Genomic DNA, 134,485 nt, shown 5'->3' on the forward strand with positions numbered 1-134,485 from the left:
ATCTTGTCTTATTATAGAATAATAACTATTATAATAAGTACTAAAATAACTCTTTTTAGTATTTTACACTTATAAGTTAAATATATATTTAAACTTAAGGATTTAATTAGTTCTTTTAGGGAGCTACGCGTATTAAAGAATAAGGGCTATAAAAACAGTCTTTTCTACTACTACTAGGAGCACGCTAGTAGGCTCACTTAGCTCTCTGAAGTAGCTCTTATTCGCTATTATAATATAATAATATTTCTAAGAGGGATATTAGCTCTCGTAATAGCTAATAGCGAATAAGACACTAGTCCGAGTTAGGAGTATTCTTAACAACTAGTACAACGCTTAATAGTCGGATTATATAGCTAAGTCCTGTGACCTAGTTAGACGTTTAGGGTTAATATAAGAGTATTAGGTAATAATAAGTACTTATCTGCTTTTAGCTAGCCTCGTAATTCTAACTAATAGTAAAGCTAGGCGATTCCAGCTTTTAAATAACACTAAGCTAAGCGTAATCTTATAACTTCGTATAAGTTATCTATTATTATATAACCGAGTAAGTAGCGCTGGTAAAGTAGCGATAATAAGGGTCGAAAAACAAAAGCTCGCTTAAAGTAATAAGTATAAGTCGTTAGGATATTATTATACTGTTACTAGTAGTATGATTTAAGCTTGATATAATATAATAGTATAGTTTAGCGTTAGCTAGCATATGAGCGAAATAACTACAGATTAAGTAATAACCTCTCTATTAGCGCGAATATTAAGCTAAGGAGCTCTTGATTCCGTGGAGAGCGCTCGAGCCTATATAGATAAATTCCCCGGGCTATTCCCGATTAGGACTAATTACATTTGATATAAAACTTGATATAAACTCCTGTAGTAGCGTAGAGCTATTTCCCTTTATATATAACTAAGTAGGTAACTATCGGTAAACCCTTTCAGAGTTAACTGAGCTCTACTGAGTCTTACCGAGCTTTGCCGAGCTCTAGACTCTTCCTAATCAGGTATAGTAAAGAAGTGGTTACCACTACCTTTACAAAGCTTAAGTAAGTTAATATTACTAAAGGAGATTATAAGAAAGCTTATATAAAGTAATAAGCTTATAGAGCTTACCTTATAATAATCTATTAGCTAGAAGCTATATTTAACTTATTAGTAGTAGTATAATATTAAAATCTAATACTTAATAATATTAAAGCTTTAAATCTATATCTTAAGTAGTAAATAAAGAACTTAAAGAAAAGTTTATAATATATTCTTATAAACTTAAGTTCTATAAAGATTTACGTTTTTATTAATAGATCTTTTATAAATAATAAAGACCTTAGCTCTTAGATTAGTTTTATACTAGTAATTAGAACTAAATTAGAGAAGTTTTAAAAGTTTTCTTTTTCTAGTAACTTAATATATATAAATTCTATAAAGTATAAAAGAGTTACTTAAGTAGTACTTGCTTTAGAATTATATATTATAATAGTAAGAATTAATATATTAATATCTCTAGTAACTATAATTAATATAATAACTAATAAGCTAGGTCTCCTAAGGCTTCCTACTATAGTTTATACTAATTCTTTATCTCTTTATAAATATATTATTAAACTTAGTACTATAAAGAAGAAGTATTTAATAATTAATATTGTAATAATTCGTTAATTATATAAGTATAAAGAACTAACAGAGATATAATAGATTAATAAAGTAAGTAACTCTACTAATACTATAATAAAAGCTAGTTTAAATAAGGCTCTCTAAGAGTTTATTAATATTAACTAGTTAATAGTAAAAGTAAAAGGATAAGTAAAGAGATTAGCTAGAGTTAATTCAGATTTATAGTAGAGGTATTCTAATATATTTATTTGTTTTTCTTATATTAATTTCCTTATAACTCTCTTTTATTACTTATTTATTTCTTTATAATTAAGTAAGATATTATAATAAGAATAACTTTTATTTTTAAGATAATTACTCTTTAATTTAAAGTACTAATAAGTAGCTTTATAGTAATACTCTAATAATAACTAATTACTAGTTTTATTATAGAGAGCTACTTCTATATAAAAAGTATAAAGAAGATACTATTACGAAGAACTAATTATAAAACTAATCTAAAATAAGATTAAGAACTCTTTACTTTTATATATTATTCTCTCTAGGACTACTATTAATAGTTTCTCTTTTTCTTTAAGGAAAAGAAAGTAAAGAGGTTAGGTTAAGTACTAAAGTAGTATTATTACTTTTCTTTACTTTAAAGAGCTAATTAATTATAGTAAAGCTAGAAAGGTAAGTACTTAAGTTACTTCTATTACTAGAATTACTATTAGAATTAGAACTACTAATATTATTAGTTAAACTTTTCTCTAAACTACTTTTAGAAGTATTATAAGTACTTATTCTTATATAGCGCTTTAATAAACTTAGATTATCTAGTAAAGCTTTCTATTTCTTTAATATAGTTCTTAACTTCTATAGTACTATAAGTATCTCTTATAATATAAGTTATTAAACTATATCTAATAAAAGAAAGTAAGAGAGTTAGTTAAGAAAAGAGAAATACCTATAGTATTTTATTCCGTGATTCTAGCTATCTTATTATATATAATATAGATCTCTATTAATATAATCCCTATAGCTAATACTATAGCTTTTAATATATTAGTATTAGTAATAGAGATAATATTCTAGAGAGTAATATTAGCTTTAAAGAGAAGGTCTTTATCTCTACTAATAAGAGTATTAATAAAAGTATAATATTTAATAGCTACGTATACTAGGATCTACTTTTATTAGTTATAGAGAGTTATTATTAGAGGAGTTATAAAAAGGATTTAAGTAAAAGATACTTATAAGTTCGTATTTATCTTTATTCTTAATATAATACTAGTATTTTAAGCTTATAGAACTCTAGAATTCATATAGTTTTAGATTACTTTTCTTCTAATAATCGATATATCTATAGTATTATATATAAAATATAGCTAGAAAAGTACTAAGAGAGTAAGGAATTAGTACTAATTAGTATTAGTAAAGAGCTCTACTATTATACTAGCTCTTAGAATAAGATATATTTACTTTTAAATTACTTAATTTATTTAATATCTTTTAAAGAAATCTCTTAGTTAATAAGAATCTCTAAGGTAAATACTATTAATTCTAAACTTATAGTTATTATTATTATTATTATTATTTAATAAAGAAAAGAAAAGGTTTTAAAAGGAGAGGCTATCTTTATATAAATAGATATATATAATTCAGGCTTAATTTAGATATAATATAATATTATTTACTATTATTACTTAGTTATTATATTAGTAAAAAGATCTAGCTCTAGGCAGCCGCCGGCTAGCTGCTATAGGCGCTATTTTCACGATTTCTAGCCTAAGTTATATATCGATTAATTTAATAGCTAGCGACCCCTAAAGTAGTATATAGTAATTTTTACTAGCACCGTAGGCGCCTTAAGCGACTAGGGCGCTATAAGTGCTTATAAGCCTAATTAAGACTAGCGTATAAAATAAAAGTAGGTCCGATTTTTTTATATTATATAAAGTATATTAGTAAGCTTACTAAAAGCTTTAATAATACTAAGAATACTAAGAATACTAAGGATACTAAGGATACTAATAAGAGTATATCTTATAAGGGGTATTATTAGGCTTATATCGCCCGATTAGGTAAGGCGGCGACTCACTCCTATATAGAATTTACCCGAATCGAATTATAAGCTTATTAGTAATTTTTTAGCGTAGATATTCATAGCGTTAAAGGCTTAATAAGACTAGTTTTAAGGACATATGTAAAAAGTATAGGTCTTTTTAAATTCTCAGTTAAATTCTACGCTAGTCTAACTATTTTTAGTTAGTTTAAAATCTAAAAATAAACTTAACTTTTAATTTTTAATTCTAATTAAAAATATTATATCTTTCTTAATTAGGTCTAGCTTATATATAAAAGTAAGTCTTATAAAGGGCGCCTAGGGTATATAAGGTAGCCTTTTATTATTTAAGGCTAACGTATAATAGCCTCTTATATTTTAAGGCGCTTTAAGCGTAAAAAGCAACTATTCAGCGAAAACAGCGAAAATAGTAGGTAGTACGTGCACCCGGCGTCAGAATTTTTTACTAATATACTATTATTTTCTACTTTTATATTATTAACTACTACTAGATAGAATATTAACTCTCTAACTCCTTAGAACCTTATATTAAATTAATAATAATATTATTTAATTCTTCATAAGTTTAAATATTCTCTATATTCTAAGATATAGTTTAGTTATAGATTACGATTTATTTATATCCTTATATAATAGAAGAGGTACTTTCAGATAGTAACTAGAGATATTTTAGCTACTAATATATATAAGTTAGATATTTATTACTTTATTATATCTTTAGTTCCTCTTATTATATTTATATTCTCTCTTTTATTTCCTTTATAGTTATTAAAAACCTTTTATTTTTAAAGGAAGTTTTACTAGTATTAGTTTATAGACTTTTATTATAAAAATATAAAGGGAATCAAGGGGTATAAGTAATCCTAGTTAAAGAGTAGACCTCTTTCGTATATAAACTAGGGGTTATTTAGGAAGTAGTATATATTCTAACTCTTCGATACTTTTTATAATATACACTTTTAAATACTTTTAAATTAAGCCTTGGATTTTAATATATATCGATATATACTTATTATTTATTTACTAGTACGATACTAACACTTAGTTATACTCTTTAATAGATTTAATATACTAAAGACTATAGAATTCCCTGTTAAATATACTGATATAGCTGAAAACTAGCGATTGATACTCTAATACGCTAATACCTTATTAATTAGATTACTTCTTCACTTTCTTATTATCGAGTCGTATATAAGTATATTCCGACTATTATATCTCCTAAGTTTTAAGGCTACAGGTAAAAGGCTCTACGTACAGCTTTTAAGCTTGTTAGTTATAGCTGAAGGATAGCTATAAAAAGGGGGTTTTTAGATGATCCTGATGTTTGTAGGGAATGTCTTAAGTTCGTAGAAGAAGCTAAACACTAGTCTCTTAAACGAGTCCTTTAATAGATATTCTCGGATGAAGTATAAGCTTTTAAAGGAGCGTATATATAATCCTATATTACTTATAAAGAGAACGGTTCCGATTAATACTAAGCTAAGTATTTATAGTATAAATATAGTAAAAGACTTACTTAGATATTTTATAGTATAATTACACTTAGAGAAAAGAGACTAGCTACTTTTTAGAAGAAAGAATAAAGTTTAATAAATTCTAATAAGTATAATATAATTATACTAAATAATATATAGATATTTATTAAAATAAGAGAGAATTAAAGTAATTATATTAGCAAAAAATTCTAGCGCCGGGTGCACGTGCCACCTGCTATTTTCGCTATTTTCGCTAAATAGTCGCTATTTACGCTTAAGGCGCCTTAAAATATAAGAGGCTATCGTATATTAGCCTTAAATAATAAAAGGCTGCCTTATACGCCCTAGGCGCCTTTTATAAGACCTACTTTTATATATAAGCTAGACTTAATTAGGAAAGATATAATATTTTTAATTAGAATTAAAAATTAAAAGTTAAGTTTATTTTTAGATTTTAAACTAACTAAAAATAGTTAAACTAGCGTAGATTTTAACTGAGAATTTAAAAAGACCTGCACTTTCTACGCACGTCCTTAAAACTAGTCTTACTAAGCCTTTAACGCTATAAATATCTACGCTAAAAAATCGCTAATAAGCTTATAATTCGATTCAGGTAAATTCTATGTAGAGGTAAGTCGCCGCCTTGCCTAATCAGGCGATATAAGCCTAATAATACTCCCTTATAAGGTATATCCTTCTTAGTATCCTTAGTATTCTTACTAGTATTCTTAAGGCTTTTAATAAGCTTACTAATATACCTTATATAATATAAAAAAATCGGACCTACTTTTATTTTATACGCTAGTCTTAATTAGGCTTATAAGCACCTATAGCGCCCTAGTCGCTTAAGGCGCCTACGGTGCTAGTAAAAATTACTATATATCACTTTAGAGGTCGCTAGCTATTAAATTAATCGATATATAACTTAGGCTAGAAATCGCGAAAATAGCGCCTACAGTAGCCAGCCGGCGGCTACTTAGAGCTAGATCTTTTTACTGATATACTTTATTTAAATATAAGATAATACTTTCTACTACTAATTAAAAGCTATATATATAAACTTTAAAAGATATTATATATAATATATTAAGTTCCTATATTATTTACTAGACTTTAATTTAATAAAGTATATATAGAATTAAATAAAAAATTAGATTTAAGCTTAATATTATAAAGCTTATTATAATATAGTAAAAATAACTTTACTATAACTTTATTAAATTATATAAGAGGTATAAGAAGCTATTCTAAAGGATTTTATAAGAAGACTTTATAATTCTTTATAAAAAAGATATTAAGCTATAATTAATATATAAGGAAGCCTTATAAAATACTAGGAAATTAATAATATTTATATTTTCCTATATTTAGAAGTAGTAAGCTAGAAATAGAAGCGGTAAGCTAACGATCCTAGAGGGTTCGAGCCCGTAATTTAACATTCAAACCGGGGGGGGGGGGGGGGGGGGGGGGGGGGGTAGCACTGTGGGAACGCTGGACATGGAATGGAGACTGGGTCGACCAGGGCAAGGATTACAGTACAGTACTAAGTACTACTGCACTGCACTGGAAACTCGAGATGAACGACCCGCTGGCAATAGACGATTGTGAAGCACGACATCACTGGCAACTCAGCTGAAGATCCACCAGATCGCTGGGAAGACGTGCCTAGGACCGAGTGCCAGTGGCGAAAACACTTCGATTGGCAAGCAATTTTCTCCCTCTCACCCCCTTACATCGATTCCTAAGGATGCTTGCCCTCGCTGCAGGAGGCAAATGGCCGTACACCCCAGGTCCGAGAACCCCTTCTGTCCCATACGGGTCCCGTACGGTGTATCGCGGCAGCAGAATGGCAGGCGATGCGCTGGCCGCCGCAACGGTCGCATGGAATAATCGATACCATCCATCGAATCCTGGGATACGGAGTATATTCAATTCGCTGCCCACTGGGGTTGTGCCTGAGTACGCCAAGACGTTGTGCCGGTTATTGCATTGTTGCCAGCACATCTTGCCTTAGCGAAGCCACCGTTCTTCAGGCTGGACTCCCCTCTCCTCAAGACGTGATACTTCCTGCATCGTTTATTTATATTCTGGATTTACATGTTTCACGTGAAATTGTGCTCACAAGAGGTCAGCAGGCGATCAGATCAGAATCAGACCAGAAACTCTGGTCTTATCCAAACTACCTACATGTCTACGTAAGTAATTAAGGTAGCTACTAGGTAGGTATTGTACTTCAGTTGACCCACGTGACGTTATTTGTATCACATGTCTGTCATGCACCGTTCTCATTCCTATTTTCCTTCGTTTCTTCATCCTCGCAAGATTGCTCGACGTCTGTGGTCGGGGTTACAGCTTTGATACGCAGCAGAGATATTTATATAACCTCAACGATTTTCACGACTTGCTTGGCACAGAAATCTTCAATGAGTTTATATGGCTCTGCAGTAGCGCATTGATTTGATGTACATGCTTCACTTTGAGTCTCCGGGCCTTGGTTCATACTCAGAAAACTATTGTGTCACTTTGATTCCTTCTGTTTGACAATGCCCAGCATCGTCGCTCTCATGTTTGTCCCTTGGACTAAGAAAGACTTGTTGGATAGTGGGACCGGATTTAGGAATCTGAAGTCCGTCCGGGAGGAAGGTCTCTCCGAGCAAGTGCTCGAGTACCTTCTCCAGAGAGATCGGAGTTCAAATTTTTCAATATATCTGATTGCTTGCTTTAGAATATCCGGCACCCTCACTTCCGTTCATCCTATCGCGAGGTCTCTTTAGCTGTGACTGGTAATCTCATTTCGTCTTCTTTACCCACCTTTATCTAGTACCGGAATTCGTACTCGGAAGTCATGACTGAGAGTAGCTACGGACGAGCTTGCGGCCGGGTTTCAAGTCTAAATCCAATGGCGTCACTCGCCTTGGTAGTGAGAGTTGTGAAAGGTCGGCACTCTGTCAGGCTGAACTATACAGTCTTCCGGAAGCATTGCTTGGCCAGAGCTTACTTGCACGTCTAGATGTCATCGGCTCAAGAAACAATGTTCCCCAACAGACTCTATTCGAAAGCGGAACTCACAGCGCAGTTCAGCAGCGAGAAATGCTAAGCTTGAAGAGGAACTCGACGGTATCGTCTCTCTACTTCAATCAGTAGCTGGAACGAGTGTCTTGTCTGCACATATTCCTGTGCTTGGAAGGTATGTCCCAGCATTGGAACATCTGGGTACTGACGGCTCACCCTCATCATCTGGCCAGGCGACCAATCCCATGTGTACCCCAGTCTCTTTCAGCGCAGATGCATCGGAACCACAGCATACTAATGCCGTGGGAAGCTTTGCCCCAACGATAAATAAGACTGGACTGAATAATTCCCCCGCGGAGACCCTTTCCTGGTACCAGTTCCGTCTGGATGAGGCTGAAAATCGACTTGCAGTATTTCGGTTCGATCTGCTACCAAACTTTGCTTCTTTATATTTGCCTCTCACGGTTTCTGCTACTGAGCTTCGCCGGACGCGCCCTTTTCTGCTGCAAAGCATCTTGGTCGTCACCTCAGCATCAGTGCAACAGAAGAACCTTCTATCGACAGAGTTTGTAAAGACACTCACGCACGAAGTGTATATCTTGAACCAAGGTCACTTTGATCACCTTCTCGGACTGCTGATTTTCTTGGCTTGGTCAGTCTGCACCGGTACTTCCCCTTTTCTTTAATTCCTGTTAATGGATTATTTAGGGGCAACGATAATTGTAACAAAAACCATCTTGTGCACTTAGCGGTATCACTTGCGCAAGATCTTCGTCTGAATAGGCCGCTGATTGATGAAGGAGGGCACAAATTTGCTAGGTGTAAGTAGCACCGGGACGCTAGTTTTTTACATGTTCTCGTTCATATCGTCCTGTAAATTTATCTTCACCTTCCATGCCAGGATCTAGAAGCTGGTCTTAGTCCATTTTTTTCAAGTGGTTGCGTGTGGTGTTGGAGGTTTGACAGAAACTCACTCGTTAGAGCATCGACGTGCAGCCTTGGGCTGTTTCTTCATATCCTCATTGTCAGCAGACCTTCCCATGATATGGCTTTGACAGTAGCTAAAATTCACAGGGTATCATCTTCCTTAGGCAGAATTGATCCTATGCAATGGACTCCACAGGTAGGTATCTATCCTGGCTTGTGACACCTATGACAACAATGAACGGTCATCGTACTCTGGGACCAGGGTATGCTGACTCCTACCTAGATAGATGAGCACCTTCGTACCATCGAGGAAAGTAAAGAGTGCTTAAATGACAAGGGTTTTGCAATTCAGATCCGTCTCCAGCTTCTGTTGTACAGGTCTTATCAGATGCGAGACTTTGATTGTGAAGGTTCACAGCCTTCAAAGATGCCCCTAGGATTTCAAATAAAGTCTCTCAGATCGCAACTGCAGGATATCAAAGCCTCCATGAGTCCACAATTTCAGCAAGAATGTAAGTAAAGTGGGTACATATTAACCGTCTGGGCTAACAGTGTAAAGTCTCGCTTATGGCAAGCTTCCACTACACAGAAATGACGATACATGAACGAGCATATCCAGCAGATGAAGCACTTTCTTGCAGCATGACCGGTCCCCAGCATCTGCAGTGTTTGTGCGCTTGCCTTGAAACGGCAAAGTCATTTATCGACTTTACTTTCATGTTCCCTGTTTCAAGATGGCTTGGAATGCCATTGCACTTTCGTATCCAATTCATGCGATGTCTCGTCGCACTTTACAGACTTTCTATTCATGACGATCTGGCATGGGACAAAGACGCTGTACGAAATACAATTGATCTGATGGCCGTGTTTGATCACGTCATAACGAGTATGGAGCATAGAAGTGCTGAAATCCGAAACCCCGACGACGACATAATCATCCACCTTTGTAAAGTGATGAAAGGATTTCGTGCTTATTGTGCTACAAAATTGGCTCCAGATGAAGGCCCCTCGCAAGCAGCAAATGGCAAAGCCGTAAGCGACGAAAATTTCATTCTGGAATATATGGATTTGGCAGACGATGCCTGGTTGCAAGATGTGCTTGGGTGGTCTGCATACTGATTGTCGGTATTTGTGCGTAAAGCTGCATGCAATAAAAGCTGAATGGAAATCTCTCGGATTACAAAGGCATCAAAAGAATCTCGTGAGCCTCTGACAAGGAAGTTCGCGCGCATCTACAGCCCAGGAACGGAGGAGTGTTTGGTTGTGTAAGCCCTGGGTCGACCTCAAATCAAAAACTGATAGGAAAGCTCTGGGTTGTGGTAGGATGAGGACCATACCCCAGATGGAAACTTGTTCGTTCTCATACCGAGCGGATTTCGGATCCTCAACACCGACTCAGGCGGCTGGGTCCAACACGTTCATTTCCTAACATCGAACGAAGCACTCGGGCTTTGCATGTCATCTCTCCTATCTCCTGGACGTATGCGGCGCATACATGAGGCCGACTTTGGGTGGACCAATATCGGCTTCAGTGATAAAGCTGGGTCCTCCCCCTACAGATATCACTTTCCACTGGGGCTCAAAATCATTACTTTTACTCTTGGGCAGCATACATTATGACTTCCCTATCTCGCGGCTCGGAATCAACGCTCACAGCCAACATCGAGAAGTTGCCAGCAAATATTTGTGCTCCTGTTGCTAATTCAAGACCCGGTTCACGAAATTCGCATATGTCTAATAAAATGAACCAGGAGAACACCATGAAAAAATCTGGAGACGAAACATATGTACACGTGTTCTTGACTGGGCCCAAGTTATATATGGCGTTGTCGGGGGCTGCTCTAGCCTGTTTCTTGGTGCTGCTTGATGTTTCTATTATCGCTACTGTATGTGTATACTGCCCGACTTGAAAGCCTCCAAGCAGGATCCTATACTGTGTCATACTGACTCAAGTGAAGGTCATCCCTCAGATCACAACAGACTTCCAGTCACTGCCTGATATTAGGTGGTATGGAAGCGCATATCAACTTACGAGGTATGGGCGATCCGCTTGCGGCATATCAAGATTGGTGGAATTAACATCTCCCCAGCTCTGCATTTCAGCCATTCAGCGGGCAGATCTACGCACACTTCAGCACCAAGGTAGTTAATTACACCACAGTAAATACTCTTAAGTTTTCGCTAACTTTTGCCCACCTTCAGTGGTCTTTTCTGACGTTCTTCTTCCTTTTCGAGCTCGGTTCCTTACTGTGCGGCGCTGCTCAAGGTTCAGTCATGCTGATTGTAGGCAGGGCAGTTGCTGGCATAGGCTCCTCAGGTCTGATAAATGAGGGGTTGACCATTGTCTCTGCGTGCTTGCCTGTTCAAAAACAGCCTGCTGCGACCGGTATCCTGATTTCCTTCTGCCAACTCGGTATTGCGCTCGGTCCAATCCTAGGCGGCGCTTTTACAGAACATGTATCTTGGCGATGGTGTGAGTTACTCCACATAGATGAGCTGCCTCATGATGCAATTGACTTAAAAATCCTGCAGGCTTCTACATCAATCTTCCCGTTGGTGCTGTGGTCGGGGGCTTTATTGGGTTGATTGGAATTCCAGAGGCCACTCGAAAGCTTCCTGTCCGCGAAGTTCTTCGCAATGCCGTGTCATCTCTGGACCTAATTGGTCTTGGGATATTTGTTCCCGCAGCAGTCATGTTTTTCCTTGCCCTATCATGGGGTGGTAACGGTATGTAATCAGGGACCCCATTCTTTCTGTTCTGAATTTTCGCCTCTTCCCCAACATCTCAGATGTAGCAGTCACTGATATATATATTGCCCTAGACTATACCTGGAGTAGTGCCATTATCATAGGCTTGTTCTGTGGCTCTTTTGTCGCCATCATTATTTTCCCTATCTGGGAATATCGCAAAGGCGATGCCGCAATGGTCCCATTCTCCATTCTCCGCATGCGTATCATGTGGTCCTCATCTGCTACAATGTTTTTCTTCCAGGGCGTCCTTTTATGCGGAAATTTCTACCTTCCGATTTATTTCCAGACGGTCAGAGGGAAAAGTCCGATCACAAGTGGAGTTAATATGTTACCTATTGTCATGTTCCAGGTCTTCATGGCTGTAGTGTCTGGAGTTTCGGGTAGGATTCTTCCTTCGCAAAGGGCATTGTTGTGGCAACTAACTCCAGTACAGTACAGAAATTCGGCTACTACCTGCCCTTCGTCGTTGGCGGCACATCGATAACAGCAAACGGTTACGGGCTTTACTCCATGCTTGAGCCATCTTCTACAATGGGGCAGTGGGTCGGATTCGAGGTCATTTTCGGAATAGGATCTGGCTGTGCAGGCGCAATGGCCTTCATCGCCTTACAAAGCGCCATCCCCGCTGCCCAGATCTCTGTCGCCATGGGCACCCTCCTATTCATCCAGAATCTTGGCGGCGCAATCTGGCTCACGATCCCACAGATTATCTTTTCATCCTCATTGCGCTCTACTATCCCACGTTACGCGCCTGATGTCGATGCCCAGACTGTCATTGCAGCGGGCGCGAATGCAGTTAGGGCGGTGGTGAATGCGAATGATTTGCCGGGTGTGCTGAAGTCATATAATGTCAGTATCAATAGAGTAATGTATATGGGAGCTGGGATTTCGTCTGCGGCGTTTTTGCGTGGTTGGTGGATGGGTTGGAGCGATGTCAGGCCCAAGAAGACGGAAACGGAAGGGGACCAGCGCCACAAAATCGAAAAGAATGACGTTGTTCCTGTTTAGGAAAGCCATTGACTTAAGCTTATTTGCATGGCTTTCCATGGTCCAAGCGTGTGCTTGATGGGTACCTAACCGGTTTAGTAAAGAGGGACAATGAAAATACACTAATCGTCAATCTATCCTGTTCTGAACTTGGCATTTTCTCTACTGTAAACAGATAATAGTCCTCCGAAGCAAAATCCAGTACTGTTTTCGCACTGGCTGCTGCTACTTCCGAAATTCTTTATTCTGTTGTCCAACCTTCAATTAATCTACCCTTCGGTTCGAAAAATGATACATACAATTTTTCTGGCTTCATTGATCGTGCACCACTGATTTTCTGCCTCGATATCAGTCTGTTTTTTTTTTAAAAATTTGCGTATCCCAGAGACGTGGATTGATATAAGAATTAGCAATTGCGGGTGAAATTCTTGGTTGTTTACTCGTAAGCGAGCCCTGGAAATTTGCCCCACATTTGAGTTCAAACAAGGACAGCGGTAAAGGGTTGTTCTTCTCTTTAAAGACGAAGGTATGGTGTACATTTGAATCAGACGGGTACTGGTCCTTTTTAGAAGCTCAAATCACCTCAGGCTGCGCTTTCATCTTCAAGCTCACACATGTCCGCATACCCTTCCAGAGCCAATCCAATGACTTTTACGAGGGGAAACACATGATGACTGCCATTAAATACCTCGGCCCAAATCCGTACCACCGCTACGCTCAGCTTCCTGACGCCCATGCTTCCCTCCATACTACGTCCGTCTTCCGACTCTACTGCAAAGTGAGTTTCGCAAACGATACTGCGCACCATCTCAAGTAGGTTCCGCTCATCGATTGTGAGATCCTCCATGGATTCAGATATCATGTATAGCCATCTGCCTTTTACAGGTGAGCGGATATCACATAAAGTGAGAGTGATACTAACTGAGTAAAAAAGCGCACTCCAGATTGCCCAAACTATGCTGCATACTCCACAGCAGCGTATGAGTATGCGCCACAAATTTGATACCTATCTTCACTGGAATACTCAAAGCATGTGCAGCCTGTAGAATTGCTCTACTCATCAACGGGCTTCTTGTAAGCGGCGGACACGCCTTCAATGTCCTAGCAATAACTTGCGGATCTCGAGTCTCCAGTCCTCGACACGGTCCAAGATCACAGTGCAGTCTTATATAGGCGAGTCTCAACAACGCTGTAGAGCTGAATGCTACAGGCCCGTAGGGATTCATGGGGTCTAAACTGCTTTCTGGGGCTTTTTCCCAGCCGATTTGCCAGATGCGGAGGACCTGACCGAGTTTGGAGATCTCGGCTGCCTGCAAACTACCGTTGATGGCGGCGGGGATGGAAATCGTGCTAGCTTGGCGGATGATGTAGATTTGTTGGATGATGGCGTGGATGAGGACGTAGTTTCCCAGTGATGAAATAGGAGGGAGGTCTTCTTCATCGGTAGAGAAAAGCTTGGATAGGGCGTGGTGAAAGGAAAGCGCTACTTGTGAAGAACTTCTCTTTGCGGACTCCCAGTCCTCGGCAGATGCAGCTCGCCATTCTTCCGCTGAATGAGGGAGATTAAGTTTAAGTTCCGAGGTGCGTAGAATTGGCGGGTTATCGTAGGCGATGGAATGAAGATTGAAGAAGCAGTATGCGATGCACTTCGTCCGGCGATCACTTTCAAAAAGAACCCAGTCTTCCCAACGCAGTTGGCTTTCAGAGCATTCAACAGTCTGAAGCCCGTGCTCTCGAATCAACAGAGCCAATTGGTTTTGGATACTTGTAGCTTCCCGAAGCAAGGGAGGCGGGCCCCACATGCCCATGGCCATCATTATGAGAAGTGTTTGAATGGTCCCTAGTCGTGCTTGGGATGATGGAGACCTTGAACCTGTCAGCTCATTTGAAGCATCATGTTGTGATGATGTAAATCATGCCTTACCAGATGTCATCTTTAGAGCTCCTGCCTGCTGCGACATATGAGTGATTGGGTCTCGGTGTTGGGATGTCGTCCGGTGATGTATTAGAGACTGGCGATTTACTCAGAGAAGCACTTCTCGGCGTCGGCGATGACAAGATATCAGCAACTTGATGGCTTTGTCTTTTCTTGATTTGTTCAGTAGCAACTGATTTGGCAGCATACCATAGCTTGTTGCCCCTGGCATTTTCGAAGCGATACTGAGCACCAACTGCAGCTATGGCAAGAACTAACTCGGGGACGAATTTCGACACGGAGAAACTGGGAATATGAAGAAACGGGAGATGCTGGTTGAATCCAGTGATGTATCCCTCGAAGTAACGAGATAGAGTGTGTCGTGTTGGTAGGATAAAGTCCTTCGGTAAAATTCCCACAAAGTCCTTCAATTTGTCTTGAATCGTTCTGTAGTCTTGGCCGGAGACCTTCCATGGTGGCCCGGCACGGAGGAAGTCTGCCTGAGGCCGAGGCTTGCTTCCCATTAGAGTCCGATCTTCTGAGCGTTGTAATGGTGGAGGTGAGTCAAAATGGCCGGTGGCATCATTGGTGTTCTCAGAAATGGAATTGAGGTCCATGTTTTGGTGCTGCTCCACATCATGAACATTATTTGGCCTGGACCACAGGGATACAGGGAGCTCGGAATCGTAAACAGTGGCCGGTAAGTAGAAATTCGAGATGTCGAAATTATCAAAGAACAAGTTGTAATCCCCGGGTATGTCGACGGCATCAGGTATGATGAAGTCATGCCTGTCAACGTAGACAGGTGGAAGACTGGCAATATTCTCATCTTCGGGATCGAACTGCCCTGAGAAGAATGCAGGTTGTGACATCGAAGATACAGGGGTATTGTTTGAGAGACTTGGGGGAGCAAAGGTAGATGGGAAACTGGAGTTGTGAGAAGTCCATTCGGATGATAGTCTATTTGTGTCAACAGACGCATGCGTGGTCACAGGACTTGGTATGGTAGCAGCCAAAGAGGGTCGCGATCGTCCATCATCGCGATCAACTCCTTCATCGTGCACTAGCTTTTCATGCCTCAGTAATATGTCACTTAAGTCCAGTCAGTTGATGGCGAATGTTACTATTTTTGTCGACTTACCGCCGTGCGAATGCTTTCCCACAGGAACATGAGAATGGCTTTTCTTTCGTATGTGTCCGTTCATGGCGCTGTATATGCTCTAGGCGGTGAAAAATGTCAGGACAGAAACGGCATCGGAATGTTTTTGGCTTTTTCTTGCTACGCCCTGATGTAGCTGCCGGAAGGGGTTGAGATGTCGCGGCGTCATCCATCTCAGATCCTCGAGGGCAAAGCAGATCTGAGATAGAGATCCTGTCTAAGTTAGAATACTCTATCTCAGACAAAGTTTGTTGCTATACCTACATACCGAGATTCCTCTCCCGTGAACCTGGCGGCATTTGGGACGCAATTGTAGATGCATCTTCGGACCAGTTGTGCGGGGTAGTTCGGCAGCAAGCCCGCCAAGTCTTGCGCCACATGTGGCTGTAAGGTCACTGAGAAACCCATCGTATCAATCGGTCCAAAGTACAAAGATGTGGTGGAAATTGACTTGGTACTGAGGATTGGGCATATTTTATTCACATGTCTCAAACTGCTTTCACTTTGCCCCCAATCTTGAGTTCATTGAATATCAAGTGATGCTGGCGGCTTCATATGTTTGGCAGCGTTCGCTTAAGATCACTTCGTGAGATCTTCTCGTGACGAGCATCTCCATCATCTGAGTAGACATGTATTTCATCTAATATTCATAGAATCCTTCGCCTGATTTCACCCCAAGCTTCCCTTCTCGAATCATCCGAGCCAATAGATCTCGTGGCTCCTGCGGCAGCGATTCTCTATTTTCGGCATAGTGCTCCTCAATGTCTTTTACAACATCCAGTCCTACAGTATCCATTTGCTCAAATGGTCCCTTCGGTGTCTTGAGAACGGATTTATATATAGCATCGATCTCTGCTGGAGTTGCAACTCCTTCAGCTGCTACGAACAAAGCTTCCCGTTTGATCGCTGCCCAGATTCTACCCCTCCTGTCAGCTTGATGGACGAGTTTTTGAACTATGTATTTTAAGTCATTACCGATTGTAGATATAGCCATTAGAAGTTTTCTTGACATGAAAAGGATCGAATCCGTGAGTCTTGCATTCATCCATGAGCCGAGTGATGATTTCTGACTTAGTGATAGTTGAGCCCATGATTTCGATCGCTGGGGTCTCTGGTGGCCAGTCTGCGCTCAGAACATTAGCAAACGCTCCTCGCGTTTGGCGCTCAGAATATCTGAAAATTTTACACTAACATGAATGCAAGCTGACACATCGCGAAGCATGCTGCAGATCTAAACCTTCAATAATCTCCTGAACTGTGAAGCTACTTGAGTTCGAAGCAACGATTGTCTCTGCATCTGCTATGTTGTCCAGCTGCTGAATGACAGAGCGTTTCAATTCCAGAGATTCGGGCACATTCTGTGTATTATCAATATTAAATCAAAACTTACTGTCAGAAGATGATCACTTACTTCAACAGCTAGCCAAGCACCGCTCAACGCTTCACCCAATTCATTCCCCCGAAATGTCAAGACTATTCCACCTCCGTGTCCATCCGCCTTGCCTATTGTATTTTTGAAGTGGTCAATATCCTTTAGTGCTCCCTCCAAGGCAGCAGGCGCTTGATCAACTAGGTTGACTGGTCTTCCTCGACTTGACCACATGTAAGCGAGACGCCTTCCTTGAGTTCCTGCTCCCAGGATTGTAACTGCATTCCTCATTGTCAATATCAAGTATGAGAATTGGATTGGATATTTATCTTCGCACGTAACACACGATCCGAGGGAAACAAATTGGCTTTTCAAGGAGTCCTGATATTGTTCTGCATACCGTGATGCGGGTCATTGTCTCCCGTCCTGCTGCCGTCGTCTAGCCACTAGTTGTTTACAATGACGGAAGTGGAAGTGATCTTGGTGAATGAAAAAGGCTGCCAAAGTCTGGGCAGAAGAGAGTCAGCCATTCAAGTTGCTGCCCGCACGCTGTGTTTGTCCCTCACTGCCCACGCTGCCCACACCAGCCGCTGCCCGCACGCCACATCCTCGCTTGCTTCTGGCGACTCCTCAACACAGTTTCCTGCGCCACACAATACGATAGTTCAAGCCCAATGAGACCATCGGTAGCTGTCACCGCGAACGCGGGGTCTCCTCCATCCAGAATACCAGGGTTGCGGATGCCAGGATCTCATAAGTGTGTTCAATCCTGCAGGATGGTGAGGATGGATGAACCCCATCTTTGCGGGGAACGCAGGCCCAAACAATACCTATATTAATGGTTGTCTTCCTTCTTACAAAGGTCTCTGGTTCTGCTCCATCTGCATATCATTGATGTACATTCGGTGATACAATATGGCGAAATCATTCAGAGATCCTCGCCAACAGGCTTCGTCAACAATCGACGAGAAGAAATTGGACTTCGCAAATGACGAATTCCCTCACAAGAATGAAGTACCCGTAAGTCAACCTCTACACTGCCTGATGCCAGCCCCTCACGCATTTAAAAGGCCTCAAAAAATGTCCATGACCCGAACTGGTCTGGCAACGGCATTGACACCTCCAATGTCAACCGAGAGAAAACCCTCCGCAAAATGGATATCCGCCTGATCCCAATGCTAGCTGTCTTGTACTTGCTCTCCTTCTTAGATCGTGGCAACATCGGGAATGCAAAGATCCAAGGCATGCAAGAGGACTTGAAACTCACCGGTCAACAATACAATCTGTGCGCGACCGTGTTCTTCTTCACCTACTGCGCCTTCGAAATTCCATCCAACTTACTTCTCAAACGGTTCAGGCCGTCTATCTGGCTACCCAGTATCATGGTTGCATGGGGTTCAGTCATGACCCTTATGGGGTTGGTGCACAACTATCATGGGTTGCTCATTGCGAGGTTGTTCCTAGGTGTCGCTGAGGCTGGTTTGTATCCAGGTGTTGCATACTACTTGACTATGTGGTAAGTTGCGACATGCACCCTCAGTAATTTATCCTACTAATCCTGGCAGGTACTGCACCGAAGAACTTGCATTCCGCCAAGGTCTGTTTTTCAGTGCCGCCAGCGTAGCAGGCGCTTTCTCCGGCTTGCTTGCCTATGCCATTGCCAAAATGGACGGTGTTGGTGGTAGAGCAGGCTGGCAGTGGATTTTCATTCTCGAAGGTCTCTTGACTGTTGTAGTAGCCATTTCCGCGTTCTTCTTACTCTACGACTTTCCAGATACCGCCGGATTCCTGAGTGTGGAAGAGAAAGCTTGGGTCGTACATCGTTTGAAATACCAGGGGAGCAAGAAGAGCGGGCGAGCCGTGGCTGAGACGGATCATTTTGAGTGGAAATATGTTACTAAAGGTATGCGCGACAAAGTTTCTAGTGTTAAATACTGGCTAATAATGAGCAGCCCTGACCGACTGGCAACTCTATCTCAGTCTTCTTATGTACTGGGGAATTGTGTGCCCTCTCTATGGCATCTCCCTCTTCCTGCCAACAATTATCAAACAGCTCGGCTACACCTCTACCACAGCTCAACTTCTTACGATACCAATTTACTGTACCGCTGCAGTACTTGCAATCATTGTTTGTTGGTGTTCCGACAAAGCCGCCAAACGTGGTGCCTCTCGCTGGCCCTACGTCTTCTTCCCTATGCTTGCTATTCTTGTCGGATTCGTCATGGCTATTTCCGGTTCTGCTCATGGCGGCGTTCCTGGCGTCGTCTACGCTGGTGTCTTTATTGCAACCTGTGGCATTTATCCAGCTTTTCCAGGCAATATTACATGGATCAGCAATAATCTGGCTGGTAGCTACAAGAGAGCAGCGGGTATGGCATTCCAGATCGGAGTCGGCAATCTCGGAGGAGCAATGGCGAGCAACTTCTATAGGAGCATGGACGGACCGAAGTATCTGCTTGGACATGGCTTAGAAATTGGCTTTGTGACCTTAGGGTTGTTTGCCTGTGTTGTGCTGAGGTTGAACTATGGACGTATCAATGCGAAGAGAGAGCACAGTGGCGAGGCAGAACGGCTGACAGATGATGAATTGGCTGATCTGGGGGATAAGAGCCCAACATTCCGTTATACCCTATAGATTGCCAGTCTGCAGGGCATACCATATCAACAAGGTTCGGTTTAAATACAATATACTGATTCGAAAATACAAGTTTCACTTCTACCAGTTGCCTTGTGTCAAGAACGATTTAAAGGTCAGATGACTGCGTCGATACTGCGTTTCGCAACCCTTTTGTGATGGCGTGGAAACAAGCCTCACTGTCTGCAGCTCTTGATCGATGGAGCAATTTTTCTAATCCTATTCCCCTATCAACCGCTTCTTCGAATGGTGTGAATGAATTACATATGAGACGTGCTTCCTCAGCTAATCTGGAATGGACAAATCACTACAAGTCGCTTGCGCCATGGTGGGTAGAATCCTGCTCGTCTCCAGGAGGCGGGAATCGATATACGTAAAGGACACCCATACACTCCACTGTCCCCAGTCTATGTTCAAGACTCAGAAAATATTCGTAATAGACTTCGAGAATACTGAAACAGAGGTTCGCATGCAGACCCGGGGGAGGATAGCACTCTTTCCGGCTGCCAAAGAGATCATTCATCTGGCCAACGATATCGGAATAGGCTTCGAACTTAAGGAGCTCGGTGATGAATTTAAAGATGAGTTGATATTGTTGATAGAAGAAGTAAGTGTAGTAGCTTTCCGTAATCAGGATCTCGCCTCAGGAACAGCGAGCATTGGGAGGATACTACGGCGAAGTTAAAGTCGCTGTGAATGCACACTTGCTCGTTATTAAATCTACCACCTAATTTTGTTGAGTACTTCTTCTGCGCTTTGGTATAACTGGTAAGTGGCTCAACATGGGTTTTGTGATGCGACTAATATTTGTAGGATCACTATCCACAATGCAGTTTGGGATTATGGAGGTGCAGAGGAAGGGCACGGCACAAGAGTCTCTTCGTTGGCAGCGGCACCGGTCTTTGATCCCATCGCTCCCACGAGAAGAGAAACTCTTGGGCTGCACGACATCTTTATGGGGTACCAAGATCAACTTGTTTTCATCTGCTCCGAGCTCGTTTTCTAATTTCGCTCAATCACTCAGGTCTTTGCATCAACACATCAGCAGCGTTCATGAAGTATTGACAAGGGTATATTTGCTCATAAGTAGTATTACCCAGTATGACATCTATTAACTTCTAACTAGAGAATGCGCTAGTAACGTCGTTAATTCTCCTCGGCGTTATTCGTCGCTAACCTCTACTCGGTCTTATTCTGAGGCCCGAGAGAATCTAAGCGGGCAGTGATTTTGCAATAAGCGAGGGTAGCTGGAGCTACTGTACAGCATGTTACGGTACTGTACTGTAAACACAACAATCCCTCCCTAACCCCATACCAACCTCGCATTGCACGTTCTAACCAAGAACTCAACAGTTCAGATCAGTAATACTACCTAGCATTGAATTGGAGATCAAATGAGTGTCGTACAAATCTCCATTTGAATGATGTATGCTGCAGCTGCGGCGGGGGCTTTGGTGTCGAGCTCAGCTCTTTGTGCCACAAATCTGCTGCTACCTCACAATCCCGCGACCAAGTGATTTGGTCCCGAATGGTTATTTCATTCCTATCAAGCAAAGAATTCGCTCTTATATTTCGTCATCGATTTAGTTCTCGAATCTATTTCATAATTTGGTCTCATATCCCCTAGGCACGTTCATTTCATCGTGCTTTTCGCAGTCAGTCTTGAGCAGGTACCTTGCACTACCAGTATTGCAATGTCAAGCGCGCGCACCCCATGCAGCATATTTCTCGGCGGAAACTTCATACTAGTCTAGAAGCTCGAATTCAATATCTGCATAGTTTCCTAGATCCAACAGCTGTCAGTGCCTTTCCAGACTCATGCCATAACAGCACTAATCATACTTGAAGGAGGACATCGAAGCTCCCGTTTTGGGAGCCAAATATGTCAAAGCTCTTCTTATTCTAGCGGTCGTCAATGTCGTTTACAGAAAACACTTGCAATGTGATATCACCGCTCGAGCATTCCAGAACAGAAGCACAAGCTTTGAAGTCCCAATGGACGCAACATTGAACGGAGACAGCCATGGTTCTGCAGAAGGAATGTTCTTGAAGGGCTACTTAACCAAGCTTTGCTCTGATCCTACCCACATGGAATTCTGGGAGTACTTAGATAATGTTGGGTCAGTTAAAAGCTGTGCCAAGTAGCTGCAAAATACTCATATATGTGATACACGCTGGCCTGGGATAAGCCCATCCGCTGCATATCGCGTATATGCTCATGGGTATTTGTCTCGCCTTTATCTAAGACGTCGTGATAGAAGCTATTTTATCTCACTTAAAGCTCTCGCTTGACAAGGCACAGCCCTCGTCAAAGCACTTGGGACTATCATAAGGATTCAGATCGATCTTGTCGCAAAGTAACATCTTTGTGATGAGTCCGAATTCCACTGAGAAGCTGATATTTTTCTGCAGAAGGAGGTATATCTACATGAGAAGAAGATTCTTGTCGATCCAGACCGGAAATTGGGAGAAGAAACGGCCGGATCGAAGACCTTTACCACATCTGGGGTCTGTCCATCTAGTGGGGTGGTCAGCGGGGCAGATAGGTTGGATTTTGCAGCTGCCAGTCATGCCCAGAAAGCGTGAAAGGAGAAGATTGTCGGAGGAGTGTTTCGGAGCAGTTCTTGTTTTACTGTCTGCTTGACGCAAAGTGATTTAAAAGGGCTATGCTGTTGATTGAAGTAATGGTCATGGATTTGAGGCGTCTCGACTTTTTTTACTACTATTCTGTCGGGGAGGCTCACGAGCTTCACTTAATGTACAACGTAGATTGAGATTATTTTTCGTGCCAGAAAATGTATTTGTTCATCGAATATCGACGTTGACGCGGATTGATTGGCTGCGGAAGAAATTGCACCCAGCCCCTTGCCCGCTGATCGTTGTACAGTATCTTCCATGCTGAAATTGCAACTTACCGTGCAACTCTTCTGTTCCTGAAGTCCTAAAAATCAGCTAGTCTATAGTTCTAGAGTGGGGGAACAACCAGCATAGTAGCTGCTTCGGAAGTCCGACACGATTGTAAAGTTTGCCACATCATTGCTTCACTGTCGACCGAAAAAGGAACTAGGTCTGGAATTGTGGTTAGCTCCCGGCTTGAAGAAGCGTACCCATAAGGATTTGTGCTCATTTGCTAGTCACGGATGTGGCACTTTTAGAGCTTATGAAAGTTGAGATTCAATTCGCTGAGCAGATGCTAAACAAAATGCATCTTGCATCAAATTCCATGGTAACAGCAGGCCCTACTCTAATCCGATCCATTCCGGATCCTCGTCTCCAGGTACTACCATGTCTGTATCATCGCCATTGATAATCAACAACGATGCATCGGCACTCTTTATTAGCGGCTGGCTCAATCCATACTCAATTGTATAACAATTCTCCTCAAACACACGAAGGGTATCTTGCTGGATCCTGGTCACGCTCCGTTCTATGACTCTCAACTCTGCATCCAACATGCCCTTATGATCTTGAATCCATTGGCCATGAGAATCGACAATGGCTTCCATCCATAACAAACAGAATTGCACATGTGGAGACTCCTCGGTCTCCTTAGCCACCAACCGGAGGAGACGTTGGAGGTAGATGACAGGCAATTCTTTCGTGACGAGACTAATATCTGTGTATGGAATTCCTTCGAATACCTGTCGAAGGAGAGACCCTTCATTAAGACGGAATGCCATGACGAGGGATTTTAAGTAGTCTTTCTCGTTTTCGAGAACGTTAAGGGTAGAGGCTGGAGTAACCTCGAGGTCAAGGTCGATTGGATCGAATAAAGGCGTTGTATCCAGACTGAAGATCAACAGACCTTCGGTGGAAGCCGCACAAAACGACCTTCCGGTCGGCGAGAAAGCGACATCCGTTACTCTTACTTCTGGCATCCGCTTCCTTACTGATGGATCTCCACCACGTGTTGATCCTGGTAGACTCTTATCAATTCGATCCTCGAGATCGGATGCTTCGCCTTGTTCATCTATTAGGCCGAGCGGTCCAGCTTCAGTCATGAGCTTGCTGTTGAGGAATTCCTGTGTCCCTGAAAGAGACAGGTTGACGCTGACTGTGTACTTCTTCAGGAGTACAAGCGAATCCACAGAGTACAAGCAGATATATTTGCTGTTGCCACCAGCCAAGACGCACTCCCCATCGGCACTGTATTTGATGCTGCTGAAACTCTTTGTCCCGGCAGCATTTGCTGCTGTCCGGCGGTCGGTTATTTTGCGACCTCCTGATACATCCCTCCTCCCATCAACCCCTGATTGTTGCTGCGCTTCGGAGACAGACCAAAAGGTGAGTTGGCCATCCAATGTTGAGACCGCCAGCTGTAACGAGTCGGGACGGAACGCGACGTCGAGGACATCTGCTTGAAGTTGTAGGGGCTCGCTGGTCTGTGTGCGGTCGAAAATTGACCAGATTCTGACTGTGTGATCCCAGCTTCCACTGACCACTACACTTCCATTAGGTGCAAAGGTTAAGGATGAGACTGGCCCTTCGTGACCAGATAGGCGATCCAAAAGCTGTCCAGTTTGGACTGACCAAATATGAATGTCAAAAGAATCCAACGAACCAGCACAAACCACTTCTCCGCTGGGGTCAACAGCAAGACATGAGAACGATAATCGGGTTGGTGCTGTGAATGTACGGAAATTCCGGTATCTGATCAAATCCCATGCTCGGACGGAACCATCCAAACTTGCTGTGAATAACACATTTCCTCTTTTCGCAAACTCGCATGCAGTTACACCGCTGATGTGTTCGGTGAAAGTAGCAATCGAGAAGCCCGAGTTGACATCCCAAACTTTAATCTTGCCATCATCCGCCGTTGTGACTATTTTCTGTTCGTCCGGCGAGTAGACCAGTGCATTCATCGAATCGAAATGCCCCTGCTGTTTCAATATCTGATTCTCAGATTCCCATTCCCACACTAGTAATTGGCCCAATTTTGACGCTCCAAACGCCAACCAATCTCCAGACTTGTTGATTGTAACAAAATCGATGTCGTTCTGTGAAATACTGAGACTGTGAATCATGTTAAATTCAGGCATTTCGTAGAGTCCAAATATCCCGTTTGAAAATCCCGCAACTAGCAGATTCCGGTCGGGATGAAATACTGCACAGGTCACCTTTGCCTTGTGTTGCATAAAAAATTGCTTGTTTGTGATGCGCCACCGAGCATGAGAGTCGTTGTCATCATCGTCCTCGTCATGCCCCTCCTCATTGCGTCCTGGTAGGTATTTTCGCTCGAAAACTGCTCCATCCTTACTTATTGTGTATATAGTTTCTTGGTCCTTGGAAAAGTATGCCCCCAGAACCCCTTCACGATGTCCACCCAACACCGTCTTGGCCGACACATCTTCCGATTCCAAACTCCACACGCGAGAAGTCAAATCCTTCGAGGCGCTGAGGAAGAAACGGGAGTCTCCAGACCATTCGAGATTTTGCACCGAATCTGAATGCCCGGCGTACCTCCTATGCAGGACGAATGGTGCAAAATCCAGCTCTCCATCTGCGTTCTGGTCTGGGGTTGATGGTGTGTGCCATACTTCAATATGCCGGTCTAGTCCTACTGCAAAATGACGTCCGGAAGGTGAGAAAGCGAGAGACGATACCGGGGACTTGAAGGTGAAGTGAAAAAGGACAATTCGGCGTTGGACATGTGTGAGGATTGCTCGGCCATCCTGGTCGACTGAGAGTAACAGGTTACCCCTCGGTGCCAGGCCCAATCGAGCTATGTTCTTTCGATGTGCAAACGGTAGAGTATGTGATTTATTGCTGCACAGTTGTAAGTAGAGGCACTATAAGTTGGCGCGACATGTCGTACTTGACCAGGTCGAAGACTGTCACTCGGTTTCCTACTGGAGAGTAAAGAAGAGTGCCATCAGGACTGAAAAGCAGGTTTCCCTGGCTATAAACAGTCCCTAATAGGTTGGAGAACTAAGAACTATGTTAGCAGGGGCTCTCAATGATCTGCACATGAGTTCGTGCCTTAAACTCCGTCTTCATTGTCACCTCTGCATTGGCATTTTCATTCTCTAGACCAAAAGTTGTATTCAACCCCAGAACTTTTATCGCAATCAGTGGATTCTTTTCTGCATCCCGGGCCGAATGTTAATCCGCTGAACGCCAAGCTCGTTAGCGTAACTGGGGTCTCAATTTCAGGGGAAGGGGCCCAAATTGGATCTCCAGAAAAGACAACCTCGCATCACCCTCCTCTGACACGATACTCACGGCGAACCTATAACTCAATTAGTTCCCTTAAAGCAACGACACAATCGCAGACAATGGCACCACCTACAACGGAGAGCGCATCGCCTATTGGCATTGCGAAGTTGGTCCCCGGTCCTCGGTCGCCTGTGAGCGTAGCTAACATTCTCCAGTCTTCCCAACCAACGCCACAAGATTGTCGCAAAACGAGGGGCAGCTTTTACCATCATGGTAGCAGGAGAGTCAGGATTAGGAAAAACTACCTTCATCAATACCTTAGCAAGTTCTCCTGGCTCAAATACGTTGTGTGCTATCTAATATCGCTCAAGTTCTCCACGACGATCAAGAATTACGCGGACCACAAGCGCAGACATGCAAAGCAAGTCGACAAGACCGTTGAGATTGAGATTACAAAGGCTGAACTCGAGGAGAAGTTCTTCAAGGGTAGGCACATTGATTGCATGCATTCTCTTTTGCCAGTTACTAACAATGCGCAGTCCGTTTGACCGTTATTGATACCCCTGGATTTGGAGACTATGTCAACAATCGCGACTCTTGGATGCCAATTATCGAGTTCCTGGACGATCAGCATGAGTCCTATATGTTGCAAGAACAACAACCCCGCCGTGTTGACAAGATCGATCTCCGTGTCCATGCATGCCTGTATTTTATCAGACCAACGGGACACACCTTGAAGCCTTTGGATATTGAGGTTATGAAGAGATTGAGCTCCAGAGTCAACTTGATCCCAGTTGTCGCAAAGGCAGATACCCTCAGCCCAGCTGATTTGGCCCGTTACAAGCAAAGGGTGAGTTTCAGAGGTTTGATGGGAAATATAGGAACTAATTAGGCATAGATCCGCGCAGTCATCGAGGCCCAGGGAATCAAGATCTACACCCCACCAGTCGAAGAGGATGATGAGGCCGCTGCTCAACACGCCCGCAGCTTGATGGCTGCCATGCCATTTGCTGTTATCGGATCCGAGAAGGATGTCAAGACCAGCGACGGCCGCATTGTCAAGGGTCGCCAATACTCCTGGGGTGTCGCCGAAGTCGAGAACGAGGACCACTGCGACTTCAAGAAGCTGCGCTCAATTCTCATCAGAACTCATATGCTAGATTTGATTCACACCACGGAAGAAGCACACTATGAAGCCTACCGCGCGCAACAGATGGAGACTCGCAAGTTCGGCGAGGCCAGACCAAGAAAGCTCGACAATCCCAAATTCAAGGAAGAGGAGGAGAGTCTGCGCAAGCGCTTCACCGAGCAGGTCAAGATCGAGGAGCACAGATTCAGACAGTGGGAGCAGAAACTCATCAGTGAGCGTGATCGCCTCAACAAGGATTTGGAGAGCACGCACGCTGCTATCAAATCTTTGGAAGGCGAGCTCGAGCAGATGCAAGGCAGTGCTGTTCGCTCTCACGGCCGTCGCTAAGCTTATCCTGCTCTGAAATCATCATTCCTCGAATTGGAAACTGGCTAGCTAATACCCACGGCGTCTGTTTCTTTCTGTGAGGAGGGGCATAGAACCTTGCAATTTCTTCTATCTTGTCTATTCGGGCACAGCAAATGGCGGCTCGGGGTGCAAAGGATGGAAGGGTGACTGTTAGTTGGTGTTGTAAGCAGGTTCATTCACAACACGCGCAAGGGGGCAAATCTTCTGGTCTTCTTCTTTTGAACTCCATTTTCTTCTTGCGGCTATCTTCTTGTGTGTTGGGAAGCTAGGCTGCTTAATTCTGGCCTTTACCTGGCTTCAGTATCGTGCCTGGTGGTGTAGCTGGCTGGCTCCCTTATTTCTTACTAGCTTTAGCCACGATGTAATTCAATGCTTCTCTACGCCTGATCGATTGTGTACTCTTTGAGTGTGATGGCATGTATATAGAGGTGTGCATGCCTCATGCTGCCCTGCCTCAAATCGCCTAATATCTTCTCACTAACTTGCAAGGGGGGTCAGCATCTTGTTGTGAAATAATCCAAAGGCGCTCTCCAGTTCACAATCCTCCACCTCGTAATACTGCTTTTGCAGTCCGGGCAAGTCCATTATCACTTCCGTCTCGGACTACACTTTCTTTTCTACTCCAAAACTTCAAGCTAGTTCACCGCCCCACCCTGGGCCAAGGCACAACTACACGGCATCCATACTTGCTCTCATGGTCAACTGCTCATTCTTATTCCCCAACTTACTAATCTGGAGGAACGCATCGACTCCATACCCTTCTAGGCTGTGCAATTCTAGATTACCGGCCCAGTACTCGGCGTATACTCTGCTAAGGGGGAGACCCATACCAAGTCTCAGATTTGGGGGTCGGCTGGACAGACTGCTGAGAGAGCTGTCGTGTCCGGATATACTGGGTGGTGGGGAGAACGTAGAGGTTGAGGTTGATGGCGAGGGTGAGGGTGAGGGCGACGGTGAGGACACTGGTGTGTGAATATGGGTATCAGAGGGAATTGATTGGTTTGAAGGCATGTCCGCGGATGATACGCGCAACTCCTGTAGTGTAGCAGCCATCTTGGGGACCTGCGTCAGATTTTCCAGTCGCTGGGAGGATCTCGGTCCTTTACTGAAACTCCATAGATACGGGAGGATATCTCGTGGTATTCCGCCTCCCTGGTCACTGACTCGAATAATCACATGCTGGGGTGCTTCGCATACTGTAACTTCGATGGGAGGAGGCGATGTGGTATCCCATCCTCTTGGGCGTGTCTTCTGCCGCTCAACCATGGCTTGCATGCTATTCCGCAGCAACTCCCCAATGATATATTCCAGGTGTGAGAGAATATATGGAAATGTTGCGTCCAGGTGCCCAGACAGTTTTATGGCAGGGAGAACGGTATATGGCCCATAGGTTGCGGCGCAGAGCGTTTCGACGGCTGTGAAGCATTTTGTGACAACTTCGCGGGCGTTGCATTTCAGGAAGACTTCGCCAACAAATTCGGTTTGTGTCGTGGGTGGTGGTTGGGCGTCGGGAAAGTGCCAGGGGGAGTGGAAGGTTTCAGTGAGAGCAAGGTGCTGTTCTGCTATCACACGACGGGAGATACGCTTCTAGACGTTAGGGGTTTTTTTTTTCGGAGAGTATCTTGTTGTATCTAGGGGGAAGGAGTAGGAGGGGACTGACAGATCTGAGAATCGTATTCATGAACTTATCCATATCTTCTGGCTTCATTAATTCCCTACACTCCAACACACCCATTGCAAGCTTTGGTATAACCGTTAGATGCTCCTGCAACGTCTGGCTGATCTTCTTGCAGAATTTCTCGTTGTCGTCCAAGCTCTTGATCTCGCGTACTCGTCGTAGACTCTCGAAGGCTTTATAGTACAGCTCGTAGACCTGGCTGATATGCGGGTTCGTTACAACGACGTACGGAAGCGTCTGCATATCCCGTATTCGATGGGCCAACCTGGGCATTTAGTCTTTGTAAATTGATGGTTGGCACGGGGGAAGATACCGTGTAGGTAGCTCAGTTCGTACATAGTTGGCAGAGCTTATCAGTCGTGCTTCTGTGAGGGAACGGCCAAAGACCATGAGCTGTCTGAGACTTATTGGTCTGGCTTCTTTCCCGACCCATCTGGAACCTCCATCAGTAAAACTCTCCCATAGCTATAGTGTTGATTCTTACTCGTCTAGTGTAGAAGCCGGTCTCCACGGTGGCGCATTGTATCTCCTTGTCTGATATGTAAGTACAGGGTGTTGGTTGTCCTGTTGCTGGGCAGCGAAAGCGGTACACCAAGCTCTGTTTCTTGTCAACCGGTAGGTTTTTGGGCCATTGTGCAACCATGATCGCAGCATTCTGGCGGTTCCATGTGAAGTTGATGAAGAAGGCGAGGGGAAAGGGATAGAGACGGGATTGAAGGGTCTGAAAATAAATATGCGTATGGGCTGGGATTGGACAGGTGGATGTGGATGCGGATGTGCAGAGTCAATGAGGGGTGCAGCTGGTTTTGTGTCACTCTGTGCAGCGATACTACTGAGGGTCGATATCGCAGAGTCAAGCTAGTCGCGCCGGAATCGGTGATCCTTGTCATTGGAGAGAAAAGGGAATGGGATGATCGAGGCATAAATTTGTCCATTGTGGATTGTTTCTTCTTGCTTGAATATCACTCGAGAATTGTACTCGGGCCAGTGTGTATCTGTAATAATACCGAAGGTAGATTCGTCCTCGAGCTGGCGTCGTGCTCTATCAATGTTGAGTTTGGATGCTGACCTGGGCAGGGACCTAGGTAAGGTAAATACACCTACCCAGCTGCCACTAAGGTACCTACCTACCTACCTACCTGAGGTACCTACTTTGGTAAGCTTTCACGTGCCGCTGTTTGAGTGCGACCCACTGGACATGTTGAAGTTTACCTGACTTTCCGATCATACAGTAGTAAACCCAACTTCACAAAATCTCAACCACGTCTCCTTCGGCAAGTCCGCTCACCACACTTCAGCAATCTTGTTGTCATGAGTTCCGAACCTGTAGCAACACCTCCCGCAGCCACTCAGCCGCTTTCTGGCGCCGAGGAGAAGAAAATCGAAGCTGGAGAAGCTCAATCGACTGTTACGCAAGCCCCAGCCGCTGTTGAGCCCGTAGCTCCCGCTCCACCGCGTGGTGTTGACCAGAAGAACGCTGAGCCAGTCCCCGCTGAAGAGAAAAAATTCGAAGCTAGCCCGGAAGAGAAAGCTGCAACTGTCCAAGAGAAGAAGTCTGTAACTACTCCACTTGAGCAGCTCCTGGCCGATCTCCCTGCCATTACCAGAGAAGCCGGGCATGGCGAAATTTGGGGCGTGACACTCACCGATGCAACTCATGTCCCAACCACCATTGTCCTTGAGAAGTTCCTGAGGGCCAATGCTAAAGACATGGTCAAGGCCAAGGCGCAGCTCATTGAAGCTCTAAAATGGAGGAAGAAGATGGATCCCCTGAAGCTTTTGACTGATGTTGAATTCGACAAGTCCAAGTTTGGTGATTTGGGCTATGTCACAGTCTATCCGAAGACGGATGCCCATGCAAAGGAGGTTGTTACATGGAACATCTATGGTGCGGTGAAGGATAACAAAGCTACTTTTGGCGATGTCGATGAGTACGTCTTCATTTGAGATCTTACTATGTTCTGATTACTGACTATCCAGGTTCATCAAATGGCGTGCAGCGCTCATGGAGCTCTCAGTCCGAGAACTTGACCTTGCATCTGCCACCGAACCAATACCCGCTGACGGAACTGATCCCTATCGTATGGTGCAAGTCCACGACTACTTGAACACCTCTTTCCTTCGTATGGACCCAGCTATCAAGGCCGCATCCAAGGAGACGATCCAGACGTTTAGCATGGCGTATCCAGAGCTTTTGAAGGAGAAGTTCTTCGTCAACGTGCCGCTTCTTATGGGCTGGGTATTTGCCGCTATGAAACTATTCTTGAGCCCTGAGACTGTGAAGAAGTTCCATCCGTTGGCGTATGGGTCGAGTCTTGCAGGCGAGTTGAAGGGCTGGGGCAGTGAGTTACCAGAGGCTTATGGTGGGAAAGGGAAGGCTGTGAAGGAGGGTCTTACTGTTAAGTATGCTGTCGACAAGCCGGCTGCCGAGAAGGTTACCCCCGTTGCTGAAGTCACGAAGGAGGAGACCAAGGAGTGAGATTGGAACATGGAAGGGATGGATGAAAAGTGATTCGGGGGGTAAAATCTGCTTGGCGTTCATATATCCCTGACTTTACGCTACGGCTTGTCCTCGAGGGACTTCTTTTCTAGCTTTCTGCTTCTGCGACTATACCACTCTACTATATTGTATGCTACATAGATCTGCTGTTGATTGTTTTGCCGCTTTGCCAGCAGTCTTCGCCGGGGTCTGTGCAGGTTGATGTACGGCACTGCACTTCAGTCATAGCTGCCGTTGACATTTTTCTTCTAGGCAAAGAAGGCCGGGTGATATACATTTGCCCAGTCCAAGTACAAGAAGGGGCTTTTGGAAGGGTACTGTGGAATTTTACAATCTCTTTTTGTTCTCCTCCCAAATCCAAAGAGCTGTGGCTAGTTATTCGATAGACAGTGTGGCTAATACTGTAAGCTGCTCTCACGGCGGCAGGCTGCCGTCAGCCTTGCCACGGGTAAGACTTGGCACGAGATGGCAGAATCAAAATATATGTACTAGGTACCTACAGTAGGTACCTACCCACATGAGTACCTACCTATTCACGTTTGATACAGCCCGCCGCCCACATTCTTTCCTTCCATGCATGATTCACGGCCTTTTGCCCAGGTTTCCCAACGGTGCCCACTTACACCTTCGTGCCCACTGCCGTGCGTGTATATATGGGAAGAGAGAATGTAAAGACCTGGATGTTACATAGATGAGGTACTCCGTACTGTACGTGCTTTCTTGTAAGAGCTAAATTACTTTTGTTGACGCACAAACAAAACCTCGTCATCAGGATCCCTGCCTGCCTCCAGAGCCTCGCCTCCTACCTAGGTACCGAGCTACTTACCTAAAGGTACCTACCTACCTACTTAACTACCTACCTACCTACCTAAGGTACCTTACTGGACCGTCCCAGCGTCCCTTGCCCTGGTGCCCATCCCCAACCCAACCCCGTCACATCTTCCTTCTGTCTCTCCACGTCACGTCATCCGCTCCGCTCCGCTCCGCTCCCACAGCATGCAGCGCACCTGCACCTGCACCCGCACCCGCCCCCAAGCGAATCACCGCAAGCACAAGCACAAGTGCAGTTCATGCAGTGCAGTGCAGCAGCCTCGAGTAGCCACTGGGCGCAACCCAAACACCTGAAGTACTGGAACTGCCTAGCCTGCTCTATTCTTATTCTGCTCTCAGCACAGCACAGCACAGCACAGCACAGCACAGCACAGCACAGCACAGCACAGCACAGCACAGCACAGCACAGCACAGCACAGCACAGCACAGCACAGCACAGCACAGCACAGCACAGCACAGCACAGCACAGCACAGGACAGCACAGCACAGCACAGGACAGCACGGCCCAGCCCAGCCCAGCGAGCCCATACAAGCAGTCAGAATTGCGCTACCTCTACCTTGCCGATCCGACCAACACCACTGGCTAACTACCCTACCTACCTAGGTACCTACAGGACATAGGTACTGTGCAGTACCTACTCCGTACGAACCTTCAGTCTTCTTCGCGTCCTTCCGCCTACTTTCCATCATCGTACCTACCTACCTAGCTTACCTGGATACCGACCACACCTTACCAACCTACCTTTCCCCTTCCCTCTCCTCTCTCCCCTCCTCCTCGTTTTGCCTCTACCTTACCTGAACCACGCCTTCCTTCCTTCCTTCCTTCCTTCCTTCTTTCTTTCATTCATCCATCCGGTTCACTTTCTGGGAAGGTGGCTTTGTTCTGCACTGCACTGCACTGCACTGTGTCTCCGTTTCGCACCTGTTGCAAACATGAATCCGGTGAGCGCATCCCCCTCATACCTACCCCTCCGCCTTACCTTGCCGACCTCCTCCGCAACAACTGGCACCCTCCGTCCACAACCAGTGCGCCAAAATGGAGTCCCCTTCTATCAGTGAGGACGGCGAATACCTTACATACACTGCTAATCCCACTGGTTCCGAAATACAGAGCTACACCAACGACGTTGACACTCCTAGTGATATGCTGGTCGATTCAGACGAATATATGAATGATGTGGACTCAAAGGATGATGTGGCCATCATCGATCCAGATGCGACTGGGCCTCGCGCCGACGACCGTATGTTTTCCCAGATCTTCCAGCTCAGGCAGGCGCAGGGCTAATATTGTGACGCGCAGTTGAGGCTATGACAGAATTTGTACTCACACCACTTCCGGAACAGCCTCCGACTCTCGAGATCAAGACGAATACATGGGAGATAGAGGACTGGAAGGAGTTACCCCGGAGAACAAAAGGTCCCATATTCTATGCTGGCGGACACCCATGGTAAGCTCTTTCTGCCAGATGCGCTCGAGGCTGGAAGAATAATTCCTGATATTTGCAGGCGAGTTCTCATGTTCCCAAATGGCAATAATGTAGACTTCGCGTCCTTCTACCTCGAACATGGCTACGAAGAATCAGAGCTCCCCGAAGATTTCGCCTGTTGCGTACAATTTGCCCTTGTACTTTGGAATCCGGAAGCACCCTGGGTTTTTGCCACTCACACAGCCCACCACCGATTCACAAAGGAGGAGGGCGACTGGGGCTTCACACGTTTCGTAGAGCTGCGGAAACTTTGGGCACAACCATACGATGAATCTGGCCATTATCTGGCACCAGGCCAAAAAGCTAGTATGACAGCATATGTCAAAGTGGTCAAAGACGAAACAGGAGTACTATGGCACAACTTCAATAATTACGACTCGAAGAAGGAAACCGGCTTTGTTGGACTGAAGAATCAAGGAGCAACATGTTATCTCAACTCACTTTTACAATCTCTATATTTCACTAATGCATTCCGCAAAGTAGGCTTCAAATCACCTCCCTCCTTGAAATTTCTATGCTGACAATCAGGCTGTATACCAAATACCTACACAGGATGAAGAAACCCTACAAAATAGCGCGTATACCCTACAGCGACTCTTCTACCAACTTCAAAGCTCTAACAACGCTGTTGGGACGAATGAGCTTACTAAATCTTTCGGCTGGGAGACAAGGCATATCTTCGAGCAACAGGATGTACAAGAACTCTCGAGAAAACTCATGGAGCGGATGGAGGAGAAAATGAAGGGCACCGAAGCAGAAAATGTTCTACCAAGATTATTTTGTGGAAAGGTCCGGACATACATATCTTGTATAAACGTCAAGTATGAATCCCGCCGCGTTGAGGATTACTGGGACATTCAGCTCAACGTACACGGTAACAAGGATATTGAGGCCAGTTTCAGGGACTATGTGCAAGTCGAGGTCATGAATGGCGAGAATCAGTACTTCGCGGGAGACGAGTTCAAGCTGCAGGATGCCAACAAAGGTGTTATATTTGAGACCTTCCCGGAAGTGCTCCATTTACAGCTGAAGCGCTTCCAGTATGATATCGAAAGGGATGCCATGATGAAGATCAACGACCGTTATGAATTTCCTGAAACCTTCGATGCCGCCCCGTTCTTGGCCGATGACGCTGACAGGTCAGAGTCTTGGGTGTATCAACTGCATGGAGTCCTTGTACACAGTGGTGATTTGAATGCTGGTCATTACTACGCATTCATCAAGCCTACCAAGGATGGATGGTTCTACAGGTACGACGACGATAGAGTGACAAAAGCCACTATGCGAGAGGTCCTAGAAGACAATTTCGGTGGGGCGTATCTCGACCCCAGGGGCCAGACGGTGAAGGTGAAAGCAAAACCTGCTATGCGCCATAACAGCGCATACATGTTGGTGTATATTCGCCAGAGCCGTGTAGACAATGTCCTTCTCCCGGTCACAGAAGAGGACATTCCTTCACATCTTCGTAAGGTTTCTAGGATCTCCCTTTCTTAGGTTATACTGATAATATTGTAGAGAAAAAGCTCGACGAAGAAGCCGCGCTTCGAGAAGCACGTAAAAAGGAGAGAGAAGAACAGCATCTGTACCTAGGTGTCAGAGTTATCACAAACGACACATTCCGAGAGCATGGTGGCACGGATCTTACATTTTTCGACCGCAGTCCCAGTGACGACCCAGCAGCTGCAAAGTATTTCAGATATCTTCGAAAATCAAGTATTGCCGATCTAGCTAGAACGGTTGGTGAAGATACCGAGGTTGACCCCCGACGGATCCGTTTATGGGGAATGGTAAACCGCCAGAATAAGACTGTCCGACCAGATATCCCACTCACGGATCCGCATATGACTATTGAGGAAGCGCATTCGAGGATGACAGGCAGCAAAGGAACAGACTTACGACTTTGGGCTGAAGTTGCTGAGAATTTGGACGCTGATGGAGAAGCAGTCTGGCCCGCTGCTCCTGGGCCAAGTGGGTCCCCGAAGACCGATCTGATTGTCCTCTTCCTGAAACATTTCGATGTTGAGAAGCAAACTCTGAATGGAGCTGGGCACATCTACATCAGCCGGGAAAAGAAGGTTGAAGACTTGGTACCCGCCATTCTGAAAAAGATGGGATGGCCAGAAAAGCTCGCCACCGGAGAGAGGGTTCAGTTGAAGTTGTACGAGGTACGTCAAGGCTTCTACTACGAGGTAGCAGCACCAGTTTCTGACTAATTTCCAGGAAATAAAACCATCTATGATTGAGCCAATGAAGGCCAAGCAGTCTCTAAAAGCTGCTGAGCTGCAGGATGGCGATATCATCTGCTTCCAATTAGCGGGATCAGATGGCAAGTCAGAAAGCGATTCGTCAGTCACAACCCTCACGCAGCGATTGATGCTTACTGACCTCGACAGGGGTCAATCCATCAAATCCGACAAGAGCACGCCTACAAGGTCGTTGGATAAGAACTCAATTTCCAAGTCCGATCGGACCTCTCTAAGTAGGATGTCTTCTGATCGGATCGAGACCGCCCCAGCATTCTATGACTTTTTGGTTCACAGGCGTGAGGTCAAGTTCTGGCCAATGGACACGACTTCAGGAGTCGAACCCTTCACACTTGTTCTTAATTCGAAGCATTCTTACGACCAGATTGCCGTTAAAGTTGGAGATTATCTCGAAGTTGACCCGACCCATCTCAGATTCACAACGATCAATGCAACCAGTGGGAAACCGAAGGCAGTTGTAAAGCGTGGCCAGAGTCAGAATCTCCAGACCATTCTTAATCCTCCATACAGCACTTTCAGCAACAACAACCAGCGGAATGACTCTTTATATTTCGAAGTTCTCGACATGAGTCTCTCAGAACTTGACACAAAGAAGCTGATCAAGGTCATGTGGGTGAGCGAGGGAGTCACCAAAGTCGTAAGTTGTTTTACATTTCTTCACAGCAAGAAGTGCTAACATAATTGCAGGACGTTTACGATATTCTTGTTGCCAAGAGCGGATGTGTTGAGGATGTGATCAATGCTCTGGTTAAAAAGGCGCAAATCGACGACGAAGTAACCGGTGGCCGTGTCAAACTCTACGAAGTACACAGCCATAAAATACACAAGGAACTCGCCCGAGATTTTCTTGTCAATAGCATTTCAGATTACGTCAGTATTATGGCGCAGCGTTTCCCAGAAGATGACATCGCCGACGATTCTTCCGAATTTATACCAGCCTTCCATTTCCAAGGCGAGCCTAGCAAGTCCCACGGCAACCCATTCAAATTTCGACTAATACCTGTGAGTTTTGACATTCGCTCCACGCCAATAGGTCACTAATACCAGTTTAGAGAGAACCATTCTCGGAGACCAAGAAGCGATTGGAGAAGCGGACTGGAATGAAGGGCAAGAACTTTGAGAAGATAAAGTTTGCTGTGGTCAAGCGGAGTTCGTACTCTAAGCCACAGTATATCACAGATGGCAAGTACATTGTATCTTCGATCCATGGTAGTTCTACTGACAGTCTCTAGATCAAATTTTAGACGAACTCATTACCTCGGAGGATGATTTGCTCGGCTTAGACCACGTGGATCGGTCACGCTCCCTCAGAAACGGCGCACAGGATTTATTCTTGAAGTAGATTTTTTTGATCTGGTTTACTGTCAACTGGCATTGCACATTAGGCGGGACATGCTCAAGAGCAGAGGGACGACACGACGTATGGATATTTGTATGCTACGAAACGAAGAATGGGTTTCATTCACCTCGATCTCCGGCGCTTTGGTGGTAAAATGAGCGATGAGCAAGCAAGAGTGGCGGTTTCTCATACAGACAGACAGATATATGGGATGGGCTAGCGGATTAGTCGGGGTAGATGGTTTGCTTGCCTCTTGCTTCGGTGTCATACGTATCCTCCGGCGGCTGTTTTGTGGTATCATCTTTCACATTCAGGTTCATATTCTCGCTCAAGCATGGCTTCTACTCGTTACTCCTCTTTCTTCGTCATCCTTTTGTTCGTTGTAGCGAGCGGCGGAGTGGGCGGTGCTTTGAGTACGTGCGCTGGGTTGCTGATACGGTTGGGTAGGAGGTTAGAAGGTCGGAAATGGGTGTGCTGGGCGGCAATACCTTGGGAGGAGGTGCGTGGGCAATACGATGTGGGTGATGAGGACGAGCAGCGATGAAATGAGAATTAGAAAATACATTCAAGTAGTATACCCTTGAGACTGAAGAGATCATGGAGTGCATGACAGGGGCGTGAATGAACTTTTCTCTGAGTGCTGTGGTGTGTAAGGCATATTACGTCCGGCGCAGGACTGTGTGGGTCGGTAAATAAGTGGGACAACAAGAAAGTGCAAAAGAATGGGTGGTTGCACTGGGTGGGCCGTTATGTCCTGGAATGGTAATCTGCATATTTGGTTGGATGATTCTGGCTTTGAAACCATTGAATGGAAGGAAGAGGCCTAGGGGACAGTCAATGTCCTTCTTTAATCTTCCATGTGCCTTTCATTTTGGTCATCTGTGAATGGGTGATTGAGGAAGAGTAATGAAATGCGGAATAATTGCTCGATCTATGAGAGCCGGCAATAGGCTTGCTTCTTCACTCTTTCTTGGGCATGCCAGGCTCGTCGCTCGGGAGCTACCTATGCATGGTGAACTAAGGCTAAAACCGCTACACCTGGATTCATCAAAAACTACCTAGGTAGGCTCTAGTAGTGCGTACGCAGAATGACAACTTATGTTTAAGTTTCTAAATGCAGTCCCTTCAACATTTTTGCATTTTAGCATTTTCGCATTTTCTTCTAGAACACAGCATCGTTTCTAAGGTTGCGAAGATGCTACGACGCCAATGACAGTTTGTACCCCTCAGAAGTGAAGTTATCGAGCCCTATTTCTGTTTCTTGTAGCACACTTTGGAAACTTTCTTTCCTTACTAGGATACCAAACTGGGTTCCAGTGTCCTCAGGAGCATAGTCATAGCCATGTTGACCTTGCCACCTAGACCAAGGTCACTTCATATCTATATAGTTTCAGACAATATATAGGCGAAAAGTCTTATTTAACGAGCTTCTCGCCAGTCATAGCGAAAGAACGTTGCAGGACGGTCTTCAAGCACGTGAAGCCAGACATCGAGGACGACTTGAAGATAAAAATCCTCCTTGTTCTCCAAACGCTGCCCAAACGAGACTCTACTCGGCAACTTAGACATTCTGTAGAACGATAGACAGGCGTCTCCTCTCAATGCCCTAGCTAGATAGAACCAGCATATATACGTATTTTCGAAACGACACTTGTATCGAAATGTCACGAGCAAATATTTGTTCGCATGTACCTGGTGCTTTCAACTGATATTTTCGATATTGATACAAACTCTGTAATTTGATGTGCAGTGGTGTGATCACAACCCATCTATGACGGCTTGACTTTAAAGACCTTTTGCACCCAATTGATGATCGAGGAAATAAACACCCTTTAGAATATCGCTCATTAGTCTCAAAACCTATCGTACTTAGATTCGGAAGAGTCATTCTCAGCCAATTGCGGTTCAATATCTTCAACCTTCGACCTATCCTGGTTGCTTGGGGAAGCGGGTCTACGGTTTTGTCTGTCTAGCAAGACGAAGACCCTCGGCTAGAGTTGTTATTTCTGCTGCCATATTAGAACACTATATTTTCAAGTAAGCTGAACTTTTTCAAGCCTGTCCATTTGTTGCACGCTTCACCATCAGAAAGCAGGATTTTACCAACTCTGAGGCAAAGGAGCAACAAATCATTTCTCCACCGCTTTATTAATAACTTCCTTGTCTCGTTTGAGTCTGGAACATGTTGGCTGCCAAAATATCATGCTCTATGGAACTCAGGACTTGGTATAGGGAAAGACTATTCAGGTTAACTTTACAATCGTTATGGTATTGTGGAGCACAAGATGAACTGTACATGCAATCATCATCCGCAGCAATACGCATGCTTGACGATTCATCCAAGACTGCACGGCAGAAGATACTTAGAGCAGAAGTCATTTTTGGTGATTGCGGCCAATCCCAAGGTTGTTCATTCCAACATCCACATTCAATTAGGCTCAGCATCATTCCCAGAGTGTGTTTGTTTTGATAGCTTCGGTAAAGATTTAACCCCTGTCCTACCCCTGCAATCATGGACAAGGTTCCTGGCGCGTTCGCTTCGACTTCCCCTTTGAGGAATCGCGACCTCCAGAGTCCGGACAGATAGTCCAGATATCTTCAGGAGGCTCCATCGACAGCGACATTTCACCAGCACGACACACCATGAAGGCCTCCATAATTGCGTCCGGCCTCCTGGCCTGCCTATCCCCATTTGTTTCTGCGACTGCCCTCACATACAAACTCGGTGCGAACGAGAAGGCGTGCTTCTTTTCCAACATTGAAAACAAGGGATCGAAGATTGCATTTTACTTCGCTGTATGCCATACCCACTCTGCAGGTTCTTTTCGCATTGGCCTAATTGATCGAATGTATAGGTTCAAGCAGGGGGATCCTTCGATGTCGATTATGAGGTTCGAGGGCCGTTCCACAATGTAATCATGGATGGGCAGAAGGAGAGGCAAGGTGATTTCGTCTTCACGGCGACTGAGACTGGAGAATACAGCTTCTGCTTCAACAACCAGATGAGCACATTCGCGGAGAAATTCGTTGACTTCGAAATCGCTGTACGTTTTCCCCAGGCCCGGTCTGGGCATACTTGCTGACTCGGTGATAAATCAGGTCGAGAACGAACAACGCGCCTCATTACCTGCGAAGCAGGGCACATCGCCCGAACAGACATCCGCGCTCGAGGAGTCCATTTTCAAGCTTTCAGGTCAACTCTCAACGATCACAAGGAACCAGAAGTACTTCCGTACCAGAGAAAATCGCAACTTCAGCACAGTCAGAAGTACTGAGAGAAGAATATTTAACTTCAGCGTTATTGAAAGTCTGATGATGGTTTGCATGGCTGGCTTGCAGGTGTTCATTGTCCGCTTCTTCTTCCAGGTATGTTGGCCCGCAGGCTGGGCTCTAGTATCGAAGGCATCATACTAATGATTTTGGCAGGGAGCGAGAAAGGGGTATGTGTAAACTACTGGGGCTTGGAAAAGGCATGCATACTGGAGCGACTGGGTAAACGGCGCGGGAAAGTCTGGGTTTGTAATTTTATATTGAGTGCCTAAGGTGATAGGGGTGGCCATGCTGTCGTGGCATACAAATTGATATTGCTTTCTGTCCTACCAATTATGAGATTCTTACATGAGCCACCGAATCTAGTTATCCGCTTCTTGTCAACCGGCATCTCCCAAAAAACCTCGTGAGACCACTGTCTCTTTGCCCCCTCTGGCCTAGTACCTTGATTGTGAATATGTATTTCTGGAATATGGCGCTAGTCGCAGACGTCTAGCGGCTTGGCGCCTTGCAGTTACCCGTGATTTTCGAACCTCGACGAGGCTTCTCCGAAATATCCAAACAATCCCTTCTACAACACCTCAACCTTCATCATGACTTCGATGGCCACTTCCCTCTTGCGGGCATTGCCTACACCGAAATATACTGGCGAGGAGGAGGACATTCCACAGCACGCGCAACAACGAGGTACTCGAATTGTCGGACCTGGCACCCTCGATGACACTCAAATCGTGCTGAAGGTCAGTAATTGTGGAATAAGGCAGGCGAAGGACTATTCTAACAATGGCTGGCAGAGATCTGGCCCTCCACCGTATGGAAAGCGGGCAGGATGGAGACCCCGGGGGCAAGAAGACTTTGGGGATGGAGGAGCCTTCCCAGAAATCCCAGTTGCGCAATACCCTCTGGATATGGGCAGGAAATCTGGGTCTACCAGCAATGCGCTGGCTCTACAAGTTGATGCGGAGGGAAAGGTCAAATACGATGCTATTGCGCGCCAAGGGCACAATGACAAGCGGATAGTTCATGCGTCATTCAAGGATTTGATCCCACTTCGACAGCGTGCTGATGCTGGGGATATCAACCTGGACCGGCCAAGTGAAGAAGAAGTTGCTGAATCGACACAGAGAACGAAGGATGCGCTTGCGAAGCTGGTCTCGGGAGCTGTGGCGGCGCAGAAGCCAAAGAATGTCAATGTTGGATCAAGAAAGGATCCAACTTTCGTACGGTATACGCCAGCGAATCAGATGGGAGATAACACACGAAAGAACGATCGTATCATGAAGATTGTGGAGAGACAGCAGGATCCCATGGAGCCACCAAAGTTCAAGCACAAAAAGATTCCAAGGGGTCCACCTAGTCCCCCTCCACCGGTTATGCATTCACCACCTCGAAAGCTTACAGCAGAAGATCAGGAGGCCTGGAAAATTCCACCCCCAGTTTCAAATTGGAAGAATCCAAAGGGTTATACGGTTCCGCTGGACAAGAGGTTAGCTGCGGATGGGAGAGGGCTCCAAGATGTGACAATCAACGACAAGTTCGCTCAATTCGCGGAGGCGCTTTTTACTGCCGACAGACATGCCAGAGAGGAGGTCAAACAGAGAGCGCTTATGCAACAACGTTTAGCTGAGAAGGAGAAAGCCCAGAAAGAGGAGCATCTGAGAATGTTAGCACAAAAAGCGCGAGACGAGCGAGCGGGAGTTGGTGCAGCGAGACGAAACTCCAGAACTTCGAGATCGCGATCTGGAAGTTATAGCGACTCAGGATCCTCCCTTTCTGGAAGTGATGACGAGGAGGTTAGGGAGCGGGAGAAAGCACGTGCTGAAAAGCGGAGAGAAGAAGAGCGAAAATTGAGACAATCCAGGATGGGTGCTGAGAGGAGGGTGCAAATGATGGCTCGAGAGCAGAATCGAGATATTTCAGAAAAGGTTGCCTTGGGCTTAGCGAAACCTACACAGTCTTCGGAAGGAATGTTCGATTCTCGGTTGTTCAATAGAACAAGTGGATTCGATACTGGGTTCAATGAGGATCAGGCATACGACAAGCCATTGTTCGCCGCTCAAGATGCAATAAGCAGTATCTACCGACCCCGCCAGAATATGGAGGATGACGATGACGATGCTGCAGAGGCAGAGATGGGCAAGATCCAACGAAGCAATCGGTTCGGCGAGGCTCTTGGCAAGGGGACCTTCAAGGGGTCTGCGGATATTGAGGTGAGCCCTTACTGCAGCGATCGCTTTAAAAACTAGTGCTAATTATGTGACGCAGGCGAGAGAAGGGCCGGTGCAGTTCGAAAAGGACACAGGAGACGTTTTCAACGTTGATGACTTCTTAAGCAAGGTTGGAGAGACCTCTGGGAAGCGACAGTATGGACTGCAGGAAGAAGAGGACCGGGCAGCCAAGCGAGCGAGAGTCGAGGAAGACGATGGTTAGGAGCTTTGTATGCTGACTGACGTATGTAACATAGGAGGCTAGCGTTCAGTTCATACAACGTATAATCAGAGTGGAACTCTGTTGAGAGTTTGTCCACAATAGGAAATCCAGGTGTAAAGTGGTTGCCTGGTCACGTAGGAATGCCTCATGATTGACGCGTAACTCATTTGTTGCAAAAGGAGACCAAGCTCCATGGTCAAGGGAAGCGTCTGGTTTCTGCCCAGATGTTGATTATATTCTAGCCTTACCAAATTGGCTGATAGTCTTGAAGCTGCGGCTTGCGGTTGATGGATTTGACATCCGAGGACGGCTTGGGCTCCGCGACCACAAAATGTACGAATAATAGCGCCCCCAGCGTCTCATCTTGGCAGCCACAGGCTCCCTTGAGTCTACAGTATATATACGTAGGCTTTAAACCTGCCTTTGATCTCCAGACGTAGACAGCGCTGTTGCGAAATCTCGCAGCTTTAATGAGAAACATCATGAATACAAACAGGGGCAACTCGACACTCCTGCCAAGAGCGTCCAACTCCACTGCATTCGATAACCACTTCGGCCCATTCTTACACATACCTGATAGAGAGAACTTCGACTTTACGCTCCTATTCGAAGAGACTATTCTATCAATTGTTCCTTCGGCCTTACTACTACTTCTGGTTCCACCGAGAATTGTCAGTCTGTGGAAGTCCCCCCGCAAAGTCACAGGCACCCATCTCCAGACAACCAAAATCGTTAGTGACCCCCGTGTTGGCCATGGTGCGAGAACAAACAAATCACAAGTAGATATTACTCGCGGTATTCACTATCCTGCAAGTCGTCAATGTCATCGAGGTCTCTCAATCTTCGCATCGGACCCATGCATCACTTGCAGCTGCTCTCCTTTCGCTCTTCGTGTCACTCGGCTTGTGTATCCTTTCCAACATTGAACATACCAAGAACATTCGGCCTGGTTCCATTATCAACGCATATCTCCTCCTAACACTACCTCTCGATGCTGCACAAGTCCGCACCAGATGGCTCCGTGGAGACAACCTGGCCAGGAATGGCATTGCATCTGTGATCCTAGCGGTCAAGCTTTCGCTTCTAGTCTCCGAGAGCATCGAGAAGAGAGGGCTTCTTTTCCCTCTGCTTGCTACCCCTTCCCCAGAAGCTACCAGTGGCCTGTACTCGCGGGGTTTCTTCTGGTGGCTAAATCCTCTATTTCGGCTCGGATTCTGCAAAGTTGTAAATGACAGTGATTTGTTTTCTGCTGACCAGGATCTTCTTTCGAAGTCTCTTGGGTCAGCATTCAGTCAGTCGAAATTGGGCAAACAGTAAATATTCCTCTGCTAAAGACACACAAATTCTAGATTCTGATCTGAGCACAGGGAGCAGATACCCACGAAAGCACACTTTGGTCTGGATCATGTTTCGCACCATGTTGAAACCACTGGCAGCTTCAGTCATACCTCGCATTTCACTTACCTTCTTTAGATTCATGCAGCGCCTCCTCATCCGCAGTATCATCGAACTTGTAGGAGAGCCTGATTCGGAGTCAGCAGACAACCGTGGATGGGGTCTCACAGCTGCCGTCGGTCTGGTGTATCTTGGGCTGGCTTTGACTAGTGGCGCGTACCAGCACAAGGCAAATCGTATGGCTACGATGGTCCGCGGCTCTCTCGTTCATGCTATATATGCACAGACACTAGACCTTTCAATCACCAGTCTTGACGAATCTGCGGCTGTGACGTTGATGAGTTCGGACGTGGAAAGAATATGCGAATCGCTCGTCTCCATACACTATATGTGGTCCAGTCCTATTGAGATTGCATTGGCAGTCTGTCTGCTTTCACGAGAAATTGGTATTTCTCTTCTGGGACCTCTGGTCGTTACCGGTCTGGCAATCTCTGGTCCACTTCTGATTTTTGGCCGCATGGGCAACGCTCGGAAGACCTGGATTGAGAAAATTCAAACCAGGGTTGATAGCACGGCCAAAATGCTAAGCTCCATGAAGGGTATAAAAATGCTTGGTCTCGGCTCTAAAATGTCCAGCATCATGACGCAGCTGAGACTTGATGAAGTGTCCAAGTCACTCAAAATGAGGAAACTGATGGTAGTCATGAATGCCTTTGGTAATATGTCTGATATTCTGGCCCCTAGAGCTGTTTTTGCGATATATGTCATTGTGGCTACCGTCAATGGGCAAACACTTGACGTGATCTCGGTTTTCACAGCTTTGTCTCTCATCGCATTGCTGGTTGCGCCGATTCGAGCTCTCGTGTTCTCTGCTCCACCATTGATTGCAACTGTCAGTTGTTTTGATCGGATCGAAAGGTTTCTGTCGTCGACAACCAGGAAGGATCATCGATCGATGCTCCCAGACTCGCAAGCTCGCACCAGCAGCACAGTGACGCATGGACCGACCACTGGAAACCTCACTATCAACGCTGGCATTGGGCTGGATGTGATCGAGTTGGATAGTATCACGCCGGTGAAAGCTGCGACTTCGTCACCGTCATCGGCCGCGATCAGTGCTAAAAACTTGACGCTTGCTTGGTCTGATACTGCCGGAGGTAATCCTGTCATCAACGACGTGACTTTTAACATTCAGCCCGGACAATTGACTATGATCGTCGGTCCAGTCGGCGCTGGGAAATCCAGCCTTTTACATGGTCTGCTTGGGGAAATACCATCTTCAAAAGGAAATGTCTATATTAAGCAAGCACATGCTTCTTTTGTTGGCCAGAATCCATGGTTACAAAATGATCCCGTTCGAAACAACATTATTGGGGTCAATGGATTCGACGCAGCATGGTACTCGAAGGTTTTGAGTGCCTGTGCGTTCGATTCAGATATGAATATGTTCTCTGAGGGCGATGGTACCATTGTTGGCTCAGCGGGTGCTGCTCTTTGTAAGATATCCAACCTCTCAGAAAGTAACGTTCATTCAATGTTTACTGACTCAACTCATAGCCGGAGGTCAGAGACTACGTGTGGTAAGGTTCATTTAAAGCTCCTCAGGAATCTTGCTTACCACGTACCTAGGCATTATGTCGAGCTGTTTATGCTCGAAGGCAGATCCTAATATTGGACGATGTATTCTCCGGCTTGGATGCTGCAAGTGAAGATCGCATTTTCTCCCGCCTGCTTGGTACAACAGGACTCCTTCGACAGCTCGATACAACAGTCATTCTAGTTACTCATGCAGCTCATCGTCTATCATATGCCAACCACATAGTCTCACTCAGCAGCGACGGATCCATTTCCGAACAAGGAACATTTCTCCAGTTAATGGGCAATGGTGGATATGTGGCCAGTCTTACGGCTCGTCATGTCACAGAATCCGAGAAAGAAGACGCAAAGGTAACTGCTCCTTCTAAACCAGTAGCCGATGACACGGCACGACAAAATGCCGCAGCTGATCTCAATCGTCCTGTGGGTAACTGGGCTGTTTATAAGTATTACTTCCTCAGTGCTGGGATGAGAAACATTTGGATCCTCGCTGTAATGACTGTTTGCAATGCTACTTTTGATCGATTTCCAGGCAAGTAGATCTCTGTCTGGTACAAGCATCTCGAGCTAATAAAAAAATATGTGTGGATCAAATTCTGGACAAGTGCTGTCGGTGCACATGGTAATTCAGTGAATGGTCTCTATCTGGGCATACTTCTGGGCGTGGAGCTTCTCGCCATGTCAACAATCATTGCTTTGGTGGGTGTTTATCTTTCCTTGCCAAAACAAGCTTTTGGCGGATCCATGGCTAATTGACTACGTCCATCAGGCTATGCTTCTTTTCATCGTTATGATCCCCAACTCAGCAGTATTCTTACACGAGCAGCTTCTCGAAACCATTAAGAATGCACCTCTGTCATTTTTCACCGCCACTGATGTTGGTCATATTGTCAACAGGTACAGTTTCTTCCTTAATAAGGCCTCCAGTTGTGTAAAAGAATTCTATGTCTAGATTCAGTCAGGACTTGTCAGTCATAGACTCCGAGCTCCCGCTGGCAGCCTTAATCCTAACAAACAATCTCGTCACCGCTACTTTACAAGCGATACTCATTTCCATTTCCACGTCATACTTTGCCGCTGCTCTACCTTTTGTCATGAGTGTTGTCTATTTCATACAGAAGTTCTACTTGCGCACGTCTCGGCAATTGCGTTTGATGGATTTGGAGGCAAAAGCGCCTCTCTACAGCAACTTCCTGGAAACGCTTAGCGGGCTAGTTACTATCAGAGCTTTTGGATGGGGAAGAGATATGGAGGGACGGCATATGCTTTTATTAGATGCCTCTCAAAGACCTTTCTATCTACTCTACTGTATTCAGAGATGGTTATCGCTTGTCGTCGACCTAATGGTGGCTGTACTTGCCGTTCTTCTGGTTGCATTAATCGTCAAATCTCGACACAGTATAGACACTGGATTGGTTGGAGTTGCCTTGATCAATATTATGTCTTTCAGTATGATCCTTACTGTTGTTGTTCAACATTGGACCATGATTGAAACATCAGTCGGAGCGGTTTCTCGGATTCAAGTATGCCCGGCTTTTCGTTATGCTCATTGTCTTGCATCGCATCCACTCCTTCAGTCCTAGCCTGGTTGCTTTACGCTGTCCAGAAACAAAAAGTAGATCTGAAATTGTATTCTAGTCATTTGTCAAAAGCACGAGCTCGGAGAACCTCCCTGGAGAAAACCAGCATGTCTGTCCAGACTGGCCGTCAAAGGGCAGGATCCAAATCTCTAATGTTTCCGCCACTTATTCTGAAGATCTCAAACCAGCGCTTCAACAAGTCAGCATCTCCATCACTGCAGGCCAGAAACTTGGCGTCTGCGGCCCGTCTGGTTCTGGCAAGTCCTCTTTTGTCGCATTGCTCTTCCACATGTTAAACATTCAGAACGGCACAATCACAATCGACGAGGTGGAAATCTCACAAATTCCACGACATACACTCCGAGAACATTTATCCGTCATGCCATAAGAGCCGATCTTCCTCAAAGGGACCATCAGACAGAATCTTGATCCCCTGGATATGGCAAGCGATCTGGACGTTGAAAATATATTACAGAAAGTTGGGCTGTGGACTGTCATCATGGAAGCTGTTAGCCTGAATGTCATTATGCAGCCAGAATACCTACTGCCCCATGGCGAGCGCCAGCTCTTTTGCCTGGCTAGAGCTATGCTGCGATCTTCTAAAGTTCTCGTCATTGATGAAGCGACAGCGAGCGTTGATTTGCGGACTGATCAACTCATCCAGAACCTTATATGTGAGCATTTCAAGGACTGTACTATAATCGCCGTAGCCCATAGGCTACAGAATATCAGGCATTATGACAAGATTGTGGTATTTGAGAATGGGAAGATTGTGGAGTATGGGGAGCCGGGTGTGTTACTGACTGATGAAGGCGGCAGGTTCAAGGCATTGTGGGATTCTTGAAGTGGCTTCCTTTGAGAGTATAGGAAACTCATACAGCCATTAAAACTTTGCTTTTGTAAAAGACAGACTCTGGATATCGTAGAGACGAAACCAATTACGCTCGTTTCAGGAAAGGGCCCTACATCACGGTCAATTGCTACAGATTACGGCTTAGTATCATTTGAATCTACATCATCCGTCGAACGCACTCCCATTTTGAAACTTCTTGACACAGGATACATTTGAGAATGCGTAATCTGATTTCCGGTATGTGGAGCGTCCCCTAGTTCTCACTTTTCAGTAGATTGTTGCTTGCTTCTAGTCAAAGCGACAACGATCGATGTGCTTCGGTCCACGTCAAAGGCACTCAAAGGTCGTTATATTCTCAGCTTAATACCTCATTAGGCTTTAGATCTCGAGTTTGAAGCCCTCTCTAGAATGAAACGATTCTTCGTATCTAATGTTATATATGAGATACACTGTACAGGAAGGCAGGGACTTATGCAAAACATGAGAATACTCCCTTTATTCTTGGGTCTGACAATGGAGTCTCTAAGACAGATCTTCGCTAGGGGGTTCTGACTAGTAGAATAGACAGGATTTCCTGTTCGGCAAATGGATTTTGAAGTCCGAATCTGCGGTAATTGGACTCGTGCGCTTTTCAGAGTACTCGGCAGGCCCTATAAGATATACTCTACCTGAATATTCAGGTCTTAACGTCTGTGATCTCTTGCATAACGATACTTTAAGATTGTAAATATAGTGCTTTAAAGCTTGTTTACCCTGTTTATATTCTTTTGATCGTGATCTAAAGACTGCACAGAGCTTTTACCCTGTTACTTAGCGGACCTATTGTCAGACCTAAGAATAAAGGGAGTAGTATAGCGAACGTTGAGTACTGTTATAAGTTTCAGAAGAAACTTTTACAAATAGAAAGTAATTATCCCGCAGACCTTCTCAGTCCATCTCAGTTCCCCTATCATCTAGGATATCACACTACTCTACCAATTCCTTAGATACCAATGGCATGACTCCATACCATCTGCTCTACCCTGGCGCTATATGCACTGACTCCTAATAAAGCCTTCATTTGGGAGTCACTAATCTCCAATACCTTGCCAGCGACCCACCATCTCAAACCTTCACTGCAAGGCGGGGTCGTCAAGCTACCCTTATACGTCCAGAAGTTCTTCAGGCTTCCAACCTCTTTCAAAGCGAGTGACATGTCGAGTTGGTCAACTTGTGTGCGATTGCTAGAGCCGTGATGCGGTACCTGAGAGACAAATTGTGCGAAGAAGGGAGATGATTTGGAGGAGGGATTGATTCTGAGTCCAATTACGCCTCTTGGTATACCAGAAGCATCACCGTGGACAAGATGAATCTCAGCACGAGTTCGGACATTGTTTATGAGATGTTCGGACGGGATGTGTGTATGCTAGAGCAGTCAGTAAGGAGTTCAATTGTGCAGAATAGAATCAAGCAGTACCCAAGAGAGCAGATAGACGGTCTCCTCGTCGAATTTGAAAGATGGGTTGGCAGAAAAGTCAACCCCATTGCTTTTGTTCAATGAGAAGCTTGGACCAAATCCCCAGTTAAATAATGTCCCAGAGGCAGGAGCCGAGTAAGCGAATGATGGGATATGGGTTTTCGAGAAAGAGCCCGAGGGCAGGTTGATGGGGGATTGAGTGGTGCCGGTAAGGCAGATAGTATCATCTGGATACGTTAGGGGACAGTAATTTACACATTTCGAGGAAGGATTACTGTCACTGGCAACTCCCCAAGTATTCGAGGCTGCGTATGTCCAGCCACTGGGACCATCTGCACGTTTCGCGAGACCATCTGTAGCACGAGTATTATAATCGTGTTGGGGGCATGCGAGAACTGAAGTCACAGCCGCAAGTACAGCAAGGGTACGGAGCATGATCGTAAAGGATTGCCAAAACGGTAAAGAATGTGTAGGGTGTGATTAAGGCAGTGAAGAGATGTATCAGGCTGCGTCAACATCATGCAGCGTTTGTGAGATATTCAAAGCTACTTATGTGCACAGTACCGTCTCATGGCCCCTCGGAGACATGGAAGGTGGAGCAGTTTCAAGTCTTGGAAGTTGGAACTCGTCTGCGTGAACAACAGAATCTGTTTATTTCACTTGCTCGGGTAGTATCGAGGGGGGGCCTGAGCAGGTTCACCTGTCTTGGGACTCTTGGCGAAATAACGCGACAGATGTTGCCTAGGGTATCTCCTAGATGGTACGCTGACAGCGAGAATAGTGTTGAGTCAAAATGCTAAGTTACATTTCGCTCTCTTATGCTGGTCATTATTTTATGGAGAAAATCCACTTCCTGGCTCGGCATATCCGAACATCAACAAATCCCGTGAAGCGAGATGACTCGGCAGCATAAATAGACGGAAGTCATCAAGTCGGACACCGATGCCAAGTTGGAGAAACATCGTTATCAACAAGCTCAATTCGTCTAAAGTTCAATTCTGACCAGTAAGGTTCAGCAGAATCTCACCCCTAACTCTAACTTTAACTTTGTTGCTCAAAAGCGAAGTCTTGGATCGTTGTCAAGGTTAATACATGGTAAATACCGGACCAAGATGTCCGTTCGCGCTGGCCAAGCCCTCCAAGCATCCGTGTCAGCTGTTAAATTATTGATGGATTCTGACAGTGCCGGACTCCGTCCAGTTAAGCCTTGTCTTCAGACGAAACTTTATTTCAACCTGAGTAAGGGTTTTGGAGGGTTCATCACCCGCCAAGATGAGTCCTTGCAAAGCACTGCAAGAAAATTGCAAATTGATCCCTGTACTCGTAAGAGCCCGCCTCTTTGTACTCCCTTGCTTGAGAGCTGTGCCTGCAAACAATCTTCACCAGTACCATGAGGAGAAGATTAATGAACTCGTTCAGCTGCAGTCACACGCCTAAGTTGGTGAGAGAATCTGTTCTACCGAACTAAAAGGAGTCATGTGAGAGCCTCCCAGGTATGACGGATGTGTGACTTGGGCGAAGACCTTGGGTGCACACATGCGGAAGGAGAGACCAATTTAAATCTCAGTGAATGAGAAATGTCGATTATTTACAATGAAATGGGCCAGCGTTGCCAAGAGATAATTCTCATCACGCGTGCTGGAGTACGTAATTTACGTTAATTACTCATAAGGAGGTACAATTTCCAAGTATGGGGCCTCAAACTCTTGTTTACACTCGCCAAGTCTATCAGACGGAATGAGGGGCTGATTACCGGAACATGAAGGATGGGGAGTCATAGACGGACGACCAACTTGCTAATTATCTAGAAGCGTTGAGAAGGAAGACTGGTGGAAGTAAGCAACGGCGGCTGCTAATAATCCCCATGATGGTGCATTGCAAGCTTGCGAGTGATGAAGGGCTTCAAAACATGGTTCTTGTTTGGCGAAGATACAGCTTTGTGGTATTAGAGATGGGCGTTTCCAAAGGACGCGTGGACACTAAGCTAATCTCCAGAGTAAAACTTGGCCAAATACTCAAGTACCTATCTTTTAAACGTCTGTCTCTCTACTAGTCGCATGTCTCTCCGTTGATGAGCATCTGACAGGCGAAGTTGAGCTGCTTGGAAGCTGCGGAAATGCAGATCAATCGAAGGAATGAATCGAAGGTAACATGAAAGCACACAGTTTTCTACTTTGAGACAAAGATCTATGAATATTACATGACTTCTTAGTTTAACAACTAAAGAGCTTCTGCCTTTCAAAAGCTCTGAGTACATCCATCTCTCAGTTCATCTAACAATTGAGGCGGCAAAGTGCGCAATCTCCTCCTCTGCCTCTGGATGCCCAATACATTCAACTGGTAAATCCTGTATATGTCCCAGTTTATTATCACTATGCTTATAAACCTCAAAGCAATATTAAGTCTCTATTTTAAGATTTGTTACACTCTATTCCTATGAAATATAATTGAGATGGTAACTTTGTAAGATTGTAGTTAAGTCACATGTTAATTACTTAGTAACAACTTTGTATACTTATAACACAACCTTGGATAAATAAACATGTATTCTTTCCAAGAAGTGTGAGGATACCTGACTATATAATAGGTACTCAGAAATCTTTCCGAATCAATTTCGACTTTGTGTCCCCAAGTAGCAAAATCATGAGGTAGTCCTCCAGGACCACTTCTAAAGAAACTATATTGCAGGATCCTATGGACCAACAAAAATGTTAATTTGTTGAACCGTTCCAAAATGACGTCGTTCAACGGCCCATTCCTCTATCGAGTTCATCAGTCCAAGTATCCCCGTTCAGATGTCTAGCAATTCCCAGATCTCTCCAAAGGTTACTTCCTGGGAGCATTGAAGCTTTCAAGGAGTTGGCTTCATATTAGAAATGGCCGCAAATTGTTTCGATTGATGATGCTTCTCTCACATACTACATGCGGATACCATGGGCAACTGAAACGAAGACAGCTAATTGATGCAAATAGACATGAGGGGGGGTGGGGGGGCGTTCTCGGAACTCATTTCAGGTATACCGCTGTATTCAATTGCGACCCATATTAATAACACGCCAGAATCGACTCGATTGTATATGGGTCGTTTCACCAGAGTCGACTTGTGAAGGGATTACCCAAGCATGACCAACTTAGCCGACTTCTCATACACTTATCGTTGCTGGTATCAAAACCCCCATGAATGATCTAAAAGTCAAGAGTGAATACGAAAAGTGATGTTTTTAATTTTTACTACCTATCCATCTTAACCATCGCGTATCATTCCGCCCTTCCCCTCTATTGACCCTTGATTGCCACTGATCACCGCTCTTCAATGGCTTTCCTACCAACATAAGGAAGGGACAAAGACGTAATCCACTTCCACCAGCATTCATGTGCTCATCGCCGATGTTGAAAGGGCGAATCGATCAGAAAGGTTTTGATTGAGAGCGAATTCCAAGAAATGAAACTCAACGCTGTGCTATGGACGCATCCTTCTGCTCTACTGTGGAAAGAATCGATTAAGGAGTAGGAACTATTTGGAATAATGTAGTACGGAGAGTTCGTCCATCAGCCACATCGTGGAAATGCATGCAAGACTGAAAGAGAGATGGCAAGCTCAGACTAAGCGGTGCACGCAATGCCGACCAATGGCCCCGAATGCAGGCGGAGACATTCCTCCAAACTGGAGGCCATGGACGAACAGCCGTCATTCGCCTCATACTATTGAGAAGCACGAGAAGAGCGAGAACCTCGAGAACGTCGAGCACCAGAGGATGTAGAAATCGAAGCCACAGTGTTATTAAAACATGCCGCAGCAGCGTTCAGGTTCTCATTGCTGATACCCGGCATGACACTACCTCGAACGAAAACAGCTTCTTCAACCTTCCGTAAGCGCTCTGCAATAATCTTGTTCCGCTCACGGTCCAACTGACCAACTGCCCACCCTTGCACCTTGGCAGGAACGCTCAAATTGTCGGGTAGGTATTTGATATCCCAGTCTGTAAAGCCGAGATCGTAGAATGGGAGGACGTGGTACAGTTGCCGCATAGTGAAGGGCATGCGTTGGGTGGCGGGAACACGGAGGATGATACTGAGGTTGTGAAGGCTCTTAAAGGTGTGGATATAGTCGACCAGCGTCTTCAGCAAGATGAAGTTGGAGGAGTTCTGGGCTGGGCCAGCGGGTGGTGTAATGGTGAATTGAGCGACAGGTCCTGCGCCAAGCATTGGAGCCAGATTGGCGGGATTCTTGGATGGAGGAAAGGCAAGTGTCACGGTCAAGCGCTTAGCATAGAAGGAAACCTCAGGACCGAGCGTTTTGAGAACATCGAGCGAAGAGACTATAGTGACTGATGAGTCTACGAGTATGCATAGAGAGAATCCTCAACGGCTTACCTTCACTTTTAGATGCAACGCTTGCAAATGGCTTCCCAGGAACATCCGAGGCCTCGTTTGCAACATTTAGGACCTTAAACTCCATGCTTTCGTTTGAATCCTCCACATCTGTAATCGTAGACCTGTTCCTGTTCTTGCTCTTCCCCTTCTTTCCCTTCAACTCCTCAATTTTAGCACCAGGCTCGGTGGTAGCTAACCCAGTTCGCTCCTCTGGAGCTTTCATCTGAACAAGAATATCAATGGAATTCGTTGTGAGGAAGCCTTCCTTCTCGTCCGCCGTCATTGCCCTGAACTCCTCGACGAAATTGTACTTTGATGAGTCAAAGTCATCGTGGAATGATTGGTATGGGATGCCGTTGGGGAGCTGGCGCTCGGTTATGCGAACGTGGTTGCGAGTTATGCCATCAGCTGTAACGAGAATATCCTTCTTGCCTCGGTCCTTGCGAGCAAGAAATTCCCCCAGTGGCCGTCGGCCGAGAGTTTGAACATGGCGTGCAGGCTGAGCGGCGAGCATAACTGGATTGCGTGGCCCACGCGGCACAGAATCGTACGAATGAACAGGCGATGGACCTGGGCTTGGAGTATGTGTTCTACTCAAACCGCCAATATGCCCTGGAGGTGTTGGGTAACGACCATTGTTACCAGCCAATTGGGCGTGGCAATGGCTCTGCTGGGCATGTCCACCTTGACTTCTAGAATGACCACTATATCCGCCATTGTTGCCTGGAAAATATCCTCCGTGACATCTTGCAGCATGGCCACCATATCCATGACTTGGGGAGCCGCGAATATCCTGCAACAGATTCTGAATTTTCTCATAGCCAGGAGTTGGCGGAGTTGGGAGGCCTGCGGGTTCTGCGTGGTAAATGGGCTTGGTAATTGGCTTTGGAGAGGGTGTGACAGGCACGAACGATAGAGATGCAGCAGACAGTCTGGAGATCGCTGAAGCAGCTTCAGTAGGAGACGTGGCAGGAAGAACAGTTGGTTCGCCGTTGGGGGTGATCAAGGTTTCGTTTTTGAAAGTCTTGAATGGAAGTCCGGGAAGCTGAACACCCCCTGAGGTTTCGGTGATGCGGAGATTGTTGATGTCCTTCCTCAGCTCTTTTTCTGGACTGGGCTCACCAAAGCCTGGATCGGAGAGGAATGATCCTGAACCGGCGCTGTGACGGGTAGCTGGAGTCTTTGGCGACAGATTGTTTGAAGATGTGTTCGAAGCATCTCGCTGAAGACCCGCATGAGAGCTCTGGGACCCTCTCTTGTGTTTCTTGCCCATGTTGATATTTCCTCTTGTTGTTTAGATGGTATTTTGAGGAAGGACAATACCAAACCTGTTGCTATCCAAAGTAATGGTTCAGATTGTGCGACTGTAAGGGGGTGTTGAAAAGTCTGAGGAGGTCTGTACGTGTTCTACTTGAAGTTGTGATTTCAAGAGGGCAAGTTAAGCAAGGTGATTAAGAGGTGGGTAAGTCAACAGGCATTGCGTCAGATCCTTGTAGGTATTAGACAGAATGAACCGAGAAAGTTGACTGGCGGTATTGATATCCAAAAAAGAGATGTAATTGGCGGAGGGCAGTCGAGTTTGTGAGAGTTGATGATGGGAGATGAGTCCTGGAGGAGAGTCAAGTCAGCAGGTTTTGATGGATCTTTTGTTGGGATTTTTCGCTCAAATGTGAATGGACTGTTACCTCGTAGGCTTTAGCTATTTCCAATATCCCGACCGTCAGGCACCAAATTCAATTTCTTCCTTTTCACTTTTGCCAATCCCCCAGGTGAAAGGGAAAATCATTTAGAGAAGCCCGTGTAGGCGTTCAATAGGCTGATAGATGCACTCAGATAGAATACAGTGGCTTCAAGTCACAGATATCGTGGTAGTGGCGGTCCTCGAGGCGTAACTGCTGTGCGTGGTGTATGTATCATGTGAAAATAGTCGGCTGCGAGATATATTCGCAAGTGTCGTTTCCTGACCAGACCTGCGCTAGCATACCAACCTACTCAACAGCGGAAATGGAGAGCTAGAAATTGAATCCCCAGTGATTAGGACTTGATAAGTCGACCATTACAAGCAGTCCAAACCCTCTCAAATGTTGTGAAAAGGCAGAGTATATAGAAGACACGAGTAATGCCAGCTCGAGCGGTAGGTATGCTTGTCAGCAACCTGAAATGGACTTGTAGGACTACGATCTTTGTTGCAATGCTTCTTTGAGTGGAAAAGTAAGCCAATAATATACTAGTCACCCAAAAAGCGTCTAAGCAAGCTTCTGCAAGCAGAGACGTGTCTGCAATTTCCATACAGGAGATGTGTGCTTTCGTTGACTAACGAGCTCCAATACTACGACGATGGTCACTCATTTAAGGGGTAATGACTGATCATTGTGAAGGCGAATTTCTAAGGAGTGATAAAGACACCGACAGCTTCAAGGAGCACTTGTCAAATCAGAAGGCCAGTAACTTCACGACAACAAGGAGAGCGGTGAATTAAGCTGAACGTGAACCCTCAGTCAGACTAGCCTTTGACATAGATGAGCAAATTAAAGCAAAATATGAATCAGGACATAAAGAAAAGACTGATATATAACGTCAATGATTGCAACTTGAGGCACAAAAAGTGCTGCAAATGATCTTTGCATATACCTGGTATTCAGCTCCGCCGATCACACCTAGGTCAGTCCCGAAATCCAACGCCCCTATCCATCCGAAATCTTTTCCATAGCCAAATTTCTACCCCCAAAGTGCGTCTTTCGCCCAACGATTTCCTGCGATGGGCGGTGGCGAGAGGAGGACAGAAGACCAAGTTTCGACACCGTCAACGAATAGTCTAAACTTCAGGATGCTTTGATCGCTGCTCGTGTTCTCAATTGTGACGGATCCGAGCTTAGAGTTACCGTCGGGAATGTATCTGCATGCTGTCAATATGCTGCTTGGCTCAGCTACATTGGCGACAAGGGGCTTACTTCATCATCACGTCCTCACTGTCAGTTTCCTTATACGTCCGTACTGGCAAGTAGAATTGACTCAACGGGCTTGTCGAGAATTCGTGAACCGTAGAACTAATCGGCCACTTTCCATCAGACGGGGGCGGGAACGCTGTTGCTGCGAATTCGTGCCTGTCGCCTGAAAGAACCACGACTCCGACACCACCCCGAAGTCCTACATCCCACATTGCTTCCAGAATAGTCTGTCGCTCACTGAGGTATCCAGCCCATGTATCGAGGCTGTTGACTTTCCAGTTCTTGGTGAATGGAATGCTGGATGCGATGATTTTCCATTTCACACCCTTGGGCTCAGCTTTCCTGAGGAAAGTGAGGAGATCATCTAATTGTTCGGCGCCCAGCATCGATTTCTTGGTGCTATTGACAGAAAGCCCACTAGATGAGTCACGATACTTTCGTGTGTCCGTCATGAAAAATGAAGCTGGCCCTTGAGAAAATTCGAAATATGTTGCCGCTTTCCTGGGAAGTCCGTAACCACCCGCTGCACGAGCTCGAGGTGGGTTAACAGCTGTTTGATAGTGATGCCATGGATCGGCAGCTGCATTGTAAACGCCTGTTGTGTTTCTATCCCAGTCATTGGCGATTTCGTGGTCGTCCAGAACATGGATCCAACTCAGATTTTGACCCACAGCTGGCCAATCAGGAGAGCCATAGACTTGTCGGTACTCTCTCCTGTAGTCTTCTACAGATGTACCAAATCGCTTCGGCACATCGATATATATGAAGTCTCCGAGAAATAACATGAACTGAGCACCTCCAGGGATGGACGTGATGACCCTTTCCATATGTTTGAAGCCCGGGATTGCTAGTGCATGGTCAAATGGGCTATAAGGAAATCGAGGCTTGATACAGCTGGACGTCAAAAATGTGAAATCTCCATGCTCGGATAATTTCCCCGGGCTTGGCGGAACAGTGAAGAATCCAGTGTGATTATTCGATGTAGTCCATTGGTAAGTCTTGTGAGGTTGGCTGGGAAGCGGAAACGAAACAACTCCCGTGTAGTCTGTTTCGTTGCTCAAGGTTTGGATGATTCCTGCTGTCTGCCATACGGGATCTTCATATGGCGTGGATTGCCTAGCAAGTCGGTACGAGACGAAGATCGGAAGCTGTGAAGCGTTTGGTTCTCGGATCAACAGATTGGCCTCGGTAGGAGAAACATAACCCATTCGTGCAAAAGATAGGTCGGTCTCCGGATGGTAGACCTTTGCTCGATACAGCAAATCTGTCACAGCCAGCACTAATGCAGCATTAATTAAAAATGTAGCCAGCGAAAGAAGTGTAGAGACCGGATCTGGGAGCCCAGTCAACAGCGTCCGCCATGGACTAGGCTGTTTTGTCTCCAACACAATCGTTTCGTCTATCTCAATTTCCTCTTCGATTTCCGTAGGCTTGTCTCTTGTTGGCAGATTCGAGGAGTGAGCAGCGGTCGAAGCAAGTGTGGGTGGTTGTTCCTCGAATTCTGTCTCTGTAACTGTGACTTTGATATCGTCTTCTAGTACATTGTATTTTGGCTGGGTCAAGAAACTCGAAATGAAGGAGGGTATGTATATCGCTAATGCGGTATAAATGATGGGTGGAAGGTGCTGCAGAGTTGTCAGGCTCCGACTTAATCCAATTCTTGATCTGGGAGATGGAGTACACGTACATGGCCTGGTATCCAACGTAAAAAGACATAGGCGCCAATTCGTAGAGCCACAGAGCTCATGAAAGTGACTTTGTCCTGCAGAGTCATGGTTGATTCTTCCCCGCCGACGCGTGAAGGGAAGGGAATGTTTAGATTATGGCGGCAGCAGAGGCTGGAGAGCAGAAAGTAGAAGCTGGTATACAGCAGAGTCCACGTCCATCACCAAGACATCCATACCTTAAGGGAGGGCATAATCACATGTCGTCATACTTGCTGGGGTTACCTAAGGTAAGCATGTGGGTACGTACCTACCTTAGGCGCCCGACCTTGCTGCATTGGACTGTAGTGACTGAACTGTAACGGAAGGTCATTGGCTGATCTGATCTGGATTGATCCGATCCGGACCTCGAGTGGCTCCATGGTTGTGGCTAGAAGACCAGTACGCGCCACATCTAATTCATATTAGGCAAGGTAGACCACAAGCAAGTTCGGGCTTGCCCCAATTCAGCCACGCCCCTGCCATCCCTGTTTGTCCTTCACGAGACGGCCTAAGAAACAAGACAACCTGGAAGCTGCCACAGAGACTGTATCGAGAATATCAGCCCTTCTGGGGATTGCTCATTTACTTGAGGGAACTTAGTTGAAGGACGAAGAAGAAACTTCGAGCCCAATAACCATCTATCTATGTGACCCACGGTCGGTATGATGTTGGAAGGATAGCCCGTTTCCAGACTAGAACATTAGATATGCCCCAATATCCCTCGTGAATGCACGAAGAACATCCAGTGGCTCCACAGTTGTGACAAGGTTGTCCGGAGAATATCCTCGACCAAAATATGCTGGCATTGATATCATCTATTTATAACAAAACAGTACTTTTGGAACGTAGTCTTCGTCACCGCTCACTTCAACTCCTTCTCCAACACAGCAGGAGCCGTGACAGTCTGATCTTTCAGCTTTTCTAAACCTTCTCCACCCTGTGGAATGATTAGTTTTGGTAACAGGGGCAAAATACAAAGAGTACATACGTAGCTGATCAATGGCGAGATCTCAATTCCATCATCGCTGCGTTCGCTGACGACAGTGGCACCAGCAGCCTGTGCCCATCTCTTGCCTTGGTCCATAATGTCCTTCTTACTGGTGTCTGGATCGTCTTCACCAGTGCCTCTAGCGTTCTTCAGAGGCGAGAACTCATCCTCACGCTTAACTTCCATACAAGCGAATTGCTTGAGCTCAAGCATCGGGAAGCAATCGAATACGAACTGCTCCAACTTGATCCCGTTGGGCTTCTCCGGCTTGATAGTAGTCCCCTTGTTGGTGTCAACATATGGGATCTTCTTGCGAGCAACGTGGTGAGGTAGCTTGTGTACCCAAGCAGGAATAGTATCGAGAAAGCGATATGAGTAGTAATGGTTAACAATGTTGGCGGCTCTGAACTTGAGAACATCAGGTTGCTTTGCATCTTTGGCTTCAGCAGTCTCCTTATCTATCTCAGAGTACTCGACGACATCTGGTTTGCCATTCTTCAGGAGAATGAGACCAACGGACTCTGTTGCGTTGCGTTTTCGGACGACCTTCGTGGCGATATCGACATCCTTCGAGGCGGCAAATCCAATAAATACTGGATCCGCGACCTTTACCAGGCAGTTATCCACACAGTAAGCATGAATGTGCTGAATACCTCGCTTTTCCATATCAGTCTTGACATCAGATTTGACCAATGCCTCGTAGATACCTCCATTGCCATCCGGAGCAACCGTCACCCTTCCCTTACTCTCCAACAGAATCTTGCCATCATTCGAGATACAAGGTAAGACTCCCTGCTCGAAAAACATGACATTCTTCTCGTCCAACCCAAAATAGTTGTGCTCCCGGAAGTATTTCTCGGTAGGTCCCCTCGTAGGTCCACTGGTCATCACATACCACGGCACCACCACCTCTCCCTCCCCGCTTTTCTTACGTGCCAATCGCTGGACTTTCCGAATTCGCTCTGCCTGGATCTGAAAAAGGGATTTTTCGGACGGCAGACCGATGTTGAAGCAGCCCTTGGGATCTGAACTTCCCAATCGTGTTCCTTGTCCTCCTGCCATGAGCACCACAGCAACTTTGTTTTGTGCAATCAAATCCAGTCCTGATTGGTACCACCTTTCGATGTCTTCGGCCTTGGAATCGAGGATACTGGCTGTTGCAGAGTCTGGGAGGGGTTCGAGCCCCGATTCTTGGTTGGCATCTTTTGTCTGTGCAGGAGGGTTAAGGGCTCTGTCTGTGATGGTGTTTATTCTCGCTGGGTCGAAGGAGGATAGTTGTTCGAATAGTGCAGCCTTCTCCGGTACATTCAGCTCATCGTAGAAAGCAAATACCTGTTCCTGCTTTGCCTTTGTGTATCTGTCCTTCAGGTCTTGAAGATCCGCAGGGCTGGGTTCTCTGGCGGCCTCCTCCTTGTCATCTCCAGCGATCTTATGCAGAACGTTCTTAACGGCTTCCATGATGACTTATTGGATTGGATTGGATTTGCAAGGTTGGTTTGAGAAACTTTGAAGTAGAATTGGGTGCGAGCAAATGGGTCTGGCAGCGAGTATGTGTTCAATACGAGGTTGGTTGGTTGTACGAGTAGTGTTGTAGTGGCTGAATGGCTGTGGCTGGAGTAAATTTACGTGTTGGCGCCACAATTACAGTAATCATCGTCAGTCTGAGCTTGCCCCCGTCTGGTGCAGGCAGGTTCCAGCTCCCAGATTACCTTAAGGTAAATCTAGACGCCCCGCCCCAACTCAGATGAGAGTTCAAGGTACTGTTCCATCTTGGACCTGAGGATGTCGGCCTCTCTAATCCCGCGCGGATGTGGAACTGGAGCGTGGGATATCTCTTGATTGATTCTAAACTAAGCACGAGCCCGCCATGTCTAGGTAGGCATTGCCAATAAATCTCCCTGCATCATACTGCTTCGGCAAACAGCCATCTGCGACAAGAAACCTTGTGGAAGTTTGGGAACATCTTCACAAATGTACTGCTCACTTCTCATCCTGATAATTGGAGTACCTAATACTGGTAGAATTGGTGACATAGCAGGTCCAGAACACAAGCAGGTGCCGTACGTCTGATATCTGATTAATCTGATAAATGTAGCCGAACAGCTTTGACTGAATGTCAGTGGCATCGCTTAATACTGTATAGGTACTGTACGTCCTCACTCGTACTCCTTTCCCCCCCCCCCCCCCCCCCCCCCCCCCCGGCTTGAATGTTAAATGTGAACTTTTGCGGGTCGGAGGCCTAGATTTCAAGTACTGAATGGTCAGAGGCCCTGAATACAGCCAGAAGCACGAGCCAGAATTAGGCCTGTTATAATAGCAAGGGTGCCTTTAGAAGGTTCGAGAGACACCTGAGCCTTACTTAAGGCTGATTCTCTACTGAATTATTGGATAGACACCCCTAGTAGCTACCCACACGAGGTCCAGTTTTCTACACATTTAATATTCAAGCCGGGGGGGGGGGGGGGGGGGGAGAGTACTGGACTGTACCCCGCATTGTGAAAGGGGGGTGAAGTGGGGTATGTTTGGCGCTGCTTACATATCCCCTCGACTTCACTTGGCCTGGACCAAAGCTGACGGCTGGACAGCGAGCTCTGGCCACCGCTTTTTATAAGCACTGCGACATGGAGCGATCCTGTCGGGTCAGACAGAGATGTGGATTACTTGATACATTCTGGTAGCCGCAGCTTATTGGCACACGGTATGGAAAATCGACCATGCCTGCACATCGTGGACGTGATAATTTACGTCATCTCCAAAGGCAACGCGATGAGAGACTGCAATTCGGGGTCTGGTGGGGTTGCCATCAATGTAGCTTCGACTGACAGCTTACGATATTTAAAGCCTATAGATGCTCGCCAGAAGTTTTCGAGTACCACCGTCGACAAGATCATTGGCTAAATACCTCATTACAAAAACATCACAAGCAACAAGCTCCAGCTTCCAGGAGTGGCGAGGACTATTAATGTCTAAATACAACATGGCTTCACCAAGCAAGATCCACCTGACACCTGAGAATACTGGTTATTTCAAGTTCAAGACTCAAGACTCTGAGACCGCCGCCAAAATTTCTGAGCTTCTCCAGGAGAATCACGAGGTGACTGCTCCTGTACAATACGTGAAGAAACAACTAAAGCTAGGCTAGCAACACCATATCTTCTTCAACCATGAAGGATTTCACAATCATATTGTCCATCATCTACTCAGTCTTTACGGTGTCGGGGCCTCAGCCCAAGTCATTGAGAAGCACTACAAAAACAATGCGTCCTACCAACGCCCCCCCGTGCCGCTGGAGCAGCGCGTGGTGCAGGACATGAGCAATCCCGACCATTTTCAGAAATACCTTGGAGATGAGAAGTACTATCATGACTTTCTTGTTTTCTTTCAAAATGAGATGGAAAGCAGAGGCTTCGAAAAAGTACTTGACGATTATTTGTTTGCTGGGAATGAAAAGGCTGATGATTTGCTGGGAAGGATGTACGGGGGTATGTCTTGACATCTTATGCACGTCCTTGGATCGTAATTAAAGTGTGCAGGTTTCTTCCATCCCATAATCCACCTAGGATTTGGTCTCGAGTTCCAGCAACCAGCAATCATTGCGGAAGCCTTGGCCCAAGCAGCAGTCCACGACAACTGGACAGGCAAATACCTCCTTCGTACTGAAGCAGCAGCTAAATCTAACCCCAATCTCTCACTTGACACCAAACTTGTAGACCTACTCGATGAAATATATGCCGACAACAAGCTGGCTAACTCGGCTCACATCGATGATGCCAATAAAGTCCGCGATGGAGTTCTCGTTCGTGCCCCAGAGGAAATGATTCGGATTGCGAGCAAGTGGGTAGTTACACCCGAGACGCTGGGCAAAAAGACAGCTGAGATGACGAACGCTGCCATCTTCTTTACGGTTGCTGCTCAGAGACCCCCAAAGCAGGTAGGCATCAGCATTAAGATCCCTCCTGTAGCCTCATTGATAGACGTAACAGCTGATATGGTAACTCGTACAGGTCAAATTCGACTTCTTCTACATGCACTGCACCAACACTTCAATATTCTACCCCACTTTCAACTCGATTACTTTCCTGAGTGCTGCGAACAAGGTCAGATTGCTGCAATGGAAAGCCTATGTCGAGTAAGTCCACCCCACTCTCCTGCAAATATGTCCTCCCCCCCCCCCCCCCCCCCCCCAACCAAAAAAAACGAATGGTGGGAAATGATGAAACACGACTAAGTCATACCACCAGTCTTGCACTCTACACATCGCGAGGCACAGCAGCTCTCCATCTTTCCGAAATCTCTCTTTACACGCCCAAAAAGCTCGAGGCCGGGGACGCAGAATGGGAGGGCATTTTCCAGCGTCTGACCGAGTTTGCTGACGATGGCCATGCCGTTAAATTTGGTAGAGCCGTTGCGAATGCCGAGAGGTTGTGTCAGCCATATGAGAAGGCTGGAGAGGGAGTTGGAGTCCTCCATAGTTTCATGTGGCAGAAGATCGGTAACATGATTGTTGACAGCGTTGAGGATACGGGAGCTACTTGGGCAAGGAATGTTGGGTGGGCTGAGGCTTGGAAAGACTACGAGGATCGTCCGAGGATGTCGCAGCTGTGAATTGGATTTGTCAGATGACAAGTCGCCCCATACTGTAGTGTCATTTTTCTTCATTTCGTTCTCGCGCGAGTGTTTGGGTACATAGTTGGTCGTTGACATAATCTGGAATATCAATTATGTTATAAAATCACCTCAGGCCATCCCAAAAGGCTACACTCTGTCCCAAACCGATTACAGTCAACGAATTGTCAGCAATACCTTCTCCCTCCTCTGAAATCGCCGCTTGCGCAAACGCCACGCGATCTCCCTCATCGTCCATCAATATAGCCGCAGCGCTCTGAAAAGGAGCACCAAATGTACACCCACCGAGCTCCAGATTGAACAAGCAGATATCCTGCGTACTTTGAGGATCGATGAGGCCCCTCGCATAATTTCTTAACGGAACACTGATATCCACAGTCTGACCACAGACACCAGCGAAGGTATACTTTATATGAAAGTCTTGGGGAATGGATTCACAGCTCCCGTTGAACGCAACGATACCGGCGCCATTGTAATTAAGAAGTTGCCCGCCGGTGGCGTTAAAGAAAAGTTCTTCAAGCCCACTGCCGTAAGCGAATGGAAGGTAATCAGCATGAGCGCCCGAGTCGACAAGGCACTTATAATCGTTATCCGGGACGAACGTCTGGCCACCGATGGTGATGTTTGGCTTGGCGACGTAGACGCCAACGTCGTACTCTGCAACCACGTTCTCAACTTCCACCAGTGGACCGGTGTATTTTGAAGTATCAACTGCGCCAAACAAAATGCCTCCGGTAAGGTCACCGAGGGCTCCCAGGTGCTTGTCAAACCACATGAAAACAGTTTTTGATGCGATTTGTCCACTTTCAAAAAGGTTCTGACGGAATGAAGGGCCGTTTGTTTTGGTTGCATTATAATATGACAAACCCAGGATCCCTTCATCGTATGGCGGGGGGACACAAGATCCGTTGTCGCCAAGCTTGAAGAGCCCAAAATTCTCAAGTGCGAACTGAACATTTGGAATGGGTCCGTTGCCTCCTACTGCCATGATCGTGTCGTTAGCATACTGACTTCCGCTGACGATTTTGGCGTTTCCAGCATAGGCATACCCAGAAGTATGGTTGCTGAGTATGGAATTGGGCGATACAGCTGGGTCGTAGCTAACTGGGACCTTGGCGTTGCAGGGTCCTGTAACTCCTAGATATGGCGATCCCCAGTTCACAGTGGCATCCGGTGACCAGACCTGTGCAATTGTTGTTAGTAAATGCGCTGTGGAAACAATTTTTGGTAGCTGCATACCCAGAAATTTGCGCTGCCAGAATCCATTACTACTCTGACGGGCTTGGCTGCTGGTGCAGTGCCAAATGTGATGTCGGCTGTCACACGGGAGTCGGGGCCATATTCAAACTCAACGGGCATGTAATGATAGGAAGTGCTTTTGACCGCAAGAGCTCCAGTGACGCCGAGAGCGACTGTTGTGGAAAGAGAAGAACGCATAGTTTTGAAGTGACTGGGTGTAAAGGTTGCAATAGGCCCTGGAAACGATCAGCTCAAGTGACTGGTTGATCACAATTAAGTCTATGGAAGGACAGGTTGTTTATATATTCTATGCTCCCATCATTCTTAATCAACAGCAAAAGGTCCAATTCCCAGTGGCGTTCATGCTGATGCTTGTGGGTCTTCCTAATTAGCAACAAACTTTCATGATCTCATCGGCCAGCTCTGAGCTCCTCGGAGTCCTCGTATAGCCAAGCGAGATGACAAGAATATGCAGATCAGCTCAATACGAAGGCCTAGCAGACAAACAAAGCTTATTTTCAGTCCAGTACGCCATGCAGACAAGCTAGGAGATAGTTGGAATAGGGGAATGAATTTTGAAGGGGCCGAGGGTTACCAATCCCAAAACAACTGTTATGTCCCTGCTGGAATATCCCCAGGAAGCCAGGTCAGGGTGCAGCTTGAAGGGATACTGGAACAGTGGAAAGCTAGCTTTTGTGGATGAGCAGTTTATCGTCTGATGTGTGTGAGAATTTCGTCCTTGCTGTTTCGTTCCTGGCGGATGCTAGAAAGAGAGGAGGGAGAATTCTCTTCGATCGGGATTTAGGAGGCTTGTTTGGGCGGCGCCATGGATAAGCGACACTGACTTTGCAGCTCGCCTTTTCGACTCTACTGTAAGTCCGAGGCACAAGGAGGGCCGAATCGTGACCCACACTACCTCTTCGTGCTTTAGCAAATAAGGTTGAGCACACGATGTTCTTATATCCTTATCTTGTGACTACAGCTTTGCTATTTTCTCTCGCATTTGGACGACGTTGAGCAACAAATGGCAAGCAAGATATATAGGTACGTACGGATCGTGTCGAGTCTGTAATGCACGTTGATTACCGTAGTAGACATACCTAATCGGGCTCTATCCCCTCAACTTACCCCCTCAACTGCCGTAAGGTATCAAACACACCTGTAGCGAGACTATAATAAAGCGAAGAACGCTGAAATTCGTTGCCGTTTAGGCAGCCTTAGCGCCTCGCTTCAGCGCCGTGCCCTGGAAAAGTGTGTTTTCGGCAGTTAAGGGGTTATCATAAAGGAGCGACTCAGGACTCAGGAGCCGTAGGCTCTTCGCGCCTTATCAATTAGCTTCTGTTCGATTCAGTGTCACCAGTGAACCTTGCGATGCTCTCCAGTGATCCCTATGTGCCTTGAAGTCGCCTCAGCGTGCTACGGAGCTAGTGATCATAACAGAATCATTGAGTCTGAATTGGAAGTACCCAATAGGCGGACAAACCGACGACCAGCTGATCACGACACCATCCATCTACGCCTACTACTTAAGACTGCTGCGGGAAATGCACTGAGCGACAAATTGACTGATACAAGTCTTCCTGGATATGAGGTAAATTTACATGGCAAGAACATCAGCCAGGAACAGTGGAGAGTACTCACAGCACCCGATCCAAATAATGAGGATCTGTTGATGGCTGGGCTCATTCCCTGGAGTCAGCGACATTATTAACTCAGGCCATGCTAGTTCAATTTCATTCAGAAGTAGTGTTTCGGCTGTGATGAGCAAGCTCGCACGGAGGCTACAATCGTCCGCAGTCTCGGATAGCCTTCCAGATTAACTCGGTCAGCACACTTGGATTGGTCCATCCGGCCACTTGCTTTATACAAACACAAGCACGAATCTGCAGTCTATGGTGAAGGGCGCCACAGACCCCAAGCGGCCTGCAGCTTCTATTTGCAAGCGTGGTGTGTATCCCAAACAACTCTAAGCATATCACAACATCCCAAATATGTTACCCATTAGCAAGTTCAAGGCAGTTCATTGAGCTAAGGCGTATAACTAGGAATTCAAAGCTTGAAAGTGTAAGGATCAATACTAATTTTGGATTTATCCACGGAAATGTCACGTCTACCTGTGTCACCAAATTGCACAATATTGATTACCTCCCTCGACAACCACGACATCTAGTAGTAGTAGTAGCAGCAGTTTGGTGTCGCTGACTCTCTGGGGGTGTATTGAAGCCATAGTAACATCACCGATTTCGTTCTCAAATGCGGCAAATCGGGCTCATTTCGTGCGAATCTAATTACTTTCAAAGTTGAGTCTGTCAGTGGCGGCAAAATGAATGATCTCATAGCCGAAATTGGAGCTACACTGTATGTGATTAAATAACATGCGATTTACTGGCGCCCTGCCAGTCGTTCAATATTCTAACATGGTCGTTCGCCATCCTTGGGACCACAGGGGCAAAAAGTTTCCTCCAATCAAACCTGCAGCGAGCCATATCTTAAAGGTGGTTCTGAGCATATGCTCGATAGACCAGATGGAGATAATTTTGCAGGCTATTCAATCTCTTACATGTACATTGTTAACCGAGCAAAGAGTTCCAGAATATAACCCAAGCTACGTTTTTGGTCTGTTCTGCCAGCATATTGGTGTGCTGGTCATTGTCGCATCCAAAGACAGCAGGCTCGCAGCGATTTCATTCCAAATTCCGAACCAGTCAGCTGTACGTCACTGCCGTCTGACCAACTTTTGTCTTTCCAGAGCAAGATTCTTCAATCTCATCTGGCGACGTCTGGAATCTTCGGTAATCCTTCATACCAACTCAACGCCACCGCTCCATACATGGTATCTCTCAGCACGCAATAGGGCGGCTGGCTTTATGATGTATCTTGCCGCGTAGGCCTGGTATTGCAGATCGTGGCTCTCGAGACGATCCGGAACGAAATGGCGTTTCTGAGAGAAAACATTCCAGCACTCGTGCGAAAATTCCTGTATTCCCCTCCATGGTTACACTTCTCCACCATAATTGGCTATAGAGTTCTGAATCAGTCCTGGGATGGATCAATCTTGTGCTGTACTCGGAATTTTGAGGAACCGCAATAGAATGGTAGCATATCGCAGAGTTTCTGTGTATATATGGATGCTGAAATTTGTTCCTTTATGTGCATTTGTGCTGCACATATATGGATATCGCAGATGTCGAGTCTCCATAGCTTAGATTCTGAACTGAAGAAGAAAGCAATATATGGTCGATCGACCATATAAATAGACATGATTCAATGGATCCAAGGGCGTAGAACTGGAAGGTGAAATCTGGTTATTCTGTCAGTGAGTCAGAATCATGGTAAAGATTGTTTAGTTGAGATTGTGAAATTACAAGAAACTTCTTCTCGGTCGGTGAGATCATGATTCAACGACGCCTCTCTATCAGACATCATCCCTATAGTATCCAGATAACCGAGAGCGGAGCCGGTATACGACTTGCTAGTACATCCCCATAACGCCTTGCAATGCCGGCCGGCAAACCAAAATGCACATATATAAGTATCACAAAACCTTATCAAAGGTCCATCCTCATCCTAATCTATTGAGCAGCACTCGTACCTTCTCTGCCAGAAGCAAAATTCGGCTCTTCCCTATCACCTAATCAACCTCACTCGGCCTCCTCATATACGCATCAATAGCCGCTGAAAACGCCGCGAAGCCCGCACAACCCAACGCAGCAGCTTGTGGACCAGCAGGGGCAGCCAAAACGCCTCCTGTAATACACCCCGCGAGTACTCCATTCGCAAGATCGTTCTTCGCGCGAAAGCCCTCAATACAACACTCTGTTCCCGCAAATATAGCACCAACCTTGCCAAAGTTCTTCGCGGAGGAGAAAGAGCGCGCTCCCATATCGCGAAGCCCAGCTTTGAGTTGTTCTCGGAGTGGAAGGGAGGCGACCGTTGCGCCGGCAGAGCCAGGTGTATGGAGGGGAGTATCGTATTGCATCTAAACGTTGTCAGTGCGAAGGGCTTCATGCCGGGAGGTGATGAGATGAACACTTACAGAGGCCATGAAAAGACCAAAGGCTCCGCCGAGGGCGAACCCCATTACGCCCGAGACGGCAGTTTTACCAGGGCAAGACTCCATCAGAGCTTGCATCTGTGAAGATATGTGTTAGTTTGTGCTTCAGTCTGTGATCATACATGTGTAAGGAGACCCAGCCGAGTCTTTTTATCCTTGCCTTAGCCCCAAAGTCTTTCATACCAAACCCCGACAGCTTCCTACGCGAATTAATCGCGTACTTAAGCTGGATAAAAACCCACGCCTTTGCTAGTAGAGCCCTCCCTTGGTTTCGAGTCCCGAACTTCGAATTCCAGCACATCAGCAGCTCCAACTACGCAGTTACAAGTCGGAACGCCATCCCAGCCTCTTGCTCACATCTCTTCCCATTCAACCCATCAGATGTAGCCGAGCCCCATTTCTCCTTTCCCAAAGCCCATAATCTTCAGAATAACGCGAGTTGGGAAAATCTGTCTCACAAACCTACACTTTTGACCACAGCCTTGGCCTGCTCATCTTGCGTATCGCTCTGATATCCTCCGCCCACGCCTCCAGGTGTCCACATTGGTCCGTTCATGATCGCGCCGAATTACCTCGAAGCCGACCGTAGAGAGCCGGGAGTGGAAAGCTGAGAGTAAGAAGGGTGTGTCTTTGGTTCGACTTCGCTCCGTGGTAGCTGCTGAAGTACAATACAGCAATGAATACGAGATAGAGAATGAGTGAGGTTTAAGGTTAGGTAGGCTCGAGCCGGCGAGATTTTTAGTGGCGAGGCTGTGGCGAGGTGGCCCGTGCATGTGGCTGACGAGGCTGCATTTCCCGATTATCCAGAGCCAGCTCAAGGGAATTGTGACGAAAAGCAATACACGTTGAGACCCTGACATTGATTTTGATCTGATCTTCTCGAAATAGATATGATCAGCCTCGATTGATTATACACTATCAGAAGTCCCGCTGCTTGGCCAACAATTGGACACTCATAAGATTGGTAAGTAGCGTCCGTACAAGTCGTGGAGCACAGCCCATGGACTCAGATGAGTCCTTATCCTCGAGTTAACCATAGGATTCTACGTACAATTCTCTCGGTCCTGCCGATGGAGCATGTGCTCTTTGCTATAAACCTCCGAATCCGAAGCGGGGCTCCCCCTACACCTCTCACGATCCAGCTCAAACGAGACCACAGCTTCTTAAACATTCCCCCTGCTGCTACTACTACTACTACTACTACTACGTAATAACTTCCAAATCCACTTCTCCCCAAGCAAAGGTCGCCCATCTAGGGTCTCCATCTATCCAGAAGGTCGGTCCAGTCCAGTCCAGAACGCCTGCTGCCAAATCATCGAAATATTAGTCTCTTCAAGTGCATACAAGAATGTCGCCGGACATGATAAAACCACTGCGAGAATGGATTGCGTTGAAAATTTTGGGTTGGCTTTGCTGTATTGTCGGTTATCTCATGAAACCCTAAAAACAGCGAAGTTGCCGAACTCCCAGTATGCGTTCTTGAAAGCAGTATTGTTGTTTGAGACATGGTCGACGCAAGTGCCAGGACCTAAAATACCCAGAACATCAGCCATCTAGGTATCTTCAAACCAGAAGCCAGTAGGTGACATTAAGCCGAGAAGCTAGTCTGGATCAAGCAACGTATTCTCGACATAGGAGCAACTCACAATTCTTGCCATAGACCTTCTGCGCACCCGCCCAATCACCACAGAGATCGATATTCGCTACGATACTTTGATTTCGGAAGTGGTTCTCAATGTCACACTCAGTATTCGGGAAATCGGCTGTGGCAGGTCCCCAAGAATTTGGGTCAGGAGAACTCCACACATTACTGGGTACCACATCTCTTGCAAACTGCCACATGCGAATTCCAGCCTGTCTGAGCTCCAAAGCAAGGACACCGCCTCCATTGCTGTTGAATGTATCGCCGAAAGTGGTGTCAGTCCCGGCATTTACGCCACAGCCAGCATTGGCGTCCGTGGTATTGACGCAGGACGAACTGATGACCTTGCCAGTCTCTTTCCGCTTGACTCCTTTCATTGTGCAGCCTTTGGAAGTATGAAGAGTCATTTGGTTGAAAGAGTTGTCGACGACATTTACAGCTTCCATGATGTCGATCTCGCCATTTTCAGGCCAGTTTGAAGGGTCAGTAAGCCAGAGAGCTGGCCAGGTACCGCAGCCTATTGGGGAATGCTTGACGTCAAAAACGAATAGGGTGTTGAGTCCGTATTGCTTTTTGGACGTAACGCGGACGGAGAAACGGCCTGTCGATGCGTTGGGAATGGACGAGTTGGAAACGGATGTATCAACCCGAAGTATAGCGGACGTGGCAGTCGTGTAGGTGAGGTTCAGGCTTGAGGCTTGCTCGGCTGGCACATAGTGGACATGGCCGTTGGTTGGGTCGTAGCCTGTGAAATAATCGAAGTTGTCTGAGAAGAAGGATTCTCCTGAGACTATTTCTGTATTTCAGCACTTATACGACTAGTACCAAAGGTATAAGAAATTGCACAGGGTAAAAACTCACAAGTTTCTGACAGGGAATATAATTGTGTCGAATATGTCGGATATCTGCTGTTCCTCGAAACTACCACAGCAGTCGCAACAACGATAATGAGAGTTATGATCACTACTGCTGTAAAGATAGCCCAGGCCTTCTTTCCCCAGCTCGTCACTTTCCACCACGGTTGATTTAGCGTATCGGCACGGTCATTGGACATAATCTGCTCATTGGCGAAAGTCTTCCTCCTCCCATTCATTTCCCCAATGGTAGCGAACGACATGCCTTTACTATGAAAAAACTCCTCGGCTGCCCTTTCCCTCTCTCGGAGTTCCAAGTCTTGCTTCTCTGGGTCGTGGATCTCAGTTGTATGTGTTTCTTTGTTGGGCGAAAAGATCCGGCTGCTTACTTTGCGGATGTGGCGGACCGCTTTGGGCGGTTTCCAGTACTCGAGCGGACGAAACGACTGTGAGGCAGGTTGTGGTTGTGTCGGAAGTTGGAGTCGCAAAAGCGCTGCAGTAGAAGGAGAATTGGGTCCGGCCATTTTCGAAAGAGAGCCGGCTCTCGTATCTATATCAATCACTCTTGCACCCCTCCCGTCCTCTCCTTCCTAATCCTTGCCTTGGATATCCAGATAGGACAATAGCCAGAATGTAGACACAACCAATACAGAGATTGAATGAACGAACGAAAGGACCCAATTAAAAAGAAAGAAGAGCAGAGTAGACTGCGCCACAAGGCACACCAATCAGAGCGACGTGTAAAGGAGAAAATAATATCTTAACAAGGCAATGCAACGTATAGTTCTCCACCTTCCTGTCCTGCCTCAATCAATCGGATCGGGGTTGTTTATCCGCCTGCCTGCCGGAGAAAAGATTGGATACGAGCTGAAAGCTGGCTTAGGGAAGAAACACGTCTGTTTTTGACTGTTCAAAGAGCAAGATGTCTGCCTTTTCAGGTTTGGGCCAAATAAACGTGCGTGAAACACGCGGCCGACCAGTCTGGTCTGGATTGTGGACACTGTCAGGGGAGCGATCCAAGCAAGCATGTCATGCATTTCCATCTGATGTGCGATGCTCAGCAGTAGTGACCAGTCGCCATCAGTAGTGCTCCCGCACCAGTTCCCGTCTCCCTTGATATCTTTCTCGCGCATCATGGGTATAGATCATGCTCCTTCCCGGCTGTTGTTGCACAATGGAATGGAGAGGAATGGATGCTGTGTTATGTCGTGTGGACCATCGTTTGATCGCCGGCTGTCTGATCAGGCTGTTGGATGTTGGATCAGGAGCACGAGCAGGATCTGAGAGTCCACGCTTTCCAAGGTTGGGTGCGCCTGAAGATCAGGGGTTCATGGATAGGTAATTAGGTAGAACAGAGCGTGCTTTTGCACGACTTCTGTGAGTTCTGTCCATCTCATCTCTTGCAGCCGAATTGCACTTGGTCAATCAATTCAGCCACCCTTCCATGCGTATGCTTATGCTTATGCTTATACTCACATCGCATGGCGTCCTGGTCATTGCCTTCTGAAACCCCATCAAAACAACCACGTCACACCAAACTAGAAATTCGGCTTTTTGAATCATTCACATTACCAAGTTCGCCTTTAGTTTATATACTTGGGGTGGGTGTGCACTATCCCCTCAACTGCCGTATCAAACACACCTGTAGCGAGACCCTGTAATTAAGCGAAGAACGCTGAAATTCGTTGTCGTCCAGGCAGCCTTAGCGCCTCGCTTCAGCGCCGTGCCCTGGAAAAGTGTGTTTTCGGCAGTTGAGGGGATAGGCAGGCAGCGAGCGTTACGGTAACCTTACGGAAATTGGTCCTTTATTTATGGTGATGTACCTCCGTAGTTTGCTTAGATTAGGTAAGGTAGATCCCGCTGCCAGAATTATACCAAAAGAGACTAGACGAGCAGTGCGTCACTGTTCACCGTTGCCGTGCCGTACCTTCGAGCCCCGCCCGCCATCTACTTAGGTATCTACATCCAGCCACCGTCGAGCTCATAACTGCCAGGTTCACTGCTCTCGTACCGTACCAAGATGTTGGCTATACTCGTAGGTTAGAAAGTGAAGGAGGCGCAGACAGCCTTCCATATGTGTATTCATCGTAATCATCAAGTTGGATAATATCGAATGGCAGTGCGCACAGGTGTTGGGGTAGCTGTGATGCAATGTTGGGGGTGGTATCGGCTTCATTCATTGCATACCTACCTAATACCTTGATGATTTCGAATTGTCGCGAAAGCTGGAACGTCTCGGTTCTCCTCTCAATCCATGCTGCCTTCATATAGCTCAAATTCTACCTTCTTCCCTTCAACTCTTCCAGTGAATCATCCACGCTGCCATCAAGATATGCGCAACAGGCTCCGCGGCTCTTAATCCAAGCATCGCTGCATCATCTACCTAGCTGGGTCATCACACACGCTAGTCCATCCAGTCCACCATAGTCTCTTGAAGCTCAGCGTGAGCAGCCTGAGAATCTAACTCTTTCAGAGTGGCTTTGATTGATCACAGCTTTTCGCCGTGAGCTGTGGAATGAATATCGACTGGTTCATGATGATCTGGGCGGGAGTCGCAAGGTTTAAACAAATCTCTTGACCTCTTCGAACCCCAATGCGGCAGAAAGATACTATTGTCATCGCTAGCAACGCTTTTACCTTCTTCTCGAAGTGTTTGGCCCAAATGTAGCAGGTAAGCTGGGTTTAAGATGCCTCGGCATTGTCTGCGAGCTAGCTACTCAATCCAGCACTCACTGCACTCACCTGTCCGGTACCACGGATGTTGTCTCAGATATATAACGTTAAAAGTATGCCTCGTAGCAGAAACAACTTAGCAGTACTATGTCGAAATTAGTGCCTTGTCTTTGATCTGTGGTGCAACCTCGTCGCTGAAGACGGCCGGGTGACTCGAGAGTACCGTAATAGACTTTGATTCCTTGCTTCTTCCTGCCTTGCTATATGTTCGAAACACCTTGAACTGGCAATTTCAGACTCAATGACTTCATGAAGATGCGAAGCATAGTGTAGAATGTAAAAATCTTGAGGAGGCTGATCTGAATACCATCTGCATTGCCCCAATCCTGCAAATTGCCTCTGCAAGGCTCAGCTGGGACCCTGCGAAGTGTGTAAGTGATTTGCCTACTATACTCATAGTACTACGTCTGTGTTGAGATTTTCTATAGCCGTGTTACTGATTGGAAATACGACCTGCTCAAGACACCAAGTAGCCTTGAGACATAAAATAGAGTCAATAAGCCACAGCAGTTAAGTTGGTCGGATTATCGGCAGTGCTACTAGTTCAAAGCAAGAAAAACAAAAATCTGGAAATCTCTCTAACAATGTCAAATCAAAAGTGCATAATTTCAAGCTCTAAGTTCATGGAGCCTATGCCTAGGTTTCAACTCTGTAGAAATCACAAGGCAAGGCCGCTCGATATCAAGCTCCTGCGAATGCCTCCGTCTGGGTCAGGCGTCCCGTTACCTTTATATCCACCTCTGCTGTCCTCGGTGGTATCCGATAATGTCCAAGTCAACATTTAGCGTTCTTAGCATCATAGCCATAGTAAACTCCTACAGCGGGTAAGTATAAAGCGGCCGCATTGGTAACAGTGAGACCTACATCCTCCTGTCCTGGGAGCTCCCCGGTATCCCCAAGACTCTTCTCACGCTGTGATCTCTCGATCTCCGTCTCTGGATCAATACTATACTCAGCATAAACATCTCTGGTCTCCAACTCCTTGTTCTTCTCATCATTTGAGTCATTGTTGTAGTTCTGTTCCTCTTGATCCCAAGAGTTTCGATTCTCCTCTTGCTGCTTCTGCATTTCTTTCCAAGCTCTGGGTCCGCCCATCCTTAAAAGGTATCAGTCATGGTCGGTCCATAAGCGATGGGTAGCCTACCTATTGACTCTATCCCTGACCTTGCTAAACAGCTCCTCAGCAGCTAACCGGCTGGCCCCTTTCCATTTCTCGATCAGTTCAAGCAGCTCTCCGTCAAGTTCACCATCATGATCCCGCTTTTGACTGTCTGTTTCAATCTTCCTAGCTTGCTCAGCACTATCCAGCGCTTCTTTGACCTCCCTCAATTGCTTCTCTAACTCGCTCTGAGCTTTGAGCATCGGCGCAATGTCTGGGTCAGCATTGAGAGCAGCAGCTGCTACAGGCGATGAGAAGGTCTTCTTGATGCGGGGTGCACGAGAGGAGGACAAAGGTGCTGGCAGGCTGGGGGGCTTCGGCGCATTTGAGAGTAGAGTATTGGCTATTCGGGATGAGAGAGGCGCACCGGTTTGTGCGGGGGTCGATGTGGTGTGTTGTGCCTGAACGTTTGTCACGGGCGACTTGAAGGGTGTCTTGAAGGGAGAGCGGAAAGGCTTGGAGAGAGTCTGGGATGCAACGTCGATTCTGCGGCGTTTGGCGGCTGGAGTGGACATCTTTATGATTGTTAGTACTTTTAGATGTAAGTCATGGATCAATGGGTAATAGCACTGTGATGACGTTGTTGTCGTTGTCGTTGTTGTTGTTGTTGTTATTTACGATCACTGAATTGGAAGAAGTCTTGTGACATTGAGAGTGCGGAGAACGAATGTCAGCCAACTTTATGCCAAGACCAAGGCCGGTTCGGCACCTACAGTACTCGTACCTACCTTAGCGTTGGTTAGCTCGGATAGGTACGTCTACCTACCTAGTCTTTGGGCAGAAGTTTCAGTCACCACTCCATGCCTCAATAATATGCCGTACTGCTAACTTCGATGTTTGGGCAAAGGTATAGAGTATCGTCCCATAAAACGTTCGTCTTACTAACTTAGACATCTCAACAATCTCGTCATTCCCTGCCATCAAGTCCAGGCAAATCACTTGAAGGACAATGCCGCAAAAGCACCTGACAGCAACGCAAATCTCAGGTGTGGGTAATAGAGGCCCACTAGGTTATCATATTGTTTAATCATTGACGCTACTCATGTTACACGCTCAGCTATGCATCCATTTATTCTTCTCAATGACCCACACCCCCAGCAACCCACTGACCAAAGTCCGGATCTCCAGGCTGAGGGAATAGGCCATTATCCTGTCGTTGTTGCCGCTGCTGTTGTCCTTCAGGCGCGACGCCATTTTGAGCAGCCCCAGCTTCCTGGCCTCTTCGATGTGCCTGTTGACGTTGCTGGCGGTAATAGATCAGGAACACCAAAGCAGCAGCTAGGACGATGATAAGAATGCTCTCTACAATCCCATCATCGATAATGTCCTCATACATACCATCCGCATCTCCACCTGGCATGGGGTCGTTTTCGGGTAGATAGTTGTCATCGTAATCAGCGTCACCATAATACATGTGGTCATCTCGGAGAAAGTTGGAGATCCATTCACTCATCGACCACTGTTTCTTTGGTGCTACAGTTTGTTAGCTCTGGCCTCAAGGTTTTATATTTTGAATCCTTACCTGGCTCATCTTGGATGGAGTTGATTGAGCCCTGTGTGAGAGTGTTCCATGCACTTCTGAGTCGCAGCTTCAGCAAGCTCAGAGTCACAGGGAGATATGCCTCCTCGTTTGTGTCCAAGGCAAGATCATAATATCTCTTCGCCAAATGGAAATCCTGGGTAAGACCAACACCATTTTCATGCATCCAAGCCAGATTATAAAGCGCCTGTGCGCTTTGCTGGTACTCACACGCTGCCGTGTAACAAGAAGCTGCCTTCTCCAAATCGACTTGTGTTCCAATACCCTCCAAGTAGTAATCGCCCATCTTAACCAAGGAGTCTATATTGGACTGCTTGGCAGACCTTGTCCAGTACATCAGAGCCAAAGCACCATTTCGGAATAGGGGAGGTCGAGGGATCGAGTTCAGGGATAACCATGATGGAAAGGCCCATTTCGACTTTTGCTGATCGAGGAGATAGGCAACATTCGCTTGTCCCTTCTCGTAGCCTTGCTCGGCTGCAAACATGTAGTCGATCAACGCTAGCTCATGATCGCCATTCTCATACGCGTCGTTTGCTTCAGCAAATGATGAGAGAAGAGGTTCAGCCTTCTCCGCAACGCTCTTATAGTACATGGCCGCAAGGCCACAGCTTCTTTCCTTTCCGATACCTTGCTCAATGAGTTCCGCCAAGTAATAGTATGACTCGATATGGCCATACCGAGCGGCCAGTTCAAAATATTTAGTGGCCACTTGTACATCAGCTGCGGTACCTTGATCCAAGAATAAAGCGCCCAAGGCAACCTGGGCAGGAGAGTAATCTTGGTCTGCCGCAGTCTTGAGATACTCCTGTGCCTTAACTGAGTTCTTGGGCACACCAAGTCCCTCCAAGTACATTAATCCCATTCCATATTGAGACCCAGCGTCACCACTCTTGATACCTCTTTGGAACCAGATCTGAGCCTTCTCGAAACTTTGCTCAACACCTTCTCCCCTCATAAACATTCGACCAAGGTAGCCGGCCGCTTTGGTCGCAATTTTTTCCAATCCTTGCTTCTCGCTCTCGATGATTTGGCCGTTTCTCGTCCAGTAGAGCTTGGCAACTTTCATGAAATACCACTTTGCGCTCTTCATATTCCTGGAAAGCCCCTTTTGGCCATCATAGTGGATTCGTCCCAAACTAAAAGTGGCCTTGAAGTCTCCTTTTCGTGACATCAAATCTAGGTACTCGAGTACATCGTCTAGTGCAGCATGTGCATCCGAATTAACGCCTGCCTTGTTCCTGTTGTTCCCTGAGCTAGAAAAGCTTGCCCCCTCACCATAGACACCTCCATCTTCATCTGCAAGTCGATAAGAATCGGGAACCCATGCCATCCCTCCAGGCGGACCAGATCGGAACCATTCAATAGCTTTGTCAGCGACCTTCTTGTAGTGCTTGACGGCAGTATTGCAGCTCTGGGCAACCCCAATTCCAACATGGTATCGAAACGCGACTGTCATCGCGGACTTGACACTCCCTCCTTCAGCTGCAAAGGTATGGTAAAGCAGGGACTTTGCTTGGTCTTGCTCAACAACTCCTCCGAATCCAGTGGCGTACATGAATCCTATCATATGCTGTGCTGAGCTATTCCCATCCAACGAGGCTAATTGCTGATACCGTCTGAAGGCCTGTGAATAATCTGGCGGAACAGAGAAGTTTCCATAGAAGTGTATCTCAGCGAGAAGGAATATAGCGTCTGGATTGTTAACCTGCGCCGCCTCTTCCAATAACCGCACAGCATCTGCCACAGGTCCAGGAAGTTCTCTATGCCCTTCAACCGATCCTTCTGAAGCTGGCCCCAGAGTCGAGAACTGTGGCATCAGTGACAAGAGGTAGTTCCAAAAGACGCCCAGTAGTCCCGGTGCCTTCCGTGACGGCCGAGGATGCAATCGTTCATATCCACGTAGGAAGAAAAGAGCTTTGTCGACCTGCTCGGCACCTTCATCAAATCAGCTTACAGCTCCAGCAATGGTTTTTGCCCCTACCATCAATCTTCCTCCTGCCATCAGCTTGTTCGTGGAATGGGTGCTGTGGCGATGGTGGCTGCGCGGCCACTGAGGGCTGTGAGCTTCCATCTGCGGTCACCGTCGTATCCGCATCCTCATGTACTTGCGCGAGGACTATGGGGTATATGAAAGGCAGGAGAACTAAGTCGCGGTGTAGAGATTAGCTTCTGAGTATGGTGAGGATCTAGGTATCACAACATACAGACCAAGGACCACAGCCTTCTGGTCCATTTCTTCATTTTGTTGAACTCTGCGCAATAGTAATTACTTCACGTAAGAAGTAGTAGCAGTAGAGTGGTCATGGTCCATCTATTTCGTGCCGGGCATATCGAAGAGAAACGGGCGTAGTTGCGGGGTGTTTGCGAGCTGGTCAGTTCAGTTGTTGATCTCCAAGTGTCATCTTCTCAAGCTCCAGATGGGCTCGGCACAGGCACGAGACCATGCAGGGCTGACAAATTTGTTCACAGCCTCGCCAACGACAAGTTTTCTCCCAAGAAGTCTAGGAATGGAATTGTACATTCTAAAGCAGGCTGGTTATCGATAAAAGTTACGATACGTTTGAAAAGTTGGAATTTATTAGCTTTCTTCTTTCTTTTCTTATTCTTCTGGCACTTAATCACCCTTCCATGCCTGTATCGCACCATCCTCCCCACACGTCAGAACGGTTTGATGCTAGAAGAGCATTAGATTAGCGACAAATGGTGCAGCGACGCATACTTACGGAGTCCAAGAAGCAAAATGATCGGACGATCTCAGAACCATGAGCTCCTAGCAGCGTGACTTTATCCTCCGGAGAGAATGACCAAGGTGGTAAATTCCTCAACTGGATGAGATCGAAAGTTTCTCGACTGTAGGTTTTACCATCAGTACAGCACGGTAAAATATCACTCCATCGAATTTCAGCATACCTGTGAGTGCCAACACCAATGACAGCACCACCATCGGCCCTCCTAAGCACATTCGCAACATACTCTCCTCCCAGCAACTCTCTCACATCACCATGATGAACAGGCAGCGGCTCTTCGACGCCTTCCTCGGGGTTTGTGACAAGTCTGTACATAGAGAACTTCTCATCATGAGACACAGCAAAGATATCAACCTCATTGAGAAAGTTTGCGTGACTAATCGAGGCCCCATGGTTAATGGTCTGATGCAGTGCATCTTCTTCATCTGTAATTGTAGTATTGAAAATGTTGACCAAGCCGTCCGTGGAGCCCGATAGGAGTATTTGAGGCTCTGTTGGGTGGAATTGAAGCTGCGGCAAGGTTAGTAGGTGCGGTCATTCGTCAAGAAGAGAGAAGCAGACTTCTGTAACATCATCACTGTGACTCTCGATGTATTGCACTGCAGGCGCGCTCAGAATTCTCGTATCCCTAGACCTCTCAGCGTTGGAGGACCCGAACGAACTCTTTGACTTACCAAACCACAACAGACGCTTGATGATTTGTCAACTCCGTACCTGCCGCTAGACCGTATGGCGAAGAGCAGGCCAGGGACAATATGGGAGCATTTCCTTCTATCAGATACCATCAGCAGCCTTCAGCCACGTTCGAAGAAGTCCATGTTTTTCTCACCACTTCTAACTTCCCCAATCTTCGCACCGCTTCTCAGATCCCATAGCGCAACTCTTCCATCTCTCCCTGACGTACAAACAATCAGTGCATCTCCTTCCTCTCCCACAGTTACCGCCTTCAAACAAGTAACATCTGCATTGACATCCTTGATCTCGTTCACAGCCCCGGCATGAAGCGCCAGCGGATCCAGAAGCCGCAGACAGTCGTCCGACGATATTGCTGCAAGGCCAGCAGCTACAGGTACAATATCATAGACATACGTTCCTGCTGCTGAATTGATATGGAAGGAAGACGAGGTGTTGAGATTGTACATTTTACAGAGGGCAGTGTGCTGTGGCTCGGATGCGGTTGAGGAGACTTTTTAGATGTGTTGAAATTTTTAGGCTATGCTACACAAGGAAGATTCTGAGCGCTGCTCTCTTTTGGTCGGAAAGCAGAAAAATGAGGAATTGTAGCGATGTAGACTTTTCACTCCCGCCATTCCTTCATTTCAGCATGTTCAAGCACGCAAGGTTGACACTGATTCAAATTGCATACTTGCCTGTCACGTGAACTCGGGTATCCTTCGATTGAGGTGGCTCTGGGTTTTCACTTTGCCACGCTGCGTAAGAGGGTCGGTACAGAAAATGTTCTATTTATAGTAAAGAATATAGCTTCTCTGCCGATATTTGGAGCAGTAGCTACACGTATACAGACATCCACGAAAATAAAGACCAGAATGAGCCCAATTCATCGAGCACTACTTGTCTTTCCCGATGCTCAAAATAACGCGAACGTAACTGTACCTAGACCCTCATGTAGCACAGTTCTAAGGATTTCACCAGCCCTGGCTGCGATAAACGGGATGAGTCTATCTGCCAGTCAGAAGCACAAGAAAAGGATGCAGAACGAAGCGTCGGAGGTGAGATGGATGACACTGCTTCCGAACCGTCAATCCTAGTACCAGAGTTAAAAATCGACTCCTGAGTCAGCAACTCATGGAAAGCGTGGTGTAGTACATGGTTGCTAATTTGAAAGTCGTATCTGAATGTAGCTATCTGGTAAGCACTGCTGTATTGGACTCTGAGGAGCTACATTTCGAGTCACGTCCTGATATAGATGTGCAGTAATGGTCCTAGCCATTGGACGAGGAAGTAGGATGTATTCGATCCCTACATGCTCTGGGCAAGCAGGTGTGATCATTGTGGTTATGGCAAGTAAGGCTGGAGAAGTCTTCTGGCGTTGTGGTAGTCCATCAGCGTTGGTAGTGATGCGCCAGTTCATCACTCACGGGAGGACAAAAGACAAGCAATGGCAGTTTGGTTCATAGAGGCAACTAGCAAAAAGCTGCTTCAGACTGTGCACTACTTACTCTTCTTTCATTCGATCGGGCAAGTTCTGCAGTGTTGGATTCATTGGCACGCTCTAGAGGAGCCTGCCATGATGTATGGAAGGCCACTGGTGGAATTTCAAGATTGCTGATTGGCTAGACGAAATTGCAATACCACATTAGATCTCTTTCAAAAAGAGTCTGGCGCATATTTAAATCCTATGACGAGATTGGTAGTGATAAAAAACAGGAAATAAGGCGAGCCATGAGTGCAGGAATTGCCAACAGTCTATTTGTCTAGGTTGAAAACGATGTGAATAAGATAACAGAACGCATCCGCGTTATGAATACCGATAACTAGGCACCATTTTTTATTTGGCGTTTTCAACCAGTGGCAGACCTGGCGTGATATACGCATCAACAATAAGAAGCCTACACCAATGGTCAGCCAGGACAATTAGCTGGAAGTGCTGACATTCAGCTTGTGATCACTTGCTTGCAAACGTGCGGTACCAAGGTGATACCTCCGTCTCAACAGTATAGCAAAGAATCACCGGGTGGGTGATATAGAAAAAGGAGATTATAGGGGCTCTATGCTCGGACAATGTTGTAGTAATTCTAAGAGCTCAGGTGGAGAGAAAGCAGGGCGTGAAACTTTGGGGCATAAGACCACTCACAGAATCAGAGCTCTCCCAGCTGATGTCTGCGCTGTCAAAGAAAATGATGGAAGCAATGGCCTGATGCGGGTCTTGCTCCAAAACAGCCTCTGGTTCATTGATATTCTCAAAAGCACCAGTCAACCTGTTTTACTGATACATCACTTGCAATGCCTGGTGTAAACAGCCATGGGCATGGGGTACCTCCTTAGCTGTACTTGTCGTGCTTATTCTTAACCTTGATAAGCAACAACGCTTCGTGGTAGTCCCCCTCCCTCCTTGCCTTCTTCAGCTTCCTGACCTCGTCATCGTCAAGCCTTCTGCCAACAGCCTCCTCTAGCTCCTTCTTACTAATTTTCTCTCTTGCCTTCTCCTCTTTCGATGCCTTCAGTTTCGGCTTGAATCGTGCTTGCATTCGTATCCGGAATGTGGTGTTGAAAGTAATGGCTTCCGCATCGCCTCGAACTTCAGGAAGCGCACTAGATTTCAACGATATAGAAGGCTTGATCGTGAGGAACGTATCTCGTAGAGTTTGAATCTGAAATGTTCCAGGTGTGTCCGCCGTAGGTATGGAGAGAAAGGATTCGAATGGTGATACAGCCTCTGTGTTGGCTGACAGGATGCCGTACTTGTCACAACTCAGGTACCTTGACTACCTAGTTAGTATGTGCTCGTATCAGCAAGGAGCGCAGGGAGCATACCTTCCATGGTGACCCTTAAAGCTAAATGTCTCCGTGCCTGCCACCCTATTGGCAACCCAGACTTGTCGAACATCGTGTGGTTCTGCCGTGGAAGGGTCATCATTGATAATATTCTCCAATGCGCTTGCAAATACTTTGCCATTCGTATCGCATGCTATACAGCTTGGTGGATCTGAGGGCAACACCAGGACAATCGGCCCAACGACGTCTCCTGTAGCTTCTGCCGTTACCCAGCTATCGCCATCCACAGCGGGGTCCTCATCGGCCTTAGATAGCGCAACTTGCTTTGACGAGGAGCCATCCTCATCTCCAAACTTCTCTGCCACGTCGACGCGCTTTCTCTTCCTCACTTTCTTGTCGCCTTTGAATGTCAATGGTTTGACCATGCTGCAGTGCTCCTTTGTTTGTTGCGTTCGTAGAGTGTTGACTTCACGCTTGACCTTCCGGATTGAGAGCTTGGAGTTGTGCACTAGACCTGAAGAAGCGATCCTTCACCGTCGGATTTGGCCGAACTTCCTCTCCTCCGCCAAAAGCCAGCCGATATAATTAAAATTCGAATTTACCGAAACTGTAAATCATCTTCAACATCTTCCGTTTTGTTCTCCCCTTTAAATTTCCTTTATTTCTGCTTCGATATGACTTCCGCCGCGGTAACGGTCAGTCTTGAGGATCTGAAGAATGGTATGTATGCCTGCCCATTAGTGCGCTGAAAAATGGGAGCTCACCCAATAAGGCAATGTCTCCTTTCAAACCTTGGTTGATGCCTTTGGCCCAAACTCCTTGGGAATCATAGTCGTAAAGGACGTCCCAGAAGAGTTCGTACAGCTCAGACATCGCCTACTGTCCTACTCGTCGTACCTTGGGAACCTACCTCAGTTCCGCCTTGGTAAGCCGGCGCACCCTCCTCTGTGGTTCGTGATAATGACGATCAGCAGACAAGATCGAGAATCCGGCAGCTAAATATCTGACTGGCTGGTCTCGAGGTAAAGAGACTCTCAAGAATGGTCAGATCGATACACATAAGGGTTCTTTCTATGCCAACTGTGCTTTCTATGTTGATCCCTCACTCGACTGCGCCAAACCAACCAAGGAGTTTTCCCCAGACAACTTTCCAGAGTATCTCAGTCCCAATCTTTGGCCTAGTAACATCGCCGGCTTCAAGGAGACATTTGAAGATCTCTGCCGTCTGATTATTGACACCGCGGTCCTGGTCGCGAGAGCATGTGATCAGTATGCATCCAAAGAGATACCCAACTACAAGCCAGGATACCTTGAGCATGTTGTTAAGACCTCGACCACGACTAAAGCAAGACTTCTGCATTATTTTCCCGCTGATTTGGAAACCAAAGAGGAAGCCAACGATGACGACTGGTGTGCTACACATCTCGATCATGGATGTTTGACTGGCTTGACGTCCGCTATGTTCGTCAACGAGAGTAAGCAAGTACCTGCGATCCCTATGACTTACTCATACAACCCACACCATCTCCCTACGCTTGCAGAACTCGACTCGTCACCCGATCCGACAGCTGGACTGTACATCCAATCTCGCAACGGGGAAACTGTGCAGGTCAAGATTCCGAGGGACTGCATCGCTTTTCAGACTGGCGAGGCGTTAGAGCGTATTACTAAAGGCATGTTCAGGGCCGTACCGCATTACGTTAGAGGTGTGCGGCCTGGCTTTGCGGGTGGTGAGAATGAAGGGGGTAAGATTGCACGTAATACGTTGGCAGTGTTCACGCAGCCAAACCTGGGTGAACCTGTTGATTTAGATCAGGACATAAGTTTTGGAGAGTTTGCGAGGGGCATTGTGGAGAAGAACACTACAAAATAGTATCAAATTCTTGAAGCCGTGAGTCATGGGTACTACTAGATGCGGATTTGTTTGGTCACAACCGTCTCTGGTTTCATTGCCTTCTGTGTACACCTTTTCTCGTCAGCAACGATTTTACCTTTCCGTGGTGCCTCGCCGTCATTCTTTGTTGTCAAATATTTTCTTCCATGTTGAAAGCGTCTCAGGTCTCTCCCGAGAATACTCATTGGTACAAGCATTCTGCTGAGTCAGGGCCATCAATTGCTGCGCATAATCCACACATTTATCATCTTCCTCGTCATCAGTTTGCTTACCGTTCTTTCGTCCGCAGCACTGTTATCCATCTCCTCCAGGAGCATTTTGAGCTGGGCTTTGACAACCTTCAGCGAGCGATTGCTATGGAACTAATCTGGAATACCGACGTCGGTAAGGTTCGGAGCTTCTTCGGTTCTGGTGTATCATTATCCAGAGCATCGGTTTTATTGTTGGTCTTGCTAGTAGGGGTGCTCTCAACGGGAGGTGGCTCATATTCGACGATGATAGGGTCAGAATCAGTACTACTGTTCGTATCTTCGGCCTGCACTTATTCCTCCAGGCCTCCGCCCCTGACAATAATCAGGAGCGCAATAACAAACAGCTCCTTTACGCATGCCAAGCTGAAACTTACTTCTCAACTTCGCAATCACCAAGCACAAAATCCTCAGGGAAGTCAATCAGTGACTTTTCGTCAACTTCTTTCTCCAGAAACAGCAACACGCGACGCGCTTCTTCTAATTTGGGATCCTGAAGTGGTACCTACGATGGGGCGAGAGGGGCACTTTGGAATGGCTAGATCGAGACTATCGTGGTGGTTTGTGGAACCTACCATTACCATGCCATCGTTTGACTCGAGGCCACGGACTTCGTTACCTAGGGAAGTGGCTCCGCGTTTCGTCTGTGACAAGACTGTCCAGTTCTTCGAAGATCAGGGGGCAAGGCGCCATCACACGAGCATGCCGGGAAATCGTACGGACAGATACTTCGGGCATTAGTATCCATCGAAAGGCTTGCATATAGAGAGAAGGCGGAGTCAGCACAAGCACCAAGACCATTGATAAGCGCCTTGAGAGAGACGGTTCTACCGTTTTCCGGGACCCCCCATCGAGAACAAGATCGCGCTTCCAGGAACACTCAGGCTTTCTTAGAAGTGCCTATTGTTGAAGCGTCCTTGAATGTCGACGATTAGATTGGCTTTCATTGTCGGGTTGATGATTACTGCATTTCACGAAGCTCCTTGACGGTGGCGCAGAGCTCCTTGTCCTTAGACCCGTGAACATCATCAAAGACATAGATTTCCTTGTGCAGTTCCGTTGTCCAGGCTCCGACTGTGATTAGAAGTTCATCAATAGCTTTGGAGGTCTCGGGTCACCCTGCTTGCGCGGGGAGAGGAACACAAGGAATAGACTCGTATATTCGATCTTTTTGATGTACTCAAACTCTTACCTGGTTATCTTCCATCTGGCAAAGCGAGTCTAGTCCCGAACGTTTCCAGTGCCCTCATGACGTAGAAGAGGAGCCTCGTAAATTCGGGTGGCATCGAAGAGTTCGCCAGTATCATGAGTCAGGTCAGCATGTTGGCAAAGCCGACAAGTTCGCTTTTGACAGCATTGACACAAATAATGTAGAACTCCGGAGGAGTTTCTCTAGATGCTTTCAAACATGGCTAGCTCGGTTCCAGCTTGCTGAGCACCGAGGGGTTTCTTGAAGTCATTGAACACGGCCTGTTGGCTAGTCTTGCAAAAAAACTGCCTGCGCGATCATGGTGGTGATGCTGAGAGCAAAAGTGGACAGTTTCCGAGTGGTTTCGATCGAATTAAAGCCAAGTCCAAGTTTTTTAGAGGCTGCTCAATCAAACTTTATAAGGCCTCAGAAAAGCACCCCAATCAGGCATCAGTAAAGCAGTTTTTTCGCTGGAGCTTTGGTGCAGCAGGCTATGTTGAGACAGAACAGGCTCGCCTCAGGTGCGGCGTCAGTACCCTACATATACATATGCATCAGGGTTTTCTGCGATCAGAACGATAATTATCGGTTCATGGTAAACCTTACACCTAGTACAGCGGTCATCATGTGGGTGATGAGAGTCTAAGCAGCATAGCGATGCTGTGTAGGCATCGGTTGTGGCTGTACAGGTGGAATATATGAGCATCGCACCTTGCATCGTGCCTACAGATCAGAGACAAGTCTGGGTCGAACGAAATCAGTCGAAAAGCATCATTTCCTCATCTCTATCTTCCCCCTCCTCCGGATGTCTGATTTAGTAAGAGATATTTTCCATGGTACCTCCTGTAATGTTCCAAAATGCAATACACTGCAGAAGTATGCGTATATCAGGGATTTTTGCAGAGGTTTGTCTGTCTCCCAAATTTGGTTCACTGAATAATGTTAGACAGGAAGGATTACGTGAGGTTAGAGGGTGCTTATAATGGATGTTCCATTCCAGTCGTCATTGCTTACATGCGTACCTCATGAATAGCTCTCCTTAATCCAGAGCCTGTCTTTGTAGCCGAGTAAGATGGTTCTGTTTATCTCTCCTTACCTCGCTTACCACGTAATAAAGCTAGTCACGCACTGAACAGATATACAAACCCTGTGACATTATCATTAGTAACATCGGTCTAGCTACCGGAATGATGGGATTCACTGAAAACGAACACGATCCCAGCTCCCGTCTTCCATTGAAACCAAGACAAAGCCTTGACAGACTTTCCAAGTTTACCACCAGTATGCTTCATATTCCGGCTTTCAATTTCAATAAGACGACAGAAGGTGCTTAATGGCAACTCAATCCAGACAATATTAACAAGCAAAAGCCTTGTGAACTTGCTCCAGGACCTCTCCAGATCGTCACTGATCGGCAGCGTCAGCATCTCAGCGAAGGCCTGGAACTCTTGATTCCAGCATCCAATGTCACTTGAGATGACGCACCTTTCCACAGGGTGTACTGCAGTCTCCCCTGCAGCAGTTCCACTGACCTCTACAGGGGCACCTTAGAAATTCGTTCCAAGGGTCCACCAGCGCCAGTGGCAACTCCAAATCAATAGGGTCTGGCCAGGCCAACCTTGTCCATCTTTTCAAATGTTCGTTGGGTCTCCTCAAACTGTGATTATATATCTCCATCTCATCTTTCAGATGAGCCCAATAACAGTAGAGGGACAAATCCTGCAGATAAAAATGAACAGTTTAGCTATCACAAATGATCTCCTCGATTCACCTCCTTCCAAAGACTTTGGACCAAACGTAAACCTCTGCCATGACCTCGTTGAAGATAGGCAGAATAGCACATTCTGCCTCATTCTGCCTCCATTCCTGCTCACCCCACTATTTCAGCCCCTCTTCAGCCAATGCAAATGCCTTACCTCGCGGTAACTTTGCATTGACTCGACCCCATAAGTACTGCAGATCCTACTCGTTTCGAATCATCATCGTAAACCTAATCTGACCAGGCAACACCAAGCGCCAATCCTCTAGCTGTTCGTCTCCAACACTTGTGCCTCTCTGTCCTTTTCTAGCTTCGACTGTATCCTTGCCACCATCTTCTTTTCGATTGGATTGGTATGTACATAATCATGCTATACAGAAACATCATGGCAGCTATCCTCGCGGCAGGAGTAGCTGGAGATTTTCCAGCGTAACCTTATTGCCAGAATTCCGGGTCGCGACTACGAGGCGGCTGAATAGCCCCAGGCATGGAGCTGAAATCCGGGGTTCGGTTGTGGCCGCCAAGATGTGCTGACTAATGCATCTGTTCAACGACATTGCATCTGTCTCTTCTCCGTGATATTAGCTACGAGCGTCAGCAATGCATCAAACTAACGACTAGAAGGGACTGTACGACCGAGATATTAGACCGGATACCTTTGTGTTTGATATCTTCCTTTACACTGGTTTGTCTTCCGTCTTGGTATTAGTGGTGATTGACGTTCTTTATTCGGAATATCTTCCCTGTCTGTGGGTGTGCGGAGCGTGCTGCGGCTTTGCTTGTATCGTTCTGCACTTGCATTTGACTCTTATCTATTTTCATTGTGACTCCTGCAACATCAAGGGTCACAGGTTGCAGTCTTCTGTAGTGAGACTCTGCAGTTTGCCTAGTGGCAGGTCCTTTTCAAAAGCTGATGATTGTAAATTTATCTCGCTGCCATTGTTCCACAACGTGTCTTATTGGCTTATGTCATGAGACTGGTGAGTCCATCCTACTTAGAGAACCTGATAATCCCTTGAGCCATGTATTCATCTGCATCTGTTTAGTCCTCCATTACTGCGAGTCCGATTCAAGTTGCAAGTAGCTACCAGCCTGACCGGGCAGTTCAACCTCATACTAATATCCTCTGGAGTCCTAGGACCCGCTGACTAGATCCCTCTTGAAACCTACTACACTCTAACCGCATCATGGATCCCCCCGTACCTTTGATTCTAGGACTTTTAGGCACTTAAGAACGACCGTGATCTTCTCCCGGCGCTAGATGAAGGCAAAGATGGCATATTTGAGAGATGGAGACTAGGAACCTGTTCAGCATTCGAGCCTTTTACACTCTTCTCTCTACTCCACACCCCAAGCCTGATCTGCAGGGGCCTGTGAGATTGCAGCTTTAATCCCATACACGTGTCGCAGCATGTCAGCGCAGACATCAGCATTTCAAGGAGTTGTTTTAAGGGTACTGGATTTCGGGTATATGCTCTCTAAGTCCAAGGTGAATAAATGAAGACCTGGTGCTTGGTAGGAAGGAAGTACTTTGAATGAGCGCTCAGCTCATCTTGCAGAAGCAGCATTTGGCATGACCGTGCCAGGTCTCATTTAGCCGCAGCCCGTAGCCAGCCAAAGAATCCTTTGGCAGGTACCAGGCCAAATTCAATATCCCTTGTTCCTTTTACAACAATATTACTTGCAAGGACTCGGTTGCTCCTCGGCCCGCTGCACGCTAAGTCTCCAGGTCTCCTGCTCTCGCTTCAGAGAATCGCAAAACCTTACACCTTGCTCCTGGACACGACTCCGCTGCTCTCCTTTCCAGGCGAGAATTTTACGTGCTGAGCTATACCTTGTCGATGACAACAGACGCTACATCATGGCTCAAACCCCAGATAACATCACATCCTCACGAGGCTCTCGCTCTCGCGCCTCTCGCAAGCCAGGACACCGTATGAATTCACCTCACACTCCCACCAAACAACAAGAGCCTGTCGACCACAGCCGATCGTCCGCCGTGGCCTGCGTCGACCACCTTGTTTCCAATCCTGGCATGACCACTGACGTACCAACACCTCCACCAAAGGACACTCCTAGGCCAGTATGTTCCATCTGCCCAGTTGCGATAGTCCGGGCCCTTTAGCACATTCGGCGCGTGGATACACTTAAGAACTCCTACTGGTCATTATTGTCTACTAACATCTTGACTTGTTCAGAAAAAGTCCTCCACCGTGCATAAGGAATTGCCAGCCAAGCCTGCTCTTAGATCTACTGAGTCTCCTCAACGACGAGGTATTCTCGGTAAATCCCAAGCCACGACATTCTAGACGACTGCCTGACTGACTGTCCCAGATGCTATCGATTCCGCTGCAAAGAGCATGGCAGTCAGCTACCCTCCCCTCAGGCCATCCAATGTTATGCGTCACCAGCCCTCCATGAGCGATTCTGGCAATCTCAAGGTCACCACTTCTCTTGGTTCTGCTCGTGGTAGTATCAAATCTGATGTCGGTACCGCTGCTACCGAGACGGCGCGGAGTTGTCGGGATGTTGCTGTCACCACTACCTGTCAGGGCAGCCACCACCCAAACTCCAACGCCTACTCTCTGGCCGCGGCCCCACGCGGGTCTGCCTCAACCCATCACCCAGCCACTCTCAGCCATGGACACATCGGTGCATACAAGAATGGAAGCCCAATGCAGAGATACGATTCTACTCACCGCAAGCCAGAAGTCAAGACTCCCATTAAGTTTAATCGTCACAGTACCAGACGTTTACAAGTCTTGCAAGACAACTCGTTAGACGAGAATACCACAATGAAGGTGGATATGGAGCAGACCGAGGACAGTATCATAGTCAACAAGGTGAAAATTGATGTCTCGGGCAGTATTTCAACTGAGATTCCCACTGATGAGTCTCCCTTTCGCTCGGATGTTGATAGGAGATACCTCAAGCTCGGTGTTGGTCCGACTGTTAGATATTCCAAGGACGCCCGTGAGGTTTTGATGGGGAAGAGTCCAAAGTAAGTGCCTTATTTCTTTAGTGTGATATTCTAATGATGGTGTTCTTCAGTGTTAATCGGCCCGCCTGGAAGACTTCGAGCTTCGACTCTGACATATTGCTTGATGGCAGCCCTTAGTGAGTAGCCATTATCAATGGCAATACTTTGCTGATACTTGTAGTCCCCCTCTTTCACTGACATCAACGAAGGGAGTAGAGTCTCGCTTCCAAGTTGGTGACAACCCAGTATCACGTCTCAACCGTCCTACGGCTGCCAGTACCGCGCGTACTCAAGAATCCAAAACAAAGATCGAAACACGCAGATATCTTGCATCACTGGAGATAAAGAAGCCTTCTGAAGTCAGGAAAGGTAGCCAGGGTATCCGTAGCCGAGTTTCTGATTTGTTTCATGGTCGTTGCCGTTCTACCCAGCCAGTGCACAAATACTCTCATACTCAAGTCCAACTCATTAAGACGGGCGATATTCGCGATAATGCTGTTAAGAAAATTGTTACTGAGGTTGTGAGGCTTGTCCTTCAGCTTGAATCGTGCAGATTTGCTGACTATGCACCAGGGTGAGCAAGTTGACAAGCTTGTATCTGACCGCGATCAGCAACAAAGCCGAACCAACCACCAAGAGACAAATCGAGCCAAGGGTATAAGCAACACTACTCACCGTCATACTCGTAATCCTTCCCCTGCCACTTGTCGCGATTTAAGTGTCAACAATGAACAACCACCTCCTCCACCTATTAACGGTACAGAGTTCCTCCGCACACACTACCTTGAAGACGCTACCGCCGCCCTCCATACCGAGGACGCTCGACTCGAGGCCGCTCTTGCAGGTGTTCAGAGCTCCTTGGATGAAATTATCGCCACGACTCAAGACATCAATTATCCAGGTTTTCGTGCCGTTGTTGAGCCTGTGATTCGCAGTCTTGCGGCAAGCATACTTTCTGCTCAAAACGCCAGAGTTGCAGTCATCGGACTAGGCAATGCCACCCAGCGTGTCGTAACTGATACGCTAATAATGAGTGAAGGCATCAATCGTGCCGCGATGCAGGCTCGAGTAATGGTCGGCGACATCCAAATTATGGTTCCTGGTGTCGAAGCTTCTGATGCTGATTAGTCTTGGACGAGGGATGCTGTTTCTCATGACTATTCATGCTACCTTGCTACTACTCTTCCTTTGCTCTTAAATTTTCTTCCAACTTTATTCTTGCTTCGTCTTGTATCCTGTGCGGGGGTTTTAAGATATGTCTTGTTCGACTTGGCGACTGCACGAATTGAAGAAGAATGCACAAGACGAGGCTTGATGGTAGTAGCGACTTTGACGAGGGAGGGAGAGGGGGGCGGGGGTGGAAACTTGTATAGGATACGTCATCTCGAATTTTATAGTTGATCGTAGCCTATTTCGAGGAAGGGAAGATGGTTACAAAAATAAACGTAAGTGGAGAAAGAAACGACGACTTGTAGAATACGCATCTCAAGTAGTGTGCTCAAAATGACATCGGTCAATCATGTGAATTACATCCAGGCGGCCGTTGTCATGTTAATTATGTGAATTGGATTGCAATATTGTGTCTTGCATTTGGTTGGACTTTAATCGATGGTATTGGCAGTCCGCGATGGAGTTCCGTCACAACCACAAGATTTGTCAGGTTCTTTACGGTTGGTGACCAGTGATCGTCTATATGCTGTACCTACAGTATTCTGCTGCAGGTCGCTGATCAGACAGCTCTCCTCAGAACTCCATCCTCTTCCCACAAACAACGACTAGCGGGATAACTGGTACCCCCCCTTCGGCAAACCACTTTCATCGATAGTCAGCTATTACCACTCGTCGACCAACAAACTTACTCTGAAAATCATATATGGGGAATAGAGAAAATTACATACTCTTTCCATCATAGCCACATTCTCCCCCACCATCCCCTCAACTTCATTCCGCGGCCTAACCTGCCCACTCTGCGTCATTGCCAGCATGACTGGCCAAAGACTCCTCACGGCACCAATCCACCACTCCCTCGCCACATCCCTGGAATTCTTCTTCGTTCCCTCGTCCTTCAAACTATACCACGTCGTCTTCGACAAAATATACTGATCAATCGTGGAGTCCTGCGAGAGCTCAGAATGGAGAACACTGGCGATATCAGGAGAGAAGCCAATTGACGTGGAAAAGTCGAGGAAGTCGGCCAGGGTTTGCTTGACGGCTGGGGAGGCCGATGGTAGTTGTATATCCGGAAAATCCCACTCGTCCCATTGAATGTAACCACCCGGAGCTATGTTGGGACCGATGTTAATTAAGTACCGTGTTTCATACAACTTGAAGGTAGGCTCATTCAGTACCTAGAAGCTCCAAGACATTCTCCAATGCAATTCGAATCTCATCTTCCTTCAATGCCGCAATCAGAAACCTTGCATGCACAAGATCGTATTTCCCGAGATGTTCATCTGGAAAGGGACATAAAGCATTGTGTTGCACATAGCTGAAGCTCGAGTCGTAGCTCGAAGGGAACAGATCACGGGAGATATCGAAGCCGACGTACTGTCTGGATCCGTCACTACGTAGGGGAATTTTGGATAGGACGGTGGCGAGATCTTGTAGCCAAACTCTGGAATGAGTATCAGACACACGAAGTTTGTATGGAAATGATTGGAGTGGAATAAAAATCGAACAAACCCTGTTCCTGTTGCAATATCTGCGACAAGGATGATTTGGTCTTTAGGTATCGACGGATGGATCTGCTCAGGTGGCCCAAATGTATTAACGAAGCGGTGCTGGATGTTCAACCTAGCGTTCATTAGTTCTATACACCGTGACCGCACCTAGTTATCATTGCACCTTTTGTGCTCCGTGGCTATTTTGTCATTGGCGAAAAGATGTGAAGCTTCCTCCGAGGTCGACATCCTGTTGAGGAATCGTGAAATTCGGTTGAGAAGTCGCGAATACTGTACTCGACTGGTAGGGGCGGACTTCTGGGTACGGGGTACAAGTACAAGTGAAAGTGCATCTACCAGGAGGGGAGCAGATTCGTACCCCACGCGACCTCCTTTTCTGATCTACCTAGGTATCGAAAGGCCAGGTAAGGTAGGTAGGTTCGGTCAATAACAGCTGTTGTACACTCGGCGTCGCTGGGGAGAGAGTGGGAGTTGCCGCTCGCTTTTTTTACGTGATCGGCTCTCGGCTGTGCAACTGCCCTGTGCAAGTGTTCGGCATCCGAAAATAGGCTACTGTACTGTAGCGAGGATGAGTAAATAACCTTCAGGTCACATCATATATTTGTTTATATACGCCAGAAGATTACATCCCATTTTCTCCGTATGAATCGTGGTGCTTGAAGGGCAGTAAGTACAATGTCAACTCAGATCTCTAGGGCGATGATGCTCTCGCGAAAGCCCTCACTCGAAATACCGTACAGGTGAAACCACACAGGGCCAGAATAGCCGCATCTGGCTCTTCTCCCCCGTTAAGGTCCCCAACATACCGGTAAGCCAAAACACCACCTCCTATCCTCGCTCCAACGATGGCTCCCTAGCTCTGGTACAAATCGGTCGGTGCAAACATCATTGACTAGAAGTTTCCTCCAGGCACCGGTACGAACAGCTGCAGGAGACAATGGAACCTCCCAATATCATGACGACTGCAAAGAACGCTATGTTTATATCTGTACTGATCAATACCCATCCCCCCCTGCGCATGATAGTATTGTTTGAACGCCCATTGATTTCCTGCCGCCTGTGAGAGCTTGGTACGCGCGTGTGTGGCATTCCCGAACCTGCAATAGGATGTTTGGAGGCCAAGGAGAGAGGTTTCATATCGAGAATCGATGACAGCGCTTCTTTTCCACGAGCTTCACCTCGATCAAATCGACTAAGCAGATACGTTATACATGAGCTCCAGTGGCGGTTAAAGCCGCGTGTCGCTCAACAATTCCGAGAAAGATTAGGTCGGTCCAGTAGAGCACCCATGAGAATAGGTACAGCAGTCTTCTTGGCCGATCATTGCAAGTGGAAAAGGTACGATGTGAGTTAAATCTCGCTCCTTACTGTTTGATCCCACCAGTCCCAGTTCAGCTTGTGACGATTCGTCGACTTGGGGTTCAGGGACATAGCTGAGCGGGCCATTACAGGTGCAAATGAATCCCATTTTGAAGCGCTTGGGTCTGCTATATCGAGCTACGCTCCAATGATATTTAGCAATGATAATTAGCAGCTACCGAAATTTTCTGGGCCATGGACACTTTCTTGTGATATAACATGCTCGGGATATTCCCTGGTCGATGTCACTTCTGTATGGCCCCTCGTAGAGGCTGTCCTGTATATTCCAATTCGAGTTACTTGGAAGTCTCGTATCGATTGTTGGGGGTTCCTAACAGCAGCAGCTTGGCTTCTTTTTCCATCAGCAAGCAAGTCTCGACCAGCATAGAGCATTTGAACTAGCGCATAATCAGTGGAATTGCATCAATGGCCATTGGTAATGATGATTGATTCAATCGTGAACTAATTGGCATTCATGAGATGATTCATCGGAGCTCCATGGGACTGATGTTTGCTGGTATCTCACGATTTCTTCATATGACGCCGGCCAATTTCCGGATTCATAAGCAGAGGTCAAAGCTGTGCATGAGTTTTCAGTGATAGCTTGTTTGTGTAGCCAGCGGATGTTTCGAATCAACTCTCAATCATCGAACCTGGGAAAGGCAGTGGCCAATGTAGTTTCGATCAAACAAACCAACCAGTGGAGCTGATTTCAAGTTGCCCATAAGTCAGTGTTGGGTTCGTAGAAGGTACCTACTGCTCTTGAGACATGATGGAGATGCTCACCGTTATTCTCTGGTCCACAATTCGAGTAATCGAGAAGTAGCGACTTTCTTTTGATCAATTCAACAAACACATTGTTTGCTTCGCTTAAGGTCTCAGTAATCAGGGGGCGGTATTTCCACCGAACAATTCAGCGAATCACAGCTGCATTCGATCAATCGCAACCTAGTCCAGAATTATCGCTGAAAGAGATTATCATATCACTACGAAAGGGTTCTATGCCCGCCACTACGAGATCAGCACTGCAGTGCTGTTTCAGGTCAAGACCTATAGGAAGCACTTGGCCAAGATCTACGTACTATTATTCGGTTGCTTCTAGCTAGACGAAACCGAATAACTGGGCCGAATAATACGGTGTTTTCGCAGCGCGGAACACTTTTAGAGAAACAGTTTTCTAGGCCGTGCGTCGCTATAATAGGTTTGGTCGCTCTTAGGTATAATCTCTATTAAGGTTTAATCTTAACTGTTTTTGAAAGTTATTACTAGATAAGGGGCTAAAAACTATTCTACTTGTTTAGTAAAGTATTTATATAATATAGTTTTTAAGCTTAAATTAATTAGGTATAGTAAGGACTTAATTTAATATTAGCTATAAGAATATAAGGCTATTTAAAGTAGAATATTATACTAAATTAACTAATATTTTTAATATAGATTTTTAACGCCTTTAATTCTTAGCTTATTAGAGCTTTAGAATTTATAATATTCTTAGTATACTAACTCTAGCCCTTAAAGAGAGACCGAATCTTATTTTAACTACTTTAGTCACCTTTTTATAGTTATTATTAGTTAATAAGAGACGTTCTTTTACTTCTTTACTACTATAAGATACTATAGACTCTCGGAAGAGAGCTAAATTAACCTCTTAGTTAAAGAGAGCTACTTTTCTAGCCTCTAATAATATAGTTAATTTAATAGAAATACTATCTTTACTAATATTATCTGAACCTCCTCTATTAATAAATATTAAGCTAATAGCGAGGTTATAGAAAGATAAAGGGAGTTAGATAAGTCTTTTATAAATCTGCCTTAAGAGGAAGTTATTATATTTGAAGGTTTTAATAAAGGTCTTTTAGTTAGCGGTTTTAAGAGCTTCTAAAAATATATATAGAGGTATATCTTATTAGAGCCTTAGTTATGTTATAAGAGGATAAGTAAAGAAATAGTATTAGTAGCTTAAAATAGACGAATCTAAGGAATAAGACCTTAATACGTTATATAACTAAGCTATTAATAAATAGATTATTATTATTAAAGGGGTAAAATTAATAAAGAAGTAAGCTATAAAGGTCGCTAATAGAATTAAAGCTAATAATAAGAGAGCTAGAGAATAAAGAGATAATTAGTATTTAATAAAGTCTAGAAAAAAGAGAGAAAAGAGAGTATAGCTTAAAAAAGAAAGAAGAGCTCTATCTGAAGATAGTAGTAATAATTCTGAAGAGAGCTAGGAACTTATAAGAAGCGATAGCGAGGGTATAAAAGAAGCTAAAGAATCTGTAGTACTAGATACGCCTTAGCTATTCTTAGCTATAGTATCAAGGAGCTTTCTAAAAGCTATTAAACAGGCTAGAAATACGAATCTAAAAAGAAGAGGTAGTATAGAGCCGAAGAACTTAGATAAAGTACTTATAGGTTACATTAGTTATCTAGTTAACTTATTAATTAGTAAAGTAGCCTCGGAATTTACAGTTAATATATCTTTTAGTATAAATATTAATACTCTCTCTTTAAAGGTTAATAGAATAGGAGGTAATATAAAGAGGTTATTATTATTATTAGAGAGAAATAACTAGAATATTTAATAGAAAGCTAATAGAGGAGGCTTACTTTAGCGCGGATTAAGATTTTTCTATAGTTATTTACTTTTAATATTACTTTTCTTTTTAACTCTCTCTCTCTCTCTCTCTCTCTTTCTAATTATTATATAAATACTCTTTAATACTTAATAGATTTATATAAAATCGATTCTAAGGCCTTTATAAACACGTTATATAATTTTCAAGTAATATAATAATAGTAAAATAAGCTATAACTAGTTATTTCCCTACTACTAGTGCTTTTATAAAAGCTATATATATTTAATTATTCTGAATCTTTTTAAAGTCTTGTTTTATAACAATCCTCACTAATAATCCTTACTAATAATAGCTTTTGATTAAAGCTTTTTTTATACTCTAATAAGAAGCGGCGACCTCGAGGGTATTAATATAAATAAGTAATACTAAAGGAGCTACTATATACTAGATTATTATATAAGTAATATACTTCTTAACTTTAAAATAAAGCTTAGAGCCTCTCTTAATAGCTTAATCTCTTCTATATATTCTAATTATTCTTTATTTTATAAAACAGTCCTACTAACGAAGAAATTATACTATCTAGGGTAATAATAACCTACTAATTTAGTCTATAGGCACGTTTATAGCTAGAATAAATAGTATATTATATAGCTTAATCCCTAGGCCTATTCTCTTCAGCGGTGGTTCGGTAACGCCTTTTAGCGCCTTAGTAGTCGGAATCCTTATTAAAAATTAAGAGTATTTAAAGAATTACTATAACACTTCTATTATTTACTATAATACTAGGTAAAATAATTATGATCTATATAGAGTATAACCTTATAGACCTTATAGCTAAATATTAAAGCTTTCCTATATCTGGATCCTTAAATATTTAGAGGGAGATTAATAGAAAGCTCCTTTAAAACTTTTCTTTATACTTACTAAGATATCTCCTTCTTAATATATATACTATGTAATTCCCTTTAACTTAAAATCGCTTTAATATATACTTAGTGACTTAAGAAAACTCTCTAAGGTCTTTAGTAGTAGATATTAAAGATAATTTATATTTTCTATAGTTTTCCTTAGTAAATCTAAAATATTCCTTGAGAACTTCTATTTAGAACTTAGTCTAATTAATTTATTTACCCTTTAAAGGTACTTAAGAGTAAAAACTAAGTTTATAAACGTTTATAAGAGCTATATCTAAGAGCTATATCTAAGAGCTTTATAATTAAGGCTTAATAGCTACTTCCTTAATAGAGCTTTTCGAGAGTATTTAGCCTCTTAAGTTAATTTTCTTAGTTTATACCTCTTATTTAATAGTTATATTTATCTTTAAACTTAAGAATCATAAGTATAACTTAAGGATTTAATCCGAAGAGCTTCTAAATAGACTTTATAGTAGAAGAGGTTTTAGAAGAGTATTTATAAAGCCTTTTTACTATATTCTATCTATTAGAAAAAGTAGATATAAAAAAGACTAAAGTATTATCTTTCTATGTTATTATATTAATTAAGTTATCCTTAGTTACTTCTATAAAAAGATAACTCTAAAAAATCTAATCTTTCTTTTTATCCTCTGCTTTTATATCCTCGAATTACTTTAAAATACCAGATTTTATAGTATACGTACTAGTAGTACCTTAACTATATTTTCTACTATATTTTAAAAGCTTAATAGTTATAAATAAGTTATTCAAGTAAGAACCCTTTACTTTTATCCGGAAGCTTTCTTATAAGATAAGTATAAATAGTAGATAATAAATTACTACTAAAAATCATAAGGCGAAGGATATTTTAAAGGCTTTTAGATATATCTAGATTTAACGATTTCTTCTCTTTTCTATAGGAAACTTAGTCTAAAAAATAGCCCTTTTAAGCTAAGACTTATATCTTATAACCTTAAGTAATTAGTTTACTAAGAATCTTTAGCGTATTAAAGAAACAACCTTAAAACCGAACTATAGTCTTATTAATAACTACGTTATACTCTAAAATCTAATAAACTCGAAAAACCTTTTAAATATAAATATATAAAGGCTCTAACTATCTAAGTAGTTAGTAAGTTATTCTGATATATAAGAATAAGGCTTACTCTTTTAAAAACAGCCTTAAATTCATAATCCGGATTAATAGTATATATATAAAACGCTATATGAATTACCTTATATCTTTAAAGGCTTATAACACTTAAAACAGGGTAATCCGGCTACTAATTATCCCCTAATCTCTAATAATCCCTTAACTGATTTTCTTAATAGATTTTTATATATATATATATATATATATTCTAATATATCTATATACTTGAGGTATTATTATAAGGTACTAGCTATAAATCTAGGTATATAAAAGTAAGTCTAGATCATGTTTTATAGCCTTAATTTTAAGATCTATATTATTATACTAATTCGTGTTTTAGCAGATAATCCGGATAATTTCCTTAGGGAAAAATAGTAAGAATATACCTTAGGTATAAAGGGAAGTAAGGTGTAAAAAGAGGTTAATTAAAGAGGGAAAATCAGGTAATTCTATAGGTATAAAGCTTATTCCGGTCTTTTTAATAGGTAGTAAGGCCGGTCGAGTAGTTATAAGGTTAGTAGAATCGGAAATAATAGGTTATATAAGCTCGTACTATATTTTATATAGTATAAAATAATAATTATTTAGTTTATTTATATAGTTTATTTACTCTAAGTTTTAGTAGGAAACCTGCTAAGACACTAAAAGGCGTTCTACTGCTTAAGAGGATAATAGCTTTTAAAGGTACTATTAATAAATCCTTATACTCTTATGACCTTATTAATTAATTAAACTATAGTTATATACCTTCGAAGCCTTAAATATCGATAGAGCCTCTAGTGCTAGCGAAGGTAGCTTATAAAGTATATATATAGAAATCGATCGAATAGTATTATTAAAGATAGAACTTAACTAAGATAAAGATATTATTATAAGGTACCTGGAACACAGGGAGTAAAGAGGTAATATTATATTAACTGAAACTTAAGGAGAGCTATAAAGCTTAAGAGGCGTGTAGCTTTTAAGGGCTATAGCCTAATAGAAATAGTAAGAGCTCCTAATACTATTTTCCCCCTTATACTAGGCCGCCTTAGCTAGCTATATATATATAAGGGCTTATTACTTATTTATAGTACCTTTATAGAAAAATTATAATTATAGTAAGTAGGAAAGAAAAATAAATAACTGCTATTATAAAACTCTTACCTTATTTATAACTTTATATACGCTTTAAATTCCTTCTATTATATACTATTATATAAGGCTCTCTCTATAGAGGTACTATAAAGATACTATAAGGTAGGTATAAGTGTTATACGGTTTTATTAATATCTATAAATAGTGAAAGTTTATAGTTACTATTATTATTATTATTATTACTATTATTATTCTCCTTACTATTAGTATTTCTAATATTAACACTACTATTACTAACTTCCTTATAATATTTATAGTTAACTACTTATACTATTATATCAGATTCCTAGGTATTTAATTATACCTCGCGATTAAGGCGAGTTCTTTTAACTTTTCTACTCTTACGTACTCTTCTAAGTATATTATAATATACTTCTATCTCTATACCTTTAAGGATTTTACTTCTATTACTTTATAAGAACTTAAATATTTAAAGAGTTATATAAAGAAGCTTAAAAAGTATAAATAGTTCTTCTTCTAGGATATTATAGTAAATTACTTCTTTGTTCTATTATCTAGGAGCTTAATCCTTATATTATTTATTAAGATAACTATAAGCTAATTAGATTAGTATTAAAGTATTATACTTTTTATAGATTTTAATATCCTTTATATTATAGTTCTAAAGAGCTATTAGATAGTAGCTATAAAAGAGCTATAATCCTACTAGGGTAATATCTTTCTCTAAATAAAATATTTCCTTTAAATAGGTAAAGGATACTTAAGTATTATATATTACTAGTTAAATCTTAAGTCGAATAAAGGTACTTATTTAGTAGTTTTAAGATAGTCTAAGAAAGCTAAGCTTAGCTATAGTCTTCCCTATTTAAAGTATCTTCTTCTTAATAGAGTTATTATAAGTATCTCGCTAGAAATATCTATAAGGGATACTAGTATTAGTAGTAGCTCGAGCCTTTTAAATAAGCTTTATAGTTTCTTTAGTAAAGGTATTTTAGTTCTAGTTAAAAATCTAAGTAATAAACTCGTACTAGGAAAGGTTTATATACTTAGATATTAATAAGATTAGGTTATTAACTCTTATACTAAGATACTAAATATCTTCTATTATAAGGTCTTATAAGCAGCAAATAATATAACAGCCGTATATATTATTATAAGGTGTATTACTAGTAAGATATATAGTATAGGATATACTAGTAGAGTCGACTCTATTATTACTAAAGCTTTTAAACTCTATTTCCTTCTTTTTATTATTATTAATAAGGTTATTAGAGTTATTCTAGCTTAGTAATAATATATCTGTAGTAGTACTATAGTAAGTTATTAGAGTTAATAATAGTTCGGATTCTTATTTAAAAGTTTCTTTATTAATAGTATTATATAGAACTTTCTTAGTTTTAACTTTATAAAAGAGGTTAAAGACTTAAGCTTTAATTTTCACTTACTTTTATACTTTCTAGAACTTTTATATAAAAGTTAGTTTAGATAATCTTTTTACTAAACTTATAGATCCTAGTGATCTAGCGGGTAAGGTCTTATTTTTCTTACTAACTCAGATAGTTTTTATTATTAAACTGCTATTAGTAGCCTAGCGAGAGAGTAGTTTATTCTATAAGGTCAATAGTAATATAATAGAAAATAGAGTCTATAGCTTAGTGTCTAGCTATAAGTAAGCTATAGTAGGTCGCTATAGTAGGGGAGGTTAGTTTATAGTAGGTCGCGGAGTAGTAGCTAGTAAGCTTATAGTTTAAAGGCGAGGGTTATTATTAGTCCGCAGACCTTTACTATGGAGGTATAGGGGGAAATCAGGGGGTGCAGGTAATTCTAGTTAGGGGATTTCGGATACGAACCGGGGGTTATTCGGAAGGTAATATATATTCTGACCTATAGACACTCTTTATAATACATACTTTTAAACACCTTTAAACTAAACCTTAGATTTTAATATATATTAATATACACTTATTATTTATTTACTAGTATAATACTAATACTAATCAGTAGTCACTTTATACTATAGAACAGATAAGTTAAATACAATAGAGTTAACTCTCAAGATATAACGCTAAATTAACGTTAGTAGGCTCTTATTAAAACTAAGTAGAGTAAGCCTCGTGAAGTAACTAGAGAACTCTTATTAAAATTAAGTAGAGTAAGTTCTATACTACTAAAGAATAATAGCTACTTTCTAATAGTTATTAAGATATTTCCGGAGCTATTTAGTTAGATATTTCTAGAATATAAAAGATATATCTAAAACACTTATAAATCGCCTCTAGTATAATAGTAACTCTAATAGACTAAGTTACGGAATAACCTAAAGTAGAAGTTAGAAGTAGCGGAACCTCGATATAAGATAGAACACTAGCTCCTAGAGTACCTTTAGCTAGTCTTATAGTAGCTAATATTAATAGTCTAGTTTAAGGATTTATAGACTATTCTATAAGGAAAAGTATTAGAGGAGAGATATTATTCCAGGACTTTTAGGAATATTTTTTAGATTAAATAGCAGATAATTTCAAGAAGATAATAAGTAAATAATAATAAGAGCTTTAAGATTATCTCTTAAAGAATTAAGTCTATATTTAGTATTAAAAGGGATTACAGATTTCCTAAGCTCTTATAGTAGTAGTTTAGGCGTAAGAGAATACTTAGCTAGATAAGTAGGAAACTAAACTACTACTAGACTTACTATTTAGCCCCTTTTTAGATAAGATTCGGACTTATAATTAAGGAGAAAACTAAGTACAATAAACGCTTTATTAGAACTCGCCTAATATATTATCTCTATCTATAGAGATTATAGTCCCTAAGAATATAGAGATAAAGTATTAGGATAGCTAAGGGAGGATATAGATAAGCGATCCCCTAAGGGGATAAGTTTTATTTTAGTATCCGGACTCCTAAGGACCTTTATATATTAAACTCTTTATAGAAAGCGAAGATCTTTATAGAGCCTCTCCCCCTATTAATATTAAGAGAGAAGAGTTATTTCCGATAAGACTAGAGAGATAGTATATTAATCGGCCTTTAGTATAGAGACTAAGAGATAATAGTTTACTAGATCCTACCTTAGCTCCTATAATATACCTAAGGGATAGAATATTACCCCCTTTTTAAGTACTTAGCTGAAACGAATTATATTTAAAGCTTATTTATCTGAGTTAGTATATTATAAAACTAATCTCTCTGGAATAAGTAAAATCACTAGTAAGCCTTAGTAAGATATATACTAAGGAGCTCTAATATAGTAGAGCTAGAGATTATCTTAATAAGAAGCTTTATATCTTTATTAACCTTTATTAATAGGTATTAGTAGAGTTTATACTATAATATAGGGTATTTCTATCTATACTCCGGGATAAAGTCTTATTATACTACTACTAGTACTTCTAGAATAAGGAGTACTTATTTAATGAGCTAATATAGGCTACTTATAATAATTATAAGATAAAGAAAAGAGCTAATCGATACTTAAGTCAATAGTTTAGTATAACTTTTTCCACGTTTTAAAATAAGCTAATTTAGAAAGGTAAATTAGCTCTAATATAATTAGAAAGCTTCGCGAGAGAGCTATAGAGTATCTAATTAGATCTTAAGGATAATAGTATATAGAACAACGAAATACTATATAATAAGCTAGTATAGGGAGTTTCAGGAAATCCCTTGTTTAAAATAGCTTTATTTAAGCTACCTCTGATATTCCCTATATTAATAGATAGCTTTCGCGTAGCTATAAGCGTAGAAATAATATAAAATTCCGGATCTAGATCTAGGAGATACTCTAAGAAAGATACGAATTAGTCCTGAATATATATTATAGATAATAATACTTACTACTTAGACTAAAAGATAAAGTTCTCTCTAGGAAATAAATATAAAAACAGATTTAAGGTATTCTTAGGCTATATAGGATATATTATCTATAAGAAGATAGACTATTATAGTAGCTGTTACTCTAACTAAGAGTAAGTAGCTTTAAAGGTAAGGTATTTTATAAAATAGAAAGCTAAGGGTATTAAGCTCACGGAAAAGTCCTATAAGGTATATATAATATACCTTAAAAGAGAGGAGTTAGATTCAGAGCTTAATCGGGACTAGTTTAAAGACCTAGTGAAAACTATAAAAAAGATAATTCTAATACTTCTATAGAAAATAATAATAACTGTTCTAATAATACTAAAGTAGATATAGAAGATAGAGATAAAATAGTATACTTTATTACTACGTTCTATACGTCAGAAATAGAGTATAATATAAGGTAAGTTCTCTAGTACCTCGAGAAGCGTAAAGTAATTTATATTCTCTAAAGTATAGTTAAGTAACTTAAGCTTAAGATAATAATAGAAGCTTTTATTACTTAGTAGTCTAAGATAGTTTTTTAAGGTCTTTTAATTAATACTAGAGTGTTAAAGAGAAATATAAGTAGTCTTAATTAGTTATAAGCTTTATAATAAACCCGGAAAGTTATATTCAATAAAAGAGAAGCAGGACGTTATTAGATCTAATTCAGAGCTAGTATAAGAGTAGTATTAGGAACTATTATAATTAATATACTTATTAGATAGTTGGAGTTTATAATCGTGAATACTAATATACTATTCTTAATATACTTTTAATAGCTCGATAAGCTAAGGATCTATTATAATAACTTTACTAATACCTTAGTTCAAGAGGATATTAAGCACTTAATTATCCGGAAAAGTAGGTATATATAGCTTCTTCTAGATTAATATTACTAATTATTAGAGTATTCGGATAGAGATATATCAGCTTATTACTTAATAGAAACAGAGATTCGTAGACTTTATAAGCGATTTAGTTACTTATTAGTATAACGTTTATAATATCTTTTAGACTAAGTAAGTTATATACCGGATTCTGATATTATATAATAGGTAAAGGAGATATATAAGTATTACTAGAAGCACGCAGATACTCCGTATTAGTTCCGATTCAGACTCTATAATAATATTAACTTTAACTATATAATCTACATTAATATTATAATATTTAGTAATTAGTATACTCTCTATATAATTAATAAAGTAATAAGATTCAGGGTAGTAAGATAGCTCCGAAAAGAGTCTGGTTTAGTATCCGCCTAATCTATATTTAACATATTTAAAGCTATATAGATTAATATATATTTAAGACTACCTAACTTCTTAGTCTATAACTATAAAACGAACTTTAACTCTAAGGAATTTCAAAGCTTACTTAAGTCGATTAGAATTATCTCTAAACTTATTCTAGTAGAAGTATACTATTCTATTAGTAAGGTAAAGAGATATCACTATCTACTCTGCTATACTTATAAAATTATTATAGAAGAACACGAAGATCTTAATACTAAAGAACACTTGTAAATAGCTATTAAAGCTATAAATAATACAGCTAGACCTAATAGCTTAGTCCCTATGTTACTAGTCTTTAGTATATACCTTAAGATAATAGAATTAGATCCTCTTAATCTATTAGTCGAATAATAGGTAGCGACTATTAAGAAAGCTATAGAAGCTATATATAAGCTCTATACTACATATAAGGTTAATAATATATTAGCTACCTAAAATAGCCCCGGAATTATTTATATTTATAATCTTCAGATTAATAAAAGGTACTTATCTAGAGAGAGAAATCTAAGAAGTAAGAGAGACCTTATAATTTCTTAGGAATAAATAACAAGGATTATAAGATTAATATAAAGAATAATAGAACATAGATATTCTATTCTACCTTTATTTAACTGTTTACTATAGATAGCTCTAGCGTTAAGTAAAGAAAAGAAAAATTACTATAAAATACTTAATATTAGGAATAATAAACTTAAAAGATATCTGAATTAGCACTGAAACTTATCTATATTAAGATCTTATTTATAAAGCGGATTAATGAACTATTAATAATCGATAACAATTATAATACTAAGATATATATAGTATATAATACTAAGGCGTTCTTAATAGAGAAAGAGATAAGAGATTAAGAGCTTTCTATTTAGCTATAATCAGAGGGTAAGATTATAACCCCGGGACTACTATTCTAAAGATCCTGTTAAGTGGAATATAAAGCCCTTATTAAAAGAGGTATTTTTATCTCTATCTACAAAGATAACCCTAGAGTAAAAAGCTAATATATCTTCAAGTCTAGAATAGTAAATAAAGTTAAGGGCAAAGAGATAGTAAGCTTATATAAGAAATCTAAGCTTATTATTTAATATTTTAATAATAAGAGCAAACAAGAGATTTTAACTTAATTGCTAACGATCTAATAGATTAGTTAAAGACTTATTATATACCTAGCTATAGTACTTAGTTATCTAAAACATATTTAGAATAACCCCGAATTAAAGCTAGTAATATAAGATATCACTTAGGCTTATACCTAGGTAGTAATAAAGCTTTTTCATAAGATATTTATATAGCTACTAGAAGAGATTACTAACGAGTTTCCACTTAGAACGATATTTATAGTAGTACTTCTATTATATAGTATACCTAAGTCTAGAAACTATTAGTTTAATATATATTATAAGTATTATATAAAGAGCCTTTAAATAAAGACATTAACCTACGACCCGTGCCTCTTAGTAAGTACTAAAGGAACTAATGAGTTTAGAATCGTAGGAATATAAATAGATAATACTCTTATTCTAAGACATAAGATATTCTTAGTAAAAGAATAAGAAGCGATTAATTAAGCTGGATTTATAACTAAGCTAATATAAGTCCTAAACTAATCTAAATCACTAATATTTAATAGGTATACTATCTGTATAAAAGAGAGTAACTTCTATATATCTTAGAAGAGTTAAGGTATAAGGCTTAAGTAAGTTGATATTACTAAGGGAGATTATAAGAAAGCTTATATAAAGTAATAAGCTCATAGAGCCTACTTTATAATAATCTATTAGCCGGAAGCTACGTTTAACTTATTAGTAGTAGTATAGTACTAGGACCTAACACTTAATAATATTAAGGCCTTAAATCTATATCTTAAGTAGTAAATAGAGAACTTAAGGAGAGGTCTATAGTACGTTCCTATAGACCTGAGTTCTATAAAGATCTACGCCTTTATTAATAGATCTTTTATAAATAATAAAGACCTTAGCTCTTAGATCAGTTTTATACTAGTAATCGGAACCGAATTAAAGGAGTTTTAGGGGTTCTCTCTTTCTAGTAACCTAATATATATAAGTTCTATAAAGTATAAGAGAATCACTTAAGCTATACTTACTTCAGAATTATATACTATAGTAGTAGGGATTAATATATTAATATCTCTAGTAACTACAGTTAATATAGTAACTAATAAGCTAGGCCTCCTAAGGCTTCCTACTATAGTTTATACTGATTCTCTATCTCTTTATAAATATATTATTAAACTTAGTACTACGAAAGAGAAACGTTTAATAATTAATATTATAGTAATTCATTAATTATATAAGCGTAGGGAACTAATAGAGATACGATAGATTAATAGAGTAAGTAACCCTACTAATACTATAATAAAAGCTAGTTTAAATAAGGCTCTTTAAGAGTTTATTAATACTAACTAGTTAATAGTAAAAGTAAAAGAATAAGTAGAGAGGTTAGATAAGGTCGATTCGGACTTATAGTAAAGGCGTTCTAACGCGTTCACTTATTTTTCCTATATTAATTTCCTTATAACTCTCTTTTATTACTTATTTATTTCTTTATAATTAAGTAAGATATTATAATAAGAACAACTTTTATTTCAAGATAATTACCCTCTAATTTAAAGCGCTAATAAGCGGCCTTATAATAATACCCTAACAGGGACTAATTACTAGTTTTACTATAGAGAGCTACTCCCGTGTAAAAGTATAGAGAAGATACTACTATAAAGAACTAACTACGAAACTAATCCGAAATAAAGCTAGAAACCCCTTACCTCTACACGCTATTCTCTTTAAGACTACTATTAGTAGTTTCTCTCTCCCCTTAAGGAGGAAGAGGCAGAGAGATTAGGTTAAGTACTAGAGTACTATTACTACCTTCCCCCGCCCTAAGGGGCTAATTAATTATAATAAAGCTAGAAGAGTAAGTACTTAAGCTACTTCTATTACTAGAACTAAAACTACTAGGACTATTAGCTAAATTCTCCTCTAAATCGCCTCTAGGATTCCTCTAAGTACTTATCCCTATATAATACTTTAATAGACCCGGATTATCTAGTAGAGCCTTCCGCTTCCCTAATATAGTTCCTAATTTCTATAACACTATAAGTATCGCCTATAATATAAAGTATTAGATTACGCCTTATAAAGGGAAGTAAGGAGAGTTAGTTAAGAAAGGGAAATACTTATAGTATTCTATTCTATGATTCCAGCTATCTTATTACGTATAATATAAACCTCCGCTAATATAACCTCTATAGCTAATAGTATATCTCTTAGTATATTAGCTTTAGTAATAGAGATAATATTCTAGAAAGTAGTACTAGCTTCAAGGAGTTTAGCTATATCTCTACTAGTAAAGGTATTAGTAAAAGTATAATACTTAAGGGCCGCGTATACTAGGATCTACTTCCGTTAGTTATAGAGGATTATTATTAAAGGGGTTATAGAAGGGACTCGGATCAGGGGATACTTATAAGTTTATATTTATTCTTATTCTTAGTATAATACTAGTATTTCAAGCTTATAGAACTCTGGAATTCATATAGTTTTAGATTACCTTTCTTCTAATAATTAATATATCTACGGTATTATATATAGAATATAGCTAGGAGGGCACCGGGAGAGCAGGGAATTAGTACTGATTAGTATTAGTAAAGAGCTCTACTACTATACTAGCTCTTAGGATAAGATATATTTACTCTTAAATTACTTAATTTATTTAATATCTTTTAAAGAAATCTCCTAGTTAGTAAGAATCTCTAAGGTAAATACTATTAATTCTGAACTTATAGTTATTATTATTATTATTATTTAATAGAGAAAAGAAAAGATTTCAAAGGGGAGGTCGTCTTTATATAAATAGATATATACGATTCGGGCCTGATTCAGATATAATACAATATTATTTACTATTATCACTTAGCTATTACTATTGTTTTCTACCTCTGTATTATTAATTACTACTAGACGGAATATTAACCCTCCGACTCCCTAGAACCTTATATTAACTTAATAATAATATTATTCAATTCTCTACGAGTTTATATATATTCTCTATACTTTAAGATATAATTTAGTTATAGATTATAATTTATTTATATCCCTGTATAATAAGAGAAGTACTTTCAGATAATAACTGAAGATATTCCGGCTACTGATATATATAAGTCAGATATTTATTACTTTATTATATCTTTAGTTCCTATTATTATATCTACGTTCTCTCTTTATTTCCTTTATAGTTATTAGAAACCTTTTGTTTCTAAAGGAAGTTTTACTAGTATTAGTCCGTAGACCTTTACTATAAAAGTATAGAGGGAAATTAAGGAGTATAGGTAATCCTAGTTAGGAGATAGATCCCTTTCAGATATAAATCGGAGGTTATTCGGAAGGTAGTATATATTCTGACCTATAGACACTCTTTATAATATATACTTTTAAACACCTTTGAACTAAACCTTAGATTTTAATATATATCGATATATACTTATTATTTATTTACCGGTACGATACCAACAGTTATTATTATTATCACTTAATAGTTAGTCTATAGCTTTCTCTCTATAATTAATCTAGTAGTCTAAAACCTTAAAATATTTCTTATATATAATATAATATTAAACTAAGTATCAAATAGCTTATAGTTCACTTTTTTATATCTTAGGGTCTTTAGTTATTTTACTAAAATAGCTTATTATAATAATCTAAGCTAAAGCCTTTTAGTAATAAGTAAGAAAAAGTTTAACTATGAAATATATTCTATTTTTATTCTTCTTAATATATAAAGTAAACATATTTTTTATAATACAGATAATCTTATTATCTATAGGGTTAATATTTACTATATTAAATTCGGGATCGATAGAGCTAAATATTCTTACTATATAAAGGCGAAGTTAGTACTACGTATTAGAGTAGTTAAATATATTAGAGCAGTTATTATAAATAATATAGAATCGAATTCGCAGGTAGTAGTCCTTTATAATAGGCTTAATAGGTCTCGAGTTTATAGCTATTATTATTTAGTATATAGGTTATTAAAGAATATTATAAGTCATTAAAGTTAGAGGAATCTAAAAGAAGTTATATTACGAAAGTAAGTAAGGTTATTAATACCTTATTTATATATTAGTTTGTTTTAAGTTAAGCGAGAATATCCTCAGGTTTTTAAGTTATATATATAATAAGCACTAGGTGAACTATAGCTTAGCTATAGTAGCTATAAGCTAAATTAAGGTAAATAGAAAATCTTGAATTAACTATAGTAGGCTATAAATATAACTAAAATAACTATAAATATAAGTAAGAGCGCCTTAGCGGGATAATAGTACGCGAATAATAGCTATAAATATAAGTTCCTTAGGGAGGCTTATAAGCTATTACTAGGTTTAAAGGGATATTAAGAGTAGAAATTAGTAATAGCTTACTAGGTATACTCTAGATCCTTTACCTTATACTAAGAGTTATAATTAGGACTTTAACTTTTCTATTAAATTAAGTAATATAGTTTTCTCTAATAGCTAGTAACTTTAGAATCTAAAATAGATTTAATTTCCTATTCTTTTACTTCCTTCCTTTTATTATTAATAATAAACTCTAGGCTTAGCTTATTAGTATCTATAGAGCAGTTAACTCGGGATATACTATAGTAAAGTAATAGAAAGTTTATATAGAAAATATTATAGATTTTCTAAGACTTAAGGAGTCGGAGCTTATAAGCTTATATACTTATAGTCTTTAAAACTAGGAAAAGGCTGACTCTTTTAGAGCTAAGCTTCTTATATAATCAGTTAATAGATAAGTTCTTAGTACTAAGAAAAACTAGGTCTCTAACTTTAAACGAAAGGCGTTTATATTTAGTATTATAATACTTAGCTTAGAGATTTTATATATCTATTAAGTCCGCTTTAAGTTCCTTATATAACTTTACTAAGTAGTTAGAGAGTTATTTAGCAGACTCGGATTTATACTATAAAAGTAACTTAATTTAAAAAGGTTTAATAAATATACTATTTACTTTAAACAGAGAGACTTTCGTTATAAGTGAAAGGTAATTACACTAAGTATATTTTATAATATTAGTAAAAAATTCTGACGCCGGGTGCATATACTACCTGCTATTTTCACTGTTTTCGCTAAATAGTCGCTATTTACGCTTAAGGCGCCTTAAAATATAAGAGGCTATCGTATATTAGCCTTAAATAATAAAAGGCTGCCTTATACGCCCTAGGCGCCTTTTATAAGACCTACTTTTATATATAAGCTAGACTTAATTAGGAAAGATATAATATTTTTAATTAGAATTAAAAATTAAAAGTTAAGTTTATTTTTAGATTTTAAACTAACTAAAAATAGTTAAACTAGCGTAGATTTTAACTGAGAATTTAAAAAGACCTGCACTTTCTACGCACGTCCTTAAAACTAGTCTTACTAAGCCTTTAACGCTATAAATATCTACGCTAAAAAATCGCTAATAAGCTTATAATTCGATTCAGGTAAATTCTATGTAGAGGTAAGTCGCCGCCTTGCCTAATTAGGCGATATAAGCCTAATAATACCCCCTTATAAGGTATACCTTTATAAGTACCTTTAATATCCTTAGGATTAGTATTATTAAGCTTTCTAAGCTTACTAATATATCTTATATAATAAATAAAAAATCGGACCTACTTTTATTTTATACGCTAGTCCTAATTAGGCTTATAAGCACCTATAGCGCCTTAGTCGCCTTAGGCGCCTACGTTATTAATTTAAATTAGTATATACCGCTTTAGGAGTCGCTAGCTATTAAATTAATCGATATATAACTTAGGCTAGAATAGCGAAAATAGCGCCTTTAGCGGCCAGCCGGCAGCTGCCTAGAGCTAGATTTTTTTACTGATAAAGTCTTAGGAAGTCTAGCTAGTCTTCTTAATTAAACTATATAAATATATAGAGAAATATTTTAAATACTATATTTATACGCTTTATCTATTCGTTAGTCTGCGAGTAGAACGCTATAAAGACGCTACGGTTTACTTAGAGGGCTTTAGTAATTATAGCTTAAAACGCGAATATAAATAAAGAGCTTTTATTAGAGATAAATTCGTTAGGTATACTACGCTTAGAGAAAATATATTAAATAAATAAGTAAGCTAATTAAATAGAATCTATATTCTTAGTAACTAGTAGAAATTCCGGTTCCTTAGTAAATCGGTAAATTATAACTAAGATCGTATTATAAGTTAGTATAAAGTTATCTTTCTTATAAGGAAAGTCTACGGAATATTTTACTTGCAGAAAGTTAATAATAAAGTCTATTAATATACTACTCTAAGGTCTTATTAGGACTAGTAGTAGCGTACGTTCACTTAAAGTTACTTTATAAGGATTCTTTACTCTCTTATATATAAAATAAGATACGTAATAATCTTTAATATTAGTATCTATCTCTCGCTAGTAAAAAAGTCGTTTTATTAAGATAGTAATCTAGTCTCTTTCGAAATATCCTATAGTAGGGCTATTATAGAATTCTATAAGTAAAGACTTCTAGAATTTCCTATCTAGTAGAATATAGAAGTAAGTACTCTTATATACTTATATACTATCTTCTTAAGAATACCTCTTACTAATAAGAGTAGGATATAGTTTTTAAATATATTTAATATTAGAAGTAAAGTTATTAAATAAGACGTCGGAGTTAGTAAGAGTAAGCGTAAGTAAGTTAGGGATACGGATATTCTATACTTTAATTAAATAGGAATAAAATCCTATTTTAATACTTTCTTTCGTAGTTATAATAATTAAGTGTAATATATCTTTATATCTATCTAAGGCGAGAAGGGTATTAATATCTTATACTACTATAAGAGTAAGTAGTAGTTTAGAGAGAGTTAGTATTATTAGAGTATAATCAGGTTTTTTTAATAGAGTATCCGCGGGATTCTTAAAGCTTAGTTAGTAAACGATCTCGAAATTAATTATAGAAAAGGTAATAGCTTATCTCGCTTATTATCTCGTTAGAGTGCGTATAGTTATAAAATACTAAAGGTTATTATAGTCTAATAATATAATAATTTTATATTAAAAGCTTTATAAGTAATAGCGCTAATACTTTACAGACTTAATAATCGCTAAAAGTTCTTAGTTAAAGGTAAAGTAATTAATCTCTATAGGAGTAAACTTATAGGAATAGAATATAATAAAGTATAAGTGACTATCTTCTTATTTTTATAAGATAATTTTAGCTAACGCGAATATAAAGGCGTTATATTCTAACTATAGTTTAAGGGCCAGATAGAAATATACTAGTATTAGAGCTTCCCGGAAACGCTATTATAAGACTTTAAAAGAGTTTATTATACTTTTATTTTATATAAATATCTATTTACTTTTAAGTAAAATAGTTATACTTAAGGTAATTTTATTATAGTAATAGATGAAATATTAATAAAAATTATAGAATCTAAGGAATAAGAGTACTTCTCTAGCGGTGCCGGGGATAAGATATTAGTTAATTATAGCAAAGCGTCTCTTATCTATTTAAATACTACTAAGTAATATAATATACCTTAAAAATTCGACTTTAGTAGTATTAAAGTCGTATTTCTCTAATTTATAAAATAGTCCTTATACTACGAGTTATTCTAATATATTATAAACGTAAGTCGAATATATATTAGAGTCTTTCGAGAATACTAAGATATTATTAAAGTAAATAATAATATAAATACTAATAAATTCCTAAAGGTACTAGTTAATATAAGCTTAAAAAGTAGTAAGTATATTATATAATCTAAAGAGTATAACTAGATACTTAAACGAATTAAAGTAAGTATAAAACACTATTTTCTATTTATATCCTAAGGTAATATAAATAAGATTATAAGCGCTAAATAAATCTAGCTTTATAAATATAATAGCTTCCTTAAGCTAATTAAGAATCTCTGAGATCAGAGGAATCGGGTATTAATTTAGTACTATAAAATTTAAGCGTGCGAAAGTCGACGTAAGGCCTAAAGCTACTATCCTTTTTCCTTATAAATAATAATAGAGTAGTAGCTTCGGACTTTAAAGTATAAATAAATCCTTAAGTAAGTATTTTATCTAAGTATTATTATAAAATAAGTAGTTCTTCTTAGGATAAGTTATAAATAGGGCTAAATAGAGGTTTAATACTAGGGCGTAGGTAGATTTCGTAATCTAATCCTAAGTATAACTACTAGTGCTATAAAGGCAGGATATCACGTGGAGTACTGCCTTATATACTAATTAATAGAATATAAAGATAAAGGTTATCTCTTAAGAATCTAAAGCTATAGAAGAGAGAGAAGCTTAGAAGCTCTTAAAGCTATATACTTTAGAAAAAAAACTAGCTAAGGTACTTTCTAAAGAAGATAGCTATAGCTATAGCTAAGCTAGCTAAGGGTAAAAGAGAAGTCTTTATACTTTATATACTATATAGCGTTATACTACTCCCTTATCTGAAAAAAGCTTATCCTTAAGTGTTTATTTAATTCTTTATTATTATCTAACTTATCATAGTTATTAATACTATTTTCCTAAGCTTTTATCTACTTTAAGAGCGTAGCTAGAGAGCTAGTCTACTTAGGGTATTATAAGTAGAATTCGCGGAGCTTATAGGGTATATATTTAAAGTTAGATACTAAGTACTATATAAAGTTGATATCTCTATTTAACTATAAGATTTTATATAATAGGTTATTATATTACTTTCGATAAGCTAGTATAGTTTCGATTTTCTATTTATTATTACTTATTATATTAATAAGCAGCGAGAGCTATTAGACTTATCTTAAGAGTAAGTTATTTAGATACTAGTATAGCTTATTAAAAGGAAAGATATTATAGATTCTTATACTTAATAGGATTTTCAGCTTATATAAGTTATATACCTTTTCTAAGACCTTAAAGAGGCTATTAGTAAGGTTATCTAACTTATAAGAAAGCCGGAGTATATTATAGTACCGCGTATTAAGCTATATAAAGTCGCTTATATCGAAGTCTATAGCGCGATAGGATTTATTATAAGCTTAAGATATATAGTCCTAAGCTTAGAGTAAGTGAGATTTTATTATATTCTACGCCTTTTAATAGTATAAAGTATATTTCGTAGCTTAATAAGCGTTTAGCTTATCTATTAGTGAAGCTAAGTCTAAGAGGTTAATTTTCTAATTCTATATAGTTTAAAGAGTATAACTATAGACTACTTTATAAGAGAATAGCCCTTTAAGAGAGTTATAAAGTAATATAAGCTAAGTATAATCTATAATTAATAAGAATTCGGACTAGTTATCTTAGTAGTAGCTAATAAAAGGCCGGAGGTATTTTTATAAGTACTAGTTATATATTTTAGTCTAGCTATTTATCTATAAGTAATTAGCTATTAATAGCTTATATTAAGAGCTTAGGATTAAGTTAAATTACTTCTAAAAAGTAGAAATAAACTAAGGCCCTTTATCTAAGGTTATACTAAGTAAGGCTCTGAAATACCTATAGATATAGTAAATATATAATATAGTAAGCTTCTAAGAGTTAATACTTTTTTAGTAAGAGATAGAAATAGCTTATTTACTAAACCTATTAATAATAATAAGTATATTATTATAGCTATATTTATCTAGAGGAAACAAGTAAAAGTTTATAGTTATATATTTCTAAGGGCGTGTAAATACTAGTAAAAGGTAGAGAAAGCTAAGCTTCTTATCTCTAGGAACTTATATTTAATAGCAGGTATAGTAATTTATATAATAGCGCTATACTATAGTTAATATACTATACTACTAATATTAAGCTAATAGTAGTTATAGCGTCTTTTAAGCACTAGGGTATACTATCTTAATTCTATTATATATCTCTTAAATAAGAAGAGTTTAAAAGTAGTTTATATTAAGTATAATAAGGTAGCTATTATAAAAGAGAAGATCTTTTTCTATAGTAAGCTTATCTAGAGTATTAAAAAGAGCTTACTTTTATAAGGCTTAGAGGGAGGTAGTAGCTTTATTTATCTTAAGGACTTAGTAAACTATAGAGATAAGTAAGGAAAAGCTTATAATATCTAAAGAAGAGATTATAATATTAGTAGGCTATATAAGATATAAGTTTACTATTAAGAGGTTAGAGTCGACTTAGTTATACTAAAAGAGCTATTATAAGTACTAGCTTCTCTTAGTAGTATTCTATATATCTAGTTCCTTACTTCGCTAAAAGAGAGTATCTATAAGAAGGTTTTATATACTTAGATAATAAGTAATTATAAAGTTATAATTAGTAAGTAGCTTAGCTTAGTAGGCTTATTAAGTATTTAGCTATTTTAAGGTTATAAAGTATTTAAGAGCCTTATAATCTATTACTATATAAATCTATTAAGGGGAGCTAGCGAGCTTTATATACTAGTAGCTAAAAGAGCGAATAATAGCAAGTATCTTTTTATTATAAATAGTATAGTTAAGCTTAGCTAGAAGTATAGTCTTTAAAAAGAAAGTAATAAGAAACTAGTTCTTACTATACTATTAGAAAAGTATACTTATAATTATACTATTACTTATATCTATCTTAAGAAAGTAGAGTAAGTCTTACTTATAGTATTAAAAGAGAAGCGCGCTAATTAGAATATACTTAAGATAGTTAAAAGTAACTTAATAATCTATAGAAAAGATAAAAGGAATATTATTTTTTATTAGTTAAATAAGAGGTTTTACTATAATTCTATAGTCTTAAATAAAGCGTTAGTAGAAGTTATAAAATCTAAGGAAGGATTATACGCCTTTTATAATCTAAAGGTATTATTATTAATAAATAATAGCGACTTTCTTAGAGTCTACTTTAAGGCTAGAGATAGAAATAATAAAGCTTAAGTACTTTATATAAGTAATATTAAATTTACTCTTCTTTAAGTTTACTTAGAGGCTAATATCAGTAAGCCTTTTTAGGACTTTTTCTATATAAGAGTAATACTTAGCGAGGTTATCTAAATAAATAAGAATATTATCTAAGTATATAATATAAAAGTTATTAAGGTAGTTAAAGAGCACGTCGTTTATATAGCGCTAGTATATAGTAGGGCTATTTATAAAGCTAAAAAGAAGAACTTTATACTTATACGCTCTATATTAAGTACAGAAGGTAGTGTATTCTTTAAAGACTAGGTCTATTTAAATTCGATAGAAAGCTTATTAAATATTTAGCTTTATAAAGATCTTAGTACTCAAGATATAAGTAAAAGTCTTATTAATAAGAGGTAAAAGGTACTAGTCTTTTTAAGTAAGGGAATTCAGGACTCTGAAGTTAATATATAAGTAAAAGAAGCTATTAGCTTTTTAAATAAAGAGTATAAGAGTAGCGAAAGGAGACTAAGAGAACTTAATAAAGCTTTTATCTAAATTATTTATAATATACTTCTTAATAGCTTTAAGCTTATCGCTAGATATTTTATATAAAAGGAAATACTTAAGGCTTTTCTTACTTTCTCTTTTAAGCTTAATTTTATAGTTATATAAGTAATATAATAGAAGAAGGTTACTTTTTAACTTTAAAAATATATAAGTGTATTCTATATACTTTATAAGGATAAGAGACTCTAAATCTAATTCTAATAGCTATTAAGCGACTTATAGTAGTATTTAATAATAAGAGATAAGGTCGATAATTAACTTAGAGATAATAGTAATATATTAATCTTATAGAGTTAAGTTCTTAAGTAAAGAGTCTATTTTATATAAAGTAGCTATAAAGACTTTATTATCTGATTTATATTTATATATTATATAGAATATAGCTACGCTTATAGTATATACTTTTAAACTAGCTAACTTTAATATACTACGTGATATATTAGTAACGCTATCTCTATATTAACTAGTATAGTTATTAGAGGAATATCTTATTTAAGAGAAGGATAAGGCTTTTATAGATATAAGTATAAGTATTATATTAGTTAGCTTTTATTATATTTAGTAAAGGGAAGCTATAAGAGAAGAGGCGTGATTTATAGATATTAACTTTAAAAGAGCTATTTTTAATATATTTAAATCCGGAAAGGAAGCTATAAGTAAAGTAGTATAATTTATAAGTATATTTATAAAAGAGATATAATTCCTGAAAGAAGTAAGAAAGAAAGAATTAGTAATTACCTCTTTTAAAAAGTATATAAAAGTATTTTCTCTCTTCTTAACTTTCTTTCTCTTTAACTTATATAACTTATCTAAGCTTAAAGCTAAACTATAAGAGTAGTAGTATAGTACTTATAGAAAAGAAAGTCTATTATAGTTATCTTTCGTAGAAGTAGAGAATATATTATCTATTTTTTCCTTATTCTATAGAGAATTTAATAAAAGCTTTATTAATATCAGAGGCTATTCTTTCTATTCTATATAGGAATTCAGCTAAGAAGCTACTAGAATATTAATAATAGTAAGGGAATTAATAATAGTCTATTATTATTAAGTACTTTAATACTTATCTAATTTCTAGTCTTAGTAATTAGTATCTTACTAGTACTACTATTAAACTCGCTAGTACTATAAATCTTATATTCGAATATTACAGCTATATAAGATTATAAGTAAGTAGTCCTAGGGCTAGTATAATTATTATTATAAGGTATCTATAAGAACTTAGTATTATATTAGCTATTCTTATCTAAGAATAACTTTATAGTTTCCTAAGCAAGTAATTAAAAAAGGAATATAAGTTTATAGATACTTATCTATAGTTAAGTTTAATATAGTATAATAAGAAATTACTTTACTAGAAGTATTATTATATCTCTTAACTAAAATAAGAGTTAATAGATAATAAAGTAAAAGTTTAAGGAAAATAGAAAAAGACTTAAGAAAAGAAGAATTAATAAAATAGTATCTATTAGCTCTAAAGTTAAGAAATACTAGTAATTAATATAATAAGCTATTCTAAGAGAGAGTTACTATAATAATAAGAGATTTACCTCTAAGGAGCTTTATTAAGTTTAAATATTATATATCTTATATAAGACTTAAGAAAGAGCTTTTACTTAAGCTTATTCTTTTCCCTAAGTAGTAAACTTAAGAAGTAGTTTAGCTATAGTATTTTTATATATTTCCTTATTATTACTAGAGCTTTCCTTAGAATTTAAAGTCTTTATATTAATAGTATTTATAGCTGGAGTTACTATATATTAAGTATATAGTATAAAGTATTAAGATAGAGCTAAAGGAGTTAAAGTATATAATTATTTAGTACGTATAAGGAAAGTATAAGGTTAAAAAGAAATAATAAGTAAATTTAAGTCTACTTAGTAAGAAGTAATATCTACTATAGTAAGTTAAGTTAAAAGCTTTAAAGGTTTAATAGCTTTAGCTAAGGCTTTATATTATATAGTATAAATAGTTTATTTAGCTATCTATTCTTAGTTCTTAGCTTAAATAACTACTACTTACTCTCTAAGAGTACTATAGCGCTTATATTCTAAGTGTAGTTAGTAATATAATTTAAGTAAGAGCTTATCTTAAAAGTTTATTCGTAAGATAGTCTTATTAAATATTCTAGCGGTTTAAGCTAGTGTTTAAAATTAATAGTAGAATTCCTAAAAGCTTATAGATAGCTTTATAGTAAGTAGGTTATAGTTATCTTATATAGTTTATTATTTATAAGGGTTTAAGAGAAAAGAGACTACTTTTTTAATAAGATCTTTAGCTTCTACTAGAGTACTATTATTATTAAAAGTTAGCTTTAGAAATATAAGCTTAAGGTAAGTTCTAGTTATACCTTTAGTCTAGTTTAATAGCTAATCCTTCTTATAGTTAGTATTTATAAAGTATAAGGCTTAATATTAAAGGGTATTCTATATTTAAGCTTCTTATAATCTTAAGCTATATTTAATTTTATTAGATAGCTAATTCTAGAGGTTAAGGATCTTTTTAATATATATAATAACTAATATTTAAGAGAAGCTACTAGAAGTAAGTAATATCTCTATAGAAGTTCAGTTTATAAGAGAGCTATTAATATAAGAGTCTAGAGGCTTAAAAGTAATAGAATAAGCTTAATATAAGCTATTCTCGCGAAAGTAATATAATTTAGCTTTATACTATACTTATATATTTGCTATTTTAACTTATAGATATTTAATCTTAATAGTAGAAGAAGAGAAGGGAGTTATACTATTCTTATAAGCTTACGCTTTTATACGGAGCTATATTACTTCTTTAAGAAGTCTTAGGTATATTATATTACTACTCTTAGTAATATATTTATTAGCTTATTCTTTTATATCTTATAAGAGAGCTTTACTTTTCGCTCTTAAGCTCTTTAAAAGAGCTATTATCTTTTTTAAGGCTCGAGTTATAATAGAAACGTTTAAAAGAGCTAGAGGAATTAAGAAAAGAGAGATTAAGGTTAGTATAAGTAAAGAGGATATTATTCTTTAAGCTAAGCTTAGTATAAGCTTTCTTTATATTAACTTATACTTAAATACTATAGTATTATATCTTATAGTAGTATATTATAAAGGAATTTGAGAGAAGGATATTTACTATCTTCTTAGATATAGAAAAAAGAGCTTTAGATAATATAACTACTAGTATTATAAAAGTAGGATATTATATAAAGTATTACCTTATATACTGATTAATAGAATATAAAGATAAAGGTTATCTCTTAAGAATCTAAAGCTATAAAAGAGAAAGAAGCTTAGAGGCTCTTCAAGCTATATACTCTAGAAAAGGGGCTAGCTAAGGTACTTCCTAAAAGGGATAACTATAGCTATAGCCGAGCTAGCTAGGGGTAAAAGGGAAGTCTCTATACTTTATATACTACGCGGCGTCACACTAAGTAATAAAGAGGAAGCTACTAAGTCTTAATAAGATTAAATACTCTTAAGAATATAGCGTATTTCGGCGGTAGCGTAATAGGTAGCTTTTCTATAGTTATACTAGAGTTATATCTTAGTAGGCTTAGTAAGTCGCTATTATCTAAGTCTAAGTTATTTAGAAGAAGCGTTAAGTTATACTTATTAGTTAAAGAAAGTGAGCTATCTATTTTATCTATAGAGTTCTTAGTAAAGTATAAATAATCTATTACTATAAGTATACGCTTAAAGCTTTCCTTAAATAGCGTATTATTACTATAAGTGAGTTCGCTAGTATAAAAATTAACCTTTAGGTTATATTTTTTTAACTATAGAAAGCTAAGGATAATATCTACTACCTCTAGTTTTATCTCTTGAAATACTTATAGAGTATATTTAAGATATTATTATTAGAAGCTATAGTAGGGCTATAGTAGATATAAGCACTAGCACTCGCCTTTTAGCGTCTTTAACTATAAGGTAATAAGAGTTATCTTATTAGTATTAAACCTTTATAATTAAAGTTGTATTAATAAAGTTTAATAATACACTAGTATCTATAAGTGCGGATATTTTAATATTTGAACTATTTAGAGCTAATAATAAAACCGTAACTTTATAGAATTCAGGATAAGTTAATAGTACACTAAGTATATTAGGGAGAGGCTAGAATAGTAATAGAATATTAATATAATTTAGCGTATATAAGACTTAGCTTAGTAAGGCATATAGTTGTTCTTAGTAATTATAGAGTTAGTCTATAGATAATTAATAATAGTCGTTAGTAAGTAATAATATATTATTTATAATATTACTATAGATTTCTCCTAAATACTTATTTACCTCTAATCCCGCTAGTCCTATTAATAGGGAAAGCTTTTATTTCTCTTTAGGTAATCTCTAGTTTAGTAACTTATTACTTTATAAGTAAAATATCACTTCTCTTATTATAATCTCTTTCTCTTCTCTATAGGGATATCTAAGTACTAGGTTTCTCTTCTTTTCTTATTTCCTAATATATCTTATAAAAGTTCTCTTAATATAATAAGAGTAGTATTAGTACTTATAAGTACTACTATAAAACTAATATTCTTCTATAGTTAGGCCGCGGAGCGTTTAGCTAAAGTACGAGAGAGTTACTTATTAAAAAGGTAAGAGGTAGTATATAAGTACTCTTTAGCTTAGAGTACTTACTCCTTTATAGTAAGGTAAGTTATTAGTAGAATTTCTTTATAAGTATTATAGATATATCAGAAGATAGGTTATATAAGTTTACTATAGTAGTTAGATAGTACTACTAAAAGTTCATAGTATTATAATATATCCTAAAGTAAGCCTTTAAAGAAATTAGTAAAGTCTTAGACTAACTAATTATTAAATATTTAAATCTTTATTATTCTAAGATCTACTTTAATAGCTGATATTTATATTCTATATTCTAAGAATAGCTATTCCTTTAATAGAAGCTAGTATATAAACTTAGTAACTTCTTATAGTATATTATTAAGTTAAGTAAACTAAATACGCTTCTTAATAGTCGTGTAAATATAGTTCCTTACTATAGTAGCTTATATAATAGAGTTAATTATTCCTTCTACTATTATATAGTTCTTTATTTTAAGGATCTAAAATCGTAAGTTATCTTTTAGTAGTGTAAATATAAAAGGAGTTTTACTCTATAGTTAATCCCTAGATCGGCCTAAGTATTTAGGAGGTACTACTACTACTAAGTATAGAAGTACTAATAATTATCCTGAGATAGGATTATTTATATAACTAAGTAGACTAGTTAATTCTAGGAAAACTAAGGGACCTCTTAGACTAAAGGGGAGGTCTCTTTTAGCTAGTTATTCTACTATTGTAGTATAAAGTAAAGTATTACTTATTATTAGAGTAGCTTCGAAATATTCTTCTTAACCTAAAAAAACTATTATTTATTAGCGTTCTATAACTTATATCTTTATAGATATAGTTTAGTTTAGCTCTTTAAAGCAGTTAATCTTCTAGCTTTATACCTCGATTATAGCTTAAGAGCTATATAAAAAGTAGGAGTATAGTAAGGAGTTATTATAAGTTAGTAAATTACTATAAGTTCTCTATAGAGTATCTTAAGGGCGTTAGTAGCTCTAAGAGTATTATAATATTAGTAAGTTTTAGTAATTCTCTTACTTACTCTCTACTTATACTTAGTAGCTAGCTATTAGTAAGAGGGAGTTTTCGCTAATAGGATTTAAATCTTTATTTTTAATATTATAGATATATTCTGAATTTATAAATAATAAGTCTAAAGAATCTGGATTATTATATACTTAGTAGCCGGAGCTTTCTCTATTTCTAGAACTTATAGTTATACTAAGCTCTAAGGCGTTTATTAATAGTTTACTAAGTAAGGGAATCTTAATCTCTTACTTCTATAATTAAGATAGTCGCTTAGCTATATCTAGATTAATCTTTTACTTAGAGAGTATTACTTTTCTTATTAATTATATTAGTAAAGTAATATTAGTAGGTACTTAATTAAGGTCTAGCTATAGTAGTACTATAGTATCTTAATAGAAAGGCTCTAAGTAGATCTCTCTCTTTAGTTATTCTTTCTACTATACTACTTTAAAGAAGTTTTAAAGTATTATAAGGTACTTAGAATATAAGAAGTAAAGAGGTAATATTATATTAACTGAAACTTAAGGAGAGCTATAGAGCTCGAGAGACGTATAGCCTTTAAGGGCTATAGCCTAACGGAAATAGCAGGAGCTCCTAATAGATATTCTAAATATATCTATAAGCTAGTACTATTATCTTAGAAATACTAATCGAGTATAAATAACGTAAAAGCTAATAATAAGGTTATAGATATACTAATTTTAATATTTATTAAGATTAAGACGAAAAAGGTTACTAAGCTATTATATCTCTGGAATTAAAACCTAAAAGAATATATAGGCCTTTCTAGAGAGAAAGAGTTCTAAGGTAAAGGTCTTATATTAATATTTATATAGTAATTAATACTTAGATGCTTACTATTAGTTTTAAAGCTTAATTTAATATTTATAACGCCTCTGAAGCTATATAATTAGTACTAGGGCTAATATACTTAGTTTATAAATAGCTATATTTAATATAGTTAAAGATAGATAAATATTTAATAATTTAGATAATATTTAAAGGTTTTAATATCACAGGATCTTAGGGGCTAAGCACGGAATTTAAGGTTAATAAGACCTAGTAAGGAACCCTAGAAAATTACATATAAAATTAGGTATAACTTACTATAACTAATTGCTCGGCGCACAGGGGTGAAAACTATTTCTCCAAAAGTGTTCTGCCGGTGCGAAAATATCACAGGATCTTAGGGGCTAAGCACGGAATTTGAGGTTAATAAGACCTAGTAAGGAACCCAGCAAATTACATATAAAATTAGGTATAACTTACTATAACTAATTGCTCGGCGCACAGGGGTGAAAACTATTTCTCCAAAAGTGTTCTGCCGGTGCGAAAACACTATAATAGACTCAATCTGGAGCCGCTGAGGATTTTTGGGGTAGACTATACATTCCTTGGGGAAATCCTGCCGAGGTGTATGATTTGATGCTTGCTTCATGAGTGAGCGACACGGGTCGACGACAAGAATTCTAGGTTCCATAGCTCCATAGGAAGGGCTGGATACCTCAGTCATATGAACTCAACGCGTCAAGGCTTGTACTCTAGACAGTGAATAGAGTTCATACACCACTTTGGTGCGAATTAATGAGACACACGACTACGTAATATTCTACAATTGACAACGACTGTTGGCGAAGAAGACAGTGGAAATTGCATGGAAAAATAGTACATGACATGAACTGTACCTTCAGCCACTGATCAGAAGGACATACATATGCCTTGTTGTAAGTTGCACAACATCTCCTGCGCCACGACAAAGTGTCACGTAACGTCATGCATTATTGACAGAGTCCACTTTTCGAGTATGGGGAGGTTGTACTGGGATTAATCAACCAGCGACCCATGTTCAGCCTCAGGTCTCACTAAGCGGACCTTCTCCAGCTTTTGGAGAACAACAAGCCGTGGCCGTGGCCCTGTGATAAAGGAGGGCAAGGTGAGATATGATCAGACCAGAGAGGAGTGGAGTAGAGCAGAGCAGAGGAGAGTAGCGTAAAGTAGAGCCGGAGAAAAAAGCGATAGAAATAGCGGGTAGTGATTGGTCGCAATCTCTCTCTCTCTCTCTCTGCCGGGCCCCCTGTCCGCAGTAAATTTACTTTGGTGTCTGGGGAGCTGGGGTTTTCTTGGGTTGTTCTTCGTGGCGTTCGAGGGGTTGCGGGGTTGACAGAAGGGGCTTTCGGCCAAGCTCGAGAAGTGGCGAGACTAGGCGCGACCCCCCGCTTGAGGCGTACAAGTACTACCCGACAGTACAACTACTGTACAGTGTGGGTAGGTAAGGTAAATTTACCTTAAGGTAGGGCTTTCGTACGTTAGCACGCCTTTCCCCAGCTTTCATACCTACCTACGTAGGTAATTTACCTAAGGTAACTCATACACTTAAACTACAGTGCGTGTACCAACCAGCTGGGTCTGCGCCATGCCGTTGACCATGGACCGTACGGGCAAGACGCCTCCAGTGACGGGTTATTATTATTCTACAGTACAGTACAGTACAGGAATTCTTCACTTTGCCTATGTGACTTCTACAGTAAGTACCTACCTAGGTATGCAAGGCTGGGAACATCAGCTTTTGAGCGAGGAGAAGCGAGCGGAATTGGCCAATGGCAATTCAGCCGAGGCCGTGGGGACGGAGCAGCTGAGCCCTGCGCTGCCAGTCAAAATACAGCCGGCCATGCCATGGCCATGCCCGCGACGGGGTGCAGGCTGGACCCAGGCTGGATGCAGGGCCTGGGAGCCAGGCTCAGGATCTTCGGGCTCTGGCTCTGGCTCTGGTTCCGGGTCTGGGGAACACACAGAACAGACTAACCAGGCGAGCCAGGCAGACTACTACTGCCGGCCGACCTTGAGCTAGACCACCGGAAACACTGAACGCGACGGATTCTGGGGTTCTCAAATGCAGTGGCAGCAGCGGCCGTCCCCGCTAAAGACTATAAAGTAAAGTGCCCAATAATGAATAAGGTAATGTCCAATGTCCAGTGTCCAATAATGCTCACGGGCCCACGGCATGCATGGGTCATGGGTGCAGCATACCTTACAGTAGCATGCATCTCAGGGGTGTTTCTGGTGTTTCTGGTGTTTCTGGTGCTGCTGCTGTTTCTGGCGTCTTTTCTCTCGCTAGATTCCAGACAGCACGCGGGCCGATGGGGAGGGTTGGTGTCCCCAGCCGACCTTCCTTACCTTCGTTAGCTAGCCGGGTAGCCCAGCCCAGCCCAGCCAGCTCTCGTTAGTCCCGACACCACCACCCGGCACGCACCAGCACCAGCACCAGCACCAGCACCAGCACCATGGATTCTTCTCTCGCCAAGTTGCACACCACCACTACTGCATCCATATCCAAATCTTGACCTCACTGTCGCCGTCGTCGTCCTTGCCATGTCTCCCTGCCCCTGTATATAAGTCTGGCCATGTTTCCCTTGCACACCCTTTTATTCTACCATCATCAGCACCTCGCATCAATATCTTCTTGGGATTGAAGCTTGCTTCTCTTCAACAATCCGCATCTGGTACAACCACCCTCCTCAACAACACGACACCTTCCCCTCACATCACCGCAATGGCAGGCGAACGCAAGTCCTCCATTGTTCCCGTCGAGTCGCGGAACGATGATATCCTCCGTGTTTACGACACCAACGTCCGTAAGATGAGCGTCATCAATCCCGACCTTGCAGTATGTTTTCATCCCTGACCACCACCACTATACTGGACTTCAACTGACAAGGGATTATAGGAGCAAAACAATAATGCTCGGAGTGCTACCGATCGGGAGCACAACATGACCGTTAGGGAGTGTCTCCGCCTGTACCCAAAGGCCGTTGCTTTCTCCCTCATCTTCTCCACTGCAATTATCATGGAGGGATACGACACTGCCCTTCTCGGTTCTTTCTGGGGTTTCAAGCCGTATGTACTTCTCTGCTCAATCACGTGTTGGCAGGCGTTCGCTAATAGACATCCCTCAGTTTCCGAAACCGATTTGGCGACCAAATCGATACCAGTGACAATGCCCTCCCAGGCGACCGAGTCGTCAGCTCCCGGTGGCAGACTTCTGTCGGCGCTGCAGGACAGGTAGGCCAGATCATTGGTCTGTACCTCAATGGTTGGATCTCCGACAAGATCGGATACAAAAAGACCATGTTCGGTTCTCTCATCCTCATGACGGCCATGATCTTCATCCCTTTCTTCTCCCAAAACATCGAAACCTTCCTCGCCGGCGCGGTCCTCCAGGGCGTGCCTTGGGGCGTGTTTCAAACCCTTACGACTACCTACGCCTCTGAAGTAGCTCCTGTCAAGATCCGTGCTTATCTCACCACCTATGTCAACTTGTGCTGGGTCATTGGTCAGTTGCTCGCTGCTGGCATCCTCAAGGGTTTCCTTACTCGCGATGATCAATGGGCTTATAAGATCCCCTTTGCCATTCAATGGGTATGGCCACCTTTGATCATCATTGGTGTCATATTCGCTCCCGAATCTCCATGGTACGTTCACCTTAACTTCTGCTCTAGACGGTCTACTGATTCATTGTCAGGTGGTTGGTCAGAAAGGGCCGCCTCGAGGATGCCAAGAAATCTCTCCTTCGACTTACTTCCAAGGGCAGCGGTGTTGACTTCAACGTCCACGACCAAGTCATGATGATGAAGTCCACCAACGAATTGGAAATTGCAATTTCAGCTGGTACCAACTATTGGGATTGTTTCCGCGGCACTGACCTCCGCCGTACTGAAATTGCCTCTGTCGCATGGCTCGCTCAAGCGTTCTGTGGTGCTGCACTGATCGGTTTCGCTGTTCAGGTCTACCAACGCGCCGGTCTTGATGACTCCCACGCCTTTTCGCTCAACATCGGACAATCTGGAATGGGAGCTGTTGGTACGATCTTGTCTTGGTTTCTGATGCAACACGCTGGGCGACGTACAATCTACCTTTGGGGTCTTGGTGTTATGTTCGTCATCTTGATTATTATTGGTGGTCTTGGGTTTGCTGGAGATCATAACACTGGCGCCTCCTGGGGTGTTGGATCTCTCCTCATGGTCTATACCTTCGTGTACGATCTTACCGTCGGTCCAGTTTGCTACTGCTTGGTTGCTGAGATCCCATCGACTCGTCTCAAGATCAAGACTGTCGTCTTGGCCCGAAACTTCTACAACATCGGTGGTATCATCAACAGCGCTCTCGTGCCCGCTATGCTTGGTGTCAATGCGTGGAATTGGGGTCCTAAGTCTGGCTTATTCTGGGCCGGATGCTGCGGTCTCCTCTGGACTTGGTCCTATTTCCGCCTACCCGAGCCAAAGGGCCGCACATATGGTGAGCTCGATGTCCTCTTCGAACACAAGGTCTCTGCTCGCAAGTTTGCTTCTACCAAGGTCGATCAGTTTGCTGGGGAGCACACGGAGATTGTTGAGGTTGAAGGGGCCGACGACTCAAGCACCAAGAAGGATGTCGGACAATATGAGATTAGAGAGAAGAATTAGAGTGTTGATGTTGTTACGGTTGGGGAGTTATGATACCAGTTGGACATGGTTAAATGAGTGTGTTTTCTGCGAAAATGTTTAGTTTCATGTACATAGTAACGCCTTGAAGAACCTATCGCATATTACTCCTGTGAACACACACAGTTCTAGAATCGTTCCAAGCATAAGTTCACGCGCTCACGTGCTCCAAGCTGAAGGCCGGACCTATTGGAGGTTCACTTGGACTGATTAAGGCAAGATACCAGCCCCAGACTCAAGTGTAGCAGTAACATACTCTCTTTTTTTGGGATTATATTTACGAAATGTTCGACTCGACAGTTGAGAGATTCACCAGGTTTCTTCTGGTCAGCCAAGCCTTGGGGAGTATTAGGGAATGATAGCTAAGGTAACCGCTATTCCCCAAGCTGCCACCAGGAACATTCCCCCGAAAACCCTGTAACCCTCGCTGTAGCGAGCCCTAGAAAGCCAGAAAAGGTATGCGATCCAGGGAACGACGGCCTGAAAAATCACTTAAGCCTCAGCGAAGCTTTGCTATACCCTTTTGGGCTTAGCGGTACCTGCACCGTGCTCCCTTGATACCTAAGGTGGGTATGGGGCGGGATGCCCGACTACTTCTACCCCTCCCCCACTTCGCAACTCCTCTACTTCCTAACTTCAGCTTCATTTTTAACCTTGAATTGGAAAACAGGGCCAAAGACCAGATTAGACCATCGAACCCAGGTAGTGAGCCTCGAGTTCACATCTATCTCCGGAGGATAATGGATGCTGCGGGCAGTTTCTCTGGACTTCCCTGGCAACTGCATAGTTTGACCAGTGACCAAGTTGCTCCTAAAGTTTTTATTATTACTATGGTGAGTCTTTCTCGCAGAGGAATTACTACAACCATATCATACTTATACCCTCCCAGTTCAGCCAGGAAGCCGCGAGTTGGCTTGCGGATGATAGCCTTGTCAGGTTCAACCAGGTGATCCATGTTCCTGGCTTATCTCACGATTATGATGTTGTACATTATGACTCCGAGAAAGGCATCTGTCTTTTGACCACGGGAATAGCATGTACTGTATCCTCGTTTTAGAGCGACATTCGGCTGATGAAGTCGAAGTGGTCAACGCAGCACTGTCCATCTCAGCACTCACTACATCACCTCTGTTCGACCTTACTAAGACCTACTTCATTCTCTCTGGCATTGCTGGTGTAAATCCCAAAGTATCCACTATCGGCTCAGTGGCACTTGCAAGATTCGCTGTGCAAGTAGATATACAGCTGGAATTTGATACTAGAGAAACGTCACCATCGTGGAAAACTGGTTATCTGCCAATCGGAGCGCCTTCGCACGGCTCATTCCCGCGCAATTTCACTGGTTCAGAGGTTTTTGAGCTCAACGACAATTTGAGGAAGCTTGCTATGAAATTCGCAAGAGATGTGGATCTGGTTGACTCCGAAGCAGCGATTGATAATCGAGCTTTGTATGCCGGATCGGCAGGTGATATGTTTGCTGCTGCGACCATGCAGCCAAGTATTAGTGAAGGCGATGTCACAGCTAGTAACATGTTCTTCCATGGGAGGCATCTTGCTGAGGGTTTTGAGGATCTTGTTGGCCTATACACGGCTGGCCAGGCTCAGTACTACATGACGGCGATGGAAGATACGGCAGTATTGGCTGCTCTGCTTAGAGCTGCACTTCAGAAGCGGGTCGATTTTTCCCGTATTGTTCTGATGAGGGCAGGGTCGAATTTTGACCGGAGTCATAGTTCTAGCTTCGTCGCATCATTACCGTTTATTATCGATCACGGTGGCTTTCAACCAGCGTGCAGGAATTTGTATCTTTCAGGGATTCAGGTGATTGAAGGTATTCTAGGAAACTGGACCTTTTTTAAGATAGGTGTGAAAGCTGATAATTATATTGGCGATATTTTTGGTTCGCTTGGTGGGACACCAAGTTTTGGGCCGAAAGCAAAGGCTTGATAGAGATAGGTTTAATGGAGAGCATATCATTACCCAGTAGGGGGAAATCAACTCCAACCCCGTCCCGAAATACATCAAGCCATATGATTGCTGCTGGAATGCCGCCTAGCTACCTATGTAAAGAGGTAACAGGAGCCTTGCTTTGAGTGAAAAAGGCGACAGCTATCAAGCACAAAAGGACCCCTCCTTTGGCATAGGAAAATCCCTGCAGCTGACTCACTGAGTGTCTATGTAAGATTAGAAAGTTCATAGAACGTAGTTTTTCTTCATATAAATTTACTTGCACATGCATACAGCACGAATTTCGCTCGAATGGAAATCCAACTAAGCCAACGGGATTGGAGATAGAGGAGCAGTTCCCTGTAACTCAGGCCGATTGATTTCTTACGCAGCTACTCACATGCGCTGCTCTTCGCGTAGAAATAGGATTTGGCAACCCCTCTCTATCTTTTACCTTTGGACGATTCGTAACGCAGCTGCAAAAGATCCGGATCGATAGTAATACTTGAAGGTAACGTGGGAGTGATCGTGTAGTTCTATTACATAGGAGCCTAGGCTTATTAAAGATATCTCTGGAGTATAATAAGTCTTATTATAAAACATAATATAGTAGTAAAGTCTGATATATTAGTGATTTAAATTAAACTCTCTTTTATTTCTACTATATAATTATGATTTTTAGATTATTTATAAAGCTATTAAAGTATAATAGTATAATATAATAGTATAATATAATAGTATAGGATAGATTTATTAGTAATTGTAATATTAAAAAGAAGATATATATTTAAATAAAAAATTATAAGTATAATTATTAGCTTATATATTTATTATTTATTAGTATTATACTAGCAAATTATAATAAACTAGTTATATAAATAAGGCTAATGTTATAAGGCTATAAGACTTAGTATTAAAGATATTTAAATAGAGAATTATATAGTAAACTTAAAACTAGCTTAGTTTACTAATAGCTATATCTCTTTTACTTATACTTAAAGCTTTTTAAGAACCTTTTTCTTTTATTATTATTATAATAAACTAATTACGATAGGCGAGTTACGTAAGTAAAGCTGATATTATAAGGCTGTAAGGCTAGAGTTATATAATAAATCTAGGACTAGCTTAGTTCACTAGTAGCTATATCTTCCTTACTTATTCTTAAGGCTTCTTAAGAACTTCTTCCTTTTACTATTTTTTCTACTTTATATTATAACTACTAATAAATATTTATAATATTATTATAATTATTTCTACTTTATATTATAGTTATAAACGTGTCTTTAAGTTCTTTATTTATTACTTAAGATATAAATTTAAGGCTTTAATATTATTAAAAGTTAGGTTTTAGTATTATACTACTATTAATAAGTTAAATATAACTTTTAGTTAGTGATAAATTATTATAAGTAAGCCTTATGTCACAGGGTACCTGGAACGCAGGGAGCAAAGAGGTAATATCGTATTAACTGAAACTTAGGGAGAGCTGTAGAGCTCGAGAGGCGTGTAGCCTTTAAGGGCTGTAGCCTGCCCGAAATGGCAGGAGCCCCTGACACCTTATAAGCTTATTACTTTATATAAGCCTTTTTATAATATCTTTTAGTAATATTAATTTGTTTAAGCTTTATACTTTAACTCTTTTAAGATATATAAAAGCTATTCTCTTTTATATTAATAGTATACTTATTAAATATTAGTAAGTTAAATATAATAGTATAATAAGGATTTATTAGTAGCTATAATATAAAGTAAAAAAGATAATAAGAAGAAGAG

At 42.0% G+C, this 134,485-nt stretch overlaps 32 protein-coding genes across 38 annotated transcripts; 16 read left to right on the plus strand and 16 right to left on the minus strand.

Moving 5' to 3' along the window:
- Positions 1-9,855: 9,855 nt before the first annotated feature.
- ONS95_012210 (uncharacterized protein) lies at positions 9,856-10,203 on the plus strand (the record flags this gene model as incomplete). The annotated part of the gene is made up of 1 exon (XM_058505829.1): positions 9,856-10,203. The coding sequence occupies one exon, from the start codon at positions 9,856-9,858 to the stop codon at positions 10,201-10,203; it is 348 nt and encodes a 115-aa protein (XP_058358352.1).
- A 497-nt stretch (positions 10,204-10,700) lies between these two features.
- On the plus strand, positions 10,701-12,843 carry ONS95_012211 (uncharacterized protein; the record flags this gene model as incomplete). Its single annotated transcript, XM_058505830.1, has 7 exons — positions 10,701-10,970; positions 11,043-11,119; positions 11,175-11,226; positions 11,287-11,557; positions 11,617-11,811; positions 11,907-12,215; positions 12,269-12,843. 7 exons carry the CDS (start codon positions 10,701-10,703, stop codon positions 12,841-12,843), a joined length of 1,749 nt encoding a protein of 582 aa, XP_058358353.1.
- Positions 12,844-13,170: 327 nt separating this feature from the next.
- ONS95_012212 (uncharacterized protein) lies at positions 13,171-16,198 on the minus strand. Of its 2 annotated transcripts, none has more exons than XM_058505832.1 (5): positions 16,161-16,198; positions 15,879-16,109; positions 14,747-15,829; positions 13,745-14,688; positions 13,171-13,698 (listed from the first exon to the last, which is right to left on the minus strand). In XM_058505832.1, exons 1-5 carry the CDS (start codon positions 16,193-16,195, stop codon positions 13,406-13,408), a joined length of 2,586 nt encoding a protein of 861 aa, XP_058358355.1. In that variant the 5' UTR covers positions 16,196-16,198; the 3' UTR covers positions 13,171-13,405. The 2 variants fall into 2 exon arrangements, with proteins under 2 accessions (XP_058358355.1, XP_058358354.1); XM_058505831.1 differs by having other exon boundaries at positions 13,181-13,698; positions 16,165-16,198.
- A 265-nt stretch (positions 16,199-16,463) lies between these two features.
- On the minus strand, positions 16,464-17,774 carry ONS95_012213 (uncharacterized protein). Its single transcript, XM_058505833.1, has 4 exons — positions 17,308-17,774; positions 17,089-17,254; positions 16,872-17,019; positions 16,464-16,813 (listed from the first exon to the last, which is right to left on the minus strand). The coding sequence occupies exons 1-4, from the start codon at positions 17,554-17,556 to the stop codon at positions 16,537-16,539; spliced, it is 840 nt and encodes a 279-aa protein (XP_058358356.1). The 5' UTR covers positions 17,557-17,774; the 3' UTR covers positions 16,464-16,536.
- Positions 17,775-17,924: 150 nt separating this feature from the next.
- On the plus strand, positions 17,925-20,003 carry ONS95_012214 (uncharacterized protein). Its single transcript, XM_058505834.1, has 4 exons — positions 17,925-18,285; positions 18,336-18,781; positions 18,831-19,168; positions 19,218-20,003. Exons 1-4 carry the CDS (start codon positions 18,181-18,183, stop codon positions 19,898-19,900), a joined length of 1,572 nt encoding a protein of 523 aa, XP_058358357.1. The 5' UTR covers positions 17,925-18,180; the 3' UTR covers positions 19,901-20,003.
- A 2,370-nt stretch (positions 20,004-22,373) lies between these two features.
- ONS95_012215 (uncharacterized protein) lies at positions 22,374-25,991 on the minus strand. The gene is made up of 3 exons (XM_058505835.1): positions 25,880-25,991; positions 25,716-25,828; positions 22,374-25,666 (listed from the first exon to the last, which is right to left on the minus strand). The coding sequence occupies exons 1-3, from the start codon at positions 25,895-25,897 to the stop codon at positions 23,140-23,142; spliced, it is 2,658 nt and encodes an 885-aa protein (XP_058358358.1). The 5' UTR covers positions 25,898-25,991; the 3' UTR covers positions 22,374-23,139.
- A 119-nt stretch (positions 25,992-26,110) lies between these two features.
- On the plus strand, positions 26,111-27,912 carry ONS95_012216 (uncharacterized protein). Its single transcript, XM_058505836.1, has 5 exons — positions 26,111-26,222; positions 26,272-26,377; positions 26,428-26,542; positions 26,596-26,906; positions 26,955-27,912. The coding sequence occupies exons 1-5, from the start codon at positions 26,176-26,178 to the stop codon at positions 27,531-27,533; spliced, it is 1,158 nt and encodes a 385-aa protein (XP_058358359.1). The 5' UTR covers positions 26,111-26,175; the 3' UTR covers positions 27,534-27,912.
- Positions 27,913-28,223: 311 nt separating this feature from the next.
- On the minus strand, positions 28,224-29,886 carry ONS95_012217 (uncharacterized protein; the record flags this gene model as incomplete). Its single annotated transcript, XM_058505837.1, has 4 exons — positions 28,224-29,138; positions 29,215-29,497; positions 29,546-29,665; positions 29,717-29,886. 4 exons carry the CDS (start codon positions 29,884-29,886, stop codon positions 28,224-28,226), a joined length of 1,488 nt encoding a protein of 495 aa, XP_058358360.1.
- A 657-nt stretch (positions 29,887-30,543) lies between these two features.
- On the plus strand, positions 30,544-31,711 carry SFH5 (Non-classical phosphatidylinositol transfer protein (PITP); the record flags this gene model as incomplete). The annotated part of the gene is made up of 2 exons (XM_058505838.1): positions 30,544-31,163; positions 31,213-31,711. 2 exons carry the CDS (start codon positions 30,544-30,546, stop codon positions 31,709-31,711), a joined length of 1,119 nt encoding a protein of 372 aa, XP_058358361.1.
- Positions 31,712-33,496: 1,785 nt separating this feature from the next.
- ONS95_012219 (uncharacterized protein) lies at positions 33,497-38,722 on the plus strand (the record flags this gene model as incomplete). Its single annotated transcript, XM_058505839.1, has 10 exons — positions 33,497-33,505; positions 33,675-33,804; positions 33,864-34,011; positions 34,070-34,529; positions 34,579-35,515; positions 35,566-36,215; positions 36,271-36,395; positions 36,444-36,951; positions 37,002-37,275; positions 37,322-38,722. 10 exons carry the CDS (start codon positions 33,497-33,499, stop codon positions 37,345-37,347), a joined length of 3,267 nt encoding a protein of 1,088 aa, XP_058358362.1. The 3' UTR covers positions 37,348-38,722.
- Positions 38,723-40,190: 1,468 nt separating this feature from the next.
- Positions 40,191-41,351, plus strand: ONS95_012220 (uncharacterized protein). Its single transcript, XM_058505840.1, has 4 exons — positions 40,191-40,449; positions 40,509-40,697; positions 40,753-41,019; positions 41,080-41,351. Exons 1-4 carry the CDS (start codon positions 40,297-40,299, stop codon positions 41,101-41,103), a joined length of 633 nt encoding a protein of 210 aa, XP_058358363.1. The 5' UTR covers positions 40,191-40,296; the 3' UTR covers positions 41,104-41,351.
- A 57-nt stretch (positions 41,352-41,408) lies between these two features.
- Positions 41,409-43,209, plus strand: PRP45 (mRNA splicing protein). Its single transcript, XM_058505841.1, has 2 exons — positions 41,409-41,663; positions 41,718-43,209. The coding sequence occupies exons 1-2, from the start codon at positions 41,517-41,519 to the stop codon at positions 43,167-43,169; spliced, it is 1,599 nt and encodes a 532-aa protein (XP_058358364.1). The 5' UTR covers positions 41,409-41,516; the 3' UTR covers positions 43,170-43,209.
- A 1,372-nt stretch (positions 43,210-44,581) lies between these two features.
- Positions 44,582-46,884, plus strand: ONS95_012222 (uncharacterized protein; the record flags this gene model as incomplete). The annotated part of the gene is made up of 4 exons (XM_058505842.1): positions 44,582-44,666; positions 44,721-46,244; positions 46,306-46,328; positions 46,378-46,884. The coding sequence occupies 4 exons, from the start codon at positions 44,582-44,584 to the stop codon at positions 46,882-46,884; spliced, it is 2,139 nt and encodes a 712-aa protein (XP_058358365.1).
- Positions 46,885-47,795: 911 nt separating this feature from the next.
- On the plus strand, positions 47,796-48,312 carry ONS95_012223 (uncharacterized protein; the record flags this gene model as incomplete). Its single annotated transcript, XM_058505843.1, has 2 exons — positions 47,796-47,867; positions 47,983-48,312. The coding sequence occupies 2 exons, from the start codon at positions 47,796-47,798 to the stop codon at positions 48,310-48,312; spliced, it is 402 nt and encodes a 133-aa protein (XP_058358366.1).
- A 111-nt stretch (positions 48,313-48,423) lies between these two features.
- ABCC11 (ATP-binding cassette sub- C member 11) lies at positions 48,424-48,768 on the plus strand (the record flags this gene model as incomplete). The annotated part of the gene is made up of 1 exon (XM_058505844.1): positions 48,424-48,768. One exon carries the CDS (start codon positions 48,424-48,426, stop codon positions 48,766-48,768), a length of 345 nt encoding a protein of 114 aa, XP_058358367.1.
- Positions 48,769-49,630: 862 nt separating this feature from the next.
- On the minus strand, positions 49,631-50,847 carry ONS95_012225 (uncharacterized protein). Its single transcript, XM_058505845.1, has 3 exons — positions 50,515-50,847; positions 50,234-50,460; positions 49,631-50,182 (listed from the first exon to the last, which is right to left on the minus strand). The coding sequence occupies exons 1-3, from the start codon at positions 50,666-50,668 to the stop codon at positions 49,760-49,762; spliced, it is 804 nt and encodes a 267-aa protein (XP_058358368.1). The 5' UTR covers positions 50,669-50,847; the 3' UTR covers positions 49,631-49,759.
- A 3,088-nt stretch (positions 50,848-53,935) lies between these two features.
- Positions 53,936-55,880, minus strand: ONS95_012226 (uncharacterized protein; the record flags this gene model as incomplete). Its single annotated transcript, XM_058505846.1, has 2 exons — positions 53,936-54,552; positions 54,608-55,880. 2 exons carry the CDS (start codon positions 55,878-55,880, stop codon positions 53,936-53,938), a joined length of 1,890 nt encoding a protein of 629 aa, XP_058358369.1.
- A 1,445-nt stretch (positions 55,881-57,325) lies between these two features.
- ONS95_012227 (uncharacterized protein) lies at positions 57,326-59,329 on the minus strand (the record flags this gene model as incomplete). The annotated part of the gene is made up of 3 exons (XM_058505847.1): positions 57,326-57,503; positions 57,559-59,180; positions 59,243-59,329. The coding sequence occupies 3 exons, from the start codon at positions 59,327-59,329 to the stop codon at positions 57,326-57,328; spliced, it is 1,887 nt and encodes a 628-aa protein (XP_058358370.1).
- Positions 59,330-59,811: 482 nt separating this feature from the next.
- Positions 59,812-61,844, minus strand: UAP1 (UDP-N-acetylglucosamine pyrophosphorylase). Its single transcript, XM_058505848.1, has 2 exons — positions 60,250-61,844; positions 59,812-60,198 (listed from the first exon to the last, which is right to left on the minus strand). Exons 1-2 carry the CDS (start codon positions 61,705-61,707, stop codon positions 60,124-60,126), a joined length of 1,533 nt encoding a protein of 510 aa, XP_058358371.1. The 5' UTR covers positions 61,708-61,844; the 3' UTR covers positions 59,812-60,123.
- Positions 61,845-62,712: 868 nt separating this feature from the next.
- On the plus strand, positions 62,713-64,983 carry ONS95_012229 (uncharacterized protein). Of its 2 annotated transcripts, none has more exons than XM_058505849.1 (5): positions 62,713-63,343; positions 63,392-63,731; positions 63,783-64,180; positions 64,254-64,378; positions 64,491-64,983. In XM_058505849.1, the coding sequence occupies exons 1-5, from the start codon at positions 63,098-63,100 to the stop codon at positions 64,852-64,854; spliced, it is 1,473 nt and encodes a 490-aa protein (XP_058358372.1). In that variant the 5' UTR covers positions 62,713-63,097; the 3' UTR covers positions 64,855-64,983. The 2 variants fall into 2 exon arrangements, with proteins under 2 accessions (XP_058358372.1, XP_058358373.1); XM_058505850.1 differs by having other exon boundaries at positions 62,713-63,040; positions 63,091-63,731.
- On the minus strand, positions 64,982-66,425 carry ONS95_012230 (uncharacterized protein; the record flags this gene model as incomplete). The annotated part of the gene is made up of 2 exons (XM_058505851.1): positions 66,115-66,425; positions 64,982-66,058 (listed from the first exon to the last, which is right to left on the minus strand). Exons 1-2 carry the CDS (start codon positions 66,310-66,312, stop codon positions 64,982-64,984), a joined length of 1,275 nt encoding a protein of 424 aa, XP_058358374.1. The 5' UTR covers positions 66,313-66,425.
- A 2,968-nt stretch (positions 66,426-69,393) lies between these two features.
- TIM22 (Mitochondrial import inner membrane translocase subunit tim22) lies at positions 69,394-70,864 on the minus strand. The gene is made up of 3 exons (XM_058505852.1): positions 70,329-70,864; positions 70,151-70,246; positions 69,394-70,093 (listed from the first exon to the last, which is right to left on the minus strand). The coding sequence occupies exons 1-3, from the start codon at positions 70,467-70,469 to the stop codon at positions 69,746-69,748; spliced, it is 585 nt and encodes a 194-aa protein (XP_058358375.1). The 5' UTR covers positions 70,470-70,864; the 3' UTR covers positions 69,394-69,745.
- A 145-nt stretch (positions 70,865-71,009) lies between these two features.
- Positions 71,010-74,422, minus strand: ONS95_012232 (uncharacterized protein). Of its 2 annotated transcripts, XM_058505854.1 has the most exons (3): positions 72,672-74,422; positions 71,815-72,600; positions 71,010-71,696 (listed from the first exon to the last, which is right to left on the minus strand). In XM_058505854.1, exons 1-3 carry the CDS (start codon positions 73,186-73,188, stop codon positions 71,599-71,601), a joined length of 1,401 nt encoding a protein of 466 aa, XP_058358377.1. In that variant the 5' UTR covers positions 73,189-74,422; the 3' UTR covers positions 71,010-71,598. The 2 variants fall into 2 exon arrangements, with proteins under 2 accessions (XP_058358377.1, XP_058358376.1); XM_058505853.1 differs by having other exon boundaries at positions 71,010-72,600.
- Positions 74,423-76,125: 1,703 nt separating this feature from the next.
- On the minus strand, positions 76,126-77,071 carry ONS95_012233 (uncharacterized protein; the record flags this gene model as incomplete). The annotated part of the gene is made up of 3 exons (XM_058505855.1): positions 76,126-76,212; positions 76,262-76,493; positions 76,542-77,071. The coding sequence occupies 3 exons, from the start codon at positions 77,069-77,071 to the stop codon at positions 76,126-76,128; spliced, it is 849 nt and encodes a 282-aa protein (XP_058358378.1).
- Positions 77,072-77,634: 563 nt separating this feature from the next.
- On the minus strand, positions 77,635-80,340 carry HRD3 (ERAD-associated protein; the record flags this gene model as incomplete). The annotated part of the gene is made up of 4 exons (XM_058505856.1): positions 77,635-78,029; positions 78,079-80,034; positions 80,081-80,242; positions 80,304-80,340. 4 exons carry the CDS (start codon positions 80,338-80,340, stop codon positions 77,635-77,637), a joined length of 2,550 nt encoding a protein of 849 aa, XP_058358379.1.
- A 373-nt stretch (positions 80,341-80,713) lies between these two features.
- ONS95_012235 (uncharacterized protein) lies at positions 80,714-81,988 on the minus strand (the record flags this gene model as incomplete). The annotated part of the gene is made up of 6 exons (XM_058505857.1): positions 80,714-80,773; positions 80,823-80,949; positions 81,010-81,356; positions 81,408-81,474; positions 81,521-81,617; positions 81,676-81,988. The coding sequence occupies 6 exons, from the start codon at positions 81,986-81,988 to the stop codon at positions 80,714-80,716; spliced, it is 1,011 nt and encodes a 336-aa protein (XP_058358380.1).
- A 1,860-nt stretch (positions 81,989-83,848) lies between these two features.
- On the minus strand, positions 83,849-84,727 carry ONS95_012236 (uncharacterized protein; the record flags this gene model as incomplete). The annotated part of the gene is made up of 2 exons (XM_058505858.1): positions 83,849-84,287; positions 84,342-84,727. The coding sequence occupies 2 exons, from the start codon at positions 84,725-84,727 to the stop codon at positions 83,849-83,851; spliced, it is 825 nt and encodes a 274-aa protein (XP_058358381.1).
- Positions 84,728-84,976: 249 nt separating this feature from the next.
- ONS95_012237 (uncharacterized protein) lies at positions 84,977-86,175 on the plus strand (the record flags this gene model as incomplete). The annotated part of the gene is made up of 3 exons (XM_058505859.1): positions 84,977-85,022; positions 85,075-85,227; positions 85,277-86,175. 3 exons carry the CDS (start codon positions 84,977-84,979, stop codon positions 86,173-86,175), a joined length of 1,098 nt encoding a protein of 365 aa, XP_058358382.1.
- A 3,809-nt stretch (positions 86,176-89,984) lies between these two features.
- On the plus strand, positions 89,985-93,712 carry ONS95_012238 (uncharacterized protein). Of its 2 annotated transcripts, XM_058505860.1 has the most exons (7): positions 89,985-90,372; positions 90,525-91,475; positions 91,591-91,675; positions 91,727-92,393; positions 92,444-92,509; positions 92,554-92,893; positions 92,946-93,712. In XM_058505860.1, exons 2-7 carry the CDS (start codon positions 91,254-91,256, stop codon positions 93,498-93,500), a joined length of 1,935 nt encoding a protein of 644 aa, XP_058358383.1. In that variant the 5' UTR covers positions 89,985-90,372; positions 90,525-91,253; the 3' UTR covers positions 93,501-93,712. The 2 variants fall into 2 exon arrangements, with proteins under 2 accessions (XP_058358383.1, XP_058358384.1); XM_058505861.1 differs by having other exon boundaries at positions 89,985-90,077; positions 91,591-92,393.
- On the minus strand, positions 92,946-95,523 carry ONS95_012240 (uncharacterized protein). Of its 3 annotated transcripts, XM_058505863.1 has the most exons (6): positions 95,217-95,523; positions 95,055-95,165; positions 94,721-94,986; positions 94,271-94,653; positions 93,048-94,184; positions 92,946-92,970 (listed from the first exon to the last, which is right to left on the minus strand). In XM_058505863.1, the coding sequence occupies exons 1-5, from the start codon at positions 95,279-95,281 to the stop codon at positions 94,116-94,118; spliced, it is 894 nt and encodes a 297-aa protein (XP_058358386.1). In that variant the 5' UTR covers positions 95,282-95,523; the 3' UTR covers positions 92,946-92,970; positions 93,048-94,115. The 3 variants fall into 3 exon arrangements, with proteins under 3 accessions (XP_058358386.1, XP_058358387.1, XP_058358385.1); XM_058505864.1 differs by lacking the exon at positions 92,946-92,970 and having other exon boundaries at positions 93,713-94,653; XM_058505862.1 differs by lacking the exon at positions 92,946-92,970 and having other exon boundaries at positions 93,713-94,184; positions 95,055-95,523.
- Positions 95,524-128,838: 33,315 nt separating this feature from the next.
- Positions 128,839-130,747, plus strand: ONS95_012241 (uncharacterized protein; the record flags this gene model as incomplete). Its single annotated transcript, XM_058505865.1, has 4 exons — positions 128,839-128,952; positions 129,013-129,182; positions 129,242-129,757; positions 129,808-130,747. 4 exons carry the CDS (start codon positions 128,839-128,841, stop codon positions 130,745-130,747), a joined length of 1,740 nt encoding a protein of 579 aa, XP_058358388.1.
- Positions 130,748-131,505: 758 nt separating this feature from the next.
- Positions 131,506-132,712, plus strand: ONS95_012242 (uncharacterized protein; the record flags this gene model as incomplete). The annotated part of the gene is made up of 3 exons (XM_058505866.1): positions 131,506-131,598; positions 131,655-131,802; positions 131,850-132,712. The coding sequence occupies 3 exons, from the start codon at positions 131,506-131,508 to the stop codon at positions 132,710-132,712; spliced, it is 1,104 nt and encodes a 367-aa protein (XP_058358389.1).
- Between the last annotated feature and the right edge of the window lie 1,773 nt (positions 132,713-134,485).

The sequence above is a fragment of the Cadophora gregata genome (assembly GCF_030347475.1).
Source record: "Cadophora gregata isolate MNR1 chromosome Unknown scaffold_6, whole genome shotgun sequence".
NCBI classification, from domain to species: domain Eukaryota; kingdom Fungi; phylum Ascomycota; class Leotiomycetes; order Helotiales; family Ploettnerulaceae; genus Cadophora; species Cadophora gregata.

Excerpts from the sequence above, each read along its gene's own strand:
- ONS95_012212 (XM_058505832.1), bottom strand. The coding sequence starts at position 16,195 with ATGCCGCCAGGTTCACGGGAGAGGAATCTCGGTAT. Across the intron at positions 15,830-15,878 it reads GGGAAAGCATTCGCACGGCG|TGACATATTACTGAGGCATG; the intron begins GTAAGTCGACAA and ends ACTGGACTTAAG. Across the intron at positions 13,699-13,744 it reads GGAGTGCGCTTTTTTACTCA|GCAGATGGCTATACATGATA; the intron begins GTTAGTATCACT and ends CACCTGTAAAAG.
- ONS95_012213 (XM_058505833.1), bottom strand. The coding sequence starts at position 17,556 with ATGAGGAATGCAGTTACAATCCTGGGAGCAGGAACTCAAGGAAGGCGT. Across the intron at positions 17,255-17,307 it reads GTGCTTGGCTAGCTGTTGAA|AATGTGCCCGAATCTCTGGA; the intron begins GTAAGTGATCAT and ends GATAATACACAG. Across the intron at positions 17,020-17,088 it reads ATGTGTCAGCTTGCATTCAT|ACTGGCCACCAGAGACCCCA; the intron begins GTTAGTGTAAAA and ends TTCTGAGCGCAG.
- ONS95_012214 (XM_058505834.1), top strand. The coding sequence starts at position 18,181 with ATGGCGAAATCATTCAGAGATCCTCGCCAACAGGCTTCGTCAACAATC. Across the intron at positions 18,782-18,830 it reads GCATACTACTTGACTATGTG|GTACTGCACCGAAGAACTTG; the intron begins GTAAGTTGCGAC and ends TAATCCTGGCAG. Across the intron at positions 19,169-19,217 it reads GTGGAAATATGTTACTAAAG|CCCTGACCGACTGGCAACTC; the intron begins GTATGCGCGACA and ends AATAATGAGCAG.
- ONS95_012215 (XM_058505835.1), bottom strand. Across the intron at positions 25,667-25,715 it reads ACAGTCTTCGACCTGGTCAA|CAATAAATCACATACTCTAC; the intron begins GTACGACATGTC and ends ACAACTGTGCAG.
- ONS95_012216 (XM_058505836.1), top strand. The coding sequence starts at position 26,176 with ATGGCACCACCTACAACGGAGAGCGCATCGCCTATTGGCATTGCGAA. Across the intron at positions 26,378-26,427 it reads CTACCTTCATCAATACCTTA|TTCTCCACGACGATCAAGAA; the intron begins GCAAGTTCTCCT and ends ATATCGCTCAAG. Across the intron at positions 26,907-26,954 it reads TGGCCCGTTACAAGCAAAGG|ATCCGCGCAGTCATCGAGGC; the intron begins GTGAGTTTCAGA and ends AATTAGGCATAG.
- ONS95_012220 (XM_058505840.1), top strand. The coding sequence starts at position 40,297 with ATGAAGGCCTCCATAATTGCGTCCGGCCTCCTGGCCTGCCTATCCCCA. Across the intron at positions 40,450-40,508 it reads AGATTGCATTTTACTTCGCT|GTTCAAGCAGGGGGATCCTT; the intron begins GTATGCCATACC and ends TCGAATGTATAG. Across the intron at positions 40,698-40,752 it reads TCGTTGACTTCGAAATCGCT|GTCGAGAACGAACAACGCGC; the intron begins GTACGTTTTCCC and ends GTGATAAATCAG.
- PRP45 (XM_058505841.1), top strand. The coding sequence starts at position 41,517 with ATGACTTCGATGGCCACTTCCCTCTTGCGGGCATTGCCTACACCGAAA. Across the intron at positions 41,664-41,717 it reads ACACTCAAATCGTGCTGAAG|AGATCTGGCCCTCCACCGTA; the intron begins GTCAGTAATTGT and ends AATGGCTGGCAG.
- ONS95_012225 (XM_058505845.1), bottom strand. The coding sequence starts at position 50,668 with ATGCTCCGTACCCTTGCTGTACTTGCGGCTGTGACTTCAGTTCTCGCA. Across the intron at positions 50,461-50,514 it reads GAATACTTGGGGAGTTGCCA|ATGATACTATCTGCCTTACC; the intron begins GTGACAGTAATC and ends TAACGTATCCAG. Across the intron at positions 50,183-50,233 it reads CCGTCTATCTGCTCTCTTGG|CATACACACATCCCGTCCGA; the intron begins GTACTGCTTGAT and ends TGACTGCTCTAG.
- UAP1 (XM_058505848.1), bottom strand. The coding sequence starts at position 61,707 with ATGGAAGCCGTTAAGAACGTTCTGCATAAGATCGCTGGAGATGACAAG. Across the intron at positions 60,199-60,249 it reads TCTCGCCATTGATCAGCTAC|GGTGGAGAAGGTTTAGAAAA; the intron begins GTATGTACTCTT and ends ATCATTCCACAG.
- ONS95_012229 (XM_058505849.1), top strand. The coding sequence starts at position 63,098 with ATGCTCGCCAGAAGTTTTCGAGTACCACCGTCGACAAGATCATTGGCT. Across the intron at positions 63,732-63,782 it reads GCTGGGAAGGATGTACGGGG|GTTTCTTCCATCCCATAATC; the intron begins GTATGTCTTGAC and ends TAAAGTGTGCAG. Across the intron at positions 64,379-64,490 it reads CAATGGAAAGCCTATGTCGA|TCTTGCACTCTACACATCGC; the intron begins GTAAGTCCACCC and ends TCATACCACCAG.
- TIM22 (XM_058505852.1), bottom strand. The coding sequence starts at position 70,469 with ATGTGCTGGAATTCGAAGTTCGGGACTCGAAACCAAGGGAGGGCTCTA. Across the intron at positions 70,247-70,328 it reads TGAAAGACTTTGGGGCTAAG|ATGCAAGCTCTGATGGAGTC; the intron begins GCAAGGATAAAA and ends ATATCTTCACAG. Across the intron at positions 70,094-70,150 it reads TTGGTCTTTTCATGGCCTCT|ATGCAATACGATACTCCCCT; the intron begins GTAAGTGTTCAT and ends GACAACGTTTAG.
- ONS95_012232 (XM_058505854.1), bottom strand. The coding sequence starts at position 73,188 with ATGGCCGGACCCAATTCTCCTTCTACTGCAGCGCTTTTGCGACTCCAA. Across the intron at positions 72,601-72,671 it reads ATATTCCCTGTCAGAAACTT|TCTCAGGAGAATCCTTCTTC; the intron begins GTGAGTTTTTAC and ends ATACAGAAATAG. Across the intron at positions 71,697-71,814 it reads GAAGGTCTATGGCAAGAATT|GTCCTGGCACTTGCGTCGAC; the intron begins GTGAGTTGCTCC and ends TGGGTATTTTAG.
- ONS95_012238 (XM_058505860.1), top strand. The coding sequence starts at position 91,254 with ATGGCTCAAACCCCAGATAACATCACATCCTCACGAGGCTCTCGCTCT. Across the intron at positions 91,676-91,726 it reads TCAACGACGAGGTATTCTCG|ATGCTATCGATTCCGCTGCA; the intron begins GTAAATCCCAAG and ends TGACTGTCCCAG. Across the intron at positions 92,894-92,945 it reads AGAAAATTGTTACTGAGGTT|GGTGAGCAAGTTGACAAGCT; the intron begins GTGAGGCTTGTC and ends ACTATGCACCAG.
- ONS95_012240 (XM_058505863.1), bottom strand. The coding sequence starts at position 95,281 with ATGTCGACCTCGGAGGAAGCTTCACATCTTTTCGCCAATGACAAAATA. Across the intron at positions 95,166-95,216 it reads ATAGCCACGGAGCACAAAAG|GTTGAACATCCAGCACCGCT; the intron begins GTGCAATGATAA and ends AATGAACGCTAG. Across the intron at positions 94,987-95,054 it reads GATATTGCAACAGGAACAGG|AGTTTGGCTACAAGATCTCG; the intron begins GTTTGTTCGATT and ends TACTCATTCCAG.